Raw genomic sequence first — 144179 nt, forward strand, 5'->3', positions numbered from 1 at the left:
GTTCATCGTTAGGAATTCAAACTGTGCTGCATCCTTGTGCTTGCATATCTCACCTCTGTGCATGCAGGGACATGGCTGGGTCCAGCTGGAGGTGAACGCTAGCCCTTCGCCCTCCTAGGCATGAAGTTATAGGGGCTGCTGCTGGTGAGGTCTCCATGTGCCTGTGGGTGGGTGTAGGCACCTGAGTGAGGCTTGGCAGGAAGTCTACAGTGAGAAATGTCACAACCCAAACAGTAGCTATATCTGCAGAGGGCTGAATTTCTTGTTCCACTATGACCAGCTGCATTGTCTGGAGCTCAGAGACTTGGAAGAAAGCCCCAGAAATGGTTATATTAGACGAAGTGCCTGGGACCTGGTTGGCAACTTGGCCTAATATCTCTTGGATATTTTTAAAAAATATTTTATTTATTTATTCATGAGAGAGAGAGAGAGGCAGAGACAGAGGCAGAGGGAGAAGCAGGTTCCATGCAGGGAGCCTGACGCAGGACCCGATCCTAGGTCTCCAGGATCAGGCCCTGGACTGAAGGCAGTGCTAAACCACTGAGCCACCCGGGCTGCCCTCTCTTGGACGTTTTTTTTTTTTTAATTTTTATTTATTTATGATAGTCACAGAGAGAGAGAGAGAGAGAGAGGCAGAGACATAGGCAGAGGGAGAAGCAGGCTCCATGCACCGGGAGCCCGATGTGGGATTCGATCCCGGGTCTCCAGGATCGCGCCCTGGGCCAAAGGCAGGCGCCAAAGCGCTGCGCCACCCAGGGATCCCTCTTGGACGTTTTTATAGCCACTGAGCAACTCAAATCCTTATTTTGAGGGATAGGTTTGTAGGCTGATCCCTCACCGTGGGACTGGAATGATGTTCGGTTCCCTGTCCCCTTTGTACTCACTCTTTTTCTGAATGCAGCAACCCCATTTCCTTCCACGTGTTCAAGGTCAGGTGCATGCTGGGGAAAGCAGCCCTCGCTAGCTGGTGTGAGGGCAAGTGACTAGCTGAACACTTGATCTGAACCAAAGGCCAAGAAGCGATTCTAGCTGGACTTTGACTTCTGCGTGGAGTGAGGTGAGAGCTGGGGCAGACTCTGGCCAGAGACACGGGGGCAGATGCCCCAGCCCTGCTTGCTCTTCCCATCCCCACAGCTGCCCTTTCTCCCGCCTTCCTGACTTTGGTTTTTGCTGTTTCGTTCTGTGATTCTCACCTTCTCATCAGTGGCATTTTTCGCTTGCTACTGTTGGCTCTACTGCCAGAAACCAGCAAGCCTGGATTTGACCTCTGGCTTCTGCGGTGAGGCTATGACAGTAGTCACAAGAACCCCTGACCCCAATCCTCAGGATCTGTGACTGCCCGGTTTCCCTCACTTTGGTCCAGCAGGGTCTGCACTGCATGTCTGCTCTCTGCCCAGGCTCTCTGCCATCACAGCTTCCTCCTCCCTGCAGTGGGCCCTCTGGACCCTCCGTAGCTCCCTCACTCCCACACCCACACTGGGAGCTGAGGCCAGAGCCAGCCTCGGCCTCTCTGCTGCATCTTCTCCTGTGAGGACTCGCCTTTGCATTCCCTCCTTTGCCTCGCAGAGATTAGATGCTGGAACCTCTGACCGCAAGAGATTGGGCTCAATCTTTTCCAATCCCATGGCTCTCCTCTGGTCACCCTGAGGCAGGTAGGAGTGTCCTGGTGGGGGTGGATGGGCACAGCTGAGGAGCCGGAATGTAGGGGGAGGGTGAGTCACTGGGAGACAGAGCGGGAGCCCCTGAAGAAGGAAATGAGTCACAAATGTGGGCCTGAAGGTTCAACTGATGAATTCTGAGATTTGTGATTTGAAGGTCCTAGAAAATTCTCCTTACTTAGCACTAGCTCTTTTATCAGACTGGGTTAATACAGGATCTTTGGGTTCCTTGTGAAATGAAAATAGTGAAATCATGAACCCATTAAAATCTGGATATTTGAATTTGTTTATCATTAGGTCCTAGTACAGAGCAAGCGCAAGAGGATTAGACACAGGTGTTTTAAGAAGAAAGAAAAACAAATCAGAAAATCTGGATTTGAGATGCACCTTCCCACTGAACAACCTACACAACACATTTGAACTTTCTGGAACCAATCTTCTCATCCATAACAAGGGTGTGATAATTAGCTGTGCTCTCTACCTTATAGGATGCTTAGTGGGGAGGGGGCAGGGAATCAAACGTAATTAGGAGCTTTGAGCAGCTTAAAGCAGTAGCTGGAGGTTAGTCATTGCAGCTACTTTCCCCTCCTGGGAAGAGACGCAAGCTCTCTGTTCCCTGGCAGGAGGGGGTACACTGTCAGCCCTTGCTGTCCTGGTCTTTGGACTTGTGGCTGCGTGGGAATGGGGAACAGAAGGGTGGAGGAAGGGTTTTTCTGGGTGGGCTTGCTCAGTCAGTGTCAAGAGAGAACTGGGCTTTGGATTCAGACTGGGAACCTGCGACGAGACCCCAGCATCAAAGCCACAGGAGCCAGTGTTTTGCAGGATTCTATTGGATGCTTTCCAGACTCTCTCTGGTTTTCTCAGTTTCCAAGTTTGAGTTCATTCTGAAGCTGAGAAGCTCTGGGAATGGACCTTGAGGTTCAAAAGAGGAATGCCCACAATGTGCAGATTAGAAGCACCTAGTAAGGCCCCCTCTGCTCCACTTTATCTGCACCTCAGTCAAACCATTGCCTGCCAGCTGTCTGAGAGGAAGCCTCTGTCCCTTTTGGGACAAGATGGTGGCAGAGTGATGGTGCAAGAGCTGGGAAGGCTCAGGGAGAGCCAGGGCCTGAAATAGGAAAGACTTGGGGGTTTCAAGGGGTAGAAGGTTGGTGTGGCTGGAGAAACTCGAGCGGGGGGAGAAGGAGTGATGAGCTGGGAGAGGCCAGGAGGGGCCCTGGGATAAAGAACTTGAAGCCAGTTTGAGGGGTGAAGCTTTGATACACTCTGCCAGCCACCAATTCTTCTTTGGGTTCTTGGGAGGTCTCTCCAGTTCTGTCTGGAGAATGGGTCAGAGCAGGTAAAGGAAGCAATGGCTGTGCCCGTGACCTGGAACCAGCTGGGAGGAGAGGCAGCCCCTCCCTCCCTCCCCATTCCCAAAGAGCCCCTCCTCAAAGCCCCCACTTGTGTCTCCATGGAAATTAGGTGTTGGGCCTGAACACAGGTGTGTTGGATTTTCATTCCCACGCATTTGTGGTTATTGTTTAGGCAGTAAAGACCCACGAAACTCAAAAGAGCCAGCATCTCTGGAACACCAAGCTGGCGGTAAAGTAGGTAGCAGGTGAACAGGTGAAATGAGGTAGCCTCCGGAGAGACCTGCTTGTCCTCTGGGACACTCATGTGACCGAAAAGGTTTGAGAAGATGTCCTATTTAACAAGAAATCTGGTCGCCGGCTTTGGAAATCCAATGCGCTGCCGGCGGGCCCCAAGCAGAGCCCCGCTTTGTACTGCTGTGGCAGGTCCCGGGGCCGGGCCCGCGGCCAGCCTGGCCTTGGGCCCCAGCAGCTGCAGCCAGCTGGTGTCCTGGGCTCTGGAATGCCACTGGGGCCTGAGGAGCGCCTGGGGTGTTGACTGTGGTTGGGGTGGGGATATCCATCAGGAGGAATTCATGCTTCCCAGGCTCTTCTGACTTTCTTTCCTCCTTCCCCAGAAAGGCCTCCACAGACGGCAGCACAGTTTTTTTTTTTCTAACAAGTGGCTAATGTATTAAAAAAAATTGATCCCTGGGGTGCTTGGGGGGCTCAGTCGGTTACATGGCTGCCTTCGGCTCAAGTCTTGATCCTGGAGCCCTGGGATCGAGCCCGAGTCAGGTTCCCTGCTCAGTGGGGAGTCTGCTTGAGATTCTCTCTCCTCTCCCTCTCCCCTTCCTCCCCCTGCTCTCTCTCTCTAAAATAAGTAAAATCTTAAAAAAAAAATGGTTAAAGTGGTAAATTTTCTGTTATGTATATTAGACCACAATAAGAATAAACAAAGTAATACATGCCCATGGTGAGCATAATTTATTCAAGAAAGGAAATGTTTGGGCACCTGGGTGGCTCAGTCGGTTAAGTGTCTGCCTTTGGCTCAGGTGATGATCTCAGGGTCCTGGGGAGGAGCCCTACGTTGTTGGGCTCTCTGCTCAGCAGGGAATCTGCTTCTCCCTCTCCCTCTGCCTCCCTCTGCTTGTGCTCTCTCTCTGTGTGTCAAAAAAAAAAAAAAAAATATATATATATATATAAATATATATATATATATATATATATAAAATATATATATATATATTTTTTTTTTTTTAAGAAAGAAATGTTTTCCTATTGATCCTCCCCATCCCCTCCCTCTGGCTCCTGATCCTGTTTACCTCCTCAGAGTTACCCATTGTTAGCAGATGCCGGTGGATCCTTCCAGACATTTTCCCTAGATGTGCTTGTCCTTCACCATGTTTTGTCCTTATACAGATAGAATCTTGTTGTTGACTATACCATAATTTGTTTTCCCCTTGCCAATATCCAGACCATGTTTCCATTTTGGTCTAGACGTATTTGCATCATCCTGTAGAGGGCTGTGTTTTAGGATACTCCACAATTGAGCCAGTTTTCTGCTGATTTTGGTAGCTTCCAGCTTCTTGGCTCTACAAACTATGCTGCACTAAAGATCTTTATATGCCACATTACTTTTGACATCGCTGTGGGAATATATCTGTCGGGTACATTTGCAGACCCCTTCCTGGGTCTAAAGATATGTGTATTAAGTGTTGCTAGATGTTGCAAAATTGCCCTGCAAAAAGGGTACTTCCTATCAATGGGCTCTTTGATCCTTCTTCCCTTCTTTCCTCCCTTCCTGCCTGCATTCTCCCTTGCTTCCATGGCTCCCTCCTTCCTTCTTGCTTTTTCTCTCTCCCTCCTTCTTTCCTCCTCTCCCTTCCTTCCTTCTTTCTTTCCTTTTTCCTTATAACTGAGAAACAGAGAGGCAAAAACTTTGCCTTTTCCATAGTAACATGACAGGAATAAAAATGAAATGTACATCACAATTTCCTATAGTTTGGTGGTTCAGCTGGTTCTCTGGCATCTAACTCCTGGGTATATTCATCATCTTGCTTTGTCACATCACCGCATTCCATTAGCATTTGGTCTGTTGATATGGCTTAAATTATCTTGCAAAGTTTGGGTCCGAGGCATTTGTCTTGTCCCTACTGAGTTAAAAATACATCTTTAATTCTAATAATGACTGAGCACACTCAGGGTATAATTTTGTATCTGGTTGTAATCACATTTTCTGTATATGATCATTTCCCTATGGTTTTTATTTCATCTTTTGAAGAAGTAAGAAATTTACATGGCTCACAATCCAATAATACAAGTCAGCATACTGTGAAGTTTTTTTTCTCCTTATTTCCCATCTCTGATTCCTCCTACCTTCTCTATCCTCTAATATCCTATTTTTTTAAAGATTTTATTTATTTATTCATGACAGACTCACAGAGAGAGAGAGAGAGAGAGAGAGGGGCAGAGATACAGGCAGAGGGAGAAGCAGGCTCCATGCAGGGAGCCCAACGTGGAACTCGATCCTTGGTCTCCAGGATCACATCCGGGTTGAAGGCAAAGACCGTGCTAAACTGCTCGGACACTGGGGCTGCCCCCTATTTTTAGTTTCTTATATATTATTCCAGGGTTTCTTTATAAAATACAAGCAAATACAAATATTGATTCTTAACCGCCCCCCCCCCTTTATACACAGAATGTAGCACACTAATTGTTCTACAACCTCTTTTTCCCCCCATGTTATCAATATACCTTGGAAAATTTTCCTTACTAGTAGATTTTTTCCATAGTTCCATACATATCAGGTATTCTATTATGGAGGGAGCTTATTTATTTAACCAGTCCTCTGTGGATGAGTATTTACTATTTTTTTCACATTACGAAGATTGTTGTAATGAGTATACTTGTATATGTGGTCACTTGAGATGTGTACAAGTCAGTCTTAAGTGTAACAGTGGAGCTTCTGGGTGAGAAGTTTTCTCTTAATTTTGACAGATGCTGCCAAACTTCCTTGCCGAAGGAGTTGTACCACTTCACCAACTCACGAAGAATGTGTGAAAGTTCCTTTTTCCATAGCCTTACCGATGGGGTGGATTATCAACTTGTTGGATTTTTGCCAATCTGATAGGTGAAAATTGGTATCGGCAGTTTTATTTAAAACATTTAAAAATATTAAAAATATTTTATTTATTTGAGAGAGAGAGAGAAAGAGAGAGCGAGCATGAGCAGGAGGTGAGCAGAGGGTCTGACACAGGGCCCGGTCCCACGACCCTGAGATCATGATCTGAGCTTAAGTGTAAGCAGATGCATAACCGACTGAGCAGACGTGCAACCGACTGAGCCACCCAGGTGCCCCTTAAACATTTTTTTATTACCATGTGCATGCATTCATTTTATAACAAATGTCAAGCATTTCTCAAATCACGGGTTTAAGGAAGTTGAGGTAGGTTTCTATGCTCATACATGGGAGAATGTCCAGGTTAACAAATGATTTAAGTTACTGAACAATGGTATACACATCATAATTCTATGCATACATGTGTCTGTGTAGTTGTATATAGAGAAAGGTCTGGAAGGATAGATAGAACTTAACAGTGGTTACCCCTGGACAGTGAGAATAGGGAAGGGCCTTAGTGAGGGAACTTTTAATTTTTACAATAGATTTTTCTATGGTTCTTGCCTACTTTTTAAGAAATTTTATTTAAATTAAAATAGCAAAAACAGCTCACCCGTTTCTCCTGCCCCTAACACCCACCTCCGGCAACCACCAATTTGTTATCTGTATCTATGAGCTTAGTTTGTTCGTTAGTTCAGTCCTTCCTTCCTTCCCTCCTTTCTTCTCTCCTCTCTTTCTTTCGTTCAATTTCTAAAAATATTTATTTGTTTATTTTAGAGACAGTGAGCACGAGGGCAGAAGGAGAGAGAGAGAGAGAGAGAGAGAGAGAGAGAGAAATCTCAAGCCGACTCCTCACTGACCATGGAGCCCGACACAGGGCTCAATCTCCGGACCCAGAGATCATGACCTGAGCCGAAACCAAGAATCAGTTGCTTAGCCAACTGAGCCACCCAAGCACCCCTCTTTTTAAAATAACTATACGTTTTAGGTTCCATATATAAGTGAAATCCTATGCTATTTGTCTTTCTCTGACTTATCTCATTAGCAAACTGTCCTCCAGGTCCTGCAATTATAAATCCCTGTTCATTCAAACTGGTTCCCAAACTTATTTAATTACAACACCTTTGCTTCATGGAACCCTAGTAACACCTTTGCAGTCGCTGGTTCTGTGGGACACTACAGGGAGCCCAGGAGCTTGTGCAGGCAATCAAAGTGTCCCAGATCAGGGTCTCAGTGACACGGTGTCCTATGCAAATGTGCTGTGAATCCCGCACTTCCTCAGGGCCTTTCGGGTTTTGCCAGGGTGTGGAAGAAGCCTCAGAGAATGTGAGCCTCCCCTGACAATCCCAGCAGCAGGTGCTGCTGGTGTAGACCACCCTCACCACACCTGCTTATGCAGGACATTCTGTATTCAGCAGCTTTGCTTGTATAACCCAGTGATGGCTGTGGGCTCCAGGCTTATCTAGACATAGGCTTGATCTGAACTCCATATCTCATGCCCTCTAGAAATCCAAAGCACTCCCCAGTGTCCTCACCAACACCCTGAAGATTATGTTCTCATGTTATCTCTGACTTCAGCTCCCGCCCCCATGGGTGCTGTCTCTGTTCCACTCATCCAGATGGTAAATGTCAGCCCTTTATATTTCTACAAAGGGACCTGCTCACACCAAGCATGTGGGGCATGGGAGGCGGTGCTGAAGATCTGGAGCACATGCGGGGATGTGAGGAGGACAGAGGAGGGGTCTTGGCAGCCGATGGCATAGCAGGCAGCCCCACCTTTAAAGTGCCCTGTCTTCGGGGGCGCCACTGGTTTCCGCAGCAAATGTTGTGGCTTTCTCTCTGTCTCCTTTTCTCACCGTCTGTCTACCTTCCTCTCGGGAGCAAGACTCCTGACTCATGCAAGAGAAGTTCAGCTCTATCTTTTGATCTTACCTTACTGGAAGGGGTTTCTCTGGCGGTCAGTCACGAGCATGATGTGAGGTGGCCTGGCCTGTTGGAGCATGAATGTTTTTTTTTTTTTTTTTTTATAACTCTTGCTATTTGTTTTTCTTAGGGTTTTGGGTGTTTTCTGGAAATTCTGCTTTCTGAGGCTCTAGGAGTGGGAGTCAGGACACCCTAATATGGGAGCGATGGAGGAAGAGGAGCAACAGTGAGTGTGTGAGAAAGGGTTGGGAAAGGACAATGAAAGGTGATATAAACACAAGGAAAACAATCCAAAAAAAAAAAAAAAAGAAAAGAAAACAATCCAAACTGTAGAAAACCGAATATAGCATGCAAAGCAAGCCTCTCCCCTCCACCATCAGTCCCCACGTTTGCTTTCCTAAAATAACCACTGTTACCAGCTTCTTATTGATTTTTTGGAGATATTTTATGCATATATAAGCATAAATTACATACATTATGTATATGTATTCTCTTTTAAAAATAAATGGTAGCCTGTTATACATAAGGCTTTTCTTTAGACATTTATTTATTTAAGTAATCTCTACACCCCACGTGGGGGTCTAGCTCACGACCCTGAGATCAAGAGCGATATGCTCTTCTGACTGAGCCAGCTGGGCACCCCTTCTTTTGCCTTTTAAAAATTTAACAATATATCTTTACTATTTTTAATGGAGCTACCTATAAATATATACACGTAATCACTCACACAAACATATGTATTTTTTCTTGTATTCGTATAAAGGGCAAACCTAAGTGACCCTCTTCATTGGCCAGTGGGAAGCCTTCTAGGGCATCGGGGTTTCTGTATGAGGAGGCATTCTGGCTGCTGGACATTCCGATGTCAGATTCAGTACTGGAGGTGATGACAAATACCAAGCATTGTTTCTGAGGGCGTGGCTGTGGTCAATTATAATTTTGTTTCCAGGTATTTCCTGTCCACTCCATAGAGCTTCTGTACCCCTGAATATGACCTTCAGTGAGTGCATCCCCGTGGGAGGAGTGGACATGTCCCCTCACTGGCATCAGCCTTGGCCACATTACCTCCCTGGGCTGATGGAAGTGAGCCGAGGTGACACCTGCCATGTCCGAGTCAGAGCTTTCAGAGCCAGCATGGGCTCCTGCTGTGTCTTTGTCCTTGGACATGAGAATGGAGACAGAGATTGTTCTGTCAGCCTGGGTCCCAGAACCAGGGGACATTTGGTCAAAAGCCACAGCTGATCCACATCTTATGAGTAATATGGGTGAGAAATAAACCTTGCTTGTCATGAGCTCCTAAAACTCTGGATCTTTTGTTACTGCAGCCTCACCTTGTGAAAACTGGCTTATGCCGAGCAAATTGCAAGGGCTGTGATCAGTCACAGAGTCCTAGATGGGTCTGGGGAACTGCTTTACCTGCCTACGTGGCCTCTGGGTTGGATCTGGATTTACCACCAACTGATAAAGAAGCCCTGGTTATTATAGGAATCAAGGTATGCCATGGGCACTACGAAATCCCATACTTTGCTAGTGGCAGGACCAGTTGCTTGGAATGTTTGAAAAGCCATTTGGCAACGTATAATGAGAGTCCTAAAATAATTTTTACTTCTAGAAATCTAGGTCAAGAAAATAACCGGGGATATGCAGGGAGGTTCATAACAGAGTTATTTGACAAATTGGAAACAACCTAAATGCCCCATCACAAGGTCATAGTTTATATTTTATTCTATATGATGGATACTATGCAGCCATAAGAATCAAGTAGCTGGATGTTTAATGAACGGGGGAGATGTTTGCATTTTAATACTGAGTGGATAAATGGGATACAGAACTATAGCCATATGACAATCCTAATTTATATAACAAATACAGGATCATGCTCTCTATAACTTTGTATATTTTTTCACTTACATCATGTGAATAAGCACTTCTGCCAAGTGTCAAACATGTAAGTATGAATAGACAAAGACTGTGAGGAAAGAAGCAAAACTAGTGGTTATCTCTGGCTCGCGTTCTCTTTTCTGTGCTTTCCGTATTTTCCAGATGTTCTATGATGAGTATGTACTACTTTTATAATCAGAAGTAACTGCTATTTAAAATAAGAATTATTCCAGTCACCTCTAGGGCTGTGCCTTTGCGTGGTGGCTGTCCAGGGGCCCTAACTGGGGCTCCTTGTCTAAGAATAAGGCCAGGTGTTTAATTAGGTCAGTCTCTTGCTGCCCTAGAATCCTTGCACCGAGCTCAGCTTGCGCCGCCCAGAACCCCTGAGACGGATCTCAGGCTGGAGCGCTGAGCCTCCTGGGCCGCTGCTATGGCTGCTTAGTCTGGATTTGAGAAATCTGTGAACTGTCACCCTGCCCTTCCAGAGCAGCCACCCTCCCATCCCTCTAACACGTCTCCTTCAAAAAAGTAATTTAGGGACCCCCGGGTTGCTCAGTGGTTGAGCTCTGCCTTTGGCTCAGGTTCTGATCCCGGGGCCCTGGGATCCAGTCCCGCATGGGTTCCCAGCAGGGAGCCTGCTTCTTCCTCTGCCTGGTGTCTCTGCCTCTCTGTGTGTGTCTCTCATGAAAAAATAAATAAAATCCTAAAAGAAAAAAAGAAAAGTAACAAGACCTCCCAATTTTATGGAAGAGAAAAGTAAGACTCATGAAGTCAACATTCTGACCATTTTGGGTTGACAGTAATCTGGGATGACAATAGCTGCTATGCCAGGCACCTCTTCTGTCTTGCTCCCTGGGGCCTCCTCCGTAAACCGTGTCATACCCTGTGGGCCCTGGAGTGGCTGGCAGGTGGGCCCATGTGGGAGGGAGTATTCTCAGAAATCTCATTTGCAAGAGAGCCCCTCTCCTGGTTTGGGAACCCCATCCAAGGGAAAAAGGAGTCTGCGACCAGCCTGATTGTAAAGGCGCTGGCAAGGGCCACTCCCCTCTATGGATTCCCTAACCTCTTTATCCAGGTTTGCGGGTGTGGGGGGAGGATGTGAGTGAGTGGTGGTGGGCGCTGGGTCCACAGTCCTGGGCAGGGCGGGCCCAGGGGGAGCTGCGATGCACTGGGGGACTGGGAGGGGACAGCGGGACTGGCAGCCTCAGCGGAGCGGAGCCGGAGTTGCCCAGGAGTTGCTCCTCCAAGAAGAGCTTTCGGAGCTGTCCTTACAATCATCTACCTCAACTGCTGAATGATTTCTCTGTCAGTGGAGCACAGACCTCCCTCGCCTCCCAGACCCCATCAGGCTCCCTTGGACCTGCTTCAGCTCCACCCGGCAAGGCAGCACTTGGCCTTGTCTTCTCCCAGACTGCTCCACATCTGAAACCTTAAATTCCATCATCCTGAATTTTTTTTTTTATTGAGGAATAAGGTACATACAATAAAGTACATGAATTCTTATGCATCGTATGTCTGTACGATCTGCCCATGGTGTTGTGGACAGTGTAGTTATTCTTCACTGCTAATTCCATTGGATGGACGTATCTCCATTTATTTACCCATTCTTTGGTGGACACACATTATCTCCATAAGCTGCTTTCTTTTCTCTTCCTCTTTGTTGCTTATTGACACCCCAATCTGGCAGCTGCACCACATTTTTTGGTTTATCAGTCTGGTTACTGTGCCCAGTCTCATTTCTTTTGTGGTCAACACCCCTGCAAGGGGAGCCTCTTTCATGCTACTCCTGCTTCCCTACCCTCTGCCCCACTCAGCTGTCGTCATCTTGACTCTGACGCTCCATTGGTTCAGGTCTCCTCTGACCTACCTTTGTCATTTGTAGGTGACATTTGGGGGTTCTCTGACTTGGCCTTTCTGTGGCCCTGTCCCTGCTTATGGCTCTTTCCCCACAAGGTTTCGGGGAAAGCCTTTTCTACTTCTCTCCTGCAAATCTGGCTGCTCCCTTTCAGCCTCCTTTGCTGTCTCCTCTCCTGTGTCCATCCCCAGGTGGTTGTTCCTGGGGCTCTGTCCTCAGCTCTCATCTCTGCTGAAGGGCCCTCTTGGGTCATTAGCTACCATAGATACCAATGCAACTTCCTTCCTCCTCAATCCCTAGATCCCCAAACTGAAAGGATTTTCCAAACTCATTTGGTGGCAAGCCTTGAACGGGCCCTGACATGAACTTGTTTATTGGAGTTATATACCCACTTCGTGTGAATGAATATTCATACGTTGGCTGCAGGAATGTCAATGTGTTTGGTTATGGGCTCTTGTCCCAGACCCATCAAGGGTGTGATTGTGCATATATACAGCAAATCATGTATTACCTTCTTAAACTCAGAAAATATTGAAACATATCTGGCCCCTTGGACTTCAGGTAGGGGTTTGCAGACCCAGAGCCGTCTCCCCACCTCATGCCCTGCCAACAAACCCTTTTATTTCCTGCTGTCATCTCTGAGTTGGTGGCCCCTATACCTGTGGCTTTTCAGTGTCTTAGCTTTTTCCTTCCTTAGAATCACCTCCAGTTCATCATTCCCAGGTCCTGACTACCCCAGTGACTCTCTGCTTACCCCTCCTCTCTCTGTTCCCTTTAATTCAGGCACACCACACCACTGCCAGGGCTACTGCAGTGACCTCTCAGTAGCTGTCCCTTTTCCTAGCTGGCCAGTCCTTGGCACTGACGCCAGAGGCAGCTTTAAAAAGTTTTAAAAAAATTTATTCATTTGAGAGATTGAGAGAGAGACAGAGAGAGTACAAGCAGGGGGAGAGGCAGAGGCAGAGAGAGAAGCAGACTCTTCATTGAGGAGACAGCCACATGCCAAAGCCTTGGGGCCGATCCTAGGACCACAGGGCTCCCAGGATGCAGAGATCATGACCTGAACCTAAGGCAGATGCTTAACCATCTGAGCCACCGAGGCGCCCCCAGAGGCAGCTCCTTTAGGGTCAAGGTCAAGTTTGTCCGTTCTTTTCTTTCTTTTGATTTTTAAAAATTTAAGAGACAGCGAGACAGAAATAGAGAGCACAAGCAGAGGGGGGAGGGAGTAGCAGGTTCCCCCCCTTGAACAGGGAACCCAATGCGGGACTTGATCCCAGGACCCTGATTTTTTTTTTTTTTTAAGATTTTATTATTCATTCATGAAAGACACACACAGAGAGAGGCAGACACAGGCAGAGGGAGAAGCAGGCTCCATGCAGGGAGCCTGAGGTGGGACTCGATCCCGGGTCTCCAGGATCACGCCCTGGGCTGAAGGCAGCACTAAACCGCTGAGCCACCCAGGCTGCCCAATCCCAGGACCCTGAGACCATGATCTGAGTGGAAGGCAGATGCTTAATCAACTGAGCCCCCTAAGCTCCGTGAGGTCAAGTTCTTTAGTAGAACATAGGACTTTTCCTGATCTGGTTTTGCTTCCCTACCTTACCTCTTTGGGTCTCCCAGAAAGAGTTGTGGGCTCGTTGCACACCTTCTTACTTTCATACTTGTAGTTGTCCTGCTGGGAGTTCTTTGTAAAATCTGGCTGGCATCACTTTCTTCTGGGGACTGCCCTCACCCCTAACAGAGGAGTTCCCCGGTCGCTCTGGCTGGCTGCCTCTGGACCTCATGGGCAGCATCCTGTGCTCAGGACATGGGTGCTAGATATTGGTATGATCAGGGGGCCCATTCTTCAGGGGAAATAAAAAGTCTTATTTAAAACAAAAATATCAATTATATAGCATTTTGTATTCTGCTATTTTCATTTGGCATAAGTATTTCTCGAGTTTCTATGTCACTTCATGTAGCTCTTTTTTTTTTTTTTTCATTTTCAAGCCATGTATCAGAATATTGAGATACTAAAGACAGGAAATTAAATATAACCTTACATTTTGACCACCCCTGCGTGACTCATACGCACATTAAGCTGTTGTTTATTTTGAGTTATTGTCTCCAGTCCTTTTGTGTCTGCATTTTGTAAATGGTTGGCACGCCAGTGCAAAAGCAATTTTGTGTTCTGCTTTTTTTCTTGCGTGGCATTCTGTCTTTAGCAGTTTTTGAGTTCAGCTTCTTAACCACAATTAGTAAAGTTTGTTCAACTGTTTAAAGATACAGATGTGCTCTTTCGTTGGACACTGAGGTGGTCTATTCTTTTTCATGAATCATCTTACATTTAGCTTTTTTCTTTCCTAGGTGGTTTTGTAAAGGATGGATTCTCAGAACTGGAGGATTCAAACGAAATGGGAATTCTTGGGACTGGATCTGCCTGAAGCCTGGGGAGGGGATAGTGACTGCTGACAACAAATGGTGTATGTGGAGGGCGTGGTCATTCTCGGAATGTGGCCTGGAGGACAGGCCCAGGTCCCATGCTCTCTCCACGTCCTGCCTGATTCAACAGGAGATAGTGGCCAGGCTTGCAGAGGATTTCAAGCTCAACAAAAACATCTGGCTGCTGACCCCTCCCCTTCTGCCCTCCACTCCTTTATACCTTGAGCAGAGCTCCTGGACCAGTGCAACTGTAAGGATTTCTAGTCTTGTTTTTTTTTTTTTTTTCTTTTTAAAGATGTATTTATTTGAGAGAGAGCGAGAGAGAGAAAGCAGACTCCTTGCTGAGCGCAGAACCAGCCTCAGGGCCCGATTCCACGACTCTGAGACCATGACCTGAGTTGAAATCAAGAGTCAGTTGCTCAACCATCTGAGCTACCTAGGTGCCTGCAACAGGGATATCTATTCTTACCCCTGCCCTCCATCTGTCTACTGGGCCAAGTGGAAGAGGGACTAAGGACCACCCCTCCCCCGCCACCCTGCCAACTGGGATGGGGCTGTGGCTGAGACTCAGGGCAGACTACATGGAAATCAGCAGGGATGTTTGCCCCAGAACCTTCCCCAGAGAGTGGGTGGTGGTATTGTTTGTGGTGGCATCAGGTCTTTAAGAGGAGGGTTAGTGAAGGAAAAAGCAAATGCTCAGAGAATGAAGAGGAAGCAAGCCCTCAACTTGGCTCAGCCTCCATTTCCTCCTCTAGAAAGAGAAGAAGATGGTAATAATAGTAATAATATCCACAGTACAGGGGTGAGGTGAGAATCAAATGAGAAAATGAACTGAAGACATAGTTTTCAAAAAATGCTAGGTGTTTCCACGAGGGATGAGATTCCCAAGGCCCAAGGATAGGGCAGCTTCAGCCTCCATGTGCACCCACTGTATCTGGTGTTGGCTTGATTTGTTAAATGTCTTTTTAAAGTGAAGTCCTGAACTGTTGTACGTTATAGTCACCTAAGGAGTAAAAAATGCCCAATACTTAGGTCCCACTCTGGACCAGTTACATGCGAATCTCGGAGAGGGAGAAGGTCTGCCCACCTGCCAGGCTGTCACTCAGTACTCAGCACTCAGTCCTCCTGGGCTCGAATGCCCCCCCACCTGCACTTGCCTGGCTGATGCTCACTCATCAACAGGTGATCTAGCTCCCCAGGTGATTTGCACATGCCGCTAACGCTACACCCTTGTCACCCAAATGTGGTGAATGCGGCTGGCATCATGCCAGTGATGATTTGGGCACTTGTTAGAGATGTAAACTCTCAGGCCCCACCTCAAACCTGCTAAATCAGTAGCTGCACTTAACCAGACCCCAGGTAATTCCTATGCACCTCACAGTTTGAGAAGTGCTGACTGGTACACTGTCCTAAGCACATTTGTGGGGACCAGAGCACAGAGCCTGGCCTCTGGGTGCAGTCCTTGCTCTGCTGTGTATTAGTTTTGTACATCTGGGCAAGATGCTAAACTCCTCAGTGCCTCTGTTCAGTCGTTTGTAAATTTGGAATAGCACGAGGCCTGTCTCATAGGGTTGGTCTGAGGCCTGCCTCGTGGTAAGCGCAATGCAAGGATTCTTTTACTGTTACTATGACAAATCTTTTCCTGAAGGGTTCTGAAATGAAGCAAGCCTCACATGTGTGACAGTGGCACAGGAGTCAAGGTCAAGAGGGCCCTGTGACAGCCAAAGGTCCTTCTCTAGCTGGACCTGTAGGTGGTTAAGGAGCTCTCCATGTCCTGGGATGGGAGCAGAGACTGGCCACCTCAGCAGACACAAACACGAGGAGAAGCTGGCTCCTAGCTGTGCCAGCGCAGGTCACAACAGGCCCCACAGAGAAGTGATGGGCAGTAGTTGCCAGCTACAAGCACGACCAGGCATAAGCCTCACGTCATTCAGTCCCCTCCAGGAGGTGGCTGGGAGTGCATTTGGAGAAGTGGCCCAAGAAAGAGCTGAAGTGACAGAGTGTACGAACGTCATTGGCTGACCTCCCTGTCCTCAGGTGAAAGGGAAGCTTTCATGAACATGGAACCCCATGTTTGCCTATAGGAAAAGCAAGTGTTGTGTGTTGACTCCCAGTGGAAGGGCTAGGGCTAGGAACTTCCCAGTGATTTCCTATAACCAAGACCCCCCTGTGCTCCTTTGTTTCTGACTAGATGGGAACCATGCAAAGTACCATAGGAAGGGTAATTTTTATTTTTTTAAAGATTTTATTTATTTATTGAGAGAGAGAGAGAGCATGAGGGGGGAGAGGCAGAGGGAGAGGGCAGACTCCAGCCCAGTGTGGAGCTTGACTCAGGGCCTGACATGGGGCCCGATCTCATGACCCTGAGATTGAGACCTGAGCCAAAATCAAGAGTTGGATGCCCAACCAACTGAGCCACCCAGGTGCTCTGGAAAGAGTGATTTTTAAAAGGTTGACTCAACATGAGCAAAAATCACAGGATTATGGGTGAAACAGACTGGAAATCCTGCTTTCTGAAGCTTGATATTCCTCTGATACTCTCAATAAAGCCTGCCATTTATGGTCCATCTGTCCATTTATCTACTCATCTAATTGTCCATCCATCCATCCATCCACCCCCTCACCCACTTATTTATATAAACATCCATCCATCCGTCTATCCAACTGTCCATCTGTCCGTCCATCCATCCATCCATCCATCCAGTGAGGGACTATAGCTCCTGAATCTCCAGATTCTTACTTCATCATTCTATTTTTTTTAAAAGATTTTATTTATTTATTCATGAGACACACACACACACACACACACACACACACACACACAGAGGCAGAGACACAGGCAGAGGGAGAAGCAGGCTCCATGCTGGGAGCCTAATGTGGGACTCAATCCTGGGTCTCCAGGATCACACCCTGGGCTGAAGGTGGCGCTAAACCGCTGAGCCACCGGGGCTGCCCTTGTCTTCCTTTTAAAAAGAGGACATGCTACATCCATATGTCTTTTCAGATGATCCAGGTTGAAGCTGTAAATGGCAGTCATAGTGATTTGTTGTAAAATCAGCACTGAGGGCCCTCAGGACTCTTTGCAGCTCTACACTCAATGTCTCAATTGCTCTGCTCTTGATATTCACTTGATACCACTTTTTTTCTGATTCTGAGATTCTGCTTATCGGCCACTTCGATTCCCACAGCTTATAAATCTCCAGCCTATGAGGCACTGGCCTTTGAGTTACTGCTGGAGTGCCCAGTGTGCGTGGGGTACCCACGTGAGATCCTGCGTTACACCTGCGACACCTCCTCCCCCACTAGGTGTATGAGCTTGCTGGGGAGGGAGGCAGTGGCCAGTTGCCAGCCCTGGCACCCCCATCCAAGGCCTCTGCACTCTCTCCCTGGGGGGCTGGTGTTTGATGTGCTTGATAGGAACCTGCTGAAGGTGGGCACCCATGGCCTCACCTGCCTTTCAGAATAAGGGACAAGGGGTGGAGGGCAAAGATGCTGGAGGAAAGAAGGAGGTGGGAGGAGAGACTGGGGCTCACAGCAGAGGCGTAACAATGCCCGCTGGATAAAAGAGGGAGAGCAGGGGTGGGTGGAGGTGGGATGGAATGGCAGGGCTTGAATGGGCCACTAGGGAGGGGCCATTGAGTGCACCCAGCCCACTCCCCCCACCCCAGGGCAGAGATCTGGAGCTTCCACCCCAGCAAGTTCATTCAGAGGGATGGCCTGTAGAGGTTCCACATCCTCAACAGGCTCTTCAACCTGCCTGGTGAGGGCAGGATAGGGGTGTCCTCGGGGCACCCAGCTCTGGCTTGGGTGGGGTGCTGCCTGGATCCCTGGGCCAGGGACTGACTGGCCTCTCCACCCCAGAAACCTACCTGTAGGTCTGCATGGTGGACTTCTCTGGCTGCTCCCGCTATACCCAGGGTGTCCTGTGCCCTGTCCAGCCCTGAGTGACCGACTGGACACTGCCACTGCCCAGGGCCCAGGCTCTGAACTGGGGTCCCTGTCAAGGAGCAAAGACCCCTGCTGAGGGGCTCTAAGAGCTCAGTGGGAAGGCTTTCACTGCAGGCCCCACCCCCATGCCCCCCAAAGGATGACCCTCAGCACAGGTGACACTCCTTCCAGCATAGCTGGGACATAAACCCAGTGTGGTTCGAGGGCTGACTCTGGTATAGGGTCCAGGTTTGGTGGTCACCTCAGCCGCCTCATCAGCCTCCCCTGTCCTCTCGGCCTGCCCCAGCTGTGACACTAGCTATCGGCATGGGAACCTCTTCACTCCTTCCGAAGCCTCTTCCTTCCAGGACCAGAGTGATGCCTCTCTCCTGTCTGGCTCTCCCCTTGAGGAAGAACCAAGTGTGGGAGGGGGCGTCTCCCACACATGGGCCTCCCTGGAAGTGGTCAGAGAGAGCAGGGGGTGGGAGGCCAGTGACCTCAGCCAGGCTAAGGGAGGACCTTTTGGGGGGTGGGGGGAGAGGCCACAAAAAGGCAGTCGGACGTTGGAGGAGATGCAAGGGGGTGAGATCAGGCTGTGGCAGACCCAAGAGAGGGGAGTGTGTGACACACCCTGTGGCACCGTGTGTGACCAGGAGTCACTGGCAGGCTAACGGGTGAGCGGGGCTCTAAGTCACCAATGGCACTCCTATCCTGTGTCCCTGGGTCGCTGACCGGGCATGAGCGCTGCAAGGGGCTCTGGAGGCTGCCAGGAGAGCCCGCACAGTATCCTACACCTGCTCCCACGAACTCCTTTTGAGCACTTCCTCAAGCCGGCGAGGGCATGGTCAGGGAGGCTGGGGAGCCAGATCCAGGGGTGCTGCGGCGCACGTGGATGGGCTGTGACCTCGGGGCTGGCAAGCTTCCCCCGGCGCAGAGCGGCTGAACCTGGGCCGGTGCCCCTGCCAAGCAAGGTGGGGGGTGGGCAGTGACCGCAGGAGCCGCGGGCTGTGTCACGGTCGGGCCTCAGCCGGGCCCTGGACGTCCTCCTGGGACCAGACTGTGGTAGACACACTGTGCGCGCCTCTCTGCCGAGGGAACGGGGCCCAGACAGAGCAACAGGGTAGTGGCCCTAGTGGGGGGCTGAGGGCCCTGTGGCCTCGTTGTGGGGAGGGAGGCTGCCCCTCAGGCTTGACCTGCCCTTGGCAGCTGCCTCCCTGCTGCTCTGTCTGTCCCTGGAGCCCGGGAACCAGGGTTCCCCTTCGGGGCCCGCTGTCGCGTCGTTCCTCCCGCACCCCATGGTTATCCCTGCCGCTCCCTGCCGCTCGCTGCCGCCGGCTCTCTCTGACCTGGGTGCCCCCTGCCCCAGCAGGACTTGGGCCCCTGCCCGGGGCCCCACCAGCACCGTGCGGTTGACTCTGGACGCACCAGCTCCCTCCTGGCCCCCCTGCCTCCGCAGGCGCCCTACCTTGACTGGGAGCCCGTGTCCCCAACCTGTCCGCCGGGAGAGGGGCCATGAGCAAGCCTGTGTCCCGTTGGCAGGGCAGGCTCCTCGGACGAGGTGCGCGAGCTGCTCGGGGTGCATGGGAAGGATATTCTGTACATCGGGGACCACATCTTCAAGGACAGCCTCAAGTCTAAGAAGCAGCAGGGCTGTGGACTTGCATGGGGGTTCCTGAGCTGTCCCGGGAGCTGGGCGTCTGGGTCCAAGGGAAGGGTGAGCTGTGGAGGGGTCAGGGCCAGGTAGGGGGGCGCTGGCCACTAGTGCAGAGGCCTGCCCCTTCATCATCTTGCTCTCTTTCCTTTTGGGGGTTGGTAGTGACTATAATAATATGGTCCACTCTGTGGTCTACTTTGTAAACGAGGAAACAGATCCAGAGAGGCTAAGCCGCTTGCCCAAAGTCACACAGCCAGAAAGGGCAAAGCCGACTCAACTTCTCTCTCCTCACTCCTGAGTACTGTGGTGTTTCTGTAGTCTGAGGCTTCCTTCCTCACCTGACTCTGCCCTCCCCACTCATCTGAGGACTCTTAGAGAGTGGAAGGTACACTCCCCGACCTGGGAATGACTTAAAGTATCCTCAGGGGCGGGAGTGACTATGAGCCTTAACAATTCTGGTTTGTTCTAAGAGATGGGTTTGAGTCATTGGCATGTGATTTCGGGTGGGTCACCTGACTCCCTGACGGGCTTCCTTACCTGTCCCACAGGACCTTTGCTGTCTCTGCTTTGCTCTGGGTGGAGCTTCACTTGATGTAAGGAGGGGGTGAAGGATGTTATGCACACAGTTTGGGGTGGTGGTGGGGGGAGAGGTGTGTAGACCCCTGGTGACCTCTCTACCCTCACCACATGGTGGACCTGGGCCTGGAGCAGACAAAGGTAGGCAGGACTGTCACTCCCCCCACCCCCCTGCTGTCCCCTGGTCAACTTCTCAGAGTGGAGGGAGGAGCTGAAGAGGTTGGACATGCACCTGGTAAAGCTGTACCTCGAGAGCCCTGAAGGGCCCAGGGTAGGGTCGATCCCTGCCTGCAGAGGGGGGATGGAGGGTCCTGGTCAGGGTAGTCAGGAAATCTAGTTCTGTTCCAGGCTGGGCTTCCCTAGTAAACTGGATTTTGGGATCCCTGTGCCCCCCTTGGGCCACACTGTGTGTGACCTCTAGGCCCTTCCTCCTTACCCACTCATCATGGACTCAGACTGCCTATCTTCTCACCCACGTGTATGCGCACCCAGCTCAGGGGCCTCACTGGGTGCCCGTGAATGCCCTCTGACCCCCCTGTGGTCTAGGGAGGTTGTGTCTGGAGCTTGGAGGCCAGGTTCCTCTTCTCCTGGGTCATGTGGCCATTTTTGCACTAGGCACACGGATGGGAGCAGCTATAGGTTGCAAGTCATCAGCTCCATCAAGAGGGATATGCAGGTAAGAGTGAGTGCTGAGTGAGGAGGAGACCCCGGCGGGGCTGGGGGAGTGGGGTGTGTGCCCCCATCCGCCGGTCCCGTCCCGCAGCCTCCGCCCAGCGCCACCTGTCCTTGTCTGCCGGCGCCCTCTGCCGGCCCACGTTCCAAATGACAGCAGAGGTCCGGCGCGGAAGGGCTGAGTTTAGCCCGGGGTTGCGGGGAAGGAGCGGGGGCGAGGGGGGTCGGGGGGTGGCGCATCTCGCAGTCTCCGGGAACCCTCCTCGAGACGCGGCAGCCTGCCCGCTTGGGGCCTGCTGTGACCCACTGGCCAGCTGTGATCCGCGTCTGGGGCAGCTGGAGGCGCCGCCCCGGAGGGTGGGGTTTAGGGCCAGGGAGCTGACGGGTCCTGGGGAAAGGAGGAGGGGAGACGCCCTGTGGCGCTCCTGAGCAGCCACCGAAGCTGGGGGAGTCCCACAGGCCCGGTGGACGGGATTGAGGCCATTTGGCTTACCCAGAGCCCGCTGGGCCCAATAATGGAAGATCTCTGCGGAGCCTTTGGCGGGGTATAGGGCCCCTTGCACGCTACTGGATCCTTCCATAGCCCTGAGAAGTGGGCTCGGCAGGGGCAGTTCTCTTTATTTTCCAGATGAGGAAACGGAGGCTCAGAGGGGGGCGATAGCATGCTTTTGATCAGTCTGGGAGGAAATGTCCAGGCCAGTTCTCTAGATGCTAAAAGCAAGGTCTAGTGATGAGGTGGGGGCCTGCAAGGGGGCAGGCATGGGGTCCAGTGCGCGGGCCTCTGCAGAGCCCTCTGTCGGGGCATCAGAAACTACCTTAAGCTGAGCGTTTAGTCTGGGTGGTCATTCTCCAGGTCCAGGCAGGTAACCATGAGGAAAGCAGGGAGGGGGGCCCGGCGCAAAGTGGAGAGCTGCCCACCTCCCAAAGCACCACGCGCCGCCTCTGGGTTTAGAGAACTTAGCTTCTTCCCTACGGGGAGAGAGGCTCCAATGTCCTGGGGCGACAGACTCAGGGAGGGCAGAGGGGGCCCAGCCCCAGCAGGGTAGGGTCGGCTCTGGGTGATGCAGGTCCAGGTGGGTGGGATCGCTCCTCTCCCAGCGTGTCACGGAGGAGCGGGCCCTGTGCTACAGCACGAAGGGCAGCCTGTTCCGCTGCAGCTTCCGCCAGACGCTCTTCTCCAAGCAGCTGCCGCGCTGTGCAGACCTCCACGCTGCCACCTGCCTCAGCCTCTGCGCTAGCCGCTCAGCTCGCTGTTTCAGGCAGGCCCAGAGCTGGTGGGTCCTAGACCATCCTTGGCATCCCCGATCCTCTGCCCCAGCTGGTCCCCAGCCCCGCCAAGAGCTTTCAAGGTCACTATAGACCCAATCTCCCACCTCCAGACACAAGTGGGTCAAAGCCTGGCAGGGAACTGTGGTGATATAAAAAAATGCAGGGGAGGAGTTACAGTTATGGAGATGGGATGGCTCTGCTGGGGAGGTTTGCTTCCTGCCCAGCCTTCACACCTGCTTTAAGCTGAGACCACATTACCTCGGTATTTCCTTAGTAGAAAGGGTGCCAGCTGCTAGGTGGAAGGCTGCAGTCCCTCGACCCTCAATTAACAGTGACTTCAGAAGAAATGGACGAAGCAGTAGATGATACAGTAAACACCTCTGCTGGTTTTCCTCTGGAACACCTGCACACACTCCTGAGTCAAGAGCAGGGAGTGGGGGTGGCGATGATGCCACTGGGTTAGCAGGAGCTGAGAGACCCACCAGTGCAGCACTTCCCTGAGCACTCGTGCCAGTTCTCCCAACGAAATGTCAGTATTTTCATCGTAGGACATGTGGTCTTGTGTCAAAGATCTGGACTTGCAAGTATTCTCCGGGGCTCCTTGTTTCCTGCTTTGCTTGCCACTCTCAGCTGCCTTCCAGATGTTCAAGAGGGGAAAACCATTTTCTGAGTGTCTCCTGGGTTTCCTGCATTGGGCTTGGGGGCCTTTGCCTTTTTTTTTTTTTTTAAGTAATTTTGCTTAATGCTCAGTATAACCCACCAGTAGTTTTTTAAAATCCTCATTGTACCATTGGCGAAATGGAAGTGCAGAGATCCTAAATAACTTGCTGTGTCACGCTGCTGGGAGACTGCAGAGCCAGGATTTAAACCCAGTGCTTTTGAAGAACTGAGGACATGCTCTGTCCCCTGCACTGCACTGCTGCACGCTGGCAGAGGGGAGTGAGCCCTCTGGGTGAAGCCTCATCTCATCTCCAGGTTTTTAGATGAGCGGGGCTGGAGCATTCCTGGGGATCCAAAGCCTAGTTATCGGTGTTATGAAAGTATGAAGGTGTCATTATGAAAGTAGTGACCAGACAGGTGAAGAAAAAGCAACCTGAGTACCAGAGTGAAGCATGTAAAGAAATCTGACCTTTACTTAGCCATGCTGGCCTGGGATTTTTGAGAAAGTGATGTCCATCTGCCAGAACCTGCCTTCTCCAGCTGACCCTCCTGAGCTTCCTCTTGCGCAGCATCGTTGGACAGGAAGCTGGCAGCTGTGGGCAGAGTGGAATGGGTGGTTGTCTATGCATAACTGAGGGCTTCCAGAAAGCCTTGCCACTGAGGGAGCTGCTCCATCTCCACCTGCATTTGTCTCTACAGATGCCCCATGGATCAGCTGTGGAGCAAGAACGAGCTAACCTGGATCCCCTCGCCTACCTCTTCTACAGCCAGAGAACGAGTTGCTAGAAGGTGGCAGGTTGCTCATTTCCACAGGAGCTGGGAGGAGCCCCTTGGCTGTGTGTGTGGGAGCTCAGCTCTCTGGGACTACCATGGGCTAGGCTAGGGGTTCCCAGTGGAATGGTATTAAACTGAGGAGGCATTCTGGAGATTTGTGGGATCTTTGTTGTCTTCAGTGTAATCATTCCTGAGTACTTATGTAGAAATAGATATTATTTTATCATAAATTGCTTTTCTTTTTATTTCTCCTGTTATAGTAGTACATAGATTTTTAAAGTTATAGAGACAATAATTATATTATCTATGAACCTCAATTCAGGAGAGGAAAGAAGAAATGAAAATGTTTGTTTTTAAAATGGGGCATTGGGTCCCCTAGGGCCAGGAAGCACTGGCTTGAAGCCCAGATTCACAGGTCTTGTTCAGCAGAGGTTAGCTGGTGCCTCCCATCTCTCCAGACCACTTTTGGCTGATTCATCTGACAAATCTATTCCCAACTCTGGAAAAGAACATGTGCTCTTCTGAGCCAGGATTCCTCTCCAGACAGCCTTTATAAACACAATGAGAAGGGCCTCTTCTTCAGCTCCTTTGTCACTTTGTGCTCCTGGTACCCCTGTGAGTGGCTTGGCTCCTAGCCTGGTTTTGCATCCCTGAGCCTGGCATGAGGCTTCCTGGGGCTTGAGTTTTAACATGGCCATTTCATGGGCTTCCTGTGGCTGGGCAGTTCTAGGCTCAGTGTGAATTTTTTCTATCAGTGTTTACCAAGTGCCTCCTGCTTGCCTAGTAATTTAGAAAGCGAATCATAAGCTACTTTACTCATGCCTAGGAGGAGCTCACAATTTAAGTACATTAGCAGTCTTTTATCAGTGGTCTGCAACTATTTTTCCATCTTGACCCACCAGAGGGCTGGACACAATCCCATCAGAACTGCGAGTTCTCTGGGGGATATGTGTGTGGTTTGATTTCTCTACCCCTCATCTCCATCCCAAACCAGACTAGGGCATTTTGACACATTCTCTACCCTGGATTGGGAGCCATTGTGTGAGCTCAGGAGGGCAGATCCCATGACGAGCTTTCTTTGTTTCTTAGAAGGCTGAGGGCAAAGAGAGATGAGGACCAAGAGGGCTGCGTTGAGGCTGAGTGAATCCTGGACATGGGCTGGCATAATAGTAGTCTTCTACTTGAGATATTTTTCAGATCAATGGAAAAGTATGGAAGAGAGAAAAAGAGGTCATATTGAAATCTAAATGTAACAGATTGGAGCCCCAAAATTTGTCTTTTAGGGAGAAGGGAGTCCTCATCCTAGAAGACATCCCCTGTGGCCTTTGAACCATTTGAAAATGGGCATAACAAGTAGAATTATTTTACCTAGGTCCCCTGAGTTGCATCATCATTCACATCCAGTTTTATTTGTACACATTTCTTTTTAAAAATAGCATTTTTGGGTACTTTGATTCTGTTACTAGTATTAACAATAATATTCAATTGGCTTTACATGACTTCATTAACTGTTCTTTCTCTCCAGGTCACTGTGAAAGACAGGAAATGAGACAGCCCAACCATCTTTGAGCTTGATGCATACATGGCATTAGAACATATACAAAGGGCAGCCCAGGTGGCTCAGCGGTTTAGCGCAGCCTGCAGCCCGGGGTGTGATCCTGGGGACCTGGGATCGAGTCCCACGTCCGGCTCCCTGCGTGGAGCCTGCTTCTCCCTCTGCCTGTGTCTCTGCCCCCCGCCCCTTTCTCTGTGTCTCTCATGAATGAATGAATAAATAAAATCTTTAAAAAAAAGGAACATATACAAAGTCAAACTTATGACATAAAGACTCATTTTATTTTGGCAGGAGATGCTATGCGGTGCTAAGCCTGGGCCCTTCATTGTTCTGATGTCACTGATTTGAATTCACTTCTGCGGCTCCTGTTTTGTCTGTTAGTAGCATCATCTGGCATCATCTAGAGGCTTAGGATGAATATACCTACATAACTGAAATGACAAACTCTTGAAGGAACAGGTCCGTGAAACAGTTCACTAGTTTTACTTTCTATGGATAAACAAGGGAAACATTTGGAATATCTGAGGATAAATAAGGGTTTATTTCCGAATAAGTTTCAGAAGCTTCTAGGTCTGGCACTAAGGCCTTTTGTTCTTCTTCCTGGATTGACCTTTGGGCCTGAGTCTGTTAGGTGGATTCTCCAGGCAGAGACCAGGTATCCCTGGCCTTATGTTTTCAAACACTATATTCTTATTCAAGGGCCAGAGGGTAGAATTTTATCAGAAAAATTGCCCAGACCCTAGGGCCCATGCTTTTCTGGAAAGATGCTGAAATATGGTGCAGTAGCTAATGCTACCCATCAATCCTTAGAATTCCCTCCTAGGGTAGCAAGAATGCAGAGAGGGCTGGAGGATGAATAGTCACCAGAAGAACTCTTTGGATCTGAGGAAGAATGGGGGGGGGGGGGGGGGGAGATGTGGCCAAAGGGCCTTTTGCTTGCTTTTCCTTCTGCCTGAAGCATCCTCTACCTCTTCTGTTAAACTTGTCTTTCCTCAGACTTAACAGGCCTCCCTACCTCCCTGACTGGATCAGATCCTTCTCTTAGTCTCTCTCCTAGTGACCTCTCTTTCTGAGGATTATTCCATTTTCACATGTGTCCTCCCAAGACTCTTGGCTTCACGGGGCCAGGTCACGTGGCTCATCGTTGCATCTCTGGCGTCTATGGTGTCCTGTTTTACTGAGTGAACTACATCATCTGGTTTATTATTATTATTATTATTATTATTATTATTATTTTGCTCTTTCAGCCATTTCTTTTTATTTACAGTTTGTGTTCAATGCAAATCAATTCCATAACATGAGAAGTTACTATGAATCAAAGCATAAATACACAAACACAATATACAATCCAAAACTGATGTACAGCATTCAGGGATGAAACAAAACGTAATGTTCATTCACACACACAGTAGCTTGAGATCTGTTGGATATTGTTGTTCTGGTGTAGGTTCCTAAAGATGGGAAAAATGACTTTGGTTATCAAGACTACTGTGGCCATATTAGATACTGGAACATCTAAGCATCAGTGTGTGACCATGCGAACAAAAGACCTTATTTTTTTTTTAATTTTTTATTTATTTATGATAGTCACACAGAGAGAAAGAGAGAGGCAGAGACACAGGCAGAGGGAGAAGCAGGCTCCATGCACCGGGAGCCCGACGTGGGATTCGATCCTGGGTCTCCAGGATCGCGCCCTGGGCCAAAGGCAGGCGCTAAACCGCTGCGCCACCCAGGGATCCCCCAACAAAAGACCTTAGAGTGTCTATTTTTAAAAAGCTTTCTGTGCATCGAGGCAGTTGTGAAAAGATTTACTTTCCAGAATCAAGCCCACTTTAGGCTTAGGACCAGGTTCTAACTATCTAAAAATATTGACTAACAGAAAGTGTTCCAAATGTGGCTATTCTGATTCAGAGTTTTTTTTTTTTTTTTAAAGTATTTACAGAAAAAGTATAAAAGTTTTTCCGAATTTAATGTAAGCAAGCTTCCAGTCTTCACTTCCCAAATACTTGATTTATGATTTTTGGCTCCCGCACATATTTTGCCTTTTTTAATTTCAAGATTTGTCGATTTTACCTTGAAAACAGATCATTTTTAAATTGTAAGAAGTACTCCACCTATGCAGAAATAAGCATTTTGAAATTAGTTGAAGTCAACGTACTTCTACTCTTTGGAATCAGTTTAGCTAAATGAATCTGGCATCCTTGTTCAATAGGAATAAGTGATAAATATTTAAGCAAAATTTATTCGTTATGCTTCACAATCAGGGGTAGATTCCAATTCATCATTGCCCTGGCACATGTCAATTACTATATAAAAAATCAAATGCAATGTCAAACCTAAAGCCTCAGAGGAGAGTTCAGTTCCTAAGAAACAGTGATAGCTTAACAATGTAAAACTTTTATCTAGAGTACATAGGCATTAAATTAGTACTGCTGAAACAATGCATTGAGGATTTACAGTAACACCTGGAAGTTCCTTCTAATGTACATATAAATAGAATCATGGAAGCTTCTTGTATTAACCGTTTTATGGCCTTAAAGATTTAATGAACCGAATGAAAACTGAATCTGTTCATGTCCCATCTTTTACAACTTGGTAAGAGAAAATCTATTCTCATTTTCAAGGTAGAATTTTACATGTCCATACTTTTTAAGCCACATTTAAAGAAATTATCTCTTATCTAATCTTGGATGTTGTCTCTTCATCTTGTACATGAAACTCCAGTAGATTTAATAAACATTCATCATCTAGTCAAACCCTTCACATGTTCTTCAAACCAATCAAATTTGGGATCCTCAACATTTTGTGTCAATAAAATAAGGTGTGGAATTAGCAGATTCAATGAAGACCTGTATTTTTCCTTGTCACACTGGATGTCTAGACGCCATTTGGATTGGGTTTAGAAGATGGGGAAGTATAGACGTTTCTTGGCCTGAGTCTTTTAACAGTAGAGATGTAGAAGGGAGAACGAGATCACGAAGAGACTGGCTGTTGACAGCAGAGCACCGCCAGTTGGTGTGGTGGTGGTATTTGCTGGATTTGGGGCAGTCGAGGTACTCTGGGAGGAGTTACTTGAAAGTGTTACAATAGTTGTTTGATTTGAATAAATCTGCGTGGGTAGGAGCAGCGCCAGGAGCAGCAGCCCCAGTCCCAGCCTGGCCACCATCGCTCTGCCCATGTCCGCTCCGTCGGGGTCGGTGGGCGGCGCGTGTCCCTGGCTGCGGGGCGAGTGGAGGACGCGGGCTCGGGGCGGGCGCAGGCGAGGTCCATCTGGTTTATTATTACATTGCAGGGGAGAAGGTGGGGCCAAAGATTATTATAAGACAAGAGGAAGTGGGGAAAGACTAGAAAGCTTTGGATTAGAACTCTTCCAGGGGCACCTGGGTGACTCAGTGGTTGAGTGTCTGCCTTTGGCTCAGGGTGTGATCCTGGAGTCCTGGGATTGAGTCCCTACATCAGGCTCTCCCCGCAGGGAGCCTGCTTCTCCCTCTGCCTCTCTCTCTCTGTGTCTCTCATGAATAAAGAAAATCTTAAAAAAAAAAAAAAAAAAAAAAGCTCTTCTAAACTCTTAGGAACTCAGCAGGGGCACGGCAGGGTGGAAGATACTTCCATCCAGGGGCTGTTCATTTAATGCATTTTTTTTTTTTTAAACCTAATGTTACCTTTGTACTCATTTTCCTACACCTTAGTTGGAAATGTACTCCATTATTCCAGACTGTAGTCCATTTCAGGAAGAGTTTTTAGTTGGGCGTGTGGCCACCCAAAATGTTTCCCAGCCTTCTTTGAAGATAAATGCATGTGCCCGATGGCCCTGCAATCCTAAGTAGGAATAATGAATAATGTGTCCAACTTCCAAGTTGTAACCTTAAAAGAAGAGGGGCATGTCTTCCACCTTCTTTCTTCTCCCATCCCTCTGGCTGGGATATGACATTCGTTGGAGCCACCCCTGGCCATATGAATGAGGCTGTACCTTGGGGATGGCAGAGCCACAAGACAGATGTCACCTGAGCCTGGCACCTGACACTGGACAGGTTCACTTGGATGCTTTCCCTTTGGGATTAGTTACAGCAGCTGAATTGATAATTCTGACATCCAGCCCTGAGCAGTCAGAAATAAAGGGAATGGAAGCATCATTCCTGCGTTGGTGGCCTAGTGATTAAAAAAATGTGATCAAGTCACCTCATTTGTAGAATAAACAGTACTCTGGCTCTCATAGCAATTTGGCAAATGGGAAGTTCTCTTTCCTTATCACCTTCCTACTCATTATTTTACTTCAAGTAGAGGTAGGGATTGAAAGCTCTGGACTTGGCACCAGACAACTCTGAGTTTGAAATTTCAGCCCTATCATTGACTAACTATCGTCTCCATCCCTATATCATAAGGCTATTGTGAAGATGTAGTGAGATAAGATGCCCAGAACATGGCCAAAGGAAGCAGTAAATAACAGTGTCTTACACTATTGTTTGTGTGTGTAGGACTTTTCTCCTAGCAACTGACAGAAACCTAATTGAAACTGGCTTTTAGATTTTGTGATCTCTAAATAACTCCCTGGACATTATTTGGCTTTGCAGGTAAAGGAAGTCTGTCCAAAGGCAAGGAAAGGACTGGCTGTGTGGATTCCTGTATTTTTGTTATGGTGGCTATCTATTCTTATTGAAAAGTAGCATATTAACTTTATGGTTTTATAGCTCAGTTTTATGGATCTTGTTATTATAAACCTGACATAGAGGGATGGTGCTTCCCTTATTGTGATAAAATCTAGTTCCTGGGTGAGGATGACGGTCAGACCCTTGATCAAGAGGAGTTCTCCATGGCAATGAATGTTCCCTATGAGGCCTCTTAAGATTGTCTATCAGTGTTTCTTGGACAAAACCCTAATTCTCCAGGCCAAGCGATTATCACTGTTTTTTAAAAAAATAATAAATAAATAAGCAGGAATGAACAAAATTTAATTATTTTGTTTTAGATAGTACTTAAATATTAAGAAAGCTAAAATTCAAAATATGTTGGCTAAGTTTTTCTACACATTATATTTACATAATGATTCTGATTTTACCTAAGAACAGTTGCCCAGGAGGAAGGAAAGGAAAGCCTCTGGGGCTTGTACAGTCTTCTCAGGCCAGGTGTCCCATAGCAGAGCAAAGAATGGCAGTGAAGAAGCAAGTGACCCTCCCCTCCCCTCTTTCCCGCTCCCTTTTGTTTTTATTTGAAGCATTTCTGAATAACAAATGTAAAACTGGATTTGGATATAAAAAGCTAGATGACTACCCCATTCAGAACTGTGTTTCATTGGAGAAGCCTTGGCACAGACAGGACGTGAATTGCCCCTCATCTATAGGGACGCTGTGTCAGAAGTCAAAGTTGCACACAAAAAACATGTAGGATCTCTAAGCAAAAGCATAGCTAGCATCAGCTCCATAAAATGAGGGGAATTTGATCAGACAGTCTGTCACATGGCATCTGGTCCAGAAGGCTAGCTTCTAAGCAACACTGTCGGGGCAGGGAGGACTCACCCTCTCTGCTAAGGCAGATGTAGGAAGGAAAGTCTAGCATACTGTGGCACCAACATTGTGATATAAAAAAGAACTATATTGAGAGTAATTTAGATCAATAAAGTGAAAATTTTTACCATACTTGTGGGGTAAATTAATATTCAATATTTTAAAATTTATGTACTATAAAACTGTGGCAAACTATAGTCTTCAATAAACCAAACACAGTCCTGTGGGGATATTAAATTTGAGAGTAAGCCCAGTGAATACTAAATCTTGAGATCCCACAATCTGTCTGTCCATTATAGTTTTTTCCAGGTCACCTGGAGAAGGGTATTTCTTGGTTCACAGAGGCTCTGAAACATCTTTAAGAAAAAAAAGGGCATCAAGAAATTATGACTCGAGGACTTTAAACCCTAATGTTACTGGCAAAGCCTCATTTTTACGGAATATAAAACACTCTGTTTCTTCCACTTCTAACAGCTCATTAAGAGAAGCCACGACTATATCATGTTCCTGCAACATTTCTGGGTAGCGGGACATGGCTCGCTCAATCCTTGCCGAACGCCGTACAGGGGTGATGAGCTTCATGTCTTGCACGTCTGGCATTCCACTTATTCTGTGAGAAAGAAAGATGCATTCAGAATCTTATAATTTCTTTTGAAATTCTTCTGAATTTTTTTCTTCTTCCCTAATAATATACGGTAGACATGTCAAGGAAAGTGGATGTAAGAGTACGTGTAGGGCCACTCTCCTCCGAAGATGGCTTTTCCTTGATCATCAGAATGAACTGGATGGTATCCATCTGCTCTCAAATGAGATAAGCACAGGGATTTACTGAATGAAGTGTTAAGCGTAGTTTTTATTTGGAGTCAAATACTTGGCATTTGGTGTTTGTTTATTCCATAGACTTTCAGAGAGTTGCTAGGTTTTGAGGAAACTGGGTCTAACACCAAATGGCGTTGGACTAATGAATTCTAACATTCTTTCTAGCTTTGACAGAAAATTATTAAAAAAATACCTTTAAAGATGGTGGACCAAACCACAAACAAACTAGAATAAACGGGTCATCTTCCTTGTGAGTTTTAATGTGTTCCAATAAAAAGTAGCCAGGAGGATAGTTTGCAGAGACCTTTCCATGTAGTGAATCTGGTCTACGCCTCACAAACTGCTAGAAACTCTCATCATGAATTCCAGAGATTATTTTCAGGTCACCTGCTTGCCTTCATCTGTCTGTGAGCCGGCTGTAATGCCAGGACTGAAGGAGGGGTTTTGGACTGGAAGAGGCCCAGCTGTGCTTTCCAGGGAACTAAAATATAGAACTGAGTGGTCCTGGTACTTTCGTTTGGAATTCCCTTAAAAGGGAATCCACAAATAGGGCAGCCCAGGTGGCTCAGCGGTTTAGCGCCACCTTCAGTCCAGAGCCTGATCCTGGAGACCCAGGATGGAGTCCCACATCTGGCTCCCTGCATGGAGCCGGTTTCTCCCTCTGCCTGTGTCTCTGCCTCTCTCTCTCTCTGTGTCTCTCATGAATAAATAAATAAAAAATAAAAATTATTTAAGATCACAAATAGAGGGTACCTGGGTGGCTCCATCGTTTAAGTGTCTGCCTTTGGCTCAGGTCATGATCCCAGGGTCCTGGGATCGAGTCCTGCATTGGGCTCCCTGCTCAGCAAGGAGCCTGCTTCTCCCTCTCCCTCCTTCCCTCCCTCTTTCTCTCTCATGGATAAATAAATAAAATCTTAAAATAAAAATCACAAATAGAGACTGATGTTATATTAACGTTTTAGGAAATAGCACTGGTACCCTGACACAGTTCCTATGAATTCTGTCTTATACTTATTCAAAAACTGAACACTTTCAATAAAATTAGCAGCTTCTATCTAGTACATACCTGACTGCACAGCCTGTCCTTATAGGCCTATTGGCTGTCTCTTCTCTCCCACAATTACAGAAGTTGTCCCTGCTTGGCACTCTGTGTCCCTCCCTGGGGCTGGGAGGAAAGGCGGGTAGGATCTGTGAGTGCAGGACCAAATCCAGGAGGGAGGGGAAATCCATTCCAACCCGTCTCCACATTCCAGCATCACCTTCCTCATGGTGGGTTAGGTCTCCTTAGAGTGCTGTGTTGGGAGATGGTGTGTGTGCACAGAAAGGGCACAGATTTCTTGTCAATGGTTTCAACCCTCCCCTCACGCTCAGCTCCTTTCCTTAATGCCAAAGATGGATTAGACCCCCTTGGTCTTCACATGATGTGGGAGTGTTCCCAAACTGCTGGTACTCTGGATCTATGGAAGTGAGACTGAGAACAGGGCTTGAATTAGATCTGTAAACACATAGCTTACTTTAGAGGTTGCTTACCTAGGGATTGGGGCGATCTGTAGTTTGATACTAGGATGATTATCCTGTTCTGCCTTGGTTATTTGGGGTGTTGCTGTAACCTGTTCTCTCTCGTTCAGAGAAAGACAAGACATTTCAGATTCTGTCTTATTGGCCAGTTCTTCTGTTGATGTTATATTTGTGTCAGTAACTATAGAGTCAGAGGTAACTCCTGTATATGCAAGGTCAAGAAGGAAAATAAGGTTTAACAACTTAATGCTGAAACTAAAAGGCAATAAAATGAAAAATCAATATATACAATGATTTCCCAGTTAAATACAGAGCAACTGATTTGAAGTGAGATGTATAACTAGTTTTTCCTGCCCAGCCCTCTAGAAATACCCTGCTATATCAGGCCATCAACCAGCCCTCCAGACAGCCTTTGGGTTTTCTTGCCACTTGAGATGGATTCTTGATACCTTTTCAACATTCTGAACACATCCCTAATCTCTTATTCATTCTTGAGGGAGGTTCCCATAGGGACTAATCATTGTCCTTTACTCTAATGCTGTACCTAGGGTCAATTTCCTTGACTTACTAGGGTTAACTCATTTGACCTTCCAATCTCTTCCTACCCAGAGATGACCACATGGCTATTATTTTGGGAAGTGGGTGAAAAAATGTCTTGTGATAGCTCAGTCACAACAACCAAAATGAAAGGATGGAAATTAGAATGAGATAGGCAGATATTATGGCTGGAGGCTAAAGCTCTAAGAGAGGTCAATGGGGGTCAAGAAGTGGGAAAGGCATGGATTCCTGTCTTTCTTCTCAGCCTTCAGAAGAATAATGCTATAAATTATAAATAAATATCTGAATAGTAACATCATGCCCAGTATAAGGGTATGATTGCATATATCTTCTCTGTGACCTTATCACCAAAAGTAATGGGCTAGTTAGACATCATTCCACATGACTTGATTGTTCCCCAAAGTTCAAACTGTCTTAAAAGAAAAGCATTTGTCACCTTCCAGGATCAGAAAATGAATCTATTTTATTTTCTCAAAGTAGCTTGTTTTTTCTTTCCATTCATATAACAAATATAAACAACTATAGTGGGCCACTACTGTGTTTGGCACAGTATTTTTCATAGAAGAGTTTTCTAAAGCTTCTGACCAATTACAGCAATGGTTAACTGAGTGAAAAGGTTCCCACTCCAGCTATTTTAAAAGGCTATAATGTGAATTTGGATGTAAGTGCTGGTGGGTTGTTATAACATAGAGGCATCTCTCCCTTCTGCCTCAGTCTTGTCTGAGAAAGAGCCACTTGTCTGCTCCTACCTAGTGCTCCAGGGAAGCAAGACACCTTACTCTAGGCTGCTTTTGTGCAAATAACCTTTGTGTGGTGCTGAGCAGTATATTTACCTGTAAAAATAGAAATAAATCAGCTACTGACTGTGGCTAAAAAAATCAGCTACTGACCGTGGCTAAAAAAAACGTGGCTAAATGAACCAAGAAGTGAGAGGGATTTCAGGGGACTTCTAATTCTTTTCTTTTTTTCCCTTTTGAATTCCTCAATGACTTTTACTTGAGCAGCTGGAGGGAGTGAATTTAAATACAAAAATAACAGTACCTTCTGTGGTTCTGTTTGGGTCTTGCAAAATTTTAAGAACGACTTCCCGTAACTCTTGTATTGGCTAGAAGAAAGAAAATACATAAACAGTATTAAAAACATTAATGGAGAAAATGATCTAAGGAACTTTGCTTACCAACCAATGAGCTTTTTTTTAATAATAAAAATGTTTCCTTTTTTACCTCTTATCTAACTATAACATTTAAAAAGTTCCAGACTTAGAGCTTTATGTGAAAAATGAAGGAACAAAGAAGATGTTGGTTAAATGCTGGCATGCTTGACTTTAATGAAGAGATATGCTTATGGAAAGCTATCTATAGTGACATTTCTCTAATCAGTTAATTTTCTTAATGACTTATATGATCCCACTGAGGTGTGTTTCCACATAAAGATTCTGGCTCAAAGATGTAAAGTTAGCTATACAAAAATGTAGCATATGTTTTCAGTGTTGTCTTAAGTGTCTTTGTGTTTATCATAAAAGCCATATACTATTATATCATATTATTATTACAGGAAAACTGAACAATATTCAAACCTAAAAAGAGAAATCACCCACAATCCAATCACCCAAATACAGCCTTTAGTTAGCATTTTGGATAATTTTTCCCAGCCTTTCCTTTCTTTCTTCTTTTATTTAGTAATATAACATAGCACTAAACACAATATATAAAATAAATATTAAACCTCACATAAAAATATAATATTAGAAAAAATCCATTATTATTAAAAGTACTTTTCTGGTAAAATATTAAACAGTACTTTTCTGGTAAACTTTTCTGAGATAGCCTTCCTTTTTTCAAAGTATCTAAACCATGCCATGGAGCAGAACATCATAAATGAACTGTAATATTTCATAGGAACATTGTATTTGGAGCTTGGTCTTTTTGACCTGGGATTCTGTATCAAATAAATGATAAATGTAAACTGACAATAAAGTATAATAGCAAAGCTATTTATACATTTTCACAAAGTCTAATGTGCTTTAAGCTTAAGGGAATGGGAATAAATGTCCAGAATACCTTGCAAAAAGTCTGAATTATATAAAACATTTATCAAACATATTTTACATTTTTACAGTCTTCTAGTTAAAGATGATGGATTCAATATACATTTATTTCTAACCCCCACTGAACTCTACTAAAATGATAATGGGAATAAAGGAAGCAATAGCTATGAAGAATAGAAGAAATATCAAGATTTGGAAGCTAGAATGTAGAAGGAAGAGGTAATCAACTTAGCCAACTTGAAAGACCTGAATCCTAAGCTGGCAGTGTGGCACAACATGATTCAACCCCAGGGCCTTTCGGAAAGGCTCAGGAATGAAGGGTGGGGTCAAAATCAGGAGGACTCAAACATCTGTTCAGCAGTCAGACCTCTAAGTCTTTTTTTAAAGATTTATTTATTTACTTATTCAGAGAGAACGAGAGAGAGGCAGAGACACAGGCAGAGGGAGAAGCAGGCTCCATGCAGGAAGCCCGATGTGGGACTTGATCCCCAGTCCCCAGGATCACACCCGGGCTGCAGGCGGCGCTAAACCACTGTGCCACCGGGGCTGCCCCTCTTTTTTTTTTTTTTTTTCTTTAAAGATTTTCTTTATTTAATTGAGAGAGAGACAGAGAGAGAGAGAAAGCACAAGCAGGCGGAGTGGCAGAGGGAGAGAGAGAGGGAAAAGCAGGAAGCCCAATGCAACCTATCAAGCCTGGAATATGTCAGAAAGTTCTGGGAGAAGGGTTTCTAAGAAAAAGAAATTGCTAGGATATCTGATGTTTTAAAAGTATTGGGATATTTTGGACCTCATCAAGATAAAAAGCTTTTGCACAGCAAAGGAAACAACAAAACTAAAAGGCAACCAATGGAATGGGAAAAGATATTTGTAAACGATATATCCGAAAAAGGGTTAATATCTAGAATCTATAAAGAACTTCTCAAAATCAACACTCCAAAAATAAATAATCCAGTTACTTATTGCTTCTTCAGGCAGAGAACATGAACAGACATTTCTCCAAAGAAGACATACAAATGGCCAACACACATGAAAAAATGCTCAACATTACTTGCCATCAGGGAAATACAAATCAAAACTGCAATTAGATACCACCTCACACCTGTCAGAATGGCTTAAATTAACAACTCAGGAAATAACAGATGTTGGCGAGGATGCAGAGAAAGGGGAACCCTCTTGTTTTGTTGGTGGGAATGCAAACTGGTGCAGCCATTCTGGAAAACAGTATGGAGGTTCCTCAAAAAGTTAAAAATAGAATTATAATTCTATTTTTAGAATTATAAATTCTAATCACCAGCAATTGTACTACTGGGTATTTATCCAATAGATACAAAAATGTTGATTTGAAGGGGTACGTGCACCTCAATGTTTATAGCAGCACTATCTACAATAGCCAGAATATTGGAATGGAATATTACTCAGCCATCAAAAAGAATGAAATCTTGCCATTTGCAACAACATGGATGGAACTAGAGTGTATTATGCTAAGTGAAATTAATCAGTCAGAAGAAGACAAATATCATATGATTTCACTCATAAGTAGAATTTAGGAAACCAAACAGATGAACATAGGGGAAGGAAAGGAAAGGAAAAATAAAATAAGATGAAAACAGAGAGGGAGGTGACGCTTAACTATAGAGAATAAACAGAGTTGCTGGAGGGGAGGTGGGTGTGTGATGGGCATTAAAGAGGGCCTTATTGTGATGAGTACATGGTATTACGTGTAAGTGATGAATCACTAAATTCTACTCCTGAAACCAATACTAAAATACATGTTAACTAACTTGAATTAAAAAAAAAAAAAGCATTGAAAAATACAAACAGAAAAAAGCTTGGGAATTAATTATATAGTAATAAATACTCAGAGAACTAAGCAAAGGACTAAGAACTAAGAAAATAAGACAAAAATTAACTTCAGGAAAGTAGAAAGTTGTGCTTGAAAGGCAAAGTAACCATAGTATATATTACATGGCTATATGTATTCATGTATTTCTTACATATTCATAACAATATAAACACAGCATTATTCATAACAATAGTGACCAGGATTTCCATATGACTCTAGTGGAAATATGGAGGATGGCAAAAGTTTGCAGGCATCTATCTCTTGCAGGCGTGTGTGTGTGTGTGTGTGTGTGTGTGTATGTGTGTATGAGAGAAAGAGGGTTAAATCCTCATATTGCACAGTTGGAAGTCTACAAATCATGTCTAAAACTGAAAAATCAAGAAATAGCAATATAAGTATAATATCTCAAACTATCCAGGTAAATGTGAAAATAATGTTTGCTCTGGGAAGTGGGGAATGGGAGGGGAGGGACACAGAGGCCTTATGGAAAGAAACTTATTAAATGTTTTTGACTATTTAATCCATGTGTGTGTACAACTCTGATTTTGAACAATCATGGGAAGAGGCACATTGGAATATAAAATGACATGGTAAGTGACATTTAAGTGAAAAGAGTCATAAAACTTGGAGGCAGTCTTTGTTAAAAAAAGTTATATGGAGGGGCAGCCCAGGTGGCTCAGTGGTTTAGCGCTGCCTTTAACCCAGGGCGTGATCCTAGAGACCCAGGATTGAGGCCCACATTGGGCCCTCTGCATGGAGCCTGCTTCTCCCTCTGCCTATGTCTCTGCCTCTCTCTCTCTCTCTCTCTCTGTGTCTCTCATGAATAAATAAATAAAATCTTAAAAAAAAAAAGTTATATGGAGACAGTGGTTTTACTAGGTTTTAGAATTAAATTTTTTTTCATGCCCTGGCTCTGAATTATTGCTGGGTGAATATTGACATGTTGGGCTTAATGTGTTTTTAGGTCCTTTATAGTGGGGTATGACTTTGTAAGTACTGCAAATTGACGTAACTTTCATGCTATTACTTTCCACAAATGCCTATTTCTACAATGAGTGTAAAGTGAGACACACTCACTTCACAACAACAGTGATTCTATTGGTTTACATGAAACACTACTTCTTGCCAAATAAATTAAAAAAATATTTTCAAAGTTTATTCATTTGAAAGAGAGTGCGTGTGCACACGAGTGGGGGGGAGGGGCAGAGGGAGAGGGAGAGAATCTCAAGCAGACTCCCTACTGGGAAGCCCCACATGGAGCCTGATCACATGATCCATGAGATCATGACCTGAACTGAAATCATGAGTTTCTATATACATTTTTAATTAAATATACATAAAGGACATGTTGTGCTTTGTATATTGTATATAACTTTATGAAGTGAATTAGAGATTTAACATGACACTGTATGACTGCCACATTGCAAACAACAGACCACTCACATGAGAGGATTTTCAGGAAGTTACCCAGCCAAGACAGATACTCACTGTTGCCCCATTTCTAATGGCCTCTTCATACAGCCCAATAACATCAAAGGTACCTTTACTTGCCAACAACTTTGCTTTAAGGATCCAGAATTTAGAAAATTTTTCAATCTCAGGAATACTGGACAATATGGTTAATATTGCATTAGAAGGTACACCCTGTTAAAAAAAAATACCCAGAGGTATTATTACCACTTTGTTGTTATTCTCACATTTAATATTCATCAGTTATATAGAAATCAGTCTGATCACTTTTTCTTACTTTTTTTAAAAAAAATTCAGTTATACTGAGGTACAGTTTACATATAATAAAATGCACCCATTTAAACAGTTTATTTAAATGAATTTTGACACTGGTCATTTAATTTTAAGAGTTATATGAGACCAAATAGGAAAACGTTTTTCATAGCTGAAGGTAAGGACTATGTTTACATTTTAATGCAAAACCAACCCCTAAACCGAGCCAAACCTTAGAATAATCAACATGCATATATTTCTTACAAATTCATAATACTGTAAACACTGAATAGTGAATAGAATTTCCATATGCCTCTAACAGAAGTATGAAGGATGGCATAGGTAAGCAAGGGTCAAGGGCTATATATATGTGTGTGTTTGGGGATTCATGCAGTGTATATAAAAAGGGCTAATTCTTACAAAAAGTAACTTTGAAATGGCCTCACTGATTTGGTCCCCTTCTGGCTTGTACCTGGAGCAAGGCAGTGACATGGACCCAGAGGAATGTGGGGAGCTACCATGTCCAGAAACCCAGATACTGGCATACCTGGCCAAGCAGTGCCTCCTACTTCTCCTGAGACAGGGGAGCCCCAAAGATAAGCTCATAATCAAGAATCATCAATGTTTGAGTAAACCAACACTACATGAAAGAGACATAAAACTCAACAGAGTTGAAGAAGAAATCAATGAGCTGATAATTTGGCTGTGGAATTCTCCCAGAACTCAGTGCGACAGAACAAAGTAATGAAGAGCATGAAAGGAAGTTGAGTTCTGGAGGGTGTATCTATTACTCAGGAATTCCAACACCCATCTAAGAGAGGGAACATTCACCAAGACTGATCAGACACTAATTTCAACAAATTCTATCAAGCAGAACACATGTAGGCTACATTTACAATGCAGTATAATTAAAAGTTGAAAGAAAAATAGAAAAAAACCCCACAAAACAAAACAGAACTCTATCTGGAAGTTGAAAAATATTCTTCCAAGATAACTTTCGGGTTAAATGGAAATCAATTATTAACTTAGGGTCTTCTAGATCCAAACCCAGCTTTTATCCTCTGCTTGTGACGGGAGGGGGGGGGGGGCTGCGCGCTGGGATTCTGTAAATCACTGGCTGCTTTCGCAGCAGCTCCTTGCTGGACTCTGCCAGTAGGGGGACGTTGAGGGAGGTTGTGGGGATGGAGAAGAGAGGGACTTCCTCTTTCCTATTTCCTTTTGCCAAGCCAGCAATGGGCCTTCACTCTGGCAGCAGCAGTTAGTTCTACCCTCCACGTTTTTTCCTGGTACTTAGAGATCCTGCCTCACTGTGCTCCTTCAGCGGCAAGGGCACCAACAAGGTAGCATCGTTTCCTCAAGGTCTGAGTCCTAGACCTGCTGGGCCCCTCCTCCAGTTCCTCTGGAACCCGCATCTCCTGGCATCTCCTAGCTAGTTCGTTAGAGCTGGAGTTTGTCAGTCTCAGCTTCTTGGTTCCGATACCCTCAACCTTTCTTTGTCCCCACCCTCCCAGACCCAGTGGGTGATAGCTGCTTCCCAAAGTTACTGCCACTGTTATGTCAGGTTCCCTTTTGCTGCCAGCCCTGTGTGTAGTACCCACATCTCCTCTGATGGTCCCTTTACCATTTTTTGTGCACACAGGCTCACAAAGTGCTTTCATATCCCACAGCCAGCATCTGCTCCTCTTAGTATGTACCGGGGAGTCAGGGTGCCTGGGAAATTGTCTCTCCAGTGTGGCTGTTAATCAATGACTAGGGAAGTATTAATACTATTGCTCCTTGCCCCTAATCAGGATGACTCTGAGAGGTCTGATCCAGTCTCCAGAGCTCCCCTGTGGGATTGTGCTCACAGTTATATTCCATGGATTTTGTTTGATACTACATCCTACTTGTCCTCCTTTCCCTTCCTGGCTTCACATCCCCACTCCCCTCTTAGTTTTCCTTGGGATCCTCTTCCTAATAAATTACTTTCACACAAATTCTCCTCTTAGGGTTTGCTTCTAGGGAACTTACAAAAGACACTGTGAAAACAACCTTTACATTACATTCTTTTTATGAAGATACCTGGTGCAATTTCTGCTTTTCTGACTTGACTCTAACACAGAACATTACTTAGTCAAATGTAAAGGGTATGACCAAAGCTAAATTCAGAGGCAAATTTATAGCATTAATTATATTTTTAAGAAAATAAGACTGATATAAATGATTTAAGCTTTCAACTAAAAAGGCTAATAAAAAACAAACATAAAAATAGATGCAGACATGGATGCAAGAGAAAAAAAATCAATAAAACCCCAAAGATGGCCTTTTAAAAAGATTAATAGAGAAATCTTTAAATAAAAGGCACAAAATTACTAACATTACCTGGAGAAATATAAAATCCCAATAAACTAATGATCATAGAAAAAAATTGAAAAGATATACCTAAGACTATCCCCCATAGTCTAGATAACTTTATGGGCAAGTTCTTACTAAACTTTCAAAGAAAAAAATAATTCTCATGTTGTATAAACTATTTTCAGAGTATAGGAGGAAAGGAAAATGCCCAACTTATTTGACAAAGACAGCACAATACTAATTTTAGGGAAACACAGGAAAAGACAACTAAAGAATATACATAAAAATCTGAAATAAAATATTTGCAATTCACAAAACTATATACTTCCTTTCTCTTCTTTTATGATAATTTTATGAGATCATATAAAGTGTTAGAATAGGGCCTGGCATTCAAGAGCCACTATTTAAGTGCATGTCATCATTATTATTGCTACTCTTCTTCTATAATTAAAAAAGCAGCTGAATTTCTGCTTAGACCAGGTTTTTTTTCTCTTAAACTATATTTAAGAAAACTGTTTAAAAACTCTAAGACTCTAGGCCAAGGCTTTGGGAGCTTATCCTTCTCACCTCCTCAATGAGCTGCAGACATTGTGTTAGGGTGCTGTTAATTTTATTGGACAGTTCAAGTTGTGCTTTCTTTTCTTCATCTTCTTTTTCCATACTCTTCCAGAATGAAATATTCATTTCCTCTATTACTTTTCTTTTTGTTTTAAGTTCCATAGGAGGCCGTTTATAGATTTTCCCCTTAGACTTCTGCCATTCTTCCAGTTGTTTCCTGTTATAAAATTAAAGGGGGTGGGGTGGGAAAATGCTTTAGGTTTCTTTTTGTATATAGTCACAGTTCCGAAGTATAGATATGCATGGATTGAGTACCGCTAAATACCTACACCGATACACAAAATTAGGAAAATGGAATAAAAACAATTTACAAATGGGTAATGGCAGCACTGGTTGCCCCTACCCTTCAGAAGGCAGACTGCAGAGGGATTACTAGGATTACAGTAATCCCTGTGATACAGTGGCTAGTATCTTAATCTTCAAATTCCTTGACTTCACAATTATTCTTCATTATTTTTTTCTAAAAATTTTCATTTCACCTGTATATTACCTCTAGTATTTGCTTTCCTAGGAGATCCTTCCACCTCTGAGATCTCAAACTCAGTACTCCATTTCTCTTACCATAAACTCTCTGCCATTCAAACAGACCCACCAAACCTGCATTCTGCCCTTATTAGGGTCTTGGGCAGAATGATCCACTTTGCCCAGTTCCTTAGCCCTCTCCTGACCACATATGACCCCCTTCCTTCTTTTTATTTTATTTTATTTTATTTTTATTTTTTATTTATTTATTTATTTTTTCTTCCTTCCTAAACAAGATCAGTAATTTCAAAAGTGTTAAGGAGCTAGTCTCTGATGGTGGCCAAGTTCTAATCCTCATTCTCCTCCACTGTTCACATCTTCCACTCCTGCTTCTAAGCAGTCAACAGACTACTGTTGGAGGAGGGATCAAGCCCCATGGATTCAAGCATGTGAATGTATGGTCTTTAGCTTCTTTAAATTACTACATGTTTATAACTCACAGATATATATTTCAAGCCAGATTTTTCCCTGGAGCCTCAAACTTTGTAAAACCCACTCCTAATTGTTATTTTTATTAAAAATTTTCTAAAAAAATATTTTATTGGGGCCATCCCTGGATGGCTCAGCGGTTTAGCACCTGCCTTCTGCCCAGGGCATGATTCTGGAGTCCTGGGATTGAGTCCCGCATCGGGCTCCCTGCATGGAGCCTGCTTCTCCCTCTGCCTGTGTCTCTGCCTCTCTTTCTGTGTCTCTCTTTTTTTTTTTTTTTTTTAAATTTTTATTTATTTATGATAGTCACACACACAGAGAGAGAGAGAGAGGCAGAGACACAGGCGGAGGGAGAAGCAGGCTCCATGCACCGGGAGCCCGACGTGGGATTCGATCCCAGGTGTCCAGGATCGCGCCCTGGGCCAAAGGCAGGCGCCAAACCGCTGCGCCACCCAGGGATCCCTCTTTCTGTGTCTCTCATGAATAAATAAATAAAATCCTTGAGAGAAAAAAAAAGATTTTATTTATTTATTTTAGAGAAATAGAGCAAGGACAAGCAGGGGGAGCAGCAGACAGAGGGAGAGGGAAAAGCAGGCTCCCTGCTGAGCAGGGAATCCCCCCTCCCCCAACATGGAGCTCAATCCCAGGAACCTGGCACATTCAACTGACTGAGCCACTCAGGCACCCCCTTGTTGGTTTTTTTATTTGATGCTGGCAGGCATTTCAAATTTAATACTGTCTAAAACAAAGGTCTTGATTTTCATCTCTAAACCTGTTCCCAAACAGCCTTTCCTACATTGGTGAATAGTACCCCAATCTACCCAGTTGCTAGGATCTAAAGCTAGGAGTTGTCTTTATGTAGTTCTTTCTTTTCCCCACCTCTGACAAACCACTGTAGAGGCAGTAGGCTTCTATCCCTCCTACCACCCTCCTAGTCCTTATCACTATCACCTTCTGCCTGAAATGCCATAGCAGCCTCTTTCCTAAACCATGTCCTTGCTTCCACTTTCATCCTTATCAAATTCATCATGTGCACAGTAGCCAGAGTGGTTTTTAAAGTGTAAAGTGGACTGTGCCACTACCAGAAACTTCCCATGGCTCTTGGAATAAAATTAAACATATTTTCCATGGCGGAAAGGCAGTATAATTTGTGTCCTGCCTGCCTCTCCAACCTCATGTCATACCACTTTCCCTCTCCCTCCCCTCCAGGAGCTCTGGTATCCCTTCAGTTACTTGAGCCATGCTCATTCCTGTCTCAGGGTCTTGAATTATCGTCTTCATCCAGTCTTCTGCCCAAATGACACCTCTTTAAGAGGTAATTATCGGTAATTATTTTATTTCATCAATGTGTTCATTTTTTGTCTTCTCCACTAGAATGCAAATTCTGTGAAGGCAAACACCATGGATATACCAGTGCCTAGCTCAGTGCCTAGAACACGCAAGTGTTCAGTAATCTACAGCAAAATTCACTTTTTTTCAAGTATATAGTTCTGCGAGTTTTGACAAATGCACAAAGCTATCTAACTATAACTACATTCAATATATACCTTCAAAAATTCCCTCATGCTTCTTGGTAGTCACTTCTGTTTCTCTTCCCAGCTCCTGGTGATCACCAATCTATTCTGACCTTATGGTTTTGCTTTTTTCCAGAATATCAGTAATGAATTAAAACCTCTTAGCTTCTCTCCTTGACTCCAGAGCACAATCCATAGCACTTATTTCAGGCCCAACTGCCCTGCTCCCTTCACCTTCATGCTGACCACCTGCTTATAATGACAGATGCTGAGATTCTGGCATATGTTTCCTCTAGGGTCCTGGCATTCTTCCTATCTTAGCCTTCCTTCCAACGATAAATGAAGAAGAAATTTACCTTTTTCTAAAGCCAACTTATTCCCAGAACCTCAATGCTATGATTTTATTATTCTAGTACTTTCCATATAGACACCAGAAAAAACTCCACTAAGGCAGACTGTGTGCTCACCCCTGTATCTCTCAGTGTCCAGTACATTATAGGTGCTGAAGGGACATTTGAGCAATGAGTGAGTGATCTATCCCTCTTCACAGATTCCTCTTATGTAATCAAACATGGTCAGCACTCCACACACTGTCTTAAAGACCCATCATCCCTTATCTGGTCTAGACTATGAGCTCCAGGGGAGACACCCTGACTTCCTCATTCACCAGCTTGAGGTCTTGTACTCAGTTTTCTCTTTGCTCAGAAGGCTCATCCTTTTTTTTGTCACTATCTTTTCCTAGACCAGATGTCACTGTTGAAAGTATTTCCCTGACCCATCTATCTCAAGAAGTCAACTCAGCCTCATTCTCTCAATCACTTCACCCTAAATTAAACTGTTTATTTTCTGTCTCTTCAGGAGGGCAGAGAGCTTGTTGGTGGTGTGCAGGGCTGTATTCAGGGAATAAATCCTGCCCTCACTTCATCCTGCTATATACCTTTTGGCTACCATCTCATTTTCCATGTTCATTTCACCTTTGTTGGGAATCTCCTTATTTTCTACTCCAACCAAGTGTACACAAGTGCTTCTTCTGGGAGGTTCACTGCATTATGAGACTATATCAGGTCCTGTGCAGGCAGACAGTGTGAAATCCCTTGGCTTGGTTTCCAGCTACATGGGTGTTAATGTTAACTCCCAGTACCCTGAGATCCTGATTTCTACCATTTGAACTCTGGATGTGAACTCATTGCTCCTCTTTGTCTTAGCTTACGTTCCAAAACGGCCTGCTCACACTCATGGAAGTTTCCTGTTCCTTCTTCCCTGATAGCTTTTCTGAATTTAACCACTGGTCTGCTTAACAACGACTACCAGCTCCCCACGTGCTAGCTATGTAAATTCAGTGTTCTAGCTCCTCCCATTTGGCCTCTTGCACTGCTCTTCAGTCCCTGCAGGGTGTTTCTTGAATGAGTAGTCTACATCTTCAACCCCTATTCCTCACTCAACCATTGTTTCAATTTCTTTTTAAAAATAAATTATTTTTCGCTTCGGCAGCACATATACTAAAAAAATAAATTATTTCAAGCATACAGAAAATTACAGAAAATAATTTCTAACACATGTATGTACTACCCAGCTCTATCAAGTCTTAATATTTGTTATATTTGCTTCCAATCTTCTCTTTTTCAGGGTTGTAGCTAAAAATTACTCAGAATCCATTATTTACAGAAGCCTATCTCCTGATTGAGTATTCCTGATTCTCAGTTTGCCTAATCTTAAATTGCAAAACTATGGAATTAGACAAAGTACCTTCGATCCTCTGCTGTGATCTTCTTAATATTTGGATTGGTCTGGGTCCCATTTGGGACTCTTCCTCCATTTATAGTTTTGTTACCAGCTTGAGTTTTGGGAGCTGTCTTATTAAGAAAGTGGTTCTGGGGAAGAGTCTTTTTCAACTTGGAGTCCAAAGTCTGTGCTTTTTGTTCATAGCTGTTGCGGCATTTATTACCACTGGTTCCATTTGCTGTTATGACAGGGGTGCTTGGAATGACTGAATTAAAACTGCCAACTGCCAAATTAGGCCTTTGGCTTGTGCGTTTTGATTTTTGTGGTGCACATGACGTCTGAGTTTTGGAACAAGGTTGAGTGGATTTCTGATCTTGCTTAATGTTTGGATGTCTGTTGTTAAAGCCTCCCCGAAGCACACTGGGGCATGTCCAGGGTTTGGTTTGTTTTACTTTCTGTTCAGTAACAGTGTGTGACTGTACCTTACTTTCATTTGGTCTTTCAGAGTTATCTCTATTAACCTTTATATCCTTTATGTCCTTGACCACTGTTTTTTTTGATGCCTGAGTCCTACCAAGGGTCTGAACATTATGAGACGGAACTGTCTTTGGGAGTTTTTCTCCTGGTCTTGCAAGATTTGTTCCTCTTGAGAGTTGCTGTGACTTTACTGGTGGTGTCCTAATTTGTGTTTTTCCAACAAACTGTTTATTAACTCTGTCTTTCAGAACAGCACTATTTCCTGAACCTTTGCCCAAGGCTTGTTTAGGAGCCAAACTGCTCTTGACTTGATTATAAGAGTTAGTCTTTGGCTTACCTATGGCCCATAATTCAGGATTTGGCTTCGTTTCAGAGTCTGGTAAAGTTTGGGGCAAGTTCTCTTTGTTCATCTCTTTTAGAAAGCTATCCAAGGGTTCATTTTCAATATGGTTACTGTTCACAGAGTCTGCATATTTAGTATTTCCTTGATCTGCTACTTGCTGCTTTGCAGTTTTCAATTCTTGCATATTAAGTGATCCCATGGTTTTTCTAGATAATTCTTCAGTAGTGGATGATACAGCTTTATGCTGTTGGCCTTTGCTGGAAGGCTTACAGTTCGAGTTAGAAGAAACACATCCTGAAGTCAGCCTTCTACCCAGAAGTTTTGGTGGCTCCAACTTTGGCTTCTGGGATCCCATAAGATTGCCAGGTCTGGGCTGGAGCTTAATGCTGATGGGTCTTGTAGCTTTGATAGGCAAAGCAACATGATTGGTAACATCCTTTTTGGGTATTATATTCTAAAAAGACAAAGAGAAACATAAAAAAGTAAATTCATCACAATAGCTCACTATTTTTAAAATAAAAAATTACTAAAAAATAAAAAAAATTATTTTATTTAGAATTTAAGAAAGCTGAATCTGAGAAAATAAATGCTCATTGATGACTTAAAATTTATTTATTTAATTTAGAGAGTGAGCATGAGTGGGTGGGGGGAGGGGCAGAGGGAGAGAATTTCAAGCAGACTCCCCACTGAGTGCAGAGTGTAGAGCCAGACCAAGGCTTGATCTCCTGACCATGAGATCATGACCTGAGCTGAAACTAAAAGTCAGATGCTCAAATGACTGAGCCACTCAGATGCCCCTAGATGATCTTGAAAACTTGAACTGTAATCAGAATATACCAGAATATTTAAGCTTGATAGAATTAAGCAGAGATACAGTGAACATCCAAAAATTGCTATTTAAAAAATAAATTTGCCTCAGTTGAACAAGTACTTGCTGAATGCTCCATTATGTTCCAGATCAAGTGTCCTTCTAGGGAGGGACTCTGGGAAGATAGATACATAATAAACTTCTGTTGAGGTATCTCCCAAGTGCCTCCTAGTAGTACTGTGTATTGCTCCACTAATTTTTTCTTCTTCTTCTTTTTTTTAAACAACACTGTTTTTGTAAAGGTCATTGTCACACAAGAACCTTTGTCTTGTCTCTGGAGATCAGTGCAAGGATAGGTGGTAGATGCTGGGAGGCCTAAGATACTTTAGAACAGTTTTCAATAAAATCTAACATCTTAGTAGAAAGTTAGTCATATTTTTAAAGCCGGGACACGGTTTTAAGGTTAGATTCTACATTATTATCAAGTAAATATTTTAGTTATGTGATTTTATCTTGGATAAGAAAGGTAGGACTAGGTCATAGAGAACTTAGAAAACTAGGGATAGGAATTTATAATTGATATGGGAAATAATTAGAGCAAGCCACTGTGGATTCTGGAGCATTTGCACTGAGAACAAGTATTTACTTATTTATTATTATTATTATTTTTATTATTTTTTAAAGATTTATTTATTTATTTATTCATGAGAGACACAGAGAGAAACAGAGAGGCAGAGACACAGGCAGAGGGAGAAGCAGGCTCCATGCAGGGACGTGGGACTCGATCCCGGGTCCCCAGGATCATGCCCTGGGATGAAAGCAGATGCTAAACCACTGAGCCACCCAGGGATCCCTATTTATTATTATTTTTAAAAGATTTTATTTATTTATTCATGAGAGACACACAGAGAGAGGCAGAGATACAGGCAGAGGGAGTAGACTCCCTTTGGGGAGCCTGATGTGGGACTCAATCCCAGGACCCTGGGATCATGACCTGAGCCAAAGGCAGATGCTCAACCACTGAGCCACCTAGGTGTCCCTGAGAGCAAGTATTTAGAAAGGAGAATTTGGCAGAGATTTATAGATTATATATGTCCAGGGGAAGATATGGGAGTGCTAGAGTTACCACTCTTTACTTTTGATTTGGTAATATTCTTGAGAATTACTATGTAAACTTTGTGAACATATAAAGAAAGTCTATAATCAGAACTATTTGACATTAAGGGCAGAGATGTTCGCTCTAGAATGGTAAATGTACAGCAGTGTTGCTGGGGGTGGGATGGGGCAGGGTTGGAAGTGGGAGGCAAGGAGATGGATGGTTACATGGTTACCATGGTTAAAGCTGGGTTACTCCTTGAGTCCTAACGTTTACATCCACCTCTGATCATTCCATTATTGCTTAGTGAAGAGGCAGGGATGATGGTATGAAAGTTTCCAAACATGTGCTATTCATTAGTTGTTCTTTTTATTTAAATTGAGATATAATTTGCATCCCATAGAATTCATCATTAAAATGTCTAAGTCAGTGAGTTTTAGTATATTCACAAGGTTGTATAACCATCACCACTCTCTAGATTCAGAATATTTTCATCACCCCAGAAAGAAATCCCATACCTGATAGAAGCCACTCATTTCCTTCTCCCCACAAACAGTGGCAACCACTAATCTACTTTCTGCCTCTACAGATTTGGCTGTTCTAGACATTTCATATGAATGGAATCATATAATATGGGCCTTTTGTGTCTGGCTTCTTTCATGTAGCAGAATGTTCTTGAGGCTCATTCATATTGCAGCATGTGTCAATCTTCACCACAATTTTTCAATAATAAACTTTATTTTTTTAGAGCAGTTTTAGGTTCAAAGCAAATTTGAGTGACAAGTACAAATTCTTGTAAACTCCTTGTCTGCATACATGCATTTCATTACTTTTTATGGCTGAATAAATATTCCATTTCATGGATATACCATATTTTGGTTATCTACACATTGACTGATGGGCATTTGAATTGTTTCCACTTTTTGGCTATTATGAATTATATTGCTATGAACATTTGTTATAAGCTTTTATGGGAGCAGATTTTTTTCAGTTCTCTTGGATATATACCTAGGAGTGGAATTGCTGGATCATATGGTAATTCTGCTTAACTTCGAGGAACTGCTAGACTGTTTTCCAAAGTGGCTGTAGCATTTTACATTCCCACCAACATTGTATAAGACTCTAATTTCTCCACATCTTCCCCAATCCTTGTTATCTGTCTTTTTTTGATTATAACCATCCTAGTGGGTATGAAGTGATATTTCATTGTGGTTTTTATTTGCATTTCCTTGATGGGTAATGATATGGAGCATCTTTTCATGCCCTTATTGGCCACCTGTATATCTTTGGAGAAATGTTTATTCAGATCTTTTGTCCATTTTTAAATTATTATTATTATTATTATTATATTACTATTTTTCTTTGTCTATTTTAAAGTTGGGTTATTTGTCTTTTAATTGTTGAGCTACAAGGGTTCTTTATATATCCTGGGTAGTATAGGTTCTTATCATATATAAGACTTGCAGGTATTTTTCTCTTTTGTTCAGTTTTTATTACTTTGAGATCAGCCTGACCTTGCTAATTTATTTAAGTGGTAGAAACGGTCCTGTCCTTCAGTTTTAAGTACTAAATGCTTACAAGAAACACTATGCTTACAAAAGTCATCTGGCTAACAAAATAGCCTGCAATCAATATGCAAATACAGACCATTAAGGCTGGAATTTTATTTTATTATCATCATTATTATTTTTTTTTAAGATTTTACTTTTAAGTAATCTCTATACTCAACATGGGGCTCAAACCTACAAATCAAGATCAAGAGTTGCATGCTCTACTGACTGAGCCAGCTGAGTGCTCCTTGGGTTGGAATTGAGCCCCTCCATTTAAGAAGGAAAGGTCAGGCATAGGCAGGGCTGGAGCTAGAACTTCAGTCTCCAGCTCCTCATTTCTGATAACTCACCTCAGAATTGATGGATCAAAATGATTAAAAAAAAAAAATCCAAGAATGTACAAGAAAGAACAATTGATTCAAACTGAATTGGGTCACTTTATTTTGGACATATGAAGCCAGAGGAGAGAGAAAATGCACAAAGGATATGACTAGAATTTAAATCAAGACAGGTTTTCCGGATGTATACTAGGCACTGTACCAGACTCTAAGGGCATGCAAAGATGAGAGGAGAGGACACCTGCCGCTGAGGAGCACTAATAGAAATGGTAGAAGGATGACATTGCCAAGGGATGTGGGAAAGGATTAACTGTATGTGAGGCACATTCTACAACAAATCAATTTTAAGCATTGGAAGTTGAAAATCTGGAAATTGATTCTACTAAAATGTTTACCCAATGGAGATATTTATGCACCTCCAGAGGATCATACAGTCCAGTGTGTAGACATTTCTAAATGTATTTCAATATGCACTAACTCAATCCCTTTGAACAGCTCTATGAGATACCACCTCTTATTTCCATTTTACAGATAAAGTTAAATAACTTGCCCAAAGTCATTTAACTAGAAAATGAAGGAGTTAGGATTTGGACCTAGGTATTTTTTAACAATTATGCTTTACAGTTTCTCAATAAACTTAAGAGCATGGCCCCAAGGAATCCTTTCAAATCTTGGTTCAATATGTTAAACTGCCAGATAGGAACAGAAGATGAAAAACATTATGTGTTCCTTTAAGTAGTAATACTGCGGTAAGAGTATGCCAGAAAAGCTTTGTTCAAGTCCTGGCTCTAACCCTTAATGGCTGTGTAATTTTGGCAAAGTACTCAATCTCCTTTAGCCTCAGTCTTCTCATCTGTAAAATGGGAATAACAATAATGATATTTATCTTCTAGGAAGGGTGTCATAACATTCTGGTTTTCAAAAGATAGTTTTTATTTATGGCTATTGGCCCAACAAGTTTCCCCCTTTAATCTCAAAAGTATCTGGGCATTAAATCGTAAGGCCACTCTTCTTACAGGGTTGTTTTGAATATTGAGATACTGTGTGTAAAGTGTCTTGTCCAGTATCTGGATGATAAGTACTCAAATGTTAGCTATTACAATTAGGTATGAAAATGTTTTATAAGTTTTTTATAAATTCTGTCATATAAATGATGACTATTATTTGCCTAGTCCTTTTAGTTTCTCCTATTCCATAATTGCCTTTCCCCCTTAATTTTTATCTTCACAATTGGGTAAAAAAGATAGGTAGGCATCACCTCACATAAGAGATGATTTACTGAAAATCAGTATTGTCAGCTTCTAGAGAAGCCTCTGGGAACTCTGAATGTGGACAGTTTTTTTTTCCCAGGAGATTTTTCCTCTAAGACTTGCATGCTACACTAATTCAATCTGCATAAAGTAGAAGTTTAACCTAGTGATTCTCAACTGTTCACATCATGATGTACTAATTTTGCCTTATATTCATTTTCTATCCTTCACAGTGTCAATTATGTTATATGTAGCCTTTCAGAAGACTAGTTTTTCCCATTTAAACCTTGAAAATGTGAGGATCCTTTACCACTCTATCCATAATCTAGCTGAATTGAACTGTTGAGGAAGCTATCTTGTTAAGCAGCTTGGAAGATCTAATATAGGTGTTCCCTTTTAATGGCTACCGAGCCATTTAACTTCATGGCAGTACCAAAGTGGTTAAGACCATAGGCTCTCACTCTATCATGTAAGAACTATGTGACCTTGGGAAGTTACTTAATGTTTCTGTGAGTTAGGTCCCTCATCTGTAATATGGGGCTACTAAGTACTTACCTTATAAAGTTATAAGGACTCAATGAGTTTATGTTAAGTCAGAAAAGTGCTACACATAGCATGTACTCAATTAGTGTTAGTTATTAAGAGGACCAATGTACACCTGAGGATTTTTTTGGTTAATAAAGCTGAACTATAACATGCTATACTTTTCAAAAAGTGATTCTATCTCTTACTAAACCAAATGTTTTTTATTTATGAGAAATATCTTTGCATAACATAGTCTTTAGGTTGCAAACATCTTTATTATTTTTATCATTAATCATCCAAAATGATGATTATTAGTTTTAAAGATTTTATTTATTTAGAGAGAGAATGCATGCGGTGAGTGGGGGAGGGGCAGAGGGAGAGGAAGAGGCACAATCTCAAGCAGATGCTGCTGAGCACAGAGCCTGATGTGGAGCTGGATCCCAGGACCCTGAGATCATGACCTAAGCCGAAATCATGAGTCGGTCGCTCAACTGACTGAGTCACCCAGGTGTCCCCAAAATGATGATGATTATTTTTTAAAGATTTATTTTATTTACTTATTTTAGAGAGAGAGAGAGAGAGAGAGAGAGAGAGAAGGGGGAGGGCTGGACTCAGGTACATCTTAAGCAGACTCTACGCTAGGGGAGAGCCCGATGTGGGGCTTGATCTCACAACTTTGAGATTATGACCTGAACCAAAATCAAGAGTCAGGCACCCAGGCACCCACAAAATAATACTTTTTTTAAAAGACTTATTTCTACTTACAGATTTAGAAGGTGGAGGATTCAGACGATTACTCTTGGCTTTTAGATAAGGCCTATAAAAGATAAAATAAGATTAATTCTTAGTACAGAATGATCAGTAAGGTTTGGGAAGTATAGTGATTAAAATTTATTATAATTAGAATTATAAATAACTGGAATTTCTGTATATAGTAAAATAATTCAAAATTATATGCAATAAAGTCTTCTTATTATCCCTTTCTTATGCCTGCTATTCTACTCCTCAGTGACCACACCACTCTCCCATTTTTTTGTGATTCTTTCAGAGATGTCCTATGCATAAATACAGTACTCTAACAAGGTTAATGAAATATATGTGTTTTCTTCATATTTGCATAGTGTTGTTCATTCAAACATCATTCCTTGAACATGGCAATGTGCCAGGCTCCTCTAGAGATACAATGTCAAGTAAGGTAACAGCTCCTTTGAAAAATTTCCTTGTTTTAAGTATCTTTCACCGTGAATATTCATTATTTACCCCTGAATATTAAAAAAATAAAAACCAGAGGCATATATAAAATCTAGCCAGTGAGACAGAAAATGCAAAAAAGGTTAGGAAAGTAGAGGAGTATTTAGAAGGATTCAATATGCATGAATCAAAAATAATTGCCAGCCTAATAGGGACTTTGATCATGACTTGCTGTTAGTTTCCTGTATCTTGAATATAAACCCTGGAGGGGAAGGTACCTCTCTGTCTTTTTAAGTACCATATCTCCAGAACCAAGAGTGATTGATATAGTAGAGGTATTAAATAAGGATTTGTTGGACAAATGAATTAGATTTATTTAATCAAGGAACTAGAGTTGAGTGAAGTCCCAGAGTAAAAGGAAACTAAAATACAAGGCCAAAACTAACTTTGTAAAAATTCACTTCCAAATAAAAATTTAGCAACATCTGGGGAGAAAAATACATCAAGACTAAAACAAGAGGGACTAATAACACCACTACAATGGCAAGCTGTTGACAAAAGATAAAAGTGAATTAGTCATAATCTGTCCACCTCAAGAGTAAATGCTAAGAGAATGACCAAAGAGCACTGTCAGGCTGGAGGATGATGGTGTGCAGCTAGGGAAGACTGACTAGAACTGGCTCTCCTGCCTTACTAAGGACAAACAGAACCAGCATCATTCAACTCCTGAACTCTTTCTAGCCTTCACAAGAATCACTTTCCCAGGAAAGAAAAAGCAGGGTCAGGGAAAGTTTCCAGTAGGCAATGCTGTGGACCTTCTCCCCCTTCCTACAGAAACTGTCACAATAATAGTGCTTGGGCTGCCCAGGGGTTTTTGTCATGTCTGGACTAATATACCCTTTTTTGAGGGATCATAGGATGTCAACGCAGGCTGAGTACACTGCAAACAATAGGGCTATGTTTTGAAAGGCTTTAAATTGCTAGTTGCAGCGAGGGTAACCAAACTTGCGTAACTGTGTGAAACAAACTCACTTGGTGGTTTGGCACTTCAGTTTTCCTTTGGCTGCTAGGTACTCCTGGAGCTTTCTCTGTCGCTCTTCTGCAAGATAGGCAAGCAAACAAACAACAGGACTTTAGATGGAGATTTTTAACCAGTTCATCTATATTCTAAAAGATGGCACTTATTGGTAATGATTTTGGCATTGGACCATATTATAAGTCCCTAGATCCACAAATTTGCCTCTAAGTTAATGTCTATATCAACAGTATCATTTGTGTGCCATGTCCTATACTAAGTTCTTCATATTTACATTATTTTTCTTTAATCCTCATCACAAGGTTTTTTACAGTCTGAAATCTAAAGAGGGTAAATGAGATGCCTAGCTGATATGTAGCAAAGCTGGGATCTGAAACCATGTTTGTCCAACCCCAGAACCCTTACTTACAGCCACCATTCTCAGCTACAACATATGCACTGCATGAAGAAATCTGTTACTGGCTCACCTGAGTTGGTGAACCAGTCTTGGTCTTTTTTAAATATATATTTTTTGATTTTGAACTTGTTTTTAAGTAGGCTCCATGCCCAGTATGGATCCCAACATGAGGTTTGAACTCACGACTCTGAGATCAAGATCTGAGCTGAAATCAAGAGTCCAGTGCCTAACTGATGGAGCCACCCAGGTGCCCTGGCCTGGTCTTAGTAGTTATATATTTTTTTTGACAGGGATGATGGTTTTTGCCACAAACCCTTACAGGGTTTCCTTTGGGCCTACAGACAAAATAGGCCAGGTTAGGTGGTTCATGGCAAACATCTATTACATGGTAACTTTCTAAGCAAGGCATTTGTGAGGGGATGAAAATGCAGTATTTCTGTCTTCAGAAAGTTTCAATTTACTAGGGGAGATAAAATAAACACAAGAATAATTACAATATAAGGCAAAACCTGGGTACCATAAGAAAGGGTCAAAGAAAATTACAGGAGTTCGGAGGCAGGAACTGAGAGAGAAGAATAGGTGGTTGGAAAAGTCTAAAATGAAGAATAGGTGGTTGGAAAAGTCTAAAGTCAATAATGGACACACACACACAAAAAGATAATAGAGGTGCAAAACTATTCTTAATTTCACCTAAACTGAGGTGCTGTGTGTTTTAATATCTGGCTCTGATGCATTCCTAGGAGACAGCTTTGAGGATTATGCATTTTACCCTTTGCCAGGCAGTATAGAGATCAGGTGCTAAGACACCCAGCTGGAATCCCAACGCTGTGGTTTCTAGCAAGTTAGCAAACCTCGCTGCTGCTGAACCTATAAAATGGAGACAGAAATTTCCATCTTGGGGTGCCTCAGTTGGTTAAATGTCTGCCTTCGGCTCAGGTCATGATCTCAGAGTCCTGGGATCAGCCAGGTGTTGGGCTCCCTGCAGGAGGGAGCCTGCTTCTCCCTGTCCCTCTGCCTGCTGCTCCCCCTGCTTGTGCTCTCCCTGTCTATCTCCATGTCTCTGTCAAATAAATAAAATCTTAAAAAAAAAAAAAAAAAAAAAAGAAAAGAAAGAAAGAAACGCCCGTTTCTAAGTGCTATTATGTAAAAGGCCTAGAACAATGCCCAGATCCTAGCAGACAGTCAACAGGTATTATGAGTTACTGAAACTATCAAAACGCTGAGTGCATTTGGGAGGTGGTTGGCATCTGAATTGTATTTTGAAAGGCAAGCTAAAGGCTCCCTGTACATTTAGCTGGTCAGGGAACCCAGGACCCTCAGTTCTTGGTGCAGATTTAACCATCAACTTCCAGTGCCCCCAGTTAGGGTCAGACCCCGCCTCTAAGCAGCTGTCAAAGTTCAGGCCGCAGCACAAATGACCACACCCAGGCTCTGCCTGTAGCCAAATCTGGGTGGCAAGAGCGCATGGCTTTCTTCTGGATGTGCGACCGGAGCAAGGGAGGGTATCAGGTTTTCCACCTAAACGAGGTGACAACGACATCTCTTTGCAGAGCGGCTGCAGGAATTACGGGGAGGATGCCTGTGAGGCATCTGGCCCCGCATCTACTCTCCTCTACCAGGGCCGGCGTCTGGGCTCGCGTCAGCGTCCCCTGGACTGGAAAACGCCCAGGGGGAGACTGAGGCAGGCACGCGAGCGGACGGCCACCTCCCGCAGAAAGAACTGACTGGGTGGCCTCCCTTCTTCCCCGCCCTTGCTGGAGCGCCTGCAAGACGCAGGGACTCCTGGTCATACTCACGGGCGGCTGCGGATGGCCCCGGTGGCACCATGACGGCTCCGCGACAGTTTTTTTTTTCAAAGCCCGCGCCTGCAGCTACGGCTGGGGCATAACGCGTCTGCTCGCTCTGATTGGCTCCTGTGGGTTTGAAACCCGCCAGTAGGAAGCAGGGGAGGGCGGGACAAGAGGGAATGGGCGTCTTGCGATTGGCTCTGTCTTCGGAGCTCTCGCCGGGGCCCTTTGATTGGAAGACTGTGCATCTCCCCGGCTTTAAAGGCGGCTGCGGGGCGGCAGCCGGTGTCCGCCCCGAATCCGGCTGGTGCCTTCTCGGGCGCGGTGGGCGGCGGGTTGTGGAGTCGTTCCTGGAACCTGCTCGGCCGCATAGGCAGGGCCGCCTCACACCTCAGCCCCCAAGGTTCACAGGAGCTCTGAAAACACAAGGTAAACCCCAAATCTGATGAATTCGGGGCGCCTCTCCAGTATATTAGCTTTACATGTGAAGGTTCTCATGAATCTAAAAGCTCTAAGTTCTTAGTACTGCAGGGGGGCTGCTCTTATTGTTTCTAGCTGGTTAAAATATACGTAACAGAAGTTACCATTTTAACCAGTTTTAAGCGTACAGTCCAGTGGCACGAAGTACATTTAGAATGTCAGAAAGGAAGAAATAAAATTGTCTCTCTTTTCAGATGATATGATAATATATATAGAAAACTCTAAAGACTCAACCAAAAAAACTATTAGAAACAGTAGATGAATTCAGTAAATTTGCAGCATAAAAAAAAATCAATATATAGGAATGCCTGGGTGGCTCAGGGATTTAGCACCGCCTTCAGCCCAGGGCGTGATCCTGGAGACCCCGGGGATCGAGTCCCACGTCGGGCTTCCTGCATGGAGCCTGCTTCTCCCTCTGCCTGTGTCTCTGCCTCTCCCTCTCTCTCATGAATAAATAAATAAGATCTTTTAAATAAATCTTTATCTATATATCTATATCTATCTATATGTATATCAGTTGCATTTCTATACACTAAAAATGAACTATCATTAAGATAAATTAAGAAAACAATTCCATTTACAATAGGATCAGAGTGTATAACCTCAGACCTGTTAGTGTGGTTGTCATCAAAAAGACAAGAGAAAACAAATACTGGCAAGGATATGGAGGAAAGGGAATCCTTGTACAGTGTTGATGGGAATGTAAATTGCTGCGGCCTCTATAGAAAACATTATGGAGGTTCCTCAAAAAACTAAAAATAAAACTACCAAATGATCCAGGACTTTCACCTCTAGACATATATCCAAAGGAAATGAAAACAAGATATCAAAGAGATAATCTGCATTTCTACATTTATTGTAGCATTATTTACTATAGCCAGGATATGGAAACAATCTAAGTGTCCATCAAAGGATAATGTTGTAAGTATTTTAAATAAAAACAGGATCACACTGTAAAAATGTTTATGACCTATTCTTTATGGTCTCCAAAATACTATAAACAAAAACATGCACACCAAATTACAGATGTCACAAAGCTAAAATGGAAGAGCCAATATATATAAAATAGAAATTGGGAGTCTGGGGACGCCTGCGTGGCTCAGTGGTTGAGCATCTGTCTTCAGCTCAGGGCGTAATCCTGGAGTCCTGGGATCGAGTCCCACATTGGGCTTCCTGCATGGAGCCTGCTTCTCCCTTTGCCTATGTCTCTGCCTCTCTCTCTCTCTATGTCTTTCATGAATGAATAAATAAAATCTTACTATTTAAAAAAAAAAAAGAAACTGGAGTCTGGAATGATCTAGAAAGAACTGGGGCCAAATTAACAAGAATAGATTTACAGAAATACATTTAAAATTTTGAAATTAGATTCAGAACCCATAGGTGTTAATTGCCTACAAACACTGAATCACTTGCTTTCGAAGAGCTAATGTTACTTCTTAGCGAAACCTAGATGGCATCTAAAATAGGAAGGACAAGATGCCACGTCTAGTCTGTGCTCGTCTGACTATATCTTGAGTACTATACTCAGTTCTTGGCAAAAATTTTATGAAAGGTATTGATAAACCAACACTGGTCAAGATTCAGGAGGGCAATTGTGACAAAGGTATATAGTCATAAAACCCAATCAAGGAATAAGTATAGATATACAAGCATATTTTACATCTACCACAATAATTATTGCTATCCCACCTATTTCCATCACTCAAGAAAGTTCAAATTTAAGTGTTTTTAAGTGTCATAAGGATTACAGTGGGAGGTGGGTTGGGGAAATATTTTTTGGCTTTTTGTTTTTGTAGCTTAGACTTAAAAAGGTGGAATTTTGGCTTTCTCTCATCAATTTGGAAACTGATATATAAGACTGTAATAAAAGAAACAGACTCCAACAAGTTCAGTGCTGAGACTGTTGGATTTCATTGTGGTGACCTTCTTACCGATTAGACAGTGGGAGAATTTGGACTAGAAAATATATAGAATAACATTTTTAGGCTATTTCTAGAACAATTTAATATTTCACTATTAAAAACTGAGCCGGCTATTATACTTTTAAGGTTTTCTTGAATTGGTATTGCTTGCTCAGTGCTCTGTACTTCTCAATTTCTTAAAGTATCAAGATACTAGTTTTACTGTAGCCAGACTTGGGTATGGAGACTGAGGGAAAGTTATGGCAGCTAGAAGGAGCCAGGTGAAACAAACAGATCAGACTTTTTCCTTTTTTTGTTTGTTTGTTTCTCCCCGTGGTGCCCTATGTAAGTTAGGCTGAGTTTGGTTGTAAGTAATAGGAAACCAGATGACAATGGCTTAAAACCACAATAATGTTTCTTGTTTTTGTTTTGTTTTGTTTTGTTTTGTTTTGTTTTATGTCTGGCAGTGAGTAGGCAGTTAGTGCAACAGTGTCATCATAGATTCTGGCTTTTTCTCCTGCCATCTGTCTTCTTCAGTATGTCTTTGTGAAGGTTGCAAGTTGGCTACCATAGTTCCAAACTTCACATCCTCATAGAACCTGTCTCATGCAGGAAGGATGGAAGAAAAGGACTTTCTTCTATCTTTTATCAGAGTAGAAAATCTTTCCCGGAAGTTCTCTCCAGAAGATTGACATTTCGATTAGATGGGATTTCCTCAACATGACTCAGTAATGTGAGGATAGAATGGACATGATTGGCTTAGATCAACTTAATTTGTTCTTTAGGTCAACACATTTTCTTCTGAATGAAATCAAGATTCTGTTGGTAAGGAAGATGGAGGGTTTGGCAGTTAAATGTACAACCAACATTGTTCACCATATGCTTCTCTTCTTTTCTTTCTCTGATGTCACTTTAGGATTTTACCTGCTATAAACTTGCTGATGTCTTCCAAATCTACTATCTAGTTCTAACTTTTCTCCTGAGTTCCAGACACATTATTATCTGTCCATTGTACATCTTCATTTGGGTGTCTTGCCAGTAGCTTGAATTATGGCTAAAATGGTACTCCTTATACTTCACCCTGGAACTGAGAACTCCATATTTCTACCAAAAATACTGAGTAAGGAACCACTGTTCACTCATTCTCTAGTACCAGGAAATTGAGAGTCACTTTGGACTACACCTTCCTCATTATTTCCCATATCTAATTTCAAGATTCCCTGACTCTCACTTTTCCTAATTCAACATATCTTGTATCCATGCTTTTCAAATGGATCCATTAGTTTTTAATGTAGTTCTATATGTGTTTGTATGGCTAAATTGAGAGTCACTTTGGACTACACCTTCCTCATTATTTCCCATATCTAATTTCAAGATTCCCTGACTCTCACTTTTTCTAATTCAACATATCTTGTATCCATGCTTTTCAAATGGATCCATTAGTTTTTAATGTGGTTCTATATGAGTTTGTATGGCTATATGAACACAAGTGTTGCATATGTGTAATGGAAGCTTTACACGAACCTGGAAATATTATCGTTCTTTTTTAAAGAAAGATTTATTTATTTTTATTTGAGAGAGAGAGAAAGAAGGAGGTGAGGGGAGGGGCAGAGGGAGAGAATCTCCCTCCTTTTTTTTTAAATTAAATAATAAATTTATTTTTTATTGGGGTTCAATTTGCCAACATACAGAATAACACCCAGTGCTCATCCTGTCAAGTGCCCCCCTCAGTGCCCGCCACCCAGTCACTCCCACCCCCCGCCCTCCTCCCCTTCCACCACCCCTAGTTCGTTTCCCAGAGTTAGGAGTCTTCCATGTTCTGTTTCCCTTTCTGATATTTCCTACCCATTTCTTCTCCTGAGAATCTCCCTCCTGAGCAGGGAGCCTGCTGTGGTACCAGAACTCACCACCCTGAGATCATGACCTGAGCCTAAATCAAGAGTCAGATGCTCAACCAACTGAGCCACCTAGGATCCTCTCATTCTTTTTTTTTAGAGATATTTATTTATTTATTTATTTATTTATTTATTTATTTATTTATAAGGGACACATAGAGAGAGGCAGAGATATAGGCAGAGGGAGAAGCAGGCTCCTTGAAGGTAGCCTTGTGTGGGATTGAATCCCAGAACCCTGGATCACAACCTGAGCCACGGGTAGATGCTTAATCACTGAGCCATCCAGGTGCCCCCCTCCTTTTAAAAAACTATTTATTTATTTATTTATTTGAGAGAGAGTGAGAGAGAGAGAGATCACAAGCAGGGGGAAAGGGAGAAGGAGAGGCAGATTCCCCTGCTGAGTAGGGAGCCCAACACAGGACTTGATCCTAGGACTCTGGGATCATGACCCAAGCCAAAGGCAGATGCTTAACTGACTGAGCCACCCAGGTGCCCTCCCCTTATTCTTAATATCATTTATGCATATTGGCAAGCTAATAAAGGATAGAGAAAAACCATACAACCTTGTTTTGGTTTTCTAAAGTAACACTAATTACAGTTATTTATGTGAGGTTTTATAATTTGTTCCTAATTACCACACATTAATGATTAAGACAATACATGTGTGTCAGATTTACTTCTTTTAGTAAGTTTTATTATGACTTATAATAATGTATTAATTGTTATTGTTGTTAGTAATATAATACTGTAGTTTGATCACAACTTTTAGAACCTTGGAACATTGTTTACATTCCAGAGAAGAAAGTTTAGATTTACAGTTGTCTCATAGTTACCAAAGTTGTTTATCCCATTTTAGCTAGTAAAACTTGATAGCAGGTGAAATTGAATGAAACAAGAATGCTTAAGCAATTTAAAAGTAGAAGAGTGAAAGATTGGTTAATTATCAGCACAACGTATTAATATAATTTATTATCACAATTATAGGGCTTCTAGGTACTACAAAAAGCAGAACTCAGACCAAAGTGCCTTAGTGTTACTAAATCAAACTCATTTAGCCTAAAAAACACTCTTTACTATTGTTAAGGACGACCAGTAACAGAGAATGCAAGGAATTGACATAAATATAATAATATGTTATAATTACCTTAAATATATATATATTTATTTTTTTTAGCTTAAGTATATTTAAAAATATATATGTATACATAAATAGTAAAAATATATATTCATGCTTTCCTTTCTTGAGGCTCAGTATTTCATTCAAGAAGCATTTTACTAGACTGATCTCACTGATTGGCATAAAATTCTGTTGAAGCAGAAAGGATATCTTCCCTTCCATTTTGAAGATGATCAAACTGAGGTCCCAGAAACTTACAGTATTTGATTAGGAGTCCATCAGCAACTTAAAGGCAAGCTGTTAGAACGAAATTCTGGGCCTATGACTTCTCATTCCAACTCCTGTTGTGCATATTTAGTTTTCTAATGCCTCAGTTACTTAACCCATCTGTAATATGGGTAGAATCTTTTCAGTAGCCATAGTCAGTAGCCCTGGTCTTCCCAAGATTGTTATCAAGAGTAATAATGAAACTAATTGGTAGTTTGCAAAGTATAGGGTGTTCTTTAAATAACAAACAATATTATATGTTAGTGTCGGTTCCATTAGACCTTGCTCACTCTCTTACAAAGAGAGTAAACATTCATTTGGAATTACAAAGGCTCAGCACATTCTCAGCAAGTGACTATGAGTAAAGGATTGGACTCCTCCATGTACATAGTACACGTGGACTGTCAACACATCACAAGTTATAGACTCCAGAGTCAAGGCTGGGTTTCCAGTAACCGAAAGTCAGTGATAGAGGGTTGCCCTCTTGCCATGTGCACCAGTTTTCGTTCCTGTGTGGCAATGAACAACTTGGGCTGGGCAACTGATTTGAAGTAGTGCTTACTGCCATGACGCTCCCAAAAGAAAAGAAGGTTTGTCTCATCTCTGATAGTTTTGGGTGTCTCAGGCATCTCCTATGATAAGGACAGCAGAGGTATGTTAGAGAACAAGATTCTAGACAAAGAACTGAAATGCAATCCCTTGACATCTGGACTTTGTGAGAAATATAGCTCTTTAGGACTCTGACTCTGAAATATAATGATATAGATTCTTCATTCATTTGTTCATTCAGCAAGCATTTATTACATGACTATTAGATGTGTGGCCCAGTCTACACATAATAGTTAATTTCCTTACTTAACTGGAGAGAAATCCAAATTAGTCATGAAGATTGCCAATGACACTAGTGTCTCACTGTATCCTGGCAGGTAGAGTAAGACACTGTTCTTGTCCTGCCTTCAACATGAGGATAAGACATTTTGCATAAAATCTGAGCATTAGCAATTGAGACCTCTAAACATTTTGACCTCTAAGTGTGCAGATCATATCTTTGGGAAAATAATTTATTATTAGAGATGTTTATCTCCATGTTTAAGCCAGCAATTAAAAGTTTTAAAAAATCCCAAACACACACATACACTTCCAGGTATATCAGCAACTGGCTCTTCTCAATATAATTTTTGACAATTGTGATCTCTTTAGGCTGTATTATTCTTGAGAGTATGAATGGAATAACAATACTTTAATGGAAAAGTGAAATTCAAATTTCAACTTGAGATGCTTCTACTGTGTTCTTTTTAATTTAGAGAAACTTCTTAAGGGTTCCTGGGGTTTTTAATGTCAACAAAAATTTATTTCACAAACCCATTCCTCTCCTAGTTTTTTCCCAACTCAGTAAATGTATTTTCTTCACACCCTGTTGGTTCTATCTCTAAAACATCACCAGTTCTGTCTACTTATTTCGATCTGTCTCACTACCCCAACTCCCATGACTATTATTATTATCTCCTAATTGAGCTCTGTGCTTTCTCCAATGTCTTCCTGCCAACCTATTCTCCATTTTAGAAAATATAAGTGAAGTCAGGACACTTCCCTGTTTGAAACCCTTTCATGGTTTTTCATTGTACCTCAAAGGAAACCTAAATGCAAGGCTCTGCAAACAATAGCCTCTGCTTATCTTTCCTCCTTCTTACAGTGCCCTGGTTCTAGAGTGTTCCTTCTGATTTCTGAAGCTGGCTTTAAACTCTTGAAGCTCTAGGTCCTAGATATGCTCAGATCCCTCTGTTTGGAATGCTAACCCTCACTCATCCCCTTCCATGTCATGCTCCTTCCTATCATCAGATCCCATTTCACAGGGAGCTCTGCTCTTGCCACTGTATGTAAAGAGCACTCTCCCATTTTTCTTTATCTCAGCACCCTGTTCATTTGCTTTATGGCATCTTGTATTTTTTGCTAGTTGTTTGGCTTGTCTACTGTCTGTGTCCTCAAGAAGACCAAGTTCTATAAGGCTAGGGACTTTGGCTTACCATGGTCTACATAGTTGTTGGCACTATGTTTGAAAAATAGAAGGCTCTCAATAAATAATGCCTGTTGAATGAATTCATGAATGGAGCTACTGCCCTAGTCTGTAGAGATTACTTTTACCTCAGTTGATCCAGGTAGAGAAATACATGCACCTACAAAAATCCTGGTTGGATTTGGGGGTTTGCATTATACATTTACTAAATAAGAGTCACCTATTTATCAGTGGAGTGAGCATCTAAAGCTACAGTGGGTGTGTTTAGGTGTCTATATGTTTGAGGGGAAGGTGGTAGTGGAGATGGGGCTGGGATGAGGGATAATGCTGACACCAATGAAGAGAGAGGTAATAGAGTCAAAAGGCCAGGGTTTGAGTCTTGGCTCGTTTTTTTTTTTTTGCTTTGTGCCCATTGACAAGTGATTAACACTCTCTGCTCCTAGTTGGCTTATTTGAGTTTTTTGGAAGAAGGCCCCATTGTCCTAATGTCTACCATCACATAGGTCAGATGGTAGATGTTAGTAAGATGGATGCCCTGGGTTGGAAGGTGACTAGGGTCAGGCAGGGTAAGGAAAAAGAAGGAAGAAGGCAATTTACCTTTTATTCACTCTTGCCACCTCCATTTTACTTTCTCATAGATCCTGCCTAGAAGTGCCTCTGGGGATAGGTGAGAAGTAGCATGCGGGGGCAGGTGGGCAGGTAGAAACTGTGTTAGGAAGGGAAAAGGACTGTGCCACCCTGCTAGGGGTATCTGCCTATTGGAATCATTCACAAACATGGGATGTAAATGAAGGTAAATTGGAGACTGAGAACCACTGACCTTTAGCAATACAGGTTCATCTTCATTTTGGGCACTCACAAAGAGTCGAGTTTTTGATATTCTTAGAGTCACAGGAAGTTTAGAATCTTCTGATGTGTAAGCTCCCATGTCAAACTTCACTGGCAAAGAGAAAAGTCAAAAAGGAAGTAAATCCATTGTTATTTGAATGAAATCAAGTGTTATGTAGATTGTGTGTATGTGTGTTTGTAGTTAGGTCTCCAACTATGGTGTAAACACCAGAATGGAATTCCACACATCTTTGTATCCTTCACAATGTCTGCTACATTTACTAGGCAGGTAAATACTTGGTTAATGTCTTTAGAATTTTCTGTGTTGAATGAATGCCTGGGGGCTGGCTATTTGTTGAATCTCTTATAATTACATTAGTGGGATAAGACCCTTCAACTTATGAGCTCATGAGTTTATAATAACCTAAAATGGAGGGGTTTAGGGAAGCTGATATACTCATGTTGCTAGTGCTAGTGAAAACTAGTTGCTTTCCTTAGAGAACAGTGCTTAATAAGAACTATATGATTATTTATTCCTAGGAACCAGGAGTTCCGTTTTTGGGGTATGCTCCAAAGAAATAACCTCATAGGGAAAAATTATATATACAAAGATATTTGCAGTATAGTTACTTAGAGCAAACCCAAGGCACCCAAATAGCAACATGATTGAATATTCTAGTGCCATTAAAATGCCTGGGTGGCTCAGTTAGTTAAGTGTCTGCCTTCTGCTCAGGTCATGATCTCTAGGTCCTGGGATTGAGCCCCTCATGGAGCTTTCTGCTCAGCAGGGAATTTGCTTTTCTCTTTCTCTCCCTCTGCCCCTCCCCATCACTTGTTCTCTCTCTTTCAAATGAATAAAATCTTTAAAAAAATGGCAAATATGTATGCTATTTCAATACGTGAGGAAATTATGTGAAATTATATTAAGTAGGAAAATACAGCACAAAATAATTTGTAAATGTCAAGGAGTAGAAAGCATATTATCTGAAGTATGTCCAATCAGAAAAAGCCCTGTTTGTTTTTTGCAAAGTAGTCTCTTTGGAGTTCTGAAAATAATTTTGTATACTGAGGGCATGTCCTGAAGCTAAAATACATACACCATGAAGATTGGATTTGTGTGACAAAATTTCTTGGATACTAAATTTCATCCTCCAGAACATATTGTCAGCTTATTGGGTGTTTTGCTTCACAACTGTGTTATCAAAGATGATGATTCTTTTCAGTTTGATGATACTTGTAGGTTTGAGCAGCAGGCTTTCTAATGGGGAATGATTGCTCCTATTGGCTTCTGGGTAAATTTGAATAAGTCATTTAATATTCCTGAGAGTCAGTTTCTTCATCTTTAAAACCAAAGATAAGAGTGTCTGAGAGAATCAAAGGAGCTACTTCATCAGAAAGCTTTATATTCGGTGCTCTCAAAGATAGGAAACTTCTCTCTTGTATAGCTTCCTGATTTGGCTGAAGCTCCCATCCTTGCCTAGGATTTTACTGGGGATGTTGTGCTTCATCCAATTCAGTAATTATACTGAACTATACTGCATCCTACTGCAGTAACTATACTGCAAATATCTTTGTATATATAATTTTTCCCAATGAGGTTATTTCTTTGGTGCATACCCCAAAAATGGAACTCCTGGTTCCTAGGAATAAATAATCATATAGTTCTTATTAAGCACTGTTCTCTAAGGAAAGCAACTAGTTTTCACCAGCACTAGCAACTAGCAACATGAGTGTATCAGCTTCCCTAAACCCCTCCATTTTAGGTTATTATAAACGCATGAGCTTACAAGTTGAAGGGTCTTATCCCACTAATGTAATTATAAGAGATTCGACAAATAGCCATCCTAAGAATTGTGCAAAGCTAGGAATCTAGAGAGGTTTATATTTTGAAAGCAAAAAGTTAGAAAGAAATACAGAAATAAGAGGATGGGAGAATGACAGAGCTGTACATTTACCTGCATCATCCAAATTCTGTAATGCAGCAGTCATGAGGTAATTTCCTCCTGTTTGTCGAACTATACTTTGATTGAGGTTGTCATTCAGGATGAATTGGGATTTGATGATCCTTATATAGTTGTATTTTTCATTGTTATGGAAGTTGTATGCTACTGATCTGGGCTTCATGATTACTAAAACCATTATCACAAGCTCAGATTAATGTCTATGAACAAACACAGGTAATATATCTGCTCTAATACAAGTATCAAAATTAGCTATGGAAGGGACATTAGGAATATTTCAATCCGGGTGAAAAAATTGAGAAAGAAGTGAAGTTACCCAGTCAGCAGAAATAGTTTCTAGGATTATCTTTGTGGCTACTTATTTCTTTTTAAACTTCAATTCCTTAGGCAGTAATTTTTTAAAAAAAGATTATTTGTTAAATATTCTCATTTTGGTTGTTTGGAGGTTTCTAAGAAAACAGGAAGACTGCTAACATTCACATCTACATTTTTCAGATGAATACACTCTAAGGAAAAAAATGAATATATTAAGACTTATATTTGTTACTGAGGATATAAGTCTAAATGTCTACCCCTCTTTCTGAACAGTGGTATAAATCAACAACTTCACAAATCCTCATGGTTCTGAGTAATTTTATGACTAGGAATCTATTCTAAGGAAATAGTGATAAAAATAAGGATATAATATGGATATTAATTGTTATATATTTATAATGTTGAAAAATTGGTACTCTAGAATGCCCTTGGTATATTGCTAAGTGAAAAAAAGCTGAATATAAGATTGTATATAATATAATCCTCATAATATTTGTTTATATGTGTGTATGTGCATGGAAAAGACTTTAAGGACATACCATAGTGCTGGCAGTGGCAAACTCTTAGTGGTAGTATGAATAATTTTTATTTTCTTTTGCATTTTCTTTCATCTTCCTATTTTCTAGGTGACTGTGTATCAGTGTTTACCTGTTACTTTAAAAAGCTATTATTGGGCAGCCCGGGTGGCTCAGTGGTTTAGCGCCGCCTTTGGCCCAGGGCGTGATCCTGGAGACCCGGGATCGAGTCCCACATCAGGCTCCCTGTATGGAGCCTGCTTCTCCCTCTGCCTGTGTCTCTGCCTCTCTCTCTGTGTCTCTCATGAATAAATAAATAAAATCTTTAAAAAAAGCTATTATTTAAAACCTATTTATGTTTCATGTAGAGGCTTATACAGTAGAAGCATGGGAGAATAATCCTGACTGTTAAAATCAGAACTGAATTTGGTTTAAACCTCTTCTGCTTATACACTATGTGACTTCTCTAACTGAGCTTAGTTTTAGTTTCCTCCTATGTAAAATGAGAATATTAGATTGTTGTGAAGTGTAGGGATAATATAGCCAGTAATAAATTAGCAATGTTGGTAGTAGTAAGAAAGGTAGTAGTAGTAATGGGAGTAGTAGTAGGAGGAGGAAGATAAGGAGGAATAACAAAATCTAATGTTTATTGGGTATTTATGTTCCAGGCATCATTCTAGTCCAGGAGCTTGCAAGTATAGATTCATTTCATCTTCACAAGTGGGGCCCTGATTATCTCCATTTTACAGTAGAGGAAACTGAAGTATAGAAAGGTTAAGTAACTTACAAAGGAGCATAGTTATTATCTGGAGAAACATAGCTTATGAGTAGTATGTAACTGCTTTCTGTCACAAGGATAAAAGGCACATGACCTTTACAATATGGCCACAAAATGCACCCATGAGGAAGTATTCTGTAGGCTCAGGCTACTCACTGCTGCTCTCTTCCCACTGGAGAAGGACAAAAATTAATTTTCCTTCCTTGTGGTTACTAGACTGATGTCTGGTTGCCCCCTTATTACTCTTATTCTAGGTTTTATTTTCTGCTAGCTCTGTTTGCTTAAGAATGGAAAACAAAGATATTATTTGTACTTGACCTCTTACCTTCTTCTGTGTCATTGGCAATGTCTTCCAGGTCATCATCGGTGATGAATTGACTTAAACTCAACCGTCTCTTCTTTAGAATCTTCCCATTGGCTGCCACCACTACCACATTTTCCTTGAAGGTAAGCTGGGATGTCTTTGAGATTTCAGAGGTACTCAGAGACATGCAGTCCTCATGAAGTGGGTCACAGCTCATATCATAGAAGGATTTCTATGAGGAAGGAAAATAGAAACTGAAGGGCTATATGTGGTCATAGGAAGAGATCACTTTCAGCAGAAGTTTTATCTAATAGATTTAGTGAAAAGGATCTCTATTCCATCAATCTTCTCCCCTTTCCCTCTCTCCTTCCCTCCTTCCCTCGTCCTCTTTTTCTCCTCCCCTCCCACCTTTCCCTTGGAAAATCTGTTGAGCATGGAGAATGTCATCAACAATTAGTGTAGAGAGGCAGTTGGTCTCACTTATAATGAAGAAATATTTGTCTCTGAACCTCTAGTGAGGGCGAAACAAAAGCTTCTAGGATTCAAGCTATTGCTGTTTTCTCCTGGTAGAGAAAATACTGCATAAGAATAGTAACCCCATAAGAATTGCAGTCATTTACTTACCTGATTCAGAGAGAGATGGTCAATTTCAGAACTGTATTCTTCATTTTCACTGTCAAACAAGATAATGAGAATGTAATTCTGTTTGTTACATCTCTGCAGTTGTTTTAATGACCACATTAGCTTTGGTAACACACACGGTCATTACTGCCATCTTTGAAAATTAAGGATTTCTATACGTATACATACATATGTGCTGTAATTGTGCCTCACTAATTTGGAATTAGTAATCATCAGTAATTGTCACTGAACTGTACCTGTGCTTTATCTCTAAAAATGGGGCTTGGCTAACAAATTGAAGGGTTGTAGTTGAATTTCAAGGAAAAATGTTAACCTCCTCAAGAGGAAAATGCTTTTGAAGCATTAAAATTTTTAAATAATGTTAACCAAGTAGGTCATGTGTTATACACTACTTTCATGTATTCACTTAAACAGATGTAATAATGTACACTTGGGAACTATCCAGGCAACATTTTGATAGCTTGGTTTGTGTTAGTATATACTAATAGATAATGGGAATACCTTGTTTGTTTAAAGTATCCTATAATTTAACATTTTATTCATTTACCCTTATGTCTGAATGAGTTTTGACTGTGTGTGTGCATTCACATGCTCAAATTGCTATGGAGCCATTACCTATTCCAGACTGAGATCCAGAAGTTTTCCTGAGAATGATTTCTCTCTCTGACAGTCCATTAAAACCCGTTACAATATCAGAGCATGTGAACCTGACTGAGGCTGTGTCTAAGTAGATGTTGAAATTCATTAGTTCTTAGGAGACAGTAAAAATAGTTTTTCAAAAAAAATAATTTTTTCTAAAATGGCTATCTCCCTGTCAGTGTCATCTCAGTGTAGCATGCTAGAAGCTTACTCTTTCTGGATCTTTGCTGAATCTGTCCTGACTTCAGAGGTAGGACACATCTCTATTTATGCTTCTGCCAGTCTGGCTCCATGCTAGTTACTGTAATACTAGGTAGATTATCATGTACCTTGATCTCCTCATTAAATTGCAAGAGATAGAACTGATTTCCTACCTGTAACAGTTCTTCAGGTCTTCAAAGAGGTCAGGAACTTTGGCCATCTTGATTTCTGCAACAGAGAACATGAGTGGCTGTCAGCTTAGCCAGCCACTGAACCAAATACCTGCAAGCGGAATCACCACTGCTTTGTGCTTCTTGAGAAGCTTAATGAATGACTTAGCCCACACTCAGCATTTTCCCCATTCTTCTTTGCACTCCCTTGTGTTATCTGCATATGTATCTGCCTCCTCTCCTAGATTGCAAACTTCTTTTAAAGCTTTGATATTCTCTATGTGCTCAACCCAGTGCATTGTACACAGTAGGCATCCAATGAATGCCTGGATAAATTAAAGAAAAAACCTACAAGAATGAGGTATTTGCCTTACATAGATGTAAGAGAGAGACAGATTTGGAAATTTCTAGTTTTCTCTTAGTAATTTTGGTAGTAGAGCCTCCTTCCAAGGGAAGGCTCGGCTGCACCCACAATGCCTTTATATGAAACCAGTTCTTCTGTTCCTCAGTTCCTCATCAGTAGAAAGAATTATTTTCTGAAATCTGACCGTGATTATAACTCACACACCAAACCAGGCACAGACAAGAAAGGAAGGAAAAGGCTTGAACTTCAGAGAAGGCAGTTTGAGAGACAATGGCCAAGGAGAAAAGCAAAATATATTTTAAAAGTCAGAGATGTGATCAGGACAATACCTTTGCTGACTCAGGAGACAATGAAGCGACTCCCTCTCTGCCTGGATACTTAGCCCTAGTCAGACTACTTCGCCTTTTGTCTTCTTGGAGTAGGCGTGGTCTGTGTGCGTCACAGGGGAATTTACAGGGAAGAATTGTATTTTTTTTTTTTTTATCTTCCTTTAACTGGAAACTGGCCAAATAACGACAGATTACATACTTGATAATAGTGTTGTTTACAGAGATTCCAGGACTTCCTAACTTGGCTCATTTATCTGGCTTTGCTCTAAACAATTATAAACATGTAGTCTTAGAAAAAGGGAAGAAGGACAGGAAATTTAAGTTTCTAAAAACATAGTGGTGGCGAGGAAGAGAGAACTCCTAAAATCAGAATTCTAGGTGGTTGGAATTAGACAGGAACTTAGGAACTGTAGTTTATGTTTTAGCTTAATTTGTTTTTTGTACCCCAGCACTGAGTATGGATTGATGGAATGCTTGGCAGCCCCTGGCAGTAAAGGATTGGCTATGAGGGAAGATGATCTATCTTTTCTGAAGAGGGAGATTTGCTTGAATAGGCATAAATCACTCTGAGAATGGGGAGACAACCTCCTGGTTAGGGCAGGGTAGGGGAGAGAAATGATAACTATAAGAAGTCTTAGTCCTCTTACTCCTCTGAATATTGTTAACCCATTTCCTACAGAAGTGACAGGGCTTTAGGAGAGAACTCTCTGCTCTGGCCATGTTATAGCAAAGTGGCTCTCTATCAGGACCCAAAGGAAGTCTGGTCTTTTCTAGAATAAACCTAAGGTGTGTGAGGATAGCTGCAGACTCAGGGAAATATGGGCAAGCCCTGGCCAAAAGCTGGTAGCTGGATTTGAGAATAGAGGTTGAGGGAAGGGGAGGGACTTTTATATAGGCACTACATCAGTGTTGCCTGGCTGTTATTATCAAAGATTTTATTGGCATCTTGAGGCTGGCCCAGTTCAGGTGGTACCACGTCAGACTCTTGGCAGATAAATGTTGAAGGTTTCCTGATTGGACTTTAAGCCATGTAAAAAGAAAAAAATTTTTAAAAAGATTTTACTTATTTATTTGACAGAGATATCCAGGGAGCATAAATGGCAGAGGGAGGAGAAGCAGACTCCCCTCTGAGCAGGGTGACTGATGCAGGACTCCATCCCAAAACCCTGGGATCATGACTTGAGCCAAAGGCAGATGCCTAGCCAACTGAGCCACTCAGGTGCTGCTAAGCCATGTAAATGTTAGATAAAGAAAATGGATGGAAAAAGAGGGTAGAGGAGAGGAATAAAAAGGTAAAGAGAGAAAGGTGAGGCACTGCAGTGTAACATGGTATAAAAAGGCAAAACTGCTCAGAACTGGGAGTAAAGTGGCTGTGTGAGTTGGGTAGAGTATTTTCTCTAGTCTTATTTAACAGCAAGTAGGGGGATCCCTGGGTGGTGCAGCGGTTTAGCGCCTGCCTTTGGCCCAGGGTGTGATCCTGGAGACCCGGGATCGAATCCCACGTCAGGCTCCCGGTGCATGGAGCCTGCTTCTCCCTCTGCCTATGTCGCTGCCTCTCTCTCTCTCTCTCTCTCTCTCTCTCTGTGATTATCATAAATAAATAAAAATTAAAAAACAAAAACAAAAACAACAAGTAGGGGTTGGTTAGATGTTCTTTAAGGTCTAGCCTAAGTGCAAAATCTCTGATTCTGATGCTATTAGCCAGTCCAGATCCTCTTGTTCATAGACCTGGTCACAATAGTTATAAACAAGAGCCACAGAAATAATGTATCCTAGATGTAGGCAATGTAAATTTAGGACCAGATTGGGACAGATCTTGCGTGTCTCTGGAAGGATCCTTGTTTGAATGGTGATGGTAGCCAATTTTCTATGTCTGTGGTTCTCCTTCAGGCAATACAGATATTAATCCTGGTTGTTCCTTCTGCATCCTGGAGATCTTGTGAGGGCTATTACCAAGAAATAATTGCAAACTACACTATGAATGTGGGCTGCTATGGAGATGCAACTAAACAAAAATAATAACAATGCTAATGATAGCTTCTGTCACTTGGGAACCTATATAGTCATTATTGTAACACCTTACTTCACTGAAGAATATATAGTTCTTATGAAAACATTGCTTTGAAAATTTTAACAAGGAGGACATTTTCAGGTGAAGGCCTCCCTTGAAACCCTGAAGATATTTAGTTCCTGGAAGGAATGTATAGCACCTGTTTGGTAATCCAGGAAAACATCCTTGGTCCTACCTTTAGTGGTTACACCCATCCTGGCCTATGTCCCTCATGTAGAGAATTGGAATTCCCCAAATATGGTTATTGACTTTCTCAAGGACAGTTGGAATTTTTTCTAGATAGCCAACTTAGGCTGAGATTTCACTAAACTTTTTCCTTCATATGACCTTTTTGAAAATTGGCTTTTAAAGGGAACAACATGGATGAGGTTTAGAGAGTGGGAGTTCTCACTTTGGGGGAACCTACTTTTCTGTATGTATGTACCTATACTGACTTGTAAGTAAGTCTCATCACTAGACCATCTCTACCTAGGGAATGGAGAGAGAAACATGCTAGGTAGAGCTCTGTTGGAGCCCAGGAGGTCCTTGGGGGTTCAAATACCCATCTCTTGACTCTGAGGAGGCTTCAGTAACTGTTAGTCAATTTCCACCAGATCATATAGAAAAAAAAAGTTTATTGTGTACTTATTCTGTGCCAGAGTTTTTGTTAGACATAAGCATTTTTCTTTCAGGATTCACCAAATTAGATACAAGATGAGATGATATATTTTGGTAGGTAAGTGGATACACTTTATTAGCCTGGAAGTTGTAGGTATAAAGAATCATGGTGGTGCTTTTCATTTGAAAACTGCTTTATACTTCACAAAGAGCTCTCACTTGTATTGTCTCACTGGCTCCACACTTAACCCACAGAGGTAGTTGCTATCTCTTTTCACATCTGAGGGGCCTTGAAGAGGTTAAGTGGATGGTTGTCACAAAAGTGGCAGAGCCAGCCCTCTAACTTCGGGTTTCTGTTCCAAGTCCAATCTTGACTTTCTAGTGCATTTAGGTGCTCAAGTCTCTTGCCTCCACCAAATGCCATGTGATGGGGCTGAAAGAGATCATTTTTGAAGGTCTTGTCAGCCTCAAACACCCTGTCATTGATTCTAGGATTTTTTTTGTTGTTGTTGTTTAAAAGAAAAGATGAAAAAAGAAATGATTTGAAATATCCCCCCTCCCTCTCTCCTCCTCCATCAATGAAATCTCATTTTGTTCTGTGACATACAGGAAAAGGATGGAGGTGGTCAATGTAGTTAAGTGCATGGTCAGTGGTGGAGTCTGGATACAGACTTTAGCCATACTCTTGCCATTGTACCATGAAGACAAGAGAAGATCTTTGGAACCAACTTTAAAATCATTGCATGTAGTTGGATCTACAGCATTGCTTGAATGAAAAAGTAAACATAACTCTTCACTATGAATTTTTCAGGGGATGTAATTATTTGTTTTCAGGTTGTAGAAGTCCTCTTCAGAGGAATGAAGTGTGCATAAACCATTACATACAGAGACAATTGAGCCTTTTGTCTCATCTCATCCTATTTAATTGTAACCTGCTTTTAAATTCTGTGACGGTTAGTGGGAAGGAGGAAAGGATCTAACATAGTCTTCCAGGTGTTATAATACATTTTCTCATTTAATCTTCTCATCAACCTTGTGAGGTAGGTATTCTTATCACATTTTATAGAAGAGGAAGTCAAAGTCCAGGGAGATTAACCAATCTGTCTAAGATTTTGAGGTTACCAAATTGCTGAAATGGGATTCAGATACCAGAGCCTAAGACTCAAGAAACTACTGGGCTCTTTTTCTTAGTATAACCTCTTCCTTTTCTTTATTCTTTTAAAAAAATTTAAAAAGATTTTATTTATTTATTCATGAGAGAGAGAGAGGCAGAGACACAGGCAGAGGGAGAAACAGGCTCCATGCAAGGAGCCCAATGTGGGACTCGATTCCCGGTCTCCAGGATCATGCCCTGGGCTGAAGGCAGGCGCTAAACCACTGAGCCACCTGGGCTGCCCCCTGAGTTGATTTCAAGTTTCATTTAGACCCATTCTTTTTTTTTTTTTTTTTTTTTTTAATTTTCTATTGAGGTATAACTAATACACCATGTTATATTAGTTTCAGGTATATGATATAATGATTCTACAATTCAATATATTTCTCAGTGCTCATCAATTTAAGTGTACTCCCTTGCCTTCTCCCTTGGTACACTGTCTTTCTGTCTTTTACAGATGCACTTAAAATCAGAGTTCATTAGGGAGGTTCTGTGTGACCACAGTCATGTCTATACCTGTCTCTCATTTTTCTTCTTGTTGGCTAATTGTGATTGCCTAATCAGAAGAGCATTTTAGAGAAATTCCCGTTTCTTTTGAGTCATTTTCCTCATGGAATCATAGTTGTCTCTGGTCTGAACTTGTTTCACAATTAATAAAAAACTTGGATTACTTTTCTGGATTCTAAAACATGATTATTAAATATTGCTAGGGAAATATAAAAAATATAAAAAGAAAATAAAATCCACAAACAAATAACTAGAGGTATTCAATATTACTACCTTGGTGTATTTTCTTTCATTTGTTCCTTTTTTAAGGCATATATAGCTTTGTTTTTATACAAATGGGATACTCTGAGCATTTCAATATTTGCTCCTCTGAAATCTAGGGAATGTATATGTGGTAGATTCTCCTTACCAAAAATCCATTTGTAGGATTACTTGATAAATGTCTGTCTTCATTTCCTAGTCTCCCTTGCATGGGTAAGGGATATATGGTTCCTTCTGGCCAAAGCGTGAGCAGGAAGTGATACGTGATATGTTATACTTCTAGGCTTATGCAATTGAGGGCCACTGTATGCTTCCGTCATCTCCAGCTTCCTCTGATGCAGCAATTTTGGAAGTCACGTATTCCAGATGGTATGGCTACAAATGGATGAGGTATGGTTGCAGATGTATGAGACTAGAACAATCTGCATTTATCTTTGCATGAGTGAGAAATCTTTATTTATTTTAAAAGATTTTATTTATTTATTTGATAGAGAGAGAGAGAGAGAGATTGAACAAGAAGGGGGAGTGGCCGGCAGAGGGAGAGGGAAAAGCAGGCTTCCCGCAGAGAGGGAGCCCAAAGTGGGGCTCAATCCCAGGGTCCTGAGCCAAAAGCAGACACTTAATTGACTGAGCCACCCAGATGCCCTGAGAAACAAATGTTTGTGTGACGTCACTGAGATTTCAGAGTTTAACCTAATCTATTCTGTATACTATGCAGTATAACCTAATCTATTCTGATTACTACTGTGTATAACTATCTTTCCCTTCTCCATCACAAACTCCAAGGTGACATGCACTTTATCTCAAATTTCTTCTTTCATATAATCAATTCCTTCTTAGACAGAATTGTGTCTAGATTAGTATTCCTCTTATCATATTCTCTACTCTCTGAGAGATGATTTTCAAATCAAGTGAATTAAAAACCTAATCAGATGCTTTCATTTTGGCCAAATTCTGATCCCAGGTATAAAGATATATTTAGTTGTGAAAATAAAAAGGCCAATAATAAACTGTTAACATCCCAGGTGGAAATCATATAATAATTACATTAAACATCTAACATTTGTATGGCATTTTATAGTTTTTCAAAACATTTTTTCTAAATATCAGTATAAGCATTCACTATGATGTGAAGCTGACTTATGGATGCAAATAATTAACAGCAAAGGTCCAATGCCCAGTGCATGATTCTGTTCTCCTTCCTTTTGGTATGAATTCCTGGGTACTGGGGAGGATGGACCCCTGGTTAGAGCAACTGTGGCGCAGGACAGGGAATGGCAAGTGTGGTACACAGTGTGGTTGAAAAGGCAAGAGACTTGGATCTGGCTTTGACCCTAACCCATTGTTGTGTGACCTAAAAACATTTCTATACATCTCAGAGCTGTCCTTATCTATGAAGGTAAAAGATTGGACTGGATGACAGTTGGGATTTTTGCAGCCATGGCTGTTCACCCCACACTTCATGACTACCCTGAACCTAACCATATCTGCTTCATGGTACTTCTATACTCTTGAAGTATTGTGTTTGGTTACATAAGGCTCATCCTGTATTCATTCCTTAATATTCTTTTGTAGGATCTTTCTCTGTCACATGTACAGTTGCGTTAGAAACAGATACATGCTTTTTCATTACTTCAGTGGCCGATTTGATTTGTCACTGAGTATAAATAGAAACAAGTTCCAAAAAAAAAAAAAAAAGAAACAAGTTCCATTTCTAGTACAGAAATATATAACAGTCACTGACAGAAGGAAATAACAACTTTACTCCATTGATGATGACTCAGGCTTGATAGAGATGAGAGATCATCTGGGGCCTTGCCTTGGTTACCTTTAACAGAGTTTAAGTTTCTGAGTCAGAAAGGCTAGACAAGTTTTACAGTATTTTGATTAAAAAAATGAACATCCAGGGAAGAGATGTGATCTTAACTTTCTCTTCTCTACTGTGCTCTCCATGAGATCTTAGTGCAGTCCTCTGTAGATCATTATATCCCCTTCATAGTTGCTCAAAGGCACTATAGCTCCCCTGGGAGAGAAAGAGCAGGCTGAGAGAGCCTGGACTCAGGAGCAGGACCTAGGTAGGGGCAGAGGAGAGCAGGAGTTTCCACAGAGCAGAGTTGCAGGAAATCTTACTGAAGCCAGCTTGGCAGTCTGCTTCACAGTGAGGCGTTGTATCAGAAGCCATGGGGAAAGAGGTGGCAAAGAACTCCACCTGCCCTTAATAAGCTCTAAACTTGTGGAGAAGACCTGTGCAGATGACTACAGTGCAAGCAGAATAAAAGAAGTCCTGTAATAGAGGCACAGCAGGCAGATGGGAAGGGAGAGGCTGAAGCTAACATGGAGAATTATGGAAGACTTTACAGAGCCTGCATTTTAGCTGTGACTTGAAGTGGTAGGTTTGGATAGTGGAGAATGGATGTTCCAGGCTGAAGAAATTGGGTGAGTAAAAGCATAAGGCATAACATTTCATGTCAGTGTCTCCTATTGCATGGCCTTGGCAAGTTACTTAACTATTAGAGCTTTGGTTGCCTCATCTGTAAAACTGGGCTAACAATTCTTCATAGGGCTTTGGAAGTATTAAATGAGATTGTGTTTGTGAGAGTATTTAGTTCAGTGTTAGTTTCCCTTTCTTTGTCCCCAAGTGTCCAACTTTCTCCTGATTCTTTGCTCAGGCTGTGCCCCCTTTGGGAGTTATTCTCCCCTCTCCCACCCATGGAATTAGACCTTTCTTTGCTCTGCTAGTCCAGGCTCATCCTTGACATAGAATGGAAAAAAGATTTGCTGCAGGGAATTTCAAATGTAGCCAACCAAAAATCAGGTTATAGTTATAGGAATTCTAAGTAAAATGCAAGCTTGTCCATAGTGGTTATAGTAGATTGGAATAATTATTAAAGGCTATCAGTTCATGCTGTCATTCATAGGTGAGGAGCTTTGATCCAGGAACATGCTTCTGGAGCAGGAGACTTAGTGGTGATTAAGACAAACAGGGTTCTGAGCCTCATAGAACATCTCTGCTTGTGGAGAAGCATGTATGATCATAGTTGTGGTGGTTTTTAAGAAAGGGTAGTGTGGGATGCTTTGAGATATATGCAGGGGGAGTGGAAGGTGGGGAGGGAGGAAACTTAAATTAGTCTGAAAGGTCACGGAAAGTCTCTCTGAGAAAGCAGCATTGTGGATGGAAAAGGTAAGATTTAGCCAGATGAAGGTGCAGGTAGATGTAGGAAAAAAGATTCGTGTCTCAGGCAATGGGAGAAGCATGTGCATAGGCCCTAAAGGGGCCTATGGGGCCTTCTATGTCCTAGAAGGACATTGGTGTATTAGAGAAACTGAAAAGGGCCAGTGTGGCAGAAACTCAGAGACTGAGAGGCAAAGTGGCAGGAGTTACGGCTGAAGAGGTAGGCATGGTCAGGTCATGGACAGCCCTGCAAGCAGGTTAAGGACACTGAGTATATCCTGAAGGCACTTTTGAAGTGTTTTAAATAGGGGAGGAGCAAAATTAGTTTTGTGTTTATAAAAGATCTGTCTGGATTCTAAAGAGGAGAGAGCAAATGTGGGGAGAAGGTTCATGAATTATCTGGGTGAGAAATGAGGATGGCTTTGGACTCATGTGGTGGCCGTGGAGATGGAGAGAAGTGGATGCATTTGAATTATCAGAAGGGTCGAATCATCACAGCTTGGTGATTGGTTAGAGGTGGGATGTGAGGAAGATAGATGTCTCGAAGGAAAGTGCACCTTCTGGGAGATCCCTCGGTGGCTCAGCGGTTTGGCGTCTGCCTTCGGCCCAGGGCATGATCCTGGAGTCCTGGGATCGAGTCCCATGTCGGGCTCCCTGCACGGAGCCTGCTTCTCCCTCTGTCCCTCTGTCCCTCTGTGTCTCTCATGAATAAATAAATAGAATCTTAAAAAAAAAAAAAAAGTGCACCTCCGTAGACGTATAGGATATTTGAGTTATCATATTCTGGAAGCAGTTGTGTGGAACACAGAAGCACCATATTCTGAGCGAAATGCCTGCAGACTTAGAGGAAATGGCATGGATTGTGAGGATCTCATGAAGCAAATCCCATGGGAGTTGCATGCATGAAATTAGAGCTTGGAAGAGGCAACGAGCTAAGGCATGGAGTCTTAGGAGTGGGCATGAGGAGCAGGGGAGAGTGTGGAGGTGAGGCATGTTCCCGAGTCAGAGTGTGTGCATCCAGGAATGGCAGACAGGGTGACTAGGAAGCAGAAGCCAGGCATGTCCGGAGGAAACGTGGAATGTGGTATCCTGGGAGTCAAGAGAGTGGACTGCCTGGGGCATCCACATAGAGATACAGTTGGTGTGCCACAACCTCCCCAATGCAGCCAAATCACGATGAGCTCTCTTTTGGCATACCTTATTGCTCTTTCCAGCTTCTTCTGACCTTGGTTCAGCACTGTCTTCGATCGCCAGTGTCCTATTCTGTTCCCAGATCTTTCCTGACTTGGAGGAAAGAAATCACCACTTAGATGAAAATCTTTGATGCAAAATTTCCAGGACCTATATGGTGCAACTTGCAGATGTATTTATGTTTTTTAAAAGAATAGCTTGGAAAAAGCATGGCTTTACTTTGGGCCTGGGAATTTTGCTTTTGTGAGGGCTACTGACCCACTGAGAAAAGTAAATACATGGGTATTAAAGTAAAATGAGATTTAAAAATTTAAAAATTAAGACCAGGCACTATAACACTATTCAATACATGAATAAACAACCTTTAAAAATATTATTTATTTATTCTGGGGGGCAAGGCAGAGGGAAAGGGAGAGAGAGTTTAAGCAGACTCCGCACTGAGCGCAGAGTCCACCATGGGCATGATCTCACGACCCTGAGATCATGACCTGGGCCAAAACCAAGAGTCAGATGCTTAACCCGCTGTGCCACCATGGTGCCCCTTGAATAAATTTCCTTAAATTCAGTTCAGACTAGAGACAGAAGAGGAAAGAATCATTTAACAAAATATTTAACAAAATATTAAATTCCAAATGAATAAAAGGCTTAAACATACAAAAAATGGCATAAAATTAACAGAAGAAAATGAAGTCAAATTTATCTAATCCTGGGGAAATATTGGAGACAGAGCGTTATGTTGGAATAAGGAGAAAAGATTGGAGAAGTAGATGGGGTAGGAACAAATTGCAGTGGGCCTTGCTTAGGGTAATGTCTGGACTTTAATTTATGAGCAATGAGGAACACCTGGAGTGTTTTAAGCAGCGCAGTGACAAGTGATGCAGAAAAGTGTCATGGTGGTGAGTTTAGTGGATTAGTCCAGGAAGTGAGTGAAGCTGGGAGATTGCTCTGCTCCTCCTTGTGAAAGGCAGGAGGATCTAGACTGAGGGAAATAGACATTGGATGATGCCACAGTGGGAGTGCACCTGAGAAGCCCACGCAGGGAAGGAAGAAATGATGCAATGTGTCCTGGGTGGACAGGCGAGCAGAAAGAGGACTCTAGGATGACATTCTATAAATAACCTTGAGGAGGAAATGGTTTGGGGAGGAAAAGATGATTTAGGCTGTAGACAGTTTGAGTCACCATATAGGATAGGCTGCACTGAATAGGTAAGCATTTCCCCGATTTCTCCATATCAGTTAGTTCTGCTTTGTCCTCGGGCATTAGAAATTTCTCTAGAACTGAACTAGTGGCCTTGCAGAGTTTGGAAAGAAGGAATTCGTAGAAACAAAGTAAAAAAGAGGGGAAGTGACATATTCATTGTCTCATTGGTTTGAGGGAAGAAACGGGATTTCCTCAAATGTTGCCCGAGAGGCAGTGGATTACGTTTAAAAGTCAAACTCCACTATTGGAAATCAGAAGGGGAAAGTGTGGATTGATTAAGAAGTAGTGTTTGGGAAACAATAAGCCATTTAGAAAAATTAAGAATTAAAAAGTTACATTCTCTCCTTCATACTAAGTTAAATTCCAAACAAATAAAAGCTTAAACATACAAAAAATGGCATAAAATTAACACAAGAAAATGAAGGCAAATTTATCTAATCCTGGGGGAAAATTTCCTTAGGATGAATTATTTTCTTTCTTTCTTTCTTTTTCTTAAGATTTCATTTATTTATTCACGAGAGATAAAGAGAGAAAGAGGCAGAGACACAGGCAGAAGGAGAAGCAGGCTCCCCTCAGGGAGCCTGATGCGGGACTCTATCCCACGACTCCAGGATCACGCCCTGAGCTAAAAGGCAGACACTCAGCCACTGAGCCACCTAGGCGTCTCTCTTAGGATGAATTTCTAAAAATGGAATTTAGGGTCCAAAGGTTTATGGTACTCTATTGCTAAATTGCCCTCCAGGAAGCTTGTGTCCCTTTTTACTGCTACCAGCATTGTCTGAAAGTGCCCATTTTCCTATACTTTTCACCAGTGCTATTTTCCCTTCAAAAATATTTCATTAATTTCCTGCTTATGACTTTTACATTTTTTATTGAAGGAGTTAAACTTTCATGTTAACTTTTAAGAGCTCTTCATAAAGGGCAGCCCGGGTGGCTCAGCGGTTTAGCGCCACCTTCAGTCCAGGGTGTGATCTTGGAGTCCTGGGATCGAGTCCCACGTCAGGCTTCCTGCAGGGAGCCTGTTTCTCCCTCTGCCTGTGTCTCTCATGAATACATAAATAATTTTTTTTAAAAGCTCTTCATAAAATAATCATGTAAACCAATTGACACAAATGAAGCAAATATGTTTTTTTTTCCATTTTGGTCTGCATTTCAGTTACTGGGCAGCATATGCATTATGATTCTATTTTACAAAAACAAAGAGGACTGACTCTATATCCAGCAGCATGTCAACAATAGAAATATTTTGGTAGTGGGTTCACAGATTTGTGATTTTCTTATTTGGGATTTTCTTTATTTTAAAAAATTCCTACAACAAGCACATGTTACTTTTGTCATTCTTTGGTAAAGTCTGATTTAGCATTTTCTGTCCTCATTCCTCAGTCTCATTAAATGAAGACTTGGGAAACTTCTAGTGTGTGCCTGACCTTAGACCTTTTAGAATTTGGGTGCTGTTTTCCTAGTTCCATCTTTTCTTCAAGTAGGGGTAAACATTTAAAACATGTCCCAAAACATCAGAAAACATCTTGAAAAATTGAAAAAAATCTTTCTCAACTTTCTTTCTTTCTTTTTTTTTTTTTAAAAGATTTATTTATTTATTTATTCATGAGAGACAGAGAGAGAGAGAGAGAGAGAGGCACAGACACAGGCAGAGGGAGAAAACAGGCCCCATGCAGGGGAGCCCGACATGGGACTCGATCCCTGGTCTCCAGGACCACATCCTAGGCCGAAGGCAGAGCTAAACCACTGAGCCACCCGGGCTGCCCTCTTTCTCAACTTTCTATGAAAATTTTATAAAGAGATCTTCCTCTAGCCTTCAGTTCCTAGGAGTATTCTCTTCTGGGCTCCTGAAGTTTGTGGGGTTGGGATGTGAGCTTCTCTTTTTATTGGACACTTTAATGGCTTTTTGGGGTAGTAGACCCCTGTATAAAGTTCTTCCATTTTGTCTCTCCCCAGCTGAGCAGCCTCATACTCAGTGTTACTTAATATTCTGGGTTGCCTTAATGCATTCTCTGTTAAAGTCTAATTTAGCATTTTCTGTCCTCACTCTTCAGTTTCATTAAATGAAGACTTTAGAAAACATATAGTATGTGCCTGACATACCTTTTAGAATTTGGGTACTGTTTTCTTAGTCCTTCCTCTTCCTCAGGTTAGGGGTAAGTAACTTCTGTTGCATTCCTGTAAAGATGAAGGTGATTTGAGAAATGGGACACTTGTAACTTTGTGAAGCAGCCCACTTTACAGCTGGAAATGTGATGACATTCACGAATGTGATGACATCTGTTATGTACTCTCCTAAGTCTTCTCTAACTGTTCTTCACACAGCGTATTTCTTAGACCCCCTCATTGAGGTAGTTACTCTGAGCAGTGCAGGGTCAGTGTGCCCGGGGCTCTCCTGAAATATAGTAGACTCTTAAATACTTAGGATGTAAAGGACAATGTGGGTTGGCCTTTCTACTTCTCCTGGATTGGGTCTTAGTTGATCTCCAGTGGAGCAGAGGTGAACCAGATTTTTCTTTTTTAAAATCCTCAGGAACTGTGTCTCTAGAGGCAAGGCCTGGCCAAACCAGCTTGTAACTAATTCCATTTACTTTAAAAAGACAGATCAATCAAGCAACAAATATTTTCTCTATGACTGGCACTGTTCTGAGTGCTGAAGAAGATACCAATATTACCCTAGGCTCTCTGGACCTTATTATACACCTATAAGAATGTCTACAGTGAAAAGGACTCACCATACTAAGTGTTGTTGAGGATGGTGGAGAACTAGAACTTTTATACATTGCTAGTGGGAATCCAAAATGGTATAAACAGTTTGGGAAACAATTTGACAGTTTCTTAGAAAGTTAAACATGTAGCTAGCTACCATATGACCTAGCCCTTCCATTGCCAGGTTTCAATTTACCCACAAGGAATAAAAGCATATGTTTCTGCAAATATTCCTATAAGAATATTCATAGCAACTTTATTTGTCATTTCTAAAAATGGAAATAATGCAATTTCATCAACAAATAAATGAATAAACAAACTATGGTACATTCATACAATGGAATACTATATAGCAATAAAAAGGAATGGACTAATGATACATGCAACAATACGGATGAATCTCAAAATAATTATGCTGAAAGAAGGCAGGCATGAAAGAGTACATACCATATGATTTCATTTATATAATATTCTAGAAAATGCAAACTCATCTATGGAATGGAAAAGTTATCTGGTGTTGGGGTGCAGCGAGGGGGAGGGAAGGTTATAAAGGGGTATGAGGAAACTTTTTTTGAGAAAATTTTTGGAGGTAATGCTTTTGTTCATTATTGTGAGTATGGTGATAGTTTCAGTGGTATATGCCTATGTCACAATGATCCAATTATATACTTTCAATTTGTGCAGTTTTTTGTTAAAAGACTGTTCACTGAGGGGGGCACTTCACAGGATGAGCATTGGGTGTTATACTATATGTTGGCAAATCAAACTTCAATACAAATATAATATATATATAAAAATATATATAATATATATATACATATATATTCAATACAATATAATATATATATATACTCATATATATATGTTTAAAAAAAGGACTGTTCACAGAAAAACAAAACAAAGACTCTCTGACCCTCATAACTCTGTGGGTGTAAAGGAATTGTAGTATTGGAATTGATTGTTCCAGGAATTGTAGAACTGGAATTGATTCCAGTTTCCTTGGCTCCTGTTCCCTTCTGACCAGTAACTTGGGGGCTCACCCTGCAGATCTCACCTGGCTTATCTTAGAGTCTTCTGTGGCTGTCTCATGTCTGGTAGCTACAGTTCCCACATGGTACCACCCCTGCCGTTGCTGAGGGCAGCCTGGATGCTTTAAGAGGGCACAGCCCTGGCCTTGCCCCTGGGACCGACAGAGAGAGCTGGTGTCTACACCAGAGGCCTATCTCTTCCGGGGGGGGGGGGGGGGGTTGTGTATGTGTCCAAGTACCAAGGCTATTCTGTATTTGTGCTGCAGAGGGAAGAACACATCCACTGCCTCCCTCTGTGCCCTGGGTACTTCTATATCCATGGCTCACAGAGTCTGGTGAAATAACTCCTACAAGCCCCTTTCTCCATGATTTCTGCCTGAGCAAAGGCATCGACTAACCAAAAATGCCATGTTGTTTTCTCATGGCTGATTCCTCTGCAGGTTCTCCCACCCCTGCATACAGATCAGCTCATGCCAGAGAATGACTTCCTGCTGCTTGCCCCACCCTGTCATCTGACCTGCTTGGACAAGTTGTATCCAAGCACCAGTACCACTTAGGCCTCAGCAGGGTGCTCCCATTCCCTGGGGAGGCTTGGTTTCTCTGGCAAGCCCCAGGTATGGAAGACTTTCCCATTTCCCACTGCCTCTTCCTAGGTTCCAATCAGTGGAAGAATGGCAGAAGATAAAGAAGAAGGAGGAAGGAGGGAAGGAATAGACATTTTCCCCTTCCCAGAACTGTAAATCAGACTGAGCAGGGGAAGGCAAGAAACTTTGAATTAGGTATGAAATTGTGTTCTTCCTCTTGCCCTCTCCTCACCCATTCTCATCATGAAAAGTTTCAAAATAAGACAGGTGTAAAGAATGGCACAATGGACATCTGCATACTCATCTTCCTAAGCCAAGAGTCCTCAGTGTTTTGTCATATTTGCTTCATATGTATGTGCATGTGTGCACATGTGCGTGCGTACACACCCACACAGAGGCAGGCGAATGTTCGGCTGGATAAAAAATTCTAGGCTGAAATTAGTTTTCCCTTAGGATTTTGAAGGCATTGCTCCATTTTCTTTTAGTTTCCAAATTTGCTGCTGAGAAGTCTGATGCTATTCAAATGCTCAATTATTTCCATGTTGCTTTCTATCTGGAATATTGTAGGATTATCTCTTTATCTCCTGTGTTCTGAAATCACATGGGGTGGGTCTTTTTTCATTCATTATGTTAGACACTCAATGGGAACATTACAATCTGGAAACTCTTGTTTTTTCAAGTTCTGAAGAAACCTTATTAATTATTTGATTAAGTGACTTTTCTCTCAGTTTTTTTTTTCTCTTTCCTTTTTTTTCCTGGAATCTCTATTTTCACCTTTTGAGACTCCTGGACCTGTCCTCTAATATTCTTATTGATTCTATCCTCTCTTTATCCTTTTGCTTTACTTTCTGAGAGATTTGCTTAACATCTCTAATTCTTTTTTTTTAAGATTTTATTTTATTTATTCATGAAAGACAGAGAGAGAGAGAGAGAGATTGAGAGAGAGAGAGACAGAGAGAAAGGCAGAGACACAGGCAGAGGGAGAAGCAGGCTCCATGCAGGGAGCCCGATGTGGGACTCGATCCCAAGACTCCGGGATCATGCCCTGGACTGAAGGCAGGTGCTAAACTGCTGAGCCACCCAGGCTTCCCTCTAATTCTTTTATTAAGTTTTTATTTCTCTTATCATATTTTCTTGTTCTTTGAATATTCCCCCTCACCTCACCCCTGTAGTATTTGTTCTTGTTTCCTGGTTCTATTATCTTACTGCTCTGAGGATATTCATAATAGTTTTTTTAGGTTTCTTCTTTTTGCATAGTTTCTTTCTTCACCCACTTTTAAAAATTCCAGTATAATTAGCATACCATATTATATTAGTTTCAGGTGTACAGTATAGTGATTCAACAATTCTATACATTTCTCGGTGCTCATCATAATAAATGTACTTTAATCCCCTTCACCTATTTTACCCACCGCTTCTGTGACCTGTCTTCTGGTATCTACCTCTTTGTTCTCCTTCCAGATCCCATATACGTTGTTGCAAATGACAAGATCTCATTCTTTTTTATGGCTGAATAGTATTCTGGTGTGTGTGTGTGTGTGTGTGTGTGTGTGTGTGTGTGTGGTGTTTGTATTTATCTCACGTCTTCCTTGTCCATTCATATTGATGGACACTTAGGTTGGTTCCATAATTGGGCTATTATAAATAATGCTGCAGTAAACAAAAAGGTACATATATCTTTTCAAATTAGTGTTTTCATATTCTTTGAGTAAATACCCAGTAGTGGAATTACTGGATCATATGGTAATTCTATTTTAAATTTTGAGGAACCTCCATGTTGTTTTCCACAGTGGCTGCACCAGTTTGCATTCCCACTAACAGTGTGAGAGGATTCCTGTTCGTCCATATCCTTGCAAACACTTGTTCTTTTTTGTTTTTGATTTTAGCCATTCTGACAGTTATGAGGTGATATCTCATTGTTGTTTTAATTTGCATTTCCCTGATGATGAGTGATGTTGAACATCTTTTCATTTGTCTATTGGCCTCTTGTGTGTCTTTTTTTGAGAAATGTCTGTTCATGTCTTCTGCTCATTACTTAATTGAATCATTTGGTTTTTGGTGTTGAGTTGTGTAAGTTCTTTATATGTTTTGGATAGTAATCCTTTATCAGATATGTCATTTGCAAATATCTCCTCCCATTCATTAGGTTGTCATTTGGTTTTGTGTATTGTTTCCTTTGCTGTGCAGAAGCTTTTTATTTTGATGTAATCCTAATAGTTTATTGCTTTTATTTCTCTCGCCTCAGGAGACATGTCTAGGAAAATGTTGCTATGGCCAATGTCAGAAATTACTGCTTGTGTTCTCTTCTATGATTTTTATGGTTTCAGGTTTCACCTTTAGGTCTTTAATCCATTTTGAGCTTATTTTAGTGTATGATGTAAGAAAGTAGTCTAGGTTCATTCTTTTGTGTGTAGCTGTCCAGTTTTCCCAAAGCCATTTGTTGGGAAATGGAGACAAGAGACTGTCTTCCTCCCATTGTATATTCTTGCCTCCTTTGTCAAAGATTAACTGACCATTTAATCTGGGTTTATTTCTGGGCTATTTATTCTATTCTATTGATCTATGTATCTATTTTTGTGCCAGGACCATACTGTTTTGATTACTACAGCTTTGTAGTATATCTTGAAATCTGGGATTGTGATACCTTCAGTTTTTTTCTTCTTTTTCAAGATTGCTTTGGCTATTTGGGGTCTTTTTTGGTCCTATACAAATTTTAGGATTGTTTGTTCTAGCTCTGTGAAAAATGCTGTTGGTATTTTGATAGGGATTGCATTCAATCTATAGATTGTGTTGGGCAGTATTGACATTTTAACAATATTTGTTCTCCCAATCCATGAGCATGGAATATCTTTCCATTTGTGTCATCTTCAATACTTTCATCAGTGTTTTATAGTTTTCAGAGTTTGTTTGGTTTGTTTTGATATTAATCTTACTAAAAATTTTCTGCAGATGTTTAGTAGCTTTTCTGCTTACATTAAGAGTAGGTAACTTGAAAGCAGATTGGAAGCTCTGAGTATATATGAGGTCTGTAGGCTGTAAATGTTGTCATTTGATGACCTGGAAAGGCCAGTGCATTGGAGAAACCCTAAAATCAATATTGACTTTGTTCCCCAGAGAAGCCTCTTTTAGTCTCCTGCCTCAAGGATAAAGGCCTGGCAACCATCCTTCTGCAAGTGATGTGGGAAAGAAGGTCTGAGATTTTCAACATCATGCTGCATGCTTTCATTATTCATCCTACTTTTGATATTTTTCTCCCACCTTCAGATGTGCCTCATGTCCCCTACTCCCTCTTTATTTTACATTTTTCTACAGAATAAACCTGTTGTATTCTACTAGAATGGGATATAACTATTAGTTAAATTATTATCATATTGTTCTTCAAAAATACTGAACCAGTCAAGCGACAAGTGAGAATTTCCTCACAGGTCTGCCAGTACTTTTAAAAAACAGTGTTATTGAGATAAAATTGACATATAATAAACTGCACATATTTAAACTGTGCAATTATGTTTTGATATACCCCCTTGAAACTGTCACTATGGTCGAGATAGGGAGTGTATTTATTACCTGTTTCCTCAGGCCTCTTTGCAATTCTTCCTTCTCCTCTTCTTCACTCCCAAGCACTGACCTATTTTCTGTCACTATAGATAGTTTACATTTTCTAGACTTTTATATGAATAGAATCACATAATACATACTTACAAATGTACTTTTTCTTTTGGTTTGTAACCACATTTTAAACTAGCCTCCAAACAGTCTTCCTTATTTTACCCTTCTCTCTAGTCTCAAAGGTACTAGATATTGGTTGGTTCTAGTTTTTCCACTGCTCACTTAGGATCAGCTTCCACTTGTCCAACTGCTTTCCAGCTTTCATTTTTTCCCTAAAATATTCCTGTGTGAGACTGGGAACTCTTGAATTTTTTGTGAATGTGAACTCAGTGAAGTGTACGCCCAGGAATTGCCTGATTGATCAAAACAATGTGTATCCCCACCATCGTTGCTGTGTCATTTTCTCCATGCTTGTAGGTTTGTGCCTTTAAAGATATCTGTAACGTTATTTTAGTGGGGTTTGGGGAAAGAAATAAAATTAGGTGAAAGGGTTCATATCTGGCATCTTTATCTGGAGGTTGAGACTGTTCATATATGAAGGTTGTTCACTAGAAAGTTCTGCAATGGCTGGAGATGTCAGAACATGTGTGAAGCAGTTGCTGGAGGAAAAATTTCTTGTTTGTAATTCACTAAGTTCAGACTGCCCAATATATCTGCTATATTTGATATTCAAGAAAAAAGTAGTTTCTCCTTCCCTCCTCTCCTCCTTCTACTGCAGCAGCTGCTTTGGGGAAACTTCTCAAGAAGTTTCTCTTCTCAGGAGGGGAATGTGCCAACCCACAAGTAGAGAAGACATATTGCAAGGATAAAAGAGATGCTGCAGGTCAATTTAGGAGAGTGTACAGGTCATTGAAGATATCTCAGGAGTCAGCTAGTTGGAGAAGGGACTTCCTTCCAGGGAAGAGGGGAGGGGAAATGGGAAGAGAGTTAAGGATGAGCCTCTGAGTATAGGGGATTTCAGGGTCTGCAGTCAGGAAGAGACTATTAGGAGGCATGGAGGGCCTGTAGGCATGAGCCTGTAGAGCCTCAGCTGATTAGCAGCCTGAAGTCCAAAAGAGGACTTTTGTCTGTGACTAGGTAGAAAATTCTTTCCTCACAAAGGGAAGCCAAGTAGCAGATAGGTGAGGGGGGCATGGAGAGACATCCCTGGGACAGCTTTGGGAAATATGCTCAGGCAGGGACTGCAAAGTTCTTATTGATGAGTCGTTTTTCACCCCTACTCTAAGGAAATAGGATCCAAGGCCCTTTGAGAGTGCAGGATAGATGGAAGGAGGAAGGGTAACTGGTAACTCTCTCTCCTAGAGAGCTGTGAAGTTACTGCTCAGCTGTCTCTCAGGGATTCCGCTGAGGTCATTGTGAAGAGAAGAGATTCTCAGCCTTGCTCGGTGGTATTAACCAAAGGAACCTTATTATTAGCATTCACTTCCTTCTCTTTTGATGAAAGTTTAAAGGTCACCATTTCCTCTGACAAAGGAAGTTCCACAAATATTTCATTTCCAGCCTTAGAAATAGCAAGACATGAGGATGACTGCATACTCCCTGTTTGGGGGGAATTCCCAAGGAGAGGGAGGTAAAGCTCTGATGGAGACAGTGAATTCAGAGTGATTACTCAGTGGTAGCAATAGTGGTAGCAGTGGGGACCCGAATTTCCCCTCATGTGTCTCAGGCTCTCATTTGCCAACTCAATCCCTAAGTATTTCTACTGACAGAAAGAAAATAGCTGTGGGTGAAAGAATTCATTTTTTAGGCAAGGCCTCTACCCATTCTTTGCTAAGAGACCTGTCTCATTTTTCTCCTAGGTGGAAGATGCAAATGTCCTTAACGTTGTTGGAGAGGGAAATGCTTGGGTATCTATCTACACTTCAGTTCTGTCCACTTAGAGCAATGGACAGAGATGAATGTCAAGTGTGTAGACATTTTACACACTGTACGCAATCTCATCCTGCCACTTCTGATGAGTTGGCAAGGAATGCAATGGTTTTGGGTTGTCTCACCCCTCTTTGCGGTAGATAATCTAAAGCTCACTTTCTGTGGATGGAGGGTCAGAGGTCAAATGTGAGTAATGCAGCCATTACTAGAACTCCAGAGTTACATGCTGAGTCTCATATGTCAGTCATCATTTGTTCATGTGAATAGCTGTGGAATCATGTCTGAGGTTAGGACCTTCCTACCATTTCTGGGGGAACAAAATTCCCATACCAATCTAAGATGCTTCTGTTAGAGAAGGTTTTTTTTTTTTTTTTTTTTGACTAATTTTTTTCCCCAGATACTTTGTTCTAAAGATGTAAACATCTTACTTAAGAGAGATAGCATTTTGTGTTGTTGTTTTTTTTTTAATTATTTATTTATTTATGATAGTCACACACACAGAGAGAGAGGCAGAGACACAGGCAGAGGGAGAAGCAGGCTCCATGCACCGGGAGCCCGACGTGGGACTCGATTCCGGGTCTCCAGGATCACGCCCTGGGCCAAAGGCAGGCGCTAAACCACTGCACCACCCAGGGATCCCAAGAGAGATAGCATTTTGAATCAGAACAAGATCAGAAGAACCAGCCCAAAAAAGATGGGGGAGAAGTTCTGGGCATTGTGTATAACAGCATTTAATGGGGAGAAGGGGCAAGGCTGACCAGGAGGGAAAGTATTTTCACCATTTCCCACTCTCATGCTGAAGATAATCACCTTGTTCTTCATTGACACAACAAAGGCAGTTGGGCAGGAACTCATCTTCCCACCATAATACTCATTCCACTCTCCTTCTCTGCTATAATGACAGGAGAGATATCCTTGAGGACAACCCTTGTCTTAAGCTCTGGTGTTCATGCTTAGGATTTTTCTCTCACCAACACTATCAGTTCTTCCCTCCCTCTCAGGTTGTTGCCATCAGCAATGAACATGCCCAAGGGTCTGCCTTTGTGAAGAAATCTTCCCTTGACCCCATAACTCTCTCCAGCCACCACCCCACTTCTTTGTGTTCCCTCCCAGAGAGGTGTACTTTTTTTTGCTGTCTCCATGCCTACGTCACCCGAATCATTCTTCCTTCTCTTCTGGTGGATCTTCTGTATCCACCATTCCTCTAAGATTCACATGCCAAAGCCAGCACAATTTCCCTCTGGTGGCTACTTCCCTGTCCTCATCTTCCCTTGTCAGCAGCATTGGACACAGAGTAACCACTCTGTCCTTTTTGAAATGCTTCCTTGCTTTGCTTTCTTTGACACTGCACTCCCCTGGTTTTCCTCTGCCATGGCTGCCTTTTTCAATCACCTTTTCTGGCTCCTCTTCTCATACCTCTCAATGTTGGCATGTCCCAGGCTCAGCTGTGGGTGTGCCTTCTTCTCAAGAGGATAATTTAGTCCCGTGGCTTCATTTGCTGTCCATTTCTCTGTTGTCCATTCCTAAGTGTTTATCTCCAGCTTATGAGTTTTCTCTGAGCTTCACACTTGTATATCTAGGTGACTCCTTGACATCTTCACTGTTTATTCTTTCTTCATCCTCCATTATTGAAGCTTAGACACATGATAATCTAAGCCACCATCATGGTGCCATAGTCTAATTTGTATGCTGAGCATACAGTCCATTCTTCACACTGGTTAGACTAATGTTTTAAAAACATAAATCTGGTAATGTTACTTACTGCTTAAAATCTTCCCAGCTTTCTTGATGATTTTGATCCAGATTCCTCAGTATGGCTTAAAAACTTGAGTGATGCAGCCATTAGAAACGACAAATACCCACCATTTGCTTTGACGTGGATGGAACTGGAGGGTATTATGCTGAGTGAAATAAGTCAATCGGAGAAGGACAAACATTTTATGGTCTCATTCATTTGGGGAATATAAAAAATAGTGAAAGGGAATAAAGGGGAAAGGAGAAAAAATGAGTGGGAAATATCAGAAAGGGAGACAGAACATGAGAGACTCCTAACTCTAGGAAATGAACTAGGGGTGGGGGGAAGGGGAGGTGGGCTGGGGAGGGGGTGACTGGGTGACGGGCACTGAGGGGGGCACTTGATGGGATGAGCACTGGGTGTTATTCTATATGTTGGCAAATTGAACACCAATAAAAAATAAATTTATAAAAAAAAAACTTGAGTGATGGTTGCCTCTATCTATCTCTCAGTTTCATCTGATACCACTGTATGTATGCTGAAGCTGTCCTACCTGGTCATGAGACCTGGTTGTGTGCATATCTTTTCAATTTTGTATTTAGTGACATCATATTGGTAGCATGTTTGGTGGAAGTATTTATACCTTACAACTGGTAAGTGCTATAAACCAAGACTGTTTCTCAGAAGGTCAGTTGTTAAAACACTTCCTAGCATTGGTTTTCTCCTTTTATTATTTTTTAAAGATCTTATTTATTTATTCATGAGAGACACAGAGAGAGGCAGAGACATAGGCAGAGGGAGAAGCAGGGTCCCCACTGGGATCCTGATGCAGGACTCAATCCCAGAACCCCAGGATCATGACCTGAGCCAAAGGCAGATGCTCAACCACTGAGCCACCTAGGTGCCCTGGGATCTTTTTGTTCATTGAACATTTATTAAGCTCTTGTCCTGGGCATTGTGCCAGATGTCAGAATGAAAATTAAAGTCACTCCCATGATTGTTCTGTAGAATAAAATGTGAAGTTTGTAAAAATAATAGTAAAGTGCTATACAAATATGGTTATTCAATGACTGTGTGGGCATTACAGGGGATTTATTCTTTACTTTCTCATTATTGAGAATATCCTTTTTGTGTAATAAAAAGGAATTTACAGTGTTGGTTGTTATTTTTATTTTCATTATAACTGGCCTATTTCACTTGCTTTTTTGTTGCCTCCAAGCTATTCTAGGACTGCCGTCTGGACACTCATCATCTCAATAACTAAGGAGATAAAGCATTAAGAGATGAATAAAGATCAGTACTGGTTTCTTTTTTTTTTTTTTAAGATTTTATTTATTTTTTCATGAGAGACACAGAGAGAGAGAGGAAGAGACACAGGCAGAAAGAGAAGCAGGCTCCATGCAGGGAGCCTGATGTGGGACTCTATCCCAGGTCTCCAGGATCACACCCTGGGCTGAAGGCAGTGCTAAACCGCTGAGCCACCTGCACTGCCCAAGTACTGGTTTCTTTCTTTTTTCTTTTTTTGATCTTAATATTAAGACAACATTGTGATGAAGAGCTCAGCACTGGAGCCAAACTGGTTCAAATCCCAGTTCCACATTTACTAGCTATCTAACCTCAGGCAAGTTATTTAACCTCTCTATGCCTCAGTTTCCTTATCTACAACACGGAGATGACAATAATACCCATTTCATAAGGTATTACTATAAAGTATTACTTGGCATTATTATCAACTTAATTGTTAATTTTTTTGCTGTTAAGTCTTTTGTATTTTTTATTTATTTATTTAATTTTTTTATTGGAGTTCAAATTGCCAACATATAGCATAACACCCAGTGCTCATCCCGCCAAGTGCCCCCCTCAGTGCCCATCACCTAGTCACCCCAACCCCCTGCCCACCTCCCTTTCCACTACTCCTTGTTTGTTTCCCAGAGTTAGGTGTCTCTCATATTTTGTCACCCTCACTGATATTTTCACTCATTTTCTCTCCTTTTCCCCTTTATTCCCTTTCACTAATTTTTATATTCCCCAAATGAATGAGACCATATAACTATTGGTGGGAATGTGAACTGGTGCAGCCACTCTGGAAAACTGTGTGCAGGTTCCTCAAAGAATTAAAAATAGAACTGCCCTATGACCCAGCAATTGCACTGCTGGGGATTTACCCCAAAGATACAGATCCAGTACTGGTTTCTTATAGGAAAATGGCCCAGAGGAAGCAGAGACAAGAAGTGAATTGGCGAAGATGGATTTACGTTTATAAAATAGCAAAATTAGATACAAAAATAGGGCAGTAGTACCATTTGTTTTTATAACTGGGAAGGACCTTAGATACCATCTGGTTCAAAGGAACCCATTTTACAAGTGGGGAGATAGAGTGGAGAAGTTAAGCTGGTGATTACAAGTTTGATTAAAAGCTGGGAATCCCAGCCTGGCACTGTTCTTCCTGTGCTTCATGGTTGACATTGACCATTTTTTGGGGAAGCTGGAAGCCTGATCACGGTGGACAATATCATTCTCAGGACAGTCCTAAAGTAGGTATGTTAGCAATGAAGGGAGTAATTCAGTATACTTGGGTATGAGGTTTGGTCCTTGTTTTGTGCCAAATCATGGTGCTATTGAAACAAGTCACTGCCCTCCTCTGTGGCTCAGTCTTCTTTTTTTTTTCTTAAGAAGGAGGGAGTGCTGGCAGGCAGTCAACACACCTCGGTTATCTTGGGGCCAGGTCACAGGTTGGGGATGACCAGTTGGCCTTCCTGCCTGCAGAATTAAATCCAAACTGTACCATGCATTCTGTTTCTTCCAAATACCAGTCTTACCTCCTTCCACACCAGCCATGGCCCACCCTCTCTCTCTGGTCACACCTGACTCTGTCCCTTGCACTTCCTCCCTTTCCCTTCATCTTCTTTGCTTCTATTTCACCTGTCACACGTCCATTAATAGAAATTCTTATTTTTCGAGATCTAGCTTAAATTCCACCTCTTTTATGAAAACTTTCTTGAACCTCGTTCCTGTTCTCTCCTCCCCTCCCCCACCCTGAGCCAGAGTCAATGCTTATTTCCTTTTATGGTCAGGGGACTGGGTTTGTATATATATTTTTCAGGGTACTTAATGTTGGAACCAAATGTTCCAAGACCTCACCAGCCAGAGAGATAAACTATGGTGTGTGGGCTCCCACTTGGACTTGCTGATTCAGGGCCTCTGCCTTCTCCCCAACTTTCTCTACTATTTCAAGAATTTTCCACAGTTACGGCACAGCCCACAAGCTTAGGGTCAAGTCCACACACATTTTCACTTCCTCTCTTCTACAGATGACTTCCTGAAGTTCTGTGGATCCCAAAGCTGCTCCATGGTCTGTAGAATGAGTAAAGAGGGATCTTTCACAGTGATGCTGTCATTTGGCTCCCAGAAAATAGAAAGAGACACAGACTCTCAACAAATAGTTGCCTTGTTTTCTGGTCTTAACCTCTCTCTCTCCTGAGGGCTCAAAACCCCTAGGCTAAGGAGAAGGACCAGTATAGTCCATCTTAATCATCATCTTTGTCTAATCTTTTTGTTCTCTAGAGCAGATATGAGATATATAGTATATGCATGTAATACATATTATATTATATATAATATACATTACATGTAACATACGATACCATATATTATATACATACGTGTATATAACACATTATATAGCATATATGTATAACATGTTATATGTTCTGTGTAGATATATAATATATGCATATATCATATGTACTGATAAAATTTGGAATAACATGTTTACTTTGTTATTTACTTTTATTTTCATCTAACAGTATATAATGAACATTTATCTCTGCTATAAGATAGTCTATTTAAATGTGATCTTCGATGGCTGCACAATATTCCATTATGTAGACATCCCCAAAATTATTTAACTGGTTTCCAGTTGTTGGGTGATCAGATTATTTCTAATTTCTTTCTTTCTTTCTTTCTTTCTTTCTTTCTTTCTTTCTTTCTTTCTTTCTTTCTTTCTTTCTTTCTTTCTTTCTTTCTTCATGAGAGACACACAGAGAGAGGCATAGACATAGGCAGAGGGAGAAGCAGGTTCTCTGCGGGGAGCCTGATGTGGGACTTGATCCCAGGACCCCAGGATCATGACCTGAGCCAAAGGCAGATGCTCAACCACTGAGCCACCTAGACATCCCTATTTTCAGCTTTTTAAAAGCTATTTAGGATAGTTCTAGTAAACATCAATAAGAACACATAAAATTTGTTGCACATCCCTACTTTTTTCTTATAAGTAGAATTTTTGGACCAAAGGGAAGCATTTTGTAGACTTCAAATACTTACTGCCTTTGCAGTATTTTTTTTTTAGATTTTATTTATTTATTAGAGAGAGAGAGAGAGAGAGAGAGTCAGGCAGAGGGAGAAGCAGGGTCCATGCAGGGAGCCTGATGTGGGACTCGATCTCGGGTCTCCAGGATCAGGCCCTGGGCTGAAGGCAGCGCTAAACCGCTGAGCCACCAGGGGTGCCCTGCCTTTGCAGTATTGATTTCAGTGTGACTCACAGTTTGGGGAACAGAAGAGGAGGTGGTGACAGTGGTCTCCTCCCTGTCCCCACAGACCTCTGTGGGTGAGATCAGAAAGTCAGGACAGGTGGAGCTTGCCCTGGTAGAACCTGCTTCCTGCACTTCCTTTAAATTCACCCAGCCCAGTCTTAATGTCCAAGTCTCTTTTAACTCCAGGAGCTCAAGCACTGAGGGTGGGTCAGGGCTGGAGGAGGAACTGTAAAACCTCCAAGGCCTGGGGAATGGCTGAGCAGTCTGGTCTGTGATATTGGTTCTAAGAGGACAGGAAAAAAATTATTGACATACAAGTTGTCAAAGTATAAGTTTTTAAAGTACTAAAAATATAACTATTTTACAAATATATAGTAAACGTGTAAAAAATTTAATTGGCATTAGGGCAACCAAGAGTATGGCAAAGCTGGTCAAAGGAGGAGATAAGGGATGGATCTATATCTATATCTATATCTATATCTATATCTATGTATATATATTTATGTAGGTAAATACATGTAGATATAGATATAGATATAGATATATAAAATCAGTGGGATAAATAGCAGTTAGATATAAACCAGGGCAATAATATTGTAACAGCTGGGTTAGTGTTTTCCTGGACAGAAATAATTTGCAATTTTACTGTTTTACTGGACAAAAATGACCCAACTCATCAATCTTCTGCAAGTTAACATCTAAGTTTATAGACTGGGCCTTGATGCAGGGAGCCTGACGTGGGACTCGATCTCGGGTCTCCAGGATCGGGCCATGGGCTGAAGGCAGCGCTAAACAGATAAAGAGTAAACAGTAAATTAAACAAAAGGATACTTTCCTCTAGAGAAGGGGTCAGCAGGGATCCCTGGGTGGCGCAGCGGTTTGGCGCCTGCCTTTGGCCCAGGGCGCGATCCTGGAGACCCGGGATCGAATCCCACGTCGGGCTCCCGGTGCATGGAGCCTGCTTCTCCCTCTGCCTGTGTCTCTGCCTCTCTCTCTCTCTCTCTCTCTGTGACTATCATAAAAAAAAAAAAAAAATAGAGAAGGGGTCAGCAAACTGCCTTGTGGGCTCAATCTGGCCTTTTGGCTGTTTCTATAATAAAAATGTATTGGAACACAAACATACCCATATGTTATAGATTGTCAGTAACTGCTTTCGAGATATAACAGTAGGGTTGAATAGTTGTGCCACTGCCCTTACGACCCTCAGGCCTAAAAGATTTGCTATCTGGCTTCTTATAGAAAATGTTTTGTGACTTCCTATCCTAGAGCATTGGATGCTAGTTAGACACTGAAAAAGCATGAGTAGTCTTTTTGCCTTTCCTTTACATTTTAGATAGCTTTTCCTAATACAGTGTTTTAGCCGTTTCCCTCTTACTTCTGGCCTCCAAGGGGCAATTCTATCATAGCCAGTCTCATTGTTTTGACTTTAGTGATGCCAAATCTGTAAAGAGTAGAGAGTCTAGGACATGGGGGTAGAGATTTTAATAGTGTGGATGAAAGAGAGGTGGAGGCAGCTCTTTGGATGCGGGCACGACCACTGGATGAGAGAAAAAGAGAATTCCAAGAAATGTGGCATATGGGCTGTATATACTTTTCATGCAGCTCATGAGAATAAGCAAAGAATCTGAATCATTTTAAAATTGCTTTTCTGTTGCCAGTGTGTGTTTGTGTGTGTGTGTGTATGTGTGTGTGTGTGTGGGGGGGTGTGTGGATGGGCCTGTTCCAGGACTCAGTGCTGAGACTCAGCAGCATAGTGGCCCATCATAAGGGGTTTGAAGGGACTGTTAATGCATTAGGAAGGAGTAAGACAGGCACAGCTTCATAAAGACCACTTGGAGAGTGACTGTTTACAGTCTGCTGAATTAAGAGCCCTGCAGGCAGGCTGACTTCCTTAATGTCAATGATTTTGGTGGGGATGTGTCATTTAAGAGTTGCTTGTATGCATAGAAAATACATTTTTAGTTATTGGAGCCTAAATTTACATGATTAATTTTATAACAATTATAAATTTCAAAAAACCCAAAATTTTCTTAACATTTTAAGTTCAACTTAACAAATCTTGCTGTTCTATTTATAAGGCCAGTTTTGGGTATAGCAATGAGAAAAACAACTTACACTTTTTAAGTTCATGGCTCAATTACTTTATTGCTTAACATATTAAGGCTCCCTAAATATTAAACTGTCTTTTATACCACAGTTAATCAAATTCTCTTAAGCATTTTAAATGATAAATTTAATGTATCTGCAAATTTAATATATAATTCTTTCAAACACTTCAAATGTCTGCCAAAGCAGACTTAAAAATCTAATAAGCAAAGTCTTCCCAAGCACCTAAGTAATTTCCTGTAACTCCAAAAAGAGCAGATGAAAAAAGTTTTGTAAATTAGACTCTAAAAAATTGAAACAAGTTTTACAAACATAAGCAAATTGTTTTCTACCTTTCAAATTAAAATCAGAAGTCTAATATCAATTACACATTTCATTTTTTTAATTGCTCAGTTTTTTAAAAAGATTTTATTTATTTATTCATTCGTGAGAAACACAGAGAGAGAGAGAGAGAGAGAGAGAGAGAGAGAGAGGCAGAGACACAGGCAGAGGGAAAAGCCGGCTCCATGCAGGGAACCTGACGTGGGACTCGATACTGGGTCTCCAGGATCATGCCCTGGGCTGAAGGCGGCGCTAAACTGCTGAGCCACCCAGGCTGCCCAAATTATACATTTCAAATTGAAATTACAAAAATGTTTCAGATTCTTTAATGTTTCATTTTTTTAAAAAAGAGTTTATTTATTTATTCATGAGAGACACAGGGAGAGAGGCAGAGACACACAGGTAGAGGGAGAAGCAGGCTCCCTGCGGGTAGCCTGATTTGGGACTTGATCCCAGGACCGTGGCATCACGACCTGAGCCAAAGGCAGACGCTCAACCACTGAGCCACCTGGGTGCCCCTTTAAACTTATTTCTAAACACAAAAGTGTTAAAGCTATCGGTTCATTTACATCATCAGCTCTATGCTTTTTTTTTCTTAAATATTTTCCTGGACCTGTAAAGCCACTTAATACAGGGGCACAGATCACAGATTAGTCATCTGAGATGGTTCCTAGGCCAAAGATTCTGACCCTGAGGTTCCTGGGTCAAAGATTCAGGAACTTGGTGTGAGCTATTGGCTTGAGAATCTAGGACACCATCATTGGTCTCTTCTTGGTTAACTTGATGCAAACCACAGTCATTTCTTAGAGTTGGGGCCAGACTGTTAAGTCAGTGGGAATTGGTTTCACAACTTAGCCCCATGGACATCTTTCAAATGTCCCCTTGCCCATTTTTTATCTTAACCCCTTTCAACTTTTCCCACCTGATATAGATGAAATCTTGCCCCTTATCTGGATTCTAGTTAACCTCTTTTAAGCTTTATCAGCTAACTTTTTAAAATTTATTTTTATTTATTTATGATAGACATAGAGAGAGAGAGAGAGAGAGAGAGAGGCAGAGACACAGGCAGAGGAGAGGGAGAAGCAGGCTCCATACCGGGAGCCCGACGCGGGACTTGATCCCGGGACTCCAGGATCGCGCCCTGGGCCAAAGGCAGGCGCGAAACCGCTGAGCCACCCAGGGATCCCCTTTATCAGCTAATTTATAATTCCCTTAATATCTGATTTTTTCCCTCAGTGTTTGCTAATGACTACAATTCTGTACTCATAATAATTAATGAACGCTTTCTTATGCATTCATTGCCTATGATGGCATAAATTCTTATGATTTATTGTCTGTGATAGCCGCTGTTCACAGCTTCCAAGTGATAATGAGTAGGAGGGAGATGCCTCTCAGACTCTTCTGGAATCGAGTAGGACCTTAAAGGGGTTGATAGTAAAGCACAACAGTTGGAGTTTGGCAGAGGATGACTCCAAGACAATGTGCCAGTGGCTAGGTCAGCTCAACTTGTTTGGTCTGAGAGAATGAGCTGGGCAGTGAAAATGGTCCTGCTTAGGGAGCCAGGAGAGGAGAACCCAGTCTGTGCAGGAATAACACCCACAAAGCCCTGAGTAGCTAGCGTGGCTGAGCATACTCTGTGTTATCTTATTCAGAAGACAGTTACAATTCGGAAAGAGTTGCCTTGTATTTCTACCCCAGGCATTACTGACCACCTTGCATCTGTATTCATGTACATCACCTCCCTTCATCACCTTCCCTACTGGCTACTCCAGGCTTTGGCTCTTATAATTCTCCTTTTCCTCTCCTGCATTATTTCCCCCTCCTTTCTATTAATTGATTATATGAACCTACCAACAACTCCATCTTAGATGTGAAAATCCTCTTTTGATCCCACAGCCCCCTCCAGCTATCACTGTGTTTCTCTGTCCCCCCCCTGCTTTTTTATAGCAAAACTATTCAAAGAATGGGGCACCTGAGTGACTCAGTGGTTGAACGTCTGCCTTTGGCTCAGGTCGTGATCTCAGGGTCCTGGGATCAAGTCCCGTATCAGGATTCTTGCAGGGAGGGACGCCTGGGTGAGCATCTGCCATTGGCTCAGGGTGTGATCCCGGGATCCGGGATCGAGTCCCACATTGGGCTCCTTGCAGGGACCCTGCTTCTCCCTCTGCCTGTGTCTCTACCTCTCTCTCTCTCTGTGTCTCTCATGAATAAATAAAAAAAAAAATATTTGAAAAAAACTATTCAGAGGAGCCTTGTCTACTCATTGATTCCACTTGCTTGCCTTTCATTCTCTCCTGAATCAGTTCTGAGAAGGGTTTTGTCCTCAAGCTTGGTCTTCACTTTTGCTGTGGCCATCCACAACGTCTTTCTCAAGTCCAATGGCCAGCCCTCATATACATGACCTCTCAGTATTGTTGGATTTGGTGGATCTCCTTCTACTTTACCCACTTTCTCCTGTTGTCCTCTCTCCTCTCCTGGTTTTTATCTCACCTCATTGGTTACTCCTCAGTCTCCTTCCATGGCTCTATTTCATGGTTTGAACCCCTCTATGCTGTTGTACCATTCTCTCTTTTCTAGCAGTTCACTTTTGTTAGGTAGTGTCAGGTGACTCATGATGGCATCATATGCCTTCTACATGCCAGTTGCCCTTGAATCTGAATCTCAAGGGATATTTGGATTTTATATTCTCATGGCTAATAAATATCTCAAATATAACTTGGCTAAAACAGAACCTTTGATTTACCCCCTCACAAAAAGGATACCCACCGCTTCCTGAGGCTTCCCAATTTCTTTTTTTTTAAAAGATTTTTAAAAAAGATTTTTATTTATTTATTCATGAGAGACAGGGAGAGAGAGAGAGAGAGAGAGAGAGAGAGAGGCAGAGACACAGGCAGAGAGAGAAGCAGGCTCCATGCAGGGAGCCCGACGCGGGACTCGATCCCTGGGTCTCCAGGATCACGCCCTGGGCCAAAGGCGGCGCTAAACCACTGAGCCACTCGGGCTGCCCTCCTATTTAAAAAAAAAAAAATTTTTATTGGAGTTCAACTTGCCAACATTTAACATAACACCCAGTGCTCATCCCACCAAGTGCCCTCCTCAGTGCTCACCAGTCACCCCAACTCCCCGCCTACCTCCCTTTCCACTACCCCTTGTTTCCCAGAGTTAGGTGTCTCTCATGTTTTGTCATGCTCACTGATATCTTCACTCATTTGCTCTCCTTTCCCTTTATTTCCTTTCACTAATTTTTATATTCCCCAAATGAATGAGACCATATAATGTTTGTCCTTTTCCGATTGACTTATTTCTCTCAGCATAATACCCTCCAGTTCCATCCACATCGAAGCCCTCCTATTTCTTTAAATAACCCCATTTACCTTACTTACTCAGTTCTCAAACCTGTGAGTCCCCTTGATTTCTCTCTCTTCTTCATCTCCTACATCTACTCCATCAGCCAGTTCTGTTGTCTCTATGCCCAGAATACATGCCCCATCACCTGTTACCCTTGTTGAACATACTGTTATTTCCTTTTTTTTTTAAGATTTTATTTATTTATTTATGAGAGACACGGAGAGAGAGGCAGAGACACAGGCAAAGATAGAAGCAGGCTCCATGCAGGGAGCCCGATACGGGACTCCATCCTATGACTCCAGGATCATGCCCTGGGCCAAAGGCAGGTGCTAAACTGCTGAGCCACCCAGGGATCTCGATACTGTTATTTCCTATGTAGTCCATTGCCATGGCCTCCTAACTGGGCTGTCTACTTCCATTTTTGTCATCCTCTCTTCCTGTCCCCAGGGTCCATTCTTCACACAACAGCAAGAGTGATAAAATATACAGAAGATCATCCCTTCTGTGTTTAAGAAATTCCAATGGTTTTGTATGACACACTAAGTCAAAGCTCCATTATAGAGATCTGGTCCTTACTTGCCTCTCTGTCCTCTGAAGCCCCTCTCTCCTGTGCTCACTTTGCTTCAGCCACGTTGGCCTTCTTGCTGTGCCTTATTCATGTTAAGTCTGCTTTTGATCTTGGGGCCCTTATATCTAGAAGTTCCCTCCTCTTGGCACACTCTTCTCCCCAGATCTTTGCAAGATTGGTAACCTTATCTATATTCAGGTCTCTACTTAAGCCACTTTCTCAGAAGGGCCTTCCCTGACCACCTCACCTAAAATAGCACCTTTCATTGGACCTACCCAGTTACTCTCTATCCTATTGCTGTGTTTAGTTATTTTCCTATCACTGGTGATGAACTGAACCACATGTGATAGAGCTGATTATATGACCTTACCCCTACCCTGCATTATGACAGAGAAAGCAAAAAGGTTAGAGGTAAGAGTGGGCCCAGGCTTCCCACTCCAATCTTCTCTCCCTCACAATGCAGCAGAGCTCAATTAGGTGCTGTCACTGTAGTCACCTGACATCCTGACAGCAGCTGTGGTCACTCTTGGCGTTTATCCAGTCCAATAAACAGCACCAGGGCAGACAGCCACGTGAGTAGCAGAAAGGAGGCCAGACTGACCTTTACATCCATTGTATGTTTGCCCTTCTACTCTTCAAGAAAGATGAGAACACCAGTCTTCCCACACATTCCTAAACTTAGGAAGTTACACTGCCCCTGGGGCACCAAACAAAGGGAATATTTCAGTGTCCAGTGAAGGACTCTAAGGACTTTTGTAGCTCAGGTGGTTTCCATTTCTTAACTTCCAACAAAACTGAAGGAGAACTTAAATAAGTTGTTGATTAATAAGTCATGAAACATAATTTTTGATGATAGATGATTATGTGATTTTGGCAAATAAGGTTTTCAAAGAATTGTGTGATATTGCTATAATAAATTCCTTTCATTCCTATTTGTTACTTATATGTACATATTTTCCCATTACTTACATTAAAAAACAAAACAAAATAATAATAGGATCAGTGTTGAATAGGATCATTCTAATTAGGAGTAATATATAAATATATGAGTAATATATAAATATATGAAATAATTTTTTTAAAAGCTTCGTCTTATTAAGATGCATGTCGATTAAGCATCTGACTCTTTTTTTTTAAATTTATTTTTTATTGGTGTTCAATTTGCCAACATATAGAATAACACCCAGTGCTCATCCCATCAAGTGCCCCCCTCAGTGCCTGTCACCCAGTCACCCCCACCCCCCTGCCCACCTCCCTTTCTACCACCCCTTGTTCGTTTCCCAGAGTTAGGAGTCTCTCATGTTCTGTCTCCCTTTCTGATATTTCTTGATTTCAGTTCAGGTCATAATCTCAGGGTTGTGAGATTGAGCCCTGCATCAGGCATAGCACTGGGTGTGGAGGCTGCTTAAGTTTCTCTCTCTCTCTCTCTCCCCCTCCACCTTGCCCCCCCAAAAAAGTTGGTTCTCATCAAGACATATTGCTAATAATCAACATTAATGATATATTGTGTTTATATATTTATGTTATTTTGAGTAATTGTGTACTAACGATAATTGTAATGATGACTTAATCTAGAAGAATTTTTTAAAAATTTAATATCCTATGATTATATAAAAAATATATTTTTTATTTTTTATTTTATTTTTTTTTTAAATATATTTTTTAAAAATTAAGTTTTGATTGAACACATTTTTATTGTTGGAAAGAAGTACCATAGAATGATCAGTAAAATGCTTTTAAGCATAATATGTATTACATTATGATAAAATTTCATGGCAGAAATGAATGAAATATCAATTCAAGAAAAAAAAGGAATATTGCTAATTTTTACCTGTTGAAGAGGAATTTGTTAATGTAATTTTTAGATGGATGACAGTAATAATCACTGTGGTATTGGGATTTTGTTGGGTATGTTTACAACTGATGTAACAATTTTTTTAAATGTCAAATTCACAATATTCCAGAAATGATAACATTAGCAATTAACTATTTAAAATTATAAAAAGTTTCAGATTTTCCTAAAACAGGTATGTTGGCAAGGGGTAGGCTTGGCTTTTATAAGCTAAAATATTGGAAGACCAACATCTATAAGGATTAGGGCCCTGGAAGGGCCTTTTGGGAGGGAATTAGACTTGCTGCTCTAGAAGTGAGGTCCATGATGGATGGTACATCAAGAGGACATTATGTACTTGGGACAAAGGTCTTATCGCTATGACTAGGAGGGCACTGAGGCTCAGCTCCCATACTTGACATCTCTTCTAGGTGTTCCTGATATGTTATATTTTAAAACCAAATCACAGTGTGTGTAGATGCTCCTGTATGTATCTGGATTCCACATATCCCTCTGCTCCAAGGATTCATCCAAACCCAGCCTTCACATGCAAACCATGTAGACCCTTCTGCCTAGGTGCTTCAGGTTGACTTGCTGTGTCAGGATGCTCAGATGGTGTCTAGGACTCCCTTGGCTCACACTTTTGATCCTTGGCAGATGAAGGATGTCATACCTTTTTTGGCTCTGAGGGCTGATGGGTTTGGGTGCAGGGAGACGCTGAGAAAGAGAAGCACTTTCACACAGACTATGTGGAAGCTCAGGTCAAGGAAGGGAGTGGCTGAAAACCAGCAATAACTTACACCTTGGTCCCCAGAGGGCCCTACTTGCCCAAGCACAGGCTTTACCTGGACCCCTTTATCTCTAGTTGCCCTATTTGCCAGAAGGTGAGATGTTCTCAGAGACAGGGAGGCCCCTTATTTGAGAGAGCTGCCCAGGCCCCTGGCACCCTCCCTGCTCCTCCCAGACCTACCTTTCCTGGTCCATGTGCTTCATTTCATTTTTTCATTACTTGCTTTCCAAAAAGGATTTGAATTTTCATGATTATTTGTGTAAGCAAACAATCATCTTAATAAGAAAGACTTTGATTCTGGACTTCCCAGGGGAAAATCTAATCACTTGGCTTGTGTCCAAAGTGCCAATTTAGGAGCCAGGGCATGGGTAAGATGTGTTAGAACTAGGAGGAGGCTCTGACTATGGTCCCACACCCCTGGGTGGTCATCACATCACTCTGGGTGGTCATTCTCACTCTGGCTTCCAGTTGAATCAGAGTTTGTGGACAATTCAGCAAGGCTGTATAGGGGGATGAGGAATGGGGCAGGGAGGAGATCTGTACAGAAGACATGCTGACTTATGCTTCCATCACTGACCAGGACATTGTAGCGGCCACCCACCTCCAACCTACCTTTCAGACTAAATGTGCTCCCACATACCATTGCATCATTTACCTTTGCCCCACCAGATATTGGCTTACTCCAGCCCAAGCATATAGGATAAGCCACATCCTAAACTTATGGACTCAAATTTATAAGCACTTGCCTGCTACTCTCTAGGTACGTGGGATATCCTTGAAGACTGGTAGGAGCTGTGGTGGTGTGGTGTATTACCTACTGGAGGTGCAGACAAATAGACTTTTCTGCCCATTGTAAAAACTTCCAGTTATATTTCATGTGGTTGGTAGTGTTGGGGGTGGGTTCTGATTCTCTCTGATTTGCACTCAAATCATCTGATCTTTTCCATTTAGAAAAGGCTATTTCTCTTTTCCAGGATAAGAACACGCAGTGCAGAGAAAGGAAGAGCTGTTACCAGGGAAAGAACTTGGCTCCAAACCAGGAATAGGATAGCCTTTAGAGGGTCAATTTTAGTTTTTGGCTCAGTTCCAGGAATTGAAACTCAGGCCTTTTGAACATTTTAATGCAGAAGGATTTTTTTAAAGAACATTATATAAGTAATTCATGAATACATTCTTCTTTATTTTTATTTTTTTGAATACATTCTTCTTGTAAAAAATTCTAACAGAAATAAAACAAGTTCCTCTTGATGACCCCCTCTCCTCCCCACCCTATCCCACTTAACCACTATTTTTGGTTTAGCCAATACCCTTCCAAAGCTCTCGGTCTTACATATTGTTAGAAGCACATGGATGTGCAGTACTTTTTTCTTTTATGTGAATAGTATCATCCTGTACTTAAGGTTTTGCAATTTGACCTTTTCTCTCAATGACTTGTCTGAATCTTTTTCCATTTCAGTACTACTTATTTTTATTTTTAACTTGCCATGGTTTATTTAACCTTTTTCTTACCCGTAGACATTTAGGTTGTTTCCATTTTACTTTGTTTAACTTTTTATAAACAATTCTAAAATAGACATCCTTGAAATTGTTTCTTTAGGGAAGACACCAAATAGTGGAATTACTGAGTCATAAGTCATGTTAAAAATAAATTAGACACTGCCAATTTTTTCTCTAAAATGGCTGTACCAGTTTATACTCACATGGATGATTCGCAATCTGGCTTCCTCACAAGATTAGATGACTTCACAGTTTGGCACTCTTTCTCATATTCTCCCTTTTGGACCTGTGAGAGATGGGTGGGATTTTATCAGTCAACCAAGGAAAGGGGACGGTATCATTGCTGGGACTCCCAGGAATACCTCTGTTTTCTTTCCTGCACTAGCAATATCATCATGTACTGGGGAATGAATGCCATTTGAGTAACTTCTCATCCTTTGCACTGTAGTTATGAAGCAGACAGAGCTGAGAGGGGGCTTTGCCAAGTTGTAGGGCCTCCATCCAGCTCCTGAGCCCTAGCTTGGAAAGCTGTGAAGGGGGAAGGGGAGGAGGAGGAGGAAAAGGTACTGGGAGTGAGCTGCTGACAACTGGGACATTTCAATTAAATCATATATATGTATGACTTGATAAGAACTATGAAAATTACAAATGAACATCCCTTTTGGCCCAGCAATTTATACACACACACACACACACACACACACATATATATACACATACACACACATACATATATGTGTGTGTGTATGTGTGTATGTATTTTTTCTTAGACAAATACCTTTTAGAAATTTTTACCATTTTATTTCTAAGTAGGTAATATATTCACATGATTAAAAAAATCAAACTATATAAAAAGTATCTAGAGAAATATCTTGCTCCCACCTTTGTTCCCTGTATCTTATTCTCCCTGGCCCCTCACAGTTACTTTTTAAATTTCTTATGTATCTTTCAGAATTTTTGAAATCAAATGCAAACACATTGGAAAGTATTGCCTTATTCCCCACTCCCGCTCTTTGTTACATAAACGTGCACTATAAACACTGTCTGCCTCTTGCCTTTTTTTTTTTTTTTTTTTGGTTACCAGCATATCTTAGACAGGCTTCCATATTGGTGTGGAGTGCTTTCTGATTTTTTTTTTTTGAGAGAGAGAGGGAGAGAGGTGGGGGAGGGGGGGAGGAGACACACACACACACACACACACACACACACACACACAAACACACAGAATATCTGAAGCAGGCACCATGCCCGATGAGGGACTCCATCTCACAACCCTGAGATCTTGACCTGAGCTGAAATCGAATTAGACACTTAACTGACTGAGCCATCCAGTGCTCCTCTGATCTATTTTATAGCTGCCTGGCATTCCATTGTATAGATGTCCCATAAGTCATTTAGCCAAGCCCCCATTGATAGACATTTGTGTTTTTTTCCAATCTTTTACTTTTACAAGTCATGTGCAGTGAATAATTTTGATCACGTGTCATTCCACATAGGTATATAGCCACCCGTAGGATAAACCCCCAGAAGTGAAATTGCTGGGCCAAAGGGAATGTTCATTTGTAATTTTCATAGTTATTGGGGGACCTGGGTGGCTCAGTTGGTTAGGCATTTGCCTCAGACTCAGGTCATGATCCCAGGATCCTGGGATTGAGCCTCACCTCAGGCTCCTTGCTCAGTGGGGAGTCTGCTTCTCCCCCTCCCTCTGCTTGCCTCCCCCTACGCCCCCTACTCTTCCTCTCTCTCTCTCTCTCTATCAAATAAATAAATAAAATCCTTAAACATTTTTTCGTAGTTATTATCAAATTTTCCTCTATAGGAATTGTACCAATTTCTGCTCCCACCTGTAATGTTTAAGAATTTCCCTAGTCTTCCCAACAGAGTGTGTCATTAAACTTTCGATTTTTGGTAATGTGATAGGAGAATACTGCTTTTTTCAAAGTACTGTTAATTCAATTTTCTTATCATAAGTAGTATTGAGCATGTTTTACTCTGACCAAGACCTAATAGTATTTCCTTTTCTGTGGATTGCCTGTTAATATAGTGTTGGATTTATGCCTGTTGTTTTGTTGGATTTATGTTCATGTTTTTCCTAATGTTTTGAGGGAACCTAGACAAATTATCCCTTTATCTGAGATACAGTTACAAATATTTTTTCCTTGGGTTGTTTCTGTGTTTTTACTTTGCTTCTGGTGACTTCTGCAATTCTGAAAGTTAACTCCTTGTGTCATTTATTGTCCATTCTTTACTCCATGCTTTTGATCATACTGTTCCACTACTAAGAATAACGTTTCCCTTCTTATCTATATGAGGAACTCCTGCTCATTCTTTTAGGCCTGACTCATATGTAGTTCTCCTTGACCCTCTGTCCTTCACAATAGATGTTGTCATTCCTCCCGGCTATTCCTTTCATACTTTGTCTTACCTCTATTTGCCACATTGCCTTATTTTTGCTTGTATTTATCTGCCTTTCCTATCTAACTAGGAATGCCTTACCTGTCTTGTTTCTGTACCTTCTAGCTCCTAGTACATAATATTTACTTAATAAATGTTTGTTGAATAAATGAGTAAAGAAATTGTTGGTGGTGATTACCACCAACATTTCCTTCTTTACTTCAGCTGATCTGATTTTTCAAATGAAACTTGTATACCAAATATCCTTTTGTTGAGAAACAGAAGTGAAGGGGAGGGATAAGGAGGCTTGTCTTTGCTGGTTAGTGATGTTCCTAGGTATTTTGCCATGCTCAGTGATGAGGAGTGGACTTCTTGTGTCTCAAGAAGACCTCTTATGGCCCCATTTATCTTGACTCTTCTGTGTGAGATTCAAGAAAAGGCGATGAATTACCACACAGAAAAAAATTGTTTTTCAGTGAAATTTATTTCAGAATCATGGAAGCAGTGTGATCATACATAATCATTCATAAATATTCCTATTTAAACAATCTGAGCTTATACATTTTTTCAGCCTTGGCAAAAGGACTTGATATAAAGATGGCACACCAGTGGAAATTAAATTCACTTCAGAGCTATGACAAGTGGGCTTTTTCATGGACACTGATGCTTCTTGCCCCTCTTGACTTAAACTAAATAGATTAACCCACCAATAAATAAATAAATAAATAAATAGTTCAATGGTTGTTCATCAGAAGCTGGGCACAAAGGAGGGTTTCTTGGAACCTGATGTATAATGACTTCTGCCAGGCTAGCTTCAGATGAGTAGAAGAGATAAAGAGACCTGACTCAGCAGAGGGATTGGCCCTGGGAAGGGGGCTATTCCGCTTGGCTGGTGGACAAGAAATCTTAGCAGTGATTTAGGGAAGGCAGCTGTGCACTTATTAGATAATAGTGAAATTCAGCCTGAGGCCACATTTAAAACCCTTCTACTCCCTTTCCATCAGCCCTAAGGGTTACCCAGCACTTGTGGACTCTCTGGGTACAGGTCTCTAGGAAGAGAATTCCATGGTGAAGTCAGTTATATCCTGGCCACCTCTGGTATTTCCTAGGAAGACAGGCATTCCTTCGACTTGAGAGGTGCTGATGTACCAGTTAGGGTACTGAGAAGACTCAAATTCCACTGTGTTCTTGATTTCTATCTTGTTGAAGACAAATCGCTTTTCCATCTTCCTCTTTGGGTAGACTTTGGGGTCTACCTTCTGCAACAAAACAGAAATAACAATTTTTATCAGGGAAGGGACAAAGACACTCTGGTGAGGTTATTTTCTAGTTCAGCTAGAGAGGAAACTGAGGAATCATAGGACCAGGATCCAGACTCCCGATTTATCTTTGTGGCCCCAATTTTCTGTGTAGTGATTGAAAGAGCTCTTACTCTTTTCTGAAACTTAGTATCAAATGATAGGGAGCAAAATATAGGTGGGAATTTTATTAAAAAGTGAGAATTAGATTAAAATTTCTAAGAGTAGCTAGCTTTCCAGCGACTTTTGCTGTATTTTTCCATATGGCCCTGGCTAGAATGACTTCACAATGACTAGACATGAAACTTTTGCTGGGACAGCTGGTTGTCAGGAGAGGGGAAGGTGATTTTGGGAGTGGAGGAGATGACAAGTGATAGCTCCCTTGAATTGATTAATTTCCCAAGGTGTCATTTATCAAATGGAGTAACTCCAACAATGTTATAATCCTTCTAACCCTAACATTGTATAATCTGTTAGGTGGTAACAATGCCAGGACATAATATCAGAAAAATGACTTAATTTTCTGTGGTGGAGGTGGAAGTTGCATACATTTAACAATTATATTAAATTTGTTGACATTTATGCAGAATTATCAAGTAGATCTCCCAGATTTCCTGGGGGGAAAAGTGGTTGTCTTGGAAGTAAGTGAGGGCTAAGCTTGTTTGAGAGGAGCCTGGGAAGCCTTTAGCCACTCGTACTCACTCACCTCTAGCTGTAGGGTGGGCTTTCCATCCTTCATCACACAGGACAGGTACAGATTCTTTTGTTTGATGCCCAAGACCACAGGTATCTTGTTATTACTTTCATCCCCGTGCACAAAGCTCATGTGGAACACCACTAGGGAAAAGAAGGGGGCCTTGTGGTCAGGAACACATAGCAGTGCAGGGTTAGCCCAGCTACTAGACCCCAAACCCAGGACTCATACAATTAACATCTTCTGTGAGAGCCCACACTGAGGTCCCCATGGCCTAACAGATAGGATAACTTGGCTTCTCATAGGCAATAGCAGGGTTAGTTGGTTGATTCTTTTCTCCAAAGAATGTCTGGGGGTTTCTTAAAGCCTCATCATATGGCAATGAAGAATTAGGGAGTCTAAGTTTTAAAAACTGAAGGAAGGAAGCCGTTTCATGACTGGTCAGTGGTGTGCCCAACCACATGAGCAAAACAATTTGATCAATGTGAAAGGCAAGAAAAGAGGTAGATCAGGGTTCCTGAAAGATATCAGGGATAAATCTGTTTCAGGAACATGGAACAACAAGTGGGAAGAACTTGGGAGAGGGGAGGCTTAGCTGGGTAAAAGGGCTCCAAAGAGACTCATTTTATCTTCCTTAGTCACAGCCATCTCATCTGGGGGCCTTGAGGTCATGCTCACAACCCAGTTCTAAAGAAACAGTTTTGTCCTGGCCTGACTGAGATGCCTTTCTCCAAGGTCAGCAGCCTTGGAAGAGAACAGGCTGCTCCCTTCATCTACTCCCTTGGCTGCACTCCTGCATGCAGGTTTCAGCCACAGTGGCAAGGTGCCAGGCAGATTTCCACAACTAATGGGCTCTCTAGACTTGAGACATTTGCTAGTTAAAATAGAGAAATAAGCTCCTACTTGTCAGTAAAATTTCCCTACAAGGAACCATCTGGTATTGGGCGGAAAGGATGTTAGGGTTAAGGGGACAGGGTTGGAATGAGGATGGACACATTATCTCTTCACCATTCTAGTTTTAACCTCAACAGCAGGAAAAAGGGACCCACAGGCAGTTAGGTCATGTCCATCAAATGACCCCTTTCTAATGGAAGGATTGACATTGCACTATCATTCAAAGACTTGGCTAGACAATGGTCCAGGATGTGCTTGAGCATTCTAATTTCTCAGAATCCCATCTCTTGCTGAGAAATGAACACACTAAGGGTGTTCTGGTCAATCTGGTGTCATTGCTGGGACCCAAATGAAAAGTTTATATATTCATTATTTTATGTTTTTTTAGTTATGTCCATAATTCGCCTTATTGTTCTACTTTGTTAAAAATGTGGAGAATTAGCAAGCAGCCAGGGAGCCAAGAAAGGAGTCAAGATGTCCCCCGTTACCTTGTTTGTTCACATTTTCCCCATTGAGGTGGAGAGCCCGAAGCTCATATGAGTTAGACAGCACCAGGTATTTGTGGCTTATGTCCTGTAACTTGCAGTCCACCGATTGCATGGCTGCATCACTCATAAAATTATCCGCATCTGTTTTGCAGATGATAGGTTCTGAAATGTGGAGCACACATGTTGAGGAAGAAAATCAGAAGAGCAGGCCAGATGATAGAAGGCAGCAGAAATTATTGGAGAACATCCAAGCATACACAGTAAATACCTTCTTCAAAGATGTAGCAAAAGATGCTCTTCAGGTCATCCTCCTGGAGGACCTGTGGGCAGGGCTTCTTCAGCTTCTCCAAAGCTACAATGACTGACACGAAATGCCTCAGACTCTTGTTACAGAGCTGGTGGGAGACTTGCAACTGGATGCCCTCATCTACCAGAGAACTGTGGTTCAGGTCTTGGCAGCAGCACTGTGGAGAGACCAAGGAAGAGTTTGTTAAGGTGGTCAGGCCAGAGAACTCCTGTTTTTTACATCAGAGAGGCTGAAGGGGCCTTGGAAATAACTGAGCTTCTAATGTTAAACTCTCTTCTCTCTGAAGCCTAGAGAGGTTAAGTGATTTATCAGAGGGCATGTGGCAAGTTAGAGGCAGATTCAAAACCAGAACTATAGGTTTTCTGATGGCCTATATGGTGTTCTTTTAGAATAAGACACATGTCTACCTCATTTATCTTTTTTATACACTGTTCCACCTAACCATAAATTTACACCTTCTTAACCTCTATGTCTTTTTGTATCCGTAATGCTTTAACACTTTGTATTTAATTTTTCATGGCAATGATGATCATAACATTTTATATTCATCTATGCTCATTCAACAAGTTTTTAATTATTCTATACAAGTTCTTTCTTTTTTCCTAAACACTGTCTTATAAGCATTCTACAAATACTTTAAAAGTGGTTACTATTTGTGAAATATGTTTCCACTTTCCCATTATTCAGAGAAACTTCCCATTATTCATAGAACTGGCGTAACTATGTGAAGGCTTAAGTGAGGTTGCCCTGGTACCATGATAATGGTTTGGATACTCAACAGATAGTTAAAGAGGCCTCTAACAACACAGAGGAAAGCTGAGTATGAGAGAAGTTCCTGCCCAGAAATCTGGGAGCAAAAAACTATTCTACTTTTAAAGGGGAGCAGATATACATTAATTCCCAAGGACTTAAGTGATTTATGTAGGCTGAATCTTCTCCTAAAAGGAGAATCAAATTTGCATTGGAGCCTTGGCTGCTTTCCTAACAAAAAACCAGCAAGCTTTATCATCACTGCCATCCCTCCACCCTGTGCAAGCATGGCCATCATCACCAAGCCATAGTAAGTGATTGTGGGAGTGGTGTAGTGACCAAGTCAGCATGCAGTGCCATCTGCATCTGTCTTACTGCAAGAGATGAAAGTCCTTTCATTACAAAATACCCTGGAAACAAGGTAGCCCAGAACCCTTTTCCTGGAGCCTCTCCCATATCAGAGTACCTCCAGGTGTTGTGAGCTAAGCCCATGGTCTCACCTTCACATTTCCAGGGCCATCAGCTTCAAAGAATAGGTCATTCTCATTGTTACTGTAATAAAACCAGAGAGATTGTTCAAGTATGTCTCTCAGACAAGTTCTTTTTCCTTCCCCCCAAACCGTCTTCACTGTTAATAGGAAACTACAAATAGTATGTCCCTTAAAGTTGCTAAAAGCTGCTGGCAAGTTTTATGGTGATATGCATGGAATGGCGTAGGAGGCAGGGCAGATATCCTAGATACTACCTGTTGGATCCTGAGACCTATCCTTCATCCACTTAACATCTGAGCTTTTCTTCTCTCTCAAGCCAAACTTTGCCAAAAGGTTGCCTGTATTGTTCACTTGTAATCTCTTTTTCCTATTTGCCATTTGCAGGGACCCTTGCAGCAACAACATGTAGATAGCCTATGGGTCCAAAGAAAGGCTAGACTTGCAGTGGGAAATCAGTCTTTAAACCATGTTAACCTAGAGCCCTGCTTGCCACTGGAAGAGGAAGTTTGGAGAACAGATCTGGTCTCCAAGCACAGATAACACCCCACTCTTGAAAGAGGAGCTCTACTCATATGGCTAATCTCAATCACCTCACTGACCTGGAGTAAGCCATCATTTCACTGGTGAGTTCGGGTACTGCTGCCATGGCTGCTTTAGAAACCTGCGTAAAGAGGAGAAAATAAATGATTCCTGCCAGGCCAGTCTCCCCCAGGGCTGCCTTCATATGTGAGTTTCCCTTAGCACCTGGTACATGGCAGGCATGTAAAGAAACAATCTTTAAATGAATGAGTGAATGCATGAAAGAACCTTCCTTTGGGTGCAGAGGAAACATTTGCTAAACCAAACCCAAACCAAGAGTATATTTGTTAGATCTGGAGCAGAGGCTTTGACACTGATTTCTCAGTTGTCAAGCTGCTACATAAGCAATACTCGTTCCCAGAAATTTTCACAAATCATAGCCATAATCTCAGGCAGAGAGGAAGGGAGAGAGGGAGAAAGAGACAGACAGAGACAGAGAGACTTGACTGGAACCCAGTCATAAAGAAGAGTTAGTTCAAGTTGTACCTGAATAGTGAAGACTGGCTGGAGAGAACAGAATCCTGGAGTAGACCACTGTACCTCGACGAGCTATGCTGTTTGCCAATTTCTACCTAACTTTTATACTCTTTAAAAGCAGAAGTAGATAGCTGAGAAATTTCCTGGTCGGTTAACAATTTCACAACCAAGTTAAAAAAAAAAAAGAAGAGGACCAGTGGAAACTTCTAGGGTAGATTAAACTGAAATAATTGTCTAGCGCATGAAGGGCAAGTGGTAGCAAATGATGACACATTTTCTCAAATGTGTCATTATGCAAATCTATATTGTTTTTTTTGACAACTGTTACACAAATGATGTTAATATTAAAAGACAGGATTTTCCTAGGTTTGAATAATATTTTAATTTAGGGTCTCTGGGACAAAGTGGAAGACACACAGACACCTATACAAACAGGCTCCCTCACTCATGCATTGCACTTACATTTAGGAGCCTTTCAGAGAACCTGGAGATGGATTAAGGGGTATAAAGAAGTGATGGTAACCATTCCAGTCTGAACTAAGGGTGCTGTTCTCTACTTTGGGAGCTTGAGGTCAATTACAGGAGCCCCTGAAAAGATAGTTGACCTCCTAGGATGGGACAGAAAAAATATAGTTGTGCAGGGGTTCAGGCTTCTAATGGGATGGGGGGAACCTTGCAGATAAGCTCATTCAACTCTTTCAGACCAGGTGCTGGGACCCTAGCCAGTTACACATGCAATCTGTATCAATACTTGATGAACAGTGAATAAGCCTGGATTGAGAATGTATTTGAAAAGATTGTGAATAAGTCAAGGTTTCAGGATCACAGTCACTTTTTAAATTGCAGACAAGATGTTTTCTGCCTAAAATCATTTTTCTCCTAACTTTGAAAAATAGAATATTTTTTAAAAGAATATCCAGCTGTGACTATATCTCTTAATATTTCCAAGAGTTATTAGACTGTTTTTTTCCAGGTCTATTGAGATATAATTTAAAAAGATTGTTTAAGGTGTACAACACAATGGTTTGCTATACATACACATTGTAAAAAGATGACCACAATAGGTTAATCAGCATACCCATCAGCTCACGTAATTGTACATATTTATCTTTTTATGGCAAGAGCATTTAAGATCTACCCCTTAGCCACTTTCAAGTATATGATATGGTATAGTTAACAACAGTCACCATGTTGTATAATAGATTCCTAGAACTTATTCATCTTATAACTTGAAGTTTGACCAAACTATTCCCATTCTTTTCTCTGTTACTATGAGTTTGCCTTTTTTCTTTTTGTTTGCTTGTTTTAAGATTCCACATATAGGTGAAATAATAAAGCAATTGTCTTTTCTGTCTGACTTATTTCACTTAGTGTAATGCCCCCAAGGTCCATCCATATGCACAAGTGGCAGGATTTCCTTCTTCTTCTTCTTTTTTTTTTTTTTGTGACTGAAATATTCCTTTATATATCATATTTTTAACCCATTCAGCTGTTGATTGACATTGAGGTTATTTCTGTGTCTTGGCTGTTGTGAATAAAGCTGCAATGAATGTGAGAGTGCAGATGCCTGAGACAGTGATTTCATTTCCTTTGGATATGTGCTTAGAAGGGGGAATTCTGTATCATATGGTAGTTCTAGCTTTAATTTTTGGAGTAACCTCTATATTGTTTATTTTCCATAAAGGCTGCACCGATTTACATTCCCACCAACAATGTTCTAAGGTCCCTTTTTCTTTTCTTTTTTTTAAAGATATGATTTATTTATTCATGAGATCACAGAGAGAGGGAGAGAGAGGCAGAGACACAGGCAGAGGGAGAAGCAGGCTCCATGCAGGGAGCCTGACGTGGGACTTGATCCCGGGACTCCAGGATCATGCCCTGGGCTGAAGGCAGGTGCTAAACTGCTGAGCCACCCAGGGATCCCCATAAGGTCCCTCTTTCTCTGTAGCCTCAGCAAAACTTGTTATTGCCTATCTTTTTGATGATAGCCATTCTAAAGGTGTGAGGCAATTATTTCTCATGCTTTCAATTAAATTTCCTTGATGATTAGTGATGTTAGGCATCTTTTCATGTAGCTTTGGTCATTTTAATGTCTTCTTTGGAAAAATGTCTTTTGAGGTCCTCTGCCCATTTTAAAATTGGATTATTTATTTATTTTTGCTATTGAGTTATAGGAGTTCTTTATATATTTTTGATATTAACCCCTTACCTATAATATGATTTGCAAATAACTTCTACTCTGAAGTTACCTTTTGGTTTTGTTGATTTTTTTTTTTTTTCTGTGCAGAAGCTGCTTAGTGTAACATAGCCCCATTGTTTATTTTTGCTTTTTTTCGCTTGTGCTTTTGGTGTCATATTCAAAAAGCCATCAGCAAGACTAGTGTCAAGGAGCTTTTCCCCTATATTTTCTTGCAGAAGCTTTACAGTTTCAGGTGTTACTTTTAAGTCTTTAATATAGTTTGAACTAATTTTTGTAAGTGGTACAAGATAAGGGTCTCCAATTTCATCCTTTTGCATGTGAATATCCAGTTTTCCCAACATCATATATTAGAAAGACTATCTTTTCTCTATTGAGTATTCTTGACTCCCTTATTAAATATTAGCTGGCCATATATGCATGGACTTATTTCTGGACTCTCAGTTCTGTTCCTTTGGTCTACATGTCTGTTTTTATGCCATTACCATACTGTTTTGATCATTATGGCTTTGTAGTTTAGTTTGAAATTAGGAAGCGTGATGTCTCCACCTTTGTTCTTCTTTCTCAAGATTACTTTGGCTATTCAGGTCTTTGGTTCCACACAAATTTTAGGATCCTTCCTTCCTTCCTTCCTTCCTTCCTTCCTTCCTTCCTTCCTTCCTTCCTTCCTTCCTTCCTTCCTTCCTTCCTCTGTCTTTCTAAAGAAAAAAGAAAAAGAAAAAGAAAGCATGAGAAGGTAGGGGAGGGGCAGAGGGAGAGGGAGAGAGAGAGAGAGAATCTCAAGCAGGCTCCACACCCAGCATAGAGCCTGATGTGGGGCTCAATCTCACAGCCCCTGAGATCATGACCTGAGCCGAAATCAAGGGTTGGATACTCAATGACAGCCTCCCAGGTGCTCCAGGATTGTTTTTTTCTATTTCTGTAAAATATGCCACTGGAATTTTAATAACTTAATAATAAGAATAAAATAATTGTAATAATAAATAATAATTGAATCTATAGATGGATTTTTTAATAGATGGATTTAAATAGTATGGACATTTTAGTAGTATTAATTATTCTTTTTTTAAAAAAATTTTTTATTTATTTGTGATAGTCACACACACACAGAGAGAGAGGCAGAGACGTAGGCAGAGGGAGAAGCAGACTCCATGCACCGGGAGCCCGACGTGGGATTCGATCCCAGGTCTCCAGGATCGTGCCCTGGGCCAAAGGCAGGGACTAAACCGCTGTGCCACCCAGGGATCCCAGTATTAATTATTCTAATCCATGAACTTGGGACATCTTTCCATTTATTTGTATTTTCTTTAATTCTTTCATTAATATCACATAGTTTTCAGTGTAGAGATCTTTCACCTTCTTGGTTAAATTATTCCTCTTTATTTTATTGTTTTATTTATTTTATTCCTATTTATTTATTGTTTATTGTTCCCACATAAATGGGATTCTTTTCTTTATTTCTCTTTTAGATATTTCATTGTTAGTGTATTAAAATACACCAGCTTTTATTGAACTCAGAGACCAGCAGAGTGCCCACCCAGGGAACTGCTCCAGGGTAGCCTTCACATTTGTAGAATAATTGAATGACCAGATCATGAACTGTGTATGGAGCCTAGGAATGGGGCCTTCATCACCCCTTTTGGCACATCTATAATACAGCACTTACTGCATTGAATTAAAACCTTGCTGACTTATCTGGTTCCCTTAGGAAGCTGTGAACTCTCAGACCTGGGTCTGGTGTAGTAGCTGGCATGCAAACTGAGGCAGCAAAAGTTTCTTGCCTGTGTGGGTAAGCAGGAATTTGACAGATTTTCCCTTAAATGATCATGTGCTTACTATGTGTCAGGTACTGTGCTTGTTCTGTGTCGTCCATGGGACAGAGACCCTGATTTTCCAGGTAGAAGGGAAATAGACTCTAACATGGGGCAAGGATTGCCCAGCACACTGGCTCACCAAGCAGCCTTCTGATTCTTAATTTGGCTCCTAGTATCTTGATATCAGGAAAGTAGACACAAGAATGCCATATTTGGTAAGTTATATGTTCCACAGGGAATCTGAAGCTGCATCCCATCCAATGCATCAATTTCTTGTGAGTTTGGTAATCAACAGCCAGGTCTCAACTCTGAGCCCTCATAAACTTGGGTGTCTGGCTCTACAGACACTTTAGAGGTCCTGTCTAAGGAGTGTGAGGGATTTTTCTGTTTTGCCTCCATAGACTTCACTTTGTAAATTAAGCAGTGGTCCCCAAACTTCATTGAAGAAACTATCACCTTGCTCAGAGTCTTTATGCTGGAGTCAGCAAGACATGGAGATCTGACAGCAGTCTGGGCTCTCCTGACAGAGAACACAAGGATGCCTTTAGTCTGTTGATGTGGTTAGAAGTTGAGTGAAGGAGGATGAAAGCCAGTGACAGAAAGGCAGTATGCAAAAGACTGAGGTATCATTTCTGAGTTAATCTAATCTGTTTCTAAGGATTTGAGATTGAGGTCAGGAATCTTGAGTCTACTTCTCCATCTTTTAGCATCTAGGGTGCATAAGTTACTATCCATTTTGCTCAAGGGAAATTTTGGAGCCATGAGGCAATGCCCCGTGACGTAGTAATTTCTATGGTTCGGCCATGTCTCATCCCAGCCTGGACCCCAAACCTGGCAGCATCCTGTCCATCTCAGGAAGTGAAACTTCTTATTGTGTCAGGCAAGCATGTTGCAAAATGCATGTATCAAATCCTGTCTTTTCAAGGAGACTACTCAGGCCACAGCACTTCCTTCTAGTCCCTAATCAACAGAAAATGTCTCACTACAGAAACAGTTGCACTGGGGGAGGGCCTGGAAGAGTGATGATGTAGTGATTTAGTTTTGCAATGCAAACTCAAGGAAATGGAACAAGCAGAAGCGACAAGTTGGCAATGCCAGGATGGAGTCAAAAGTTTTGGGGGGGATTCTTCAGCTTTTGAGTCACTCAAGCCCTTCTCATCTGCAAGTTACCCTCTACACTGGCAGATCATTTCTTCAAGACAAGAGACTGGCATTTATTCAGAACAGCAAGTGCCTTGGTACTGTCTTATGTCTGATCTTAAGCTTCTAGCCTCTTTTAACAAGATTGGCCTCACCCAAATGGTCTTCGATCATTTTGAATAAGAAGAGAAAATAATCGTGGGTTAGTTCTTATATTATCATGTGTAATTATAGTAATATCGAGTCTCTGTCATAGGCCATTTCATTTTTGTTGACTGTTTGCACAGAAAAGCATTAAGCCATGACTATCCCCACCATTTTCTCCAAGTCTCATCTTATCCTGGCATTGACTCCCTAATACTATTCTTAAGTCTGTCATGTCTTTCCACCATTTCTATGGGTCTTTCTGGTATCTTAAAGTATTTACAATGTCCTGTGTAGCCATGGTTGTCTCCATGGATACCTCTCTCCTATTCTTTCTGTTTGAGGGGTTATTTCAGATTGGAGAGTCTAATTTTAGTTTTGAGACCTCTGCTCTTCCTCTTATAGCATCCTCTCCATGGAGTCTGCCCCTCTCCTGGATCCAGTTACTCAGAGCAGACAGGCAGGTTCCAAGGTTGCTCTATTCTCCTCCCTGGTCTAGAACAAGAAAGACTCAAACATATGATCAAGCTGCTGAGCCTAGTGAGATATGTGGTCTGCAGAGACTTCTCTCTATTGGCTAAGTCATTATTCCATCTCTGAAAGGCCAATGAAAACTTGTCCTTCCTTTGGATTCAACAGTAAAAGCCCTTTGGTATGTGAGGTGGATGCCAGGACATTTCTATTCTATATCTTTTCTTACACATAATGGGTAAAAGATAACCACAAACACAGGGCTCTCATGATACTTATACTAGGAGTCTGGAAACATTATGTATAGGGACCAGATAGTAAATATTTTAGGCTTTTGTGGGTCATAGTGTGTCTGTTGTAACTACTCAAGCCTGCCATTATTGTGAGAAAGTGTAGATAGATAATACATAAATCAGTGGGCTTAACTGGATTTGGTCTGCAGGTCATAGGATACAGGCCCCTGTGTTATATCATTGTGTTAGACCATATTTCTTGGATATAAATTTAGAAACAATACTAAAAAAAAAACCCTGTCCTTTATTGAGTACCAGGCACTTTTTTTTTTATTGTCTTATTTAATTTTTGCAACAAACTTTAGGGTAGATAGTATTGACCCATTTCACCTATGTGAAAACCAAGACTGACAGATAACTTAAGACCAAACAAACAACTAGTAAATACTGAAACCATGACTCAAACATGGTTTAGTTGAACCTAAACCAGATCCTTTTTTTTTTTTTTTTTAAATCACTTTTAGTTGTTACAAGCATTTTTTTGCTCCTGTTTTATGCTGGCCACAGTGTTCATCTGCAGACTTCTTTCTCAATAATTCAATTATATTCTAAAGGGGGATGCCTGGGTGGCTCAGTGGTTGAGCATCTGCCTTTGGCTCAGGGTGTGATCCTGGAGTCTGGGATCGAGTCCCACATTGGGCTCCCTGCATGGAGCCTGCTTCTCCCTCTGCCTATGTCTCTGCCTCTCTGTGTGTCTCTCATGAATAAAAAAAATAAATATCTTAAAAAAATTATATTCTAAATGACATTAGCTTGGCAGATTGACGTATCTCTGCATCTCTGCCCATAAATGTTTCCACACTGTCCTCTTAGGATTAGGGTAAACTCTGTTCCCTTGTCCTTCCTCCTTTTCCCACCTGGCTGTGACATGTTGTGTGAATTTTCTTCTTTCTCCTTCTCTCAGGGTAGCATTGGGACTTTCCAGATTGGGTGTTTAGTTCTCTCTCTTCTGTTTTCTGAGTTTCTTCCTTATTCTTTTCCATGTTCTCACCTGCAGCTCTCTTGTTTGATTTCCTTTATCCTTTCCTTTTTCTTTAAGATTTTGTTATAGCACTGTCAAAAAAATCTCTTTGGAGTTACTACCCCTGGAATCGTACGCTTTAAAAAAAGTAATGCTTAAAAATACTTTGCTCCTAAAATCTGTGATGAAATACTTCTCTCCTAAACTGTCTGTGGTGTGTGTATTCTACTTGCTGATTATTACATAATTAAATGTGATTTGGCCATTTCCTTCCAGGACTTAAATTAATTTCACTTCTTCAATTACTTCCTCCTTGTTGGCTGGAACTGAGTTTTCTATCTTCTGGGAATAGAAAGGTCTTAGCAAAGCCACTCAGGATTTGTTGGGTGCAATGGTCAAGACTATGACCCAGACTCTAGGTGGTTGGTCTCACCTAATTACTGAGCAATGTGGAATAAGAAAGTCTGACTGTATAAAGATATTATAAAAATTCTGCCCATAATTCAATACAATGGATAGATATTCCAGAATTCAGCAACCTCTGACTTGGGATTCCTTTTTCTCCTTGGTAATAGAGGGTTGGAAACTCTTCCAATATGTAGTAATGAATCTATGAAGCTGCCACACATGACCCATTTTTCAAAGTAGGTTTTCACAAGGGAGGATGTTTGATATGATAGTTCCAGAAATGATTTATGAAAGTTAACTAATGACATGTGCAAGCAGAAAGTTATATGTTAGAACTGGTAGTGATTTAAAAAATATCCTTCTTAGGCTTTTTGTTAATATACCTGCTCATTTTGAGAGTTTCAAATAATACAAAAGTATTTAAACTAAAAAGGAGAAGCCCTTCACTCTCTGTACTCCACTGCCTCTCTCACTGGATAAGCCATGTCACCAGAAAGTATCCCAGTCACTGCCACCCAAGTACTCACCCATCCATTCATTCATTAACCACCATCAGTTCTTCGAATAGGTCTTTTTAGAGCACTTCCTGACTGCCTGGGATTTGACCATTTCTCTCCATCTTCATCATTATAATTCAAGCCATTCTTCCTTCTTACCTAGGTCATTTAAATCATCTCCTAATTGGTTTGCTTGCTGACATGGAAACCCCACCCATCCATTCCCTATACATCAGCTACAGGGATGTTTCTACAAAGCAAATCTGGTGACATGAAGCCTGTGCTCACATCTTATCATTGACTCCCTATCTTCTTCATGGAGGAGTCCAAGCTCCTGAGCATGGCAAGCAAAGTCCACCATGAAATCCCCTGCTCTCCTCTCCTACTGCACACTTGAGCTCTCCCAAACTATTTGTACTCCCTTGAATGCAATAATATTCTTTCTAGCCTCTGTGCTTTTGCAAAACCTGTTCTTTTTACCTGGACCCTTCTTCTCCTCTTTGTTTGTCCATTGCCTAATCCTTCAAAACTCAGTTCATACTTTGCCTCCTCCATGATATGCTCCTTCTCAAGCTAGAATAGGTGCCCTTCCTCTGTGCTGTGTGCCTCTAATACCCTTTACAAACCTCCCTCATTATGTTTTATTTGCTCATCTCCCTTACTAGTAACATACCTGTTGCAAGAATGGGATTATAGCTCTTATCTCTATGCCTGGCACATGACAGTGTTCCATGAATGTTGGCTGACCAAATGAAGGAAAGTCAGGAATGATCATGCTGCCACTCTCATGGCTTCCATCTTAAGCAACTTTCCTCTATTTCCTTAGAAAAGAATATCTTAGATCAAAAACAGAGACTCACCAGAAGTGCAATGTTCAGCTCTGAATGAATTCCTCAGTAAGCAGCCTTATTGATAATAGAGGTGGCAGGTAGGCCCCAAAGACTCGTAGAGATTTCTGGGCCTGACCAAGGGTGCTGTTCTCTTGGAGAAGTGTAGTTCCTGCCACAAAGGCACAATGAACACCTTGCTGGCTTTAGTCAGAGTCAGTGTCCATCTGCTCTTCTGGGGGAATCCTCAGCTTTTTATGAAGTTTTCTGGGATAGGGAGGTGATAAGAGCTGTGATAGTGTTCGGGATAGGGAGGTGATAAGAGCTGTGATAGTGTTCTCTTGCTCTGTGTTTCACCAGAATTGCCTCAGGAGGTAAATTTTTGAAGAGACACTCCCATTTTCCCCCAAAAGGCAGTTTTGAAGTATTGAGGACTTTTCCAAATTCCTCTGAGAATTTGGGAGTTCCAGAAAGATAAAATCAGAAGTGATAATACATCAGGATAAGTAGCTTTTGAAATGACTTCCATCATTTCAAAATGTAAGGTGTATTTGTGTGTGCGTGTGTGTGTGTGTGTGCGTGTACACAGAGAAAGGAGAACAAAACTATACAAGACATGGTACTCATCCTTAAAGCGTTTTTGCAAATGCCTACAATTTAAGGCAGAATATGGCAAGTGTTATGAAGTGTATAAACTGCCACAGAGGGTTGTCTACCCTTTCCTCTACATGTGCTCAGGGACGTGGCCACGAGAGAGGAAGGAGAGAAACATATGATTTGGCTCTCTGTGAACTGAGGATGCTCTAGGCTGCACACTGATATGCTGTTTGGGAATTTGTGGGTTCATGTTGGAAGGATTGTTTACTGCAGAGCAGAGGGAGGACCTGAGAGTGCCAGGAAAGGCATGAGGCAGAGCCTCCTCACTCTGGACAAAGGACTGTAGGAAAGAACTAGGCTGGCCTTGGCAAACTGGGCTGTGGACTAGTGTCTTCATGTGGTCATTGTTGCTGTCTGGATTGAAACCTTGAAAGAAATGGATATTCACTGTCAGACATCCTGGGGACAGGGGACAGGGGACAGAGGATGCTGGGACAGGAGGAGGGCCCTGGTGGGTGAGTGGTTAATCTTTCTCTGTTAGGCCTCATGGCAACTAGGGCCAGGATCCTGGGCCTTGGACCTTCCTGGAACTCACCTTGGTGGGGGGGTTGGGGTATAGAAGTGGGGAAACTGGGAGTGAGAAACATCAGGAATGAGGCAGGGAAGGAGGCCCTGGACATGGTCTGGGGGTAGCCACACTGCCCATGGCAGTATTAATTCCCTTCTTTCCTCTTCAAGCAGCTAGCCTCATTGAAGGCAGGAAGTTGGTCTCAGAGATTTAAGGGAGGGTGACATCCCCTCTCCAGGGCTGATGTGACAGAAGCAGTTAGGAGGCATTGTGTGCCCAGCAAAGCAACCACCTCATGAATGGTCCCTGAGAATAGGGGCCTGGGTGCCTTTGCTCACTGCAGTATTCCCAGACACTAGAGCAGTGTCCAGCAGGTAGCTGATTCTCGGTGCAGGTGCAGTTTGATTGACATGAATGAATGAATGAATGAATGAATGAATGAATGTCACAAGCAGCAGTCTGAATGTGGTAGCCTGAGGTGAAAGTCAGAGGGAGGATTCTGAGACAGTGTCTTAGGGACTCTCAGAAGGTCATCACTGGGAACACATCCAGGGAGATACATATCTGTTTCTGTCCTCATAGTTGGATATAAGGCAAATTTGACCCCTACTGAAACCCGGGCATGTTGTGTGTGGTGGATGAATTAAAAGGAGTAGAATGTGTCATTCAGAATGAACTAACTTGGCATGTGGATTATTTTGGGCTGAAGGCAATTAGGCTCTAAGCTCAGCTTGTTACCTCTCTTGTAACTACCTAAAATAATTTAGATAAGTGGCCTGTAACAGAGAGAGGGTTGTTACCAGAGGGAAATTTTATCTGAAAGACTTTTCTGCATGGCAAGGCAAACATCTGATTACCAAACACCTGCTCTTCTTATTTGCCTGTGAATTGCCCTCTGAAGCCCCAGGCCCCTCTCCCTTTCCCTAGCTCAGAATGGCATACATAAACCCTCCATTGCCTGACTGTCTTATATTTTTATGGGGCTCCTATACAAATGAAATTAAGTTTGCTTTTCTCCTGTTAATCTGTCTTATGTCAATTTAACTATTAGACCAGTGAACAAACCTAGAAGAGAAGGGAAATTTTGTCTGTACAGAATCTTCACCACTGGCCTTCCCTTTAGGAGCCCAACTTCATCTTCCCTCTCCCCAGAAGTCTACTTCAGCAGAGCATCAGGAAGGTTTGTACTGTGCAAAGGGAGGCATAAAGAAATGAGTATGGGGGCCCCTGCCTCAAGACATGATACGAAGGGGAGTGACTCAGTGTGTGCATTGGGGAATCAATCACAGGAGGGCTCTGAGTACCTGAGTGGCTCACCCTCGGCTAGTCCAGGTGGCTAACATTGTTTGCCTTCAGTTGAGGCCTGTCCATGTCTGTAGTTGCATAATGCTTATGGACTGGGGAGCATAGAGTTCATAACTGTGTTTGTAATGGACTCTAGATACCCCTCTTTAGGGGAAAGGCTCCCCCTATGTCCTTGGGTTTGGGGTGGATCCATGACCTCAGTATGCCCCACTGTGATGTCATTGGCTAGTTTAGGTGGTGTCTCCTTCTCTGAGGCGCTTCCAAGGCTCACATAGCCCAGCCCTGCTGGCACTTTCTTCATCCCTCAGCCCTCTTTCTGTTGCTCATCACATGCAGCACGTAGGCCTTCTGTCTCATCCTTGACTTGGCGGTCTTATCTCAAGATAAACCCCTTGCAAGTTGGTCTGTCTTTTTCTCATCAAAGTCTCCTTTGACAACCCCCCCCCCCCCACAGCTTTCATTCTCTGTCTCCAATTCCAACCATTTAAAAAAAATGTTAAATTTTTATAGTCTATGTCTTCCTCTGTGAAATTTCTGTTCATGTCTTTTGCCCATTTTATAATTGGATTGTTTGTTTCCTTGCTGTTGAGTTTAATAAGTTCTTTTTTTTTTTTAAAGATTTTATTTATTTATTCATAGAGATGCAGAGAGAGAGAGAGAGAGAGAGGCAGAGACACAGGCAGAGGGAGAAGCAGGCTCCATGCAGAGAGCCTGACGTGGGACTCCATCCAGGGTCACCAGATCACGCCCTGGACTCCAGGCGGTGCTAAACCACTGCACGACCGGGGCTGCCCAATAAGTTCTTTACAAATGTTGGATCATACAATGTTCTATTAGTTTCAGGTATACAACGTAGTGATTTGACAATTCTTTTTTTTTTAATTTTATTTATTTATGATAGTCACACACACAGAGAGAGAGAGAGAGAGAGAGAGAGAGAGAGAGAGAGAGAGGCAGAGACACAGGCAGAGGGAGAAGCAGGTTCCATGCACCGGGAGCCCGACGTGGGATTCAATCCCGGGTCTCCAGGATCGCGCCCTGGGCCAAAGGCAGGCGCTAAACAGTTGCGCCACCCAGGGATCCCTGATTTGACAATTCTATACATTATTGATGCCCACCATGATAAGTGTAGTTACCATCTATAAGCTTACAATGCTTTATAGTATTATTAACTATGTTCCTTATGCTGTACTTTCCATCCTTGTGACTTATTTATTTTATAACTGGACCTCTTAATCCCCCTCATCTATTTCACCCGCTCCATCAAGCCACTCCCTTTCTGGCAACCAGTTAGTCTCTGTATTTACAAGTCTGTTTCTCTTTTGTTTATTTGCTTTGTTTTGTTTTTTTAGATTTTACATACAGACCTATAAGTGACATTGTATAGTATTTGTCTTTCTCTGACTTAGCATAATACTCTTTAGGTTCATCCATGTTATTGCAAATGGCAAGATCTCATTTTTTTTTTTGGCTGAGTAATATTCCATCGTATATGTACATATATAACATATATACATATATATAATATATTACATTTTTTATAAAACTGGATAGCTGCATGCAAAAGAATGAAACAGAACCGTTGTATTATACCATACACAAGAATAAACTCAACATGGATTAAAGACCTACATGAAGGATCCAAAGCCATAAAATTTATAAAAGGAAAAGGCAGTAGATGCCTTAGATGCAGGCTTCAGCAGCATATTTATGGATATGTCTCTTCAGGTAAGGGAGACAAAACCAAAAATAAACAAATGGGACTACACCAAAATAAAAAGTTCTAGCCACTCATTAGCACATTACTCCTGTGTATTTTCTTCTTGCTGTCTGAAATTATCTCTTATCTATTGTTTACTGACAGATGGCTCCACTAGCCTGTGGGTACAATTGGAGCATACTCCTCTTGTCTTATTTCTACTGTATCCCCAGGCCAGGGTGGATGATTAGTAATTTTTGAGTCGAGATTGATCAGATGAGCTAGCTGGCTCCTGTCTCAGGTTTCACTCTACACTTTCCAAAGAATGTAGGGTCTGAAAAATCAGTCATTCAGTTCAATGTCTTTGTGGGGGTGGTTTGTGTCCTTGCCTCCCACCTGGTAGAGTGTGCTGCTCTGGCTATCTATGTAGGTTCCCCTGCCCTCTCTTACTTCTTCTTCTTGGGAGTTCCTCCTGAAATTGCTTATTCAGTCTAGAGAATGACTTTGCCCAACAGAATTCTACTCTACATGGGCTTAAGGCAACCAAGGACTCTTGCTCAGATATCTCCTACTGAGTTCTTGACATCAGTTTATGGATGAAGAACAAGACTACTCCAGGGTTAAACCGCAGATTGGGTAGGTTGCAGATTCCCATACAGATACCCAACTTCTGGCTTGAGTTCTCCCTATACTGGGTGTTCAAGTGGAGAGAGGGGAAGGTGTTACTCTGGGCTCCTTAGGAAGCCCAGGACTGAAATCTTAGCCAGGAGCTGTGTTCTTTATAGGAACTTGCTCAGCCAGTCCCAGCACTGGGAGTTGGCTCCTGCCTGACTGTCTTATTATAGATGGCTTCAAGGACAAGGGGACTAGACTGGTATGCGTAGAGGTGAGGGGAAAAGGGAATCAGCCCACAATATTTGCTCTGAACCCACAGCAGCTTTATTGGCTTTGACACAGATTGATTGTCAGACCACATATATTTTATCCTGTGGACAATCAGATCTCAGGAATCAGATTGTGAATTCTGGTAAGTTCCTTGATTCCCTGTTTCCTGAGATTGATTTTTAGGAGATATTATTTTAAAGTATCAAAGATACAATAGGATTCACCTCAGTCTCACTTTGTTTGCTGGACAGGGAAGTTTGCTCTAACTCTTTTAAGTGCTAGTCATAAGGAAAACAATCCTACAAATAAGCAAACAAACTCATCATGTCAATACCCAGAACAGAACCTTTCAATTTAGTCTCCCCCAAGTAATAAGCCTCCCATGTTGGTTAGTAGGGAGTTGCTTTGAGTGTGATTGTTTGGGAACACATCTGACCTTCCTCTCCTAGAGGGCCATGACAAAATTAGCCACCTCTTCTTCTCCTATGACAAATTGCTTATGATCAACACTCAACCAAAAGGCAGAATTATGACTGGAATGAAGGATTCTAGGAGACATTCAGTGGGTGAGTCAAAAAGAAATCAGATAAAGCTCTACTCTCCTATCCTTATTTCTGAAAGTCACACATCTTCCTGGCCAGAGTCTTTATGTTTGAAATGAAGACAACAAGACCTATCTCTTGGGTTTGTTATGAAGATAAACAAGGTCCTATATGTGAAAGCATTAACACAGAAGTGAACCATGATTGACACAGGAAATACTAGTTTGCCTCCCTCCCTCCTTCTTCCCTTCACACTGAGAGTGGCCTCCTTTTTACTATTGACGTGGAATCTCTGATAGTAGTGAAAGTCCAACAGGGATTACTGGTTATATGTGAATATGTGTGCATTAAGACTGGAAAGTGGGGAAGCCCAGGTGGCTCAGTGGTTTAGGGCCACCTTCGGCCCAGGGTGTGATCCTGGATACCCAGGATCGAGTCCCACGTCAGGCTCCCTGCATGGAGCCTGCTTCTCCCTCTGCCTGTGTCTCTGCCTCTCTCTCTCTGTCTCCCATGAATAAATAAATAAAATCTTTAAAAAAAAAAAAAAAAAAGACTGGAAAGTGTCGGGCAGCCCGGGTGGCTCAGCAGTTTAGCGCCTGCCTTTGGCCCAGGGCATGATCCTGGAGTCCCGGGATCGAGTCCCACATCAGGCTTCCTGGATGGAGCCTGCTTCTCCCTCTGCCTGTGTCTCTGCCTCTTTCTGTGTCTCTCCTGAATAAGTAAGTAAAATATCAAAAAAAAAAAAAAATAAAGACTGGAAAGTGTCAACTGACAACATTCATTCATAACTCACTTGTCCTGAGGCTGCAGTGGGATGGGGAATCTTGTTCCCCAGTATGCATCACTGTCCCTTTGTTTCATTGGTTCCATGGGGCCTTTGTCCAAGGAATGGACCCCCCATGGGCTCACAAGACATGGGCGTCCTGAGTTTTTCAGCATCCTTAACAATTTAGTATCATCCATTCTCAAAAAGTATAATTACCTTCCATATAGTATTTTCAGTATTGCTAGGAATACAAAGATGAATTAAACATGGGTACCTCTCTTCAGGGAACTTACTTTGAATACCAGGAATTAATAGTAGTTGCTGAGAAGAGACGCTCCTTTTTGCTACCCTCAAAGCTACATACCTCTTGGAAAAACTCCATTTAGGCAATCATGCACATAGATATCCTCCTTTCTAACCGCTGCTTCCTGCCTTCTCACTCCAATATTCTCAAAGGGCCAATTATTCAACCTTATCAGGACCTCTAGCCCATAGACATCCTCCCTCTCTATCTGTCCTGCTTTTGCTTCCTTATTTAGCCAGTTTAGTTAATATGCTCCATCTCTTCAACCATTTTCTTACTGGTCTTCTCAGCAGCCTTTTCCTTTTTCTTTCTTCCCTAGCACATCCTAGGCAAAACCCCAGGCTTGGTTATATTGGTGATCTGCTTCTTCTGCATCTCTACAGGGGCTGCTAGGGGCTGTTGGGGAAAACTACCTAGCCTCAGAGATGACTGCCACTTGGATGCATGGGTACCACCACCTACTGGGCTCTGGCATTGTGTGGCAGTCCTATTAAGCTCTCCTAGTCTGCTGTGCACAGCAGTGATTTCAAATACTCACCATTTACCTCAAATCCTAACCCTAATTCTTTCCCTCATACTTCGTCCTAAAAATAGACATCATCATATGAGATCTCCTGAAACTTTTCCTTTGCTTAAAGAGAGACAGAGAGAGAGAGAGAGAGAGAGAGAGAGAGAGAGAGAGAGAGAATGGGGAGTCGGGAGAAGCAGAGGGAAAGGGAGAAGCAGACTCCCTGCTGAGCAGCGAGCCTGATGTGGGGCTTGATCCCAGGACCCTGGGATCATGACCTGAACCAAAGACAGACATTTAACCTACTGAGCCACCCAGGTACCCTATCCCTCAGCATTTCCTACCACACTTCCAACTTGCATCCCACCCAACCCAGCAATCTGCTCTCTTATTGCTGGAATAGGAAGCTCTCTATCCTACATGGGCTCTTCCACCCAGGTCCTGAACGTCCTGACCCATTGTTGTATAATAAAAATTTTATCTGGTTTTTGTCCCAGATTGCTATCAGAGAACCTCTGAAACTCTTGGAACTTTTGACTCTTGGCAGTGCTCTTAGATAACTTCAGGATGGAGGCTAGTCTCCCAAAAGACCAACCATGTAATTAGATGATTGGGGCTTTGAGCCACGATGATATCAGTCAACTCTTCTCCCCGCCTCCTGAGAGGGAAGAAGTTGGGGGCTGGAGATTGAGTTCACTCATGTGGCCAATGATTTAAACAATCATACTTAACATAATGAAATCCCAGGAAAACTCTGGACATTGGAACTTGGAGAAGCTTCCTTATTATTGAACACAGTGATGTACTGGGAGAGTGATGCATCCTGATTCCACATAGAGAGCGCATGGAAGCTGTTCTCTCCCAGGCTTTTTCTCTATGTCTTGGCATTTGGCTGGTTCTCTTGATTTGTATCCTATATAATAAAATAATAATAATAACAGCACTTTCCTGAATTCTGTGAACCTTTCTAATGAATGAAAAAGCCTGAGGGGGTCTTGAGAACTTCTGAATTTGTAGCCAGTCAATTGGAAGTGTGGGTGGTCTCTGGCCAGGACAGTCTTACTGGGGATCATGCTCCTTAATTTGTGGGAACTGCACTAACTCTGGATGGTTATTGATAGGAATGAATTGAAATATACCCAGTTAGAGTTGAAATGGAATACCTATCTTCTCAAGGACCTTGGTGTTTTGGTTTCTGTCTTTCTCCCTCATCTTTGACCTTTTACTTTTTACTGGCTCCTTCTTACCAAACCCTCTCATGCCTTGCTTATCTAAGTCAAATCAAAACAAAACAAAACTGCTTTGTTTCTCTTAAAAAGTGCCTTTGCTTGTTTTTCCTCCTACTCCTCAATCTTCCATACTTTTGCTTCCTTTCTCCACTTGGTTAAAACTTCCGACCTTGTCACCACAGTCAATGATCATTTTCAGCCTTAACAAACAAACAAACAAACAAAGAACCTCTTGATTTCTCCGCAGTATTTCACACTATTGAGCATTTTCTTCTTAAACTACAACCCCCTCCTGCCCCAGTTTCTGCAACTCTACTCAACTTTTCCTCCAGCCATTCCTTTCCCAGTTTCCTATCTAGTCTTCTTCTGTCTGTAACTATGCCAAACTGCACCCATTTTCCACTTATCACCCTCCTTTTTTAATTCCTAGCCCATGAAAGTCTCACCATCCACCCAAATACCCAGAGAATCACCTTGAGCCCTTTACCTCATTCACCACTTCAACCTCATGTCTAATGAACCACCGTGCTTGGTTCCTTTTACTTCCCAAATACCTCATGTCTCTGTACATTTATACTCTCTGCTTCTGTTACTCCCCAGTCCAGATGACAACCTCCAGCTCACTTCCTCAGTAGTTTCCTTGCTTCTAGTTGTGTGACCCTCCAATCTGTTCACTACCCTACAGCTAGAGTAGTATTTCTAGAACAGATGCAATCATCTAGGTCCAGAGCCTATATGGAGCTTGCCCAATGGCAAGTGCCAGTGAATTTCTGTTGAATGAGTGAATGAATGAATGAATGAATGAATGAATAAATGAATGTTATGTCCTTGCTGAAACCCTTCAGTAGTTTCCCATGGCTCTTAGGTTCCAAGCTCCTGGTTCTAGTCCTCTTGACCTGGCCCTTGCACACTCCCCTTCTTGTCCTTGAATGTATCATGCCCATCCTCCTTCTATCTGCAACATTCTTCCCTTCCTTTGGCTGGGTAAATGTTATTCATCCTTACATCTCAGCCTTCATGGGCTCTTTCCTGCCCCACCTGCCATATGTCCTAATCACTTCCTGCTCCACCTATTATATACTTATTACATTGCATTGCAATTGTTTGCAGTACTGATTTATACACCCACTAGCGGTATCTCAACATCCTCATCACTCCACATTCTTGGCAACATTTGATGTAGCCAAACTTTTAATATTTTGATAATTCATTTAGTATAAAATGGTACCTTCCTATGCTTTAATTTCCATTTTTCTAATTTTTAATGAGGTGGAGCATTTTTTCAAATGTTTCCTAACCTTTTTGTATTTACTTTTTTGTGAAATGTAAGGAAATCCACTTTTCCTGCTGGATTTTTTTTTCATATTTATTTGTAGGAGTTCTTTATGTATTCTGAATACCAATCTTTTGTGAGATGTATTTGTTGCAAATTTTATATCCCAGTTTGTGGCTTGCTTTTCTACTTGACAGAGACTGTTCTAACTGACCATGACTCTTTGTGAACTAAGAGTTAACAACATCAATTTACATTTTGATAGTATCTTTAGCTTGTTTTAGATGAATTGTTGATTGCATAGGCTGAAGATTTATAATTTGAGGGGGAGTTGGCTGTTGTCCTTGATGGTTTGACTTATTTCAAAGTTACAGGTTACAGGTAGGGTTGTTTTTTTTGTTTTGTTTTGTTTTGTTTTGTTTTGTTTTGTGAAATAGTCTGGATTCTCAAAAAAAAAAAAAAAATGTTGGCTTGTATAATGCTGCGAAGTACTGAGCCACTCGTCTGTAAAAGTAGGCCTGAGAAATAATTTGAGCTACTTTATAGAGGGACAGTACTGACATCTACCTCTGTCTTAACTGGCTGCTCAGATATAGATAGGAGGTGATGAGAGGAGTAGGATTTAAAAGTAGGTACTGAGCTATGTGTGATCTGGTTGATCTATAACCCAGAAGACTGAGCCAATGGATCTCAAGAAAGAGGGATGGGCATTTATTGATCCCACTATGTGAAGAGCACTATGATAAGCACTGGAAAAATGAAGCTGAGTGAGAATTGGTCTTTGAATATTAAGAGGCTGACAGGTTTTGGGGAAGACAGACAAAAATATTTAATAAAAATATTTAATGTTACAAATGTTCCAACGAAGTTATATTCAAGAGATCAAGAGGAGGGTTGGTTGATTGAGTCTAGGAGAGTGGGAGAGCACATTCCAGAGCAGCTGCTACTGGTACTGAGTCTTGAAGAAGAGTACATGAGAGGGGTGGGGAGTGTCAGGCAAAAGGACTTCAGGTAGCGTCTCTGCAGGAAATGATGAAGGATAAGACCAGGAAATGGGTAAGGGACCAGATTAAGAAGGGCCTCATACAGTAGGCTAAGGAGATCTGAGTGACACAGTCAGTTTTGCATTTTAGTAAGTTCATTTTCACACTGTAGCATAGAAAAGACTGGAGCTGGGCCAGGCTCAAAGCAAGGATACAGAAAGTCTGGGGGAGGTGATGAGGCCCTGAAATAAGGCAGCAGTGGTAAGGAGAGAGTGGAAGAGACAGAGCTGAAATTTTTCCACAGTAAAATCGGAATGGACTTAGTGACCAATTGGATAGGAGTGTGTGTTCAGGAAACAAAAATTGAGGATAACTTTGAGACTTCTAGGTTGACCTACTAAAGTGGCATTATCTAACACCACCTGGAAGCCAGGCAGTTGATCAGCTTTCCTTGTTTATTTGCTTTGGACAGAGTGATATAAGAGGAGTTACTGCATTAAAGTTTGGATATGTGAATTTGGTATGCCTTCAGGATTTATAAGCAAATTTCCTCAGATGGTGATTGAATATGTCTGTGTAGGATAAGGAAATAAGAACTATTTGGCTGGTAATGTACAGTTGGAAGTGGTCATTGTATTTCCCAGAACTTAGAGAGAATAGCTAAATGGAGAGAGCAATCCTAAAGGAGCAGGGTGAGGAACTAGGGGAAAAAATGCTCTCATATCACCTCTCTGCCTCTGACTTCCTCTCAGTTTCTCCTGTTGGCTAAACCTGATTGAAAGCCATGGAGCCCTGTGGATGTAGTCCCATATAGGTCAGCCTCCTATGGACCAGAGCAGGATGGAAAAGGGTGATAGAGGATCTGGGGGTTCAAAAGGAATATATCCAGGACAACCAGCATCTGAGAGCAGGTAGTACAAGAATCGTCAGTAAAGGAGACTAAGGAGCTAGAGGTCAGAGGAAAAACCAGGCAACTTAGAAGCCAAAGTGAAAAGGAAGTGGAAATGGCCAATGGTGCCCAATGTTGCAGAAGTCAGGCGAGACAAGGATTGAGTCCATTGGATGTGAAAATTAGGAGACCTTCACAAATGTAGTTTTAATGGAGTGGTGGAACCAAGAATCAGCCAGTAAAGCTGGATTAAAAAATAAAAAAGGATTTTCATTTAGCAATATGGATGACTAGTCATGTAGAGTAATTTCTCACAGTAAAAGACATCTGAAAAAGCTGGATAACCTAGTTTTAAGATTTATTTATTTATTTATGAGAGAGACAGAAAGAGAGAGAGAGGCAGAGACACAGGAGGAAGGAGAAGCAGGCTCCATGCAGGGAGCCCGATGTGGGACTCAATCCCTGGACTCCAGGATCGTGCCCTGGACCAAAGGCAGGCGCTAAACCACTGAGCCACCCAGGGATCCCCGGATAAACTAGTTTTAAATAAAATATTTTTAAAAGCATGACTGAGCTGATAAGAGAAACAATTTGCTGCCAGATGAAATGGGAAACTTATTCTGCAGCTGAGGGTAAACACTAGAGTAGGCAAAGAGTTGGTTCATTACAAAGGAACAACAATTATAATGATGGCAGACTCTTCAACAGTGATAGTAAAGCCAGAAAACAGTGCAATAATATTTTCATAGTATTGTGAGTAAATGCTATCAACTTAGGGTTGTATACCGAGTAAAATTATCTTCCAAAAATAAGAACCCATGCAAAGATGTTGGTGATGAGAAGATTCATACCAAGAGAACTTTATGAGAGTAGCTTCCAAGGACGGTACTGCAGGGCAGAGAAAATGACCCAACTAGGAAGGCCTGGGTTATACGGGATGGTGGGCCAAGAAGATGGTCAAGGTTTAAATAAAGCTAAACAAATATTAGCTGTTTAAAATAATAATAATATGTCTAATTTGTAAGGGAACTAGAATTCTGGGCAACAGTAGGTTTGGAGAGGTGAGAGATTAGGGTTAAAGCATTCTGTGGTTCTTTTATTCCTAGTGGAGAGGGAAAATATTGATAATTTTTTTATTTTGTTAAATTAGATATGATGTTAAAAGTTCTTGGAGGTGAGGATTGCCTGGGTGGCTCAGTCAATTAAATGTCTTACTCTTAATTTCAGTTCAGGTCATGGAATTGAGACCTTGAATGAGCTCTGTGCTCAGCAGGGGCTTTGCTTGGGATTCTCTCTCTCCAGCTTCCTCTGCTCCTCCCCTTGCTCTCTCTTTCTCAAATAAAAAAAAAAAGAAAAGAAAAAAAAAAGTTCTTGGAGATGAGCACCAAAATAATAGAGATAAAATATATCATTCCCAAATCAGTAAACAAAACATTAATGGCATAATAAAAACAAAGTCATCTAAGAAGAGAAAAATGAAAAACAGAAGAAGTGGGCAAAATACACAAAATAAGATGGTAGAAGGGATTAAAATATATGAAAAGTCACCATCAAAGTAAGTGAGCTAAACTTATTAGTTAAAAGGCAAAGATTATCAGACTGAATTAAAGAAAATAGAGCTACATTTTACCACAAACACACATCAAGATACATAGTAAAATACAATAAAATAAAGGAATAATAAGTCTGAAAATAAAGTGGTGAAAAGAATATATGTTAGACTAGTTTTAAACAAGATAAAGCTGTTGATTAATAATAAAAGAAATAAGCAGTAAGACAAATCGCATTACTAGAGATAAGTAGGTTCACTCATATTGATTAAAAAATTCCACAAAGAGGGGCATCTGGATGGCACAGTCAGTTAAGCATCTGTCTTTGGCTCAGGTCATAATTCCAGAGTCCTGGGATGGAGCTCCATGTCAAGCTCCCTGCTCAGCAGGGAGTCCGCTTTTCCCTCTCCCTCTGCCCCTTCCCCCATTCATGCTTTCTCTCTCTCTCTCTGCTGTCTCTCAAATAAATAAATAAAATCTTAAAAACCTCCACAAAGATACAAAATTTAAACATGTATACACTAATAATATACAAAAATACTAAAGTAAAAAATGACAGATCCACAAAGAGTCACTGACAAAGTCACCAATACAGTGAGAAATTTTAATACACATCTCTTAGTAATTAAAGGCAATGTAGACCCATATCAGTAAAGAAATAAGAAGCTTGATTGGATGGATATACCTAGAATATGGAATCCTACAACTGGTGCCAGTTTTTCTGTGAAATGAAGATAAGAACTTCAGTCAAATGGAATATACTGTTAGGAGTAAATACGATAAACTGCTTAAGATACTTTGTACAGGGCTTAGTATGTATTAAGCACTTGATAAGTTCTTGATAAATATTTGTAATTTGTTCCCTAAGATGCCACTGGGAGATAGTTGAGAACAAACCAACAAACTCTGTCCCCTTTGAGTCTTTGACAGGTAGAACATCAAAGGGCAGGTCTGAATAAAGACGGTGGAGAAATAGCTGAGGGCCATGGGGGCTGGGAGCACCATTATGGCTTGGGGCAGTACCGGGAAAGTTCAAGGAGGGCATAGTAATGAGATTGAATGTGGTCCTAGCCACTGCTCTCCCTGCCCCTGCTTCTACATGCGCATGTAGTCTCTGTCTCAAATAAGTAAATAAAATCTTTCAAACAATTTAAAAAAAAAATCATGTTGCTTGGCAAGGTATCATTGTCTTACCCCAAGCCTGATTTGAGGAAGAGAATGCTCGTACATAGTAGCTACCCAGGATTATGGCGGCTTCTTTAATTTCCTAAGTCACATTCTTCTATATTTGTCTTTCTGAGGCTTCATCTCAGGATAGCCTTTGAGGTTCAGAGTGGCCCACTGAGTTATTCTAGTCCTAGAAGTTTCCAACACTTCTAAATGACAAAGAGACCTGATGTATGTGAGTGTTTAGTGAGGTCCTAGTGACAGGATGCTTAGGAAACATTTAAAATTCTCCCAGCCTAGAGAGAAATTCTGTGAAAAGATTGGCATTTCCAATTCCAGATATATATAAAAAGATGACATTAGCAGTGAGTTGAGGTGACTCACACTGGGTTTGGGTTTCCAACTGTGGCTTCTCACTTAGATCCATTATAAAATGGCTCCAACTTATTGGGTCACATTCTGAGGACCAGCTTGGGATAGGATAGAGTAATGGTTGATACCCCTGGCACCTGCTTGATGCCTGCCCTAAGCATATGGAGGCTGGAGTATATAGCTTTTAAAAAGCTTCCTAGAATTTTACTTTCCTTAAAACAACTGTACTTGAAGAATTTAAACAGCTAGATAAGGTAACTGTTCAGCAGGTCCAAGGATCTCCCAGGTGGAGGTGGGAAAGGTGATGTAGCATATGTTAAGTTTTTCTCTGAGACAAACTGGGAGATATTCTTAGGGAAGATACCCAATCCTTGAACCTTGAATCATCTAGGAAACCTTGGACTAGTAGGGTAGTCATATCTGTGGAAGCCTAAGAATTCCTAGATCGCTCAACTCCTTTAATTCCCAAAGCAATCCTGTATGATATTAAGGAGCTCTTGCTAGTAAACCTCCAAGTATTTACTGGTAAAGGTGGTGGTATTTTTGGCCTAGTGGTGCAGTGGGGCTGTGAGGTGAAAAGGCAGTTCATTCTAAACCTAATAATTTAATTTATTGTTTCAGAATGTTCTGATACAATTAAACTGAGGTACAGAAGATAGGTGCTGTTGATGGACAGGGATGCTCTATTTAAGTACGTCCAAGGTGTCTTCAACCAGGATCCTTTCATGATGTAATACATTGGCGCATCTGGGGTCTCTGCTTTCTCTACTTTTTCTTCTTGGCCCTGAAATCAGGACATGGCCACTTTGTCTGGACTGGCCTTCTGAAAGCAAAACATCCTACTTCATCTTCATCATGGATTAGAACTAGTGAGGTCTTGGATGGACAGCAGATGGATCCAAGTGGGATGGATAAAGGCTGTGGAGCAAGATGAAGAATGAAATATGTAGCATTTGATGTTGGAGCTAAGGGAGTGAATGAACATAGAATTGGCAGTGAGTGGGAAGAGGAGAGACCCTCCTGGAGGAGGAGTGGATAGAAAAGGAAGTGCCCATGGGAGAGACAGAGGTGGAATGGTCTGCTGGCAGGCAGGCAGTGGTGGTATATGTGTATGTTTTGCATCCCCATGTACTCGATGAACTCTTTAGAGACAGACCCTAGGCCCTAATACTGCTTCAGTATCTCCAAAGCATAGAGCTGCATGCATGGTGGGTGGGTAAGAAAATGCCCACAGATTCATATTGCCTAGTGTTTCATGGCTGATTTTATATATATAAACATACACATATATATGACATATATATCATGATACATATGTTTGTATATAAAAATGCATAATTCATCAAGGATTTTTCTACTACTGCTGAGATTTGAGGATATATAAGTTGGATACTGTAGTATTAAAATTCCTAGAATTTTAAAATTAGAATTAAAAAAGTGGGCAGCCCTGGTGGCCCAGTGATTTAGCACTGCCTTCAGCCCAGAGTGTGGTCCTGGAGACCCAGGATCGAGTCCCAAGTCAGGCTCCCTGCATGGGGCCTGCTTCTCCTCTGCCTGTGTCTCTCTGTCTCTCTCTCTCTGTGCCCATCATGAATAAGTAAATAAAATCTTAAAAAAAAAGTATATGAGCTTAGGGTGTGCAATCAGTGCAGAAGAGTTCATCGTAGAAAGTACAGTGCTCTGTGTCTGCTCAGGGATGGATATTGTGGCCCAGATACGACTGCCATCAATAGTGATTTTTTTCTATTTTGATGGTTATGTGGGGTGTATAGCTTAGGAGGCTTGACGTTAGGGTGGGTCTTAGAAGATCATTGGCAGCCTCATGAAGATAGACACACAGTGGGGAGATTTCCCATGGGGCTCATTAGCCACTTGTCCCTTTTGCCTCTGTGCCCAGATTGGGCTCAGGATAGCCTGCAGTGGTGGTCAGCTGTGGGGAGCATGCTGGTATGGAGTTATCAGAAGCCCACTTAATGTCATTCTGGGCTACCTGGAAGGTCTGCTAAGGGAACCAGGCCCTCTGAGGGGCTCTTAGGAAGGAAATATGCCTGTCCATTTAGGGTTTTCTAGATCCAGAGTTTAGGGAGGAATGGTTTAGCTTTAGGCCATGAGCCTCTTTGCTAGGCTGAATGGGACGTACCTGTGAGCTATTGGGCTGGGTCCTGGGGAAGAGAGCCAGGCAGGAACCAGAGGCCAGGAAGCTGATGGGGTGTAGGAAATCCCATCAAACAGGCTGGGCAGCAAAGGTGGGGGCTGAGGTGGGGGAAAATGCAGCACTACAAACCCACAAATTTGTGAGTGGTGGTAACCTTGCACTAATTCTCTGTTTTCTTCCTTTTTAAAGATTTTATTTATTTATTCATGAGAGATACAGAGAGAGAGAGAGAGAGAGAAAGAATGAGGCAGAGTCATAGGCAGAGGGAGAAGCAGGATCCCCGTGGGTAGCCCGATGCAGGACTCGATCCCAGGATCCCAGGATCATACTCTGAGCCAAAGGCAGATGCTCAACCACTGAGCCATCCAGGCATCCCTAATTCTCTGCTTTCTTGATGCATTTTGGGCTCTCTAGTAGCAAATAACTGGGCGGCTTGGGCCTCAGCCATCTCCATAGTGTAAAAACTGCAGCTTCTGAACTGGGCAAGACAAGGCTACTCTGAGTCCTGTTAGGAGGAAACGTGACAACGACAGCAGCAGCAGCAGACAGATTGGCTGATGGACAGACGTGCAGGTGGCTACTCTATTAGATTTGTTTTTTGGGGGACCTCCAAGCAGAGAACCCTCAATGACTGACTGATTCAATGAGAAAGAAATGGAGGCCATCTGTGAGTCAGGCCACCACAGATGCTAAGGGTCTTAGTATCCCATCCAGTGCCTGTATCTTCTTTGCAGCTGGATCTGAGCCCAGTTGGTAAAGGATGAACTGATCAGAGAGGCCTGTTACAGAGCTACCACACATTCTTGTAGGAATGCAGTCACGAAAGCATGCACAGGCAGGAACGCTGTCACTTCCCCTTTCACCACCAGAGCCATGTCTAGGTGAGCTGGCTCTGTCATGTGGGAAACCAGATTGTACTTAGTACATAAAGATAAAGGACTTTGAGGAGCCCATCTATCCTGAGACTCTGTGTCCAGCCCATAGATATTGACAGGTTCCTGTTCATCCAAGGCTGGGTCTCAGGGCAGGCTTGTGGTCTTTTACCCACCTGTGGTATTGTCTAGCTCATGAAAGACTCCTCACCCTCTCTCTGCCTGTAGCAAGTACAGGCCCCAGGCCCTGGCAAGGAGTTGTGGCTGTTTGAGTAACTGATGGAGAAAGTGAACCAAAAAAAAGTTATCCAAATGGCATTTCCCTTGGGATGGGGGAGGGGGAAGCTTAATGTCACATGACTCCCATTTACATTTTTCAAACCTGTTCCCAAAGCTGGACATGCCATGGAGGAGGGGCTGCTGAGTAGACAATCAAGAAGGAGCTCTGCTAAGGGGCCCCAACACCTGGCCTGACCAGAGAAACACCTGGCTTCACTCATGGCTTATGTTTTAGATACTTGTGTTGACTCATTTCTGTTTAATCTTACAGAAACCCATTTCCTATGACGAGCCTGGACTGGTTACTTTCAGTTTATGCAAATCAAAAAAGAGGGATGAGGAGTTTATGCTGATGGTGCAAGAGGAAGTGACTGGGGCATCACTAGAATTGGGACTGGATCTTGCTGCCCAGCTGAAGGAAGAAGCTCCACCCTGTTCTGTATCTTGTCTGCTCTAGGAATGTGAACCAGATCCCGGGCAGGACTGGGGCTTA

General features: G+C 42.0%; 4 protein-coding genes and 1 long non-coding RNA gene across 9 annotated transcripts; 2 read left to right on the forward strand and 3 right to left on the reverse strand.

Annotated features, from left to right (window-relative positions):
* The first annotated feature begins 15966 nt into the window (after positions 1-15966).
* On the forward strand, positions 15967-25428 carry NT5DC4 (5'-nucleotidase domain containing 4). Its single transcript, XM_038562403.1, is given in 12 exon segments — positions 15967-16189; positions 17376-17493; positions 17856-17947; positions 18049-18119; positions 18357-18578; positions 19484-19535; positions 19659-19765; positions 19768-19835; positions 20549-20620; positions 20960-21020; positions 23645-23734; positions 25245-25428. Coding segments are annotated over 11 exon segments (1173 nt in total). The 3' UTR covers positions 23732-23734; positions 25245-25428.
* A 125-nt stretch (positions 25429-25553) lies between these two features.
* On the reverse strand, positions 25554-57363 carry CKAP2L (cytoskeleton associated protein 2 like). Of its 5 annotated transcripts, none has more exons than XM_038561483.1 (10): positions 57229-57363; positions 55032-55098; positions 53574-53625; positions 46446-47695; positions 42184-42391; positions 39049-39204; positions 34712-34775; positions 33125-33314; positions 32661-32759; positions 25554-25705 (listed from the first exon to the last, which is right to left on the reverse strand). In XM_038561483.1, exons 1-10 carry the CDS (start codon positions 57257-57259, stop codon positions 25675-25677), a joined length of 2148 nt encoding a protein of 715 aa, XP_038417411.1. In that variant the 5' UTR covers positions 57260-57363; the 3' UTR covers positions 25554-25674. The 5 variants fall into 5 exon arrangements, with proteins under 5 accessions (XP_038417411.1, XP_038417413.1, XP_038417409.1 ...); XM_038561481.1 differs by lacking the exon at positions 25554-25705 and adding an exon at positions 30203-31385; XM_038561485.1 differs by lacking the exon at positions 32661-32759 and having other exon boundaries at positions 57229-57361.
* Positions 57364-57476: 113 nt separating this feature from the next.
* On the forward strand, positions 57477-117176 carry LOC119869713. The gene is made up of 4 exons (XR_005372430.1): positions 57477-57648; positions 69647-69737; positions 76812-76918; positions 114540-117176. It is a non-coding gene; the product is annotated as an uncharacterized LOC119869713 (long non-coding RNA).
* IL1A (interleukin 1 alpha) lies at positions 63155-72019 on the reverse strand. The gene is made up of 7 exons (NM_001003157.2): positions 71940-72019; positions 71250-71304; positions 70219-70267; positions 69616-69826; positions 67677-67850; positions 65714-65832; positions 63155-63511 (listed from the first exon to the last, which is right to left on the reverse strand). The coding sequence occupies exons 2-7, from the start codon at positions 71294-71296 to the stop codon at positions 63314-63316; spliced, it is 798 nt and encodes a 265-aa protein (NP_001003157.2). The 5' UTR covers positions 71297-71304; positions 71940-72019; the 3' UTR covers positions 63155-63313.
* On the reverse strand, positions 112063-116581 carry IL1B (interleukin 1 beta). The gene is made up of 6 exons (NM_001037971.1): positions 116535-116581; positions 115945-115996; positions 114656-114851; positions 114388-114549; positions 113018-113148; positions 112063-112272 (listed from the first exon to the last, which is right to left on the reverse strand). The coding sequence occupies exons 1-6, from the start codon at positions 116579-116581 to the stop codon at positions 112063-112065; spliced, it is 798 nt and encodes a 265-aa protein (NP_001033060.1).
* Positions 117177-144179: the final 27003 nt, after the last annotated feature.

The sequence above is a fragment of the Canis lupus genome, chromosome 17 (assembly GCF_011100685.1).
Source record: "Canis lupus familiaris isolate Mischka breed German Shepherd chromosome 17, alternate assembly UU_Cfam_GSD_1.0, whole genome shotgun sequence".
NCBI classification, from domain to species: Eukaryota; Metazoa; Chordata; class Mammalia; order Carnivora; family Canidae; genus Canis; species Canis lupus.

Bases quoted from the DNA above. Each gene is read 5' to 3' on its own strand.
- CKAP2L (XM_038561481.1), bottom strand. From the start codon at position 57,259: ATGGTGCCACCGGGGCCATCCGCAGCCGCCC. The intron at 53,626-55,031 runs GTGAGTTTGTTT...TATCTTTTATAG, and splicing joins CTGAAGTGCCAAACCACCAA to GCCTTATCTAAAAGCCAAGA. The intron at 31,386-32,660 runs GTATGTACTAGA...TCTTTCTCACAG, and splicing joins AGGACAGGCTGTGCAGTCAG to AATAAGTGGAATGCCAGACG.
- IL1A (NM_001003157.2), bottom strand. From the start codon at position 71,296: ATGGCCAAAGTTCCTGACCTCTTTGAAGACCTGAAGAACTGTTACAG. The intron at 70,268-71,249 runs GTAGGAAATCAG...CTTGTTTGACAG, and splicing joins GACCTGAAGAACTGTTACAG to TGAAAATGAAGAATACAGTT. The intron at 63,512-65,713 runs GTCAGTGGTTCT...TCCTTATCATAG, and splicing joins ATGAACCTGTATTGCTAAAG to GAGATGCCTGAGACACCCAA.
- IL1B (NM_001037971.1), bottom strand. From the start codon at position 116,581: ATGGCAGCAGTACCCGAACTCACCAGTGAAATGATGGCTTACTCCAG. The intron at 114,852-115,944 runs GTGAGACCATGG...GTCTCTCCACAG, and splicing joins ATGGCCCTGGAAATGTGAAG to TGCTGCTGCCAAGACCTGAA. The intron at 112,273-113,017 runs GTGAGTGAGTAC...GTTTTGTTGCAG, and splicing joins AGCCCACCCTACAGCTAGAG to AAGGTAGACCCCAAAGTCTA.